Genomic DNA, 116,484 nt, shown 5'->3' with positions numbered 1-116,484 from the left:
ATGTTCCTGGCCATAGGCCTCTGCTTCCCTAGTTGTTCAGCAGAGGAGCCAGGTGTTCAGACCCTCAGCTGCACCCCTCCACCCTGGACATTCTCAGATTCACCAGAGCTAACGCTGTCGCTCATTAACTGGACCGCATTTCATTCTTCTTTTCATACCCAAGACCCGAAACCCCGAGCACGTTAGTCCTTTGTCAAATGCCGGCAAGCTTAAACACAGATGAAAGCACGTGTCCTTGCTGACTCAATGTCCCTGCTATCTTGAATTCTCCAGGTGCCCTTGGCACAGCCCACAGTTCACCGACAAGTTCATCATCTCCAACTTTGTAGACCTTCTGGCAGATTGCAGCAGCCTCTATTATTTCAATGTATAATTTATATGGCCCATTTTCACTGCCAAGGACAGCCTACAAAGCACACTTGATCCTGCACAAGAAAACAGCGAGTTTTGCCCTCTGGGATGTGTGTGCTTTCCACCCACGGACACAAGCAACTTTTCCAAAGTCTTTTGCTTTACTGGGGCACCTCACTAGGGCAGGAACAATGGGACCTCAGAATAATAGGACAGTCACCACAATTTCAAGGCTGCTCTCAGAGGCAGGTATGTGGGTGACATTAAACACATAGGGTGGTTTCCAGCCACCGGAAGGCCATGCTGGCAGGCCGGAGGCCCTTTGCATCTTTGCAGGAGAGCAGCATGACGCCCCAGGCAAGAGGTTCCTAATCTGAAGTGGGGGCTCCATTTCCCTGATGCTGCTTGCTACCCAGGGAAACGCATATATGTCATGGCAACTTTCTAGACTTCAGTCTCCTCTCCCCTCCACTCAGGGCATTAGCTCCCATCCTGATAGCCTTGCTGGATTGTGGCAAGGATCAAGACAAATAAAAAATATATGAGGGTTTTTTTTTTTTTTTTTTTTGAAAATGCTACGTGCTTGCTACATAAAGTTTGGTCCATGGACCAGCAGTGTCAGCATTACTTGAGAGCTTGCTGGCAATGCAGAATCTCAGGCCACACCTCAGACCTAATGGATCCGAATCTGAATTTTAACAAGACCCCACGTGATTTGCATGAGAAGTACTGCAATATGCTAACAGAAATGTGGTATGGGAGAAGAATGTGTGGTCTGGATCCTGGAGCTCTGAGCTCAAATTCAGCTCAGCCACAAAGTCCTTCGTGGCCTTGAGAGGTGACTGGGGCCTCCGTTCCCTCAGTAGGAGAAGTGTCACCCTGCTGCAGTAGGAGAAGGAGAATGTGGAATGGAGAGGAGAGGGGGCAGAGGGCAAAGGGCTGAGCGGCAGGGAGCCCCTTCCCAGTGGTGTGAAGGGAATGGGTCAGAGAAGACAATGGAGAAGATCAGGGAGAGATCAGCGCTTCCCCCGTCAGCCCTGCTCACCCCCACCACAACCCTTCCTCAGTCACCGAAGCTTCTTGGCATGGACCCTCAAGTCAGCTGTGGGCCAAAGGCAGCTGAGAAGTGGAGAGCCCTGCTTGGTTGTCAGATATCCAAAGTGGCACCAGGAGGCCTGGAGGGTCTTCGGCCTGCCCCAGGCTGCAGAGTATCCCCTGTAAACCCAGGACTGAGATCAGTAAGTGGATCGGGGAACCCTGGAGTAGCTCCATCCTCCAAGTTGCAAAGGGACCAGCTGAGGGGATCTTGCAGACTGTCTCAGAGGCATCGTCTGCACATTTAACGAGCAGTATTCTCATTACGCTGGCTTTTCTATTAAGCAAGCTTCTTGATATAACTCGAAGGTGAGGGCACTTGACCTGTGTTTCAAAATTTCCCTGCGATGCTGGGAAATGGACTGCATCATGCTCGACAACACTCCATTCAAGTAATTACCCAGAGAGAGGTATGATAATTGCAAGGAGGTAAGTGCTCCATTTTGTGGGTTTAAAAATACCAACTTTATGAGGCTGTGGTGAGCATTAAATGTGAAAACGTGTGGCCCGCTCTTAGCACAGGTTTGCAATTAGCCTTTTCCCCACAGTCTTGCAGATGAATCGAAAGCTCTGGTCTGGCCCAGAAGCCCCTTCCTTGGCCTCCCCCAGCAGCTGAACTCTAATGGCTCTGCTAATCGATGTTTCAAATCCACGGTGATGGAGCCATGAGCCCTAATCCTAAAAGCTGGACTCAGGGCTGGGGATGTTCTTTCCAGAAAAATCTCTTCTATTGTTTTCAAGAAACACAAGCAGCTTGGCCCTACGTGCTTTCCTAGCTGCACACAATCCCTTGAGGAAATCAAGTTAAAGGAGTCCTTTCTGACGGTAGTTTTAAATGCTCCCATGTGTGCGTTCAAAACCTAGAGAACAGGCCGGTACAGTGGCTCACGCCTGTAATCCCAGCACTTTGGGAAGCCGAGGCGGGCAGATCATGAGGTTAGGAGTTTGAGACCAGCCTGGCCAACATAGTGAAACCCCGTCTCTACTTAAAAAAAAAAAATACAAAAATTAGCCGGGCGTGGTGACGCATGCCTGTAATCCCAGCTACTTGGAAGGCTAAGGCAGGAGAATTGCTTGAACCCGAGAGACGGAGGTTGCAGTGAGCTGAGATGGTACCACTGCATTCCAGCCCAGGTGACAGTGCAAGACTCCGTCAAAAAAAAAAAAAAAGAAAGAAAACCTAGATATACAAATAAACATGTGAAACAAACTGCAGGAGGACCTAACTGAGTGAAGACTGAGAGGAGGATCCCCCCAGAAATATATCCCTTGGGAAAGAGTCCCTTCCTACTTGGGCAGTTGCAAAGTATTTCATTTTCTGGGAGGGGGGGGCTCTCAATTTTTTGGTAACAGAGGACTGTGAGACTCCCTCAATCTGTGCTGGTTTCAGATGCACTTTGGGATCACCTGGCAGAACTGGGAGGAGGGAGTTTCGTCATTATTTGTGGGAGTGTAGCCTCACTGTGCCAGGGCCGGACAGCAGGTAACACGACTTAACGATGACTTTTAAAGCATCACGATGAGGGCTTACACGGCGACATCACAAACACTTGAACAGAAGCTATTCTAATCTGCGTAAATAAGGCTTTGGGGCTTGGGATTAATTTTCCAGTGACGGCATCTTCTATAGATTCCAAAAGTGGGAAAATGGGGCATGATGGAATATTGTGGGTCACCTTACACCCAGCATCTACGGTATTTCACACAATTCTCATGGAAAGGCTCATGATGCAGGCTTCAGTAACTCGGCTTTGGGTCTCAACAGTGCTTGATGTGTAGAAACTGTAAATAAGTATTTGCATTTTGAACAGCCCTTTCAGTTTGAGGTTCAGGACAAGCCTGCTCCAGTCCTGAAAACTAAGCTCCAGCCCAGCCAACCCAGGCGCTGTGGGTGCGTTATCCAGCCCGCTAGCAACTGCGCTTGCAGTTTGAGATATCGCCACGAGAGGGCACTCCAAAGCAAGAAGCGCATTCTCTCAAACTCCAGTCCTCAGATTGCAACTCAGCTGCCGCGGGCCCAGCTAGGTTGGCTATAGGAAGTCCGCAAGGCTGGCAGAGACAGAGAGGACAGGGACCCACGATCCCAGAACTCTTGGCCTGCTGCCCAGGCCCTGCCACAGCTCATGAAGGATGGCACATCCCAGGCAAACCCAGTCACTGTATTTTAAGCTGGAAGTTTGGCTCAGAACCCCAGTGGAATTTTCAGAGGGGTACAGGGAGACTTGGCTAGAGGCCAGCCTAAGGACTACATTAAATGCAGGCAAAATGGGGAGAAACTCTAAAAGCTCTCTGCACCATAAACATTAACAGGGTTAGTGTTAGGAAACCAGGGGCTTTGATTTTTTTAACTTTGCATATTTATGTTTTCTAAATATTCTAATGAACACGTATTGTGTGTATAATTCCCTTGCTAATGTATCTTTTTGGTTATTTTCAGTTAGGGGCTTTTATGAACAAAGCTGTTTTGAACATTGTGTACAAGTCTTTGTGTGGACATGTTTTCATTGCTCTTGTGTAAATGCCAAGCAGGGGAATTAATGGATAGGAATATCTTTAACTTTATAAAACAGCCAAGGGTTTTCCAAAGTGGTAGTACCATTTTAAACTCCCAACAGGAATATGTGATAGTTGCTCCATATCCTTGTCAACACTTGGTGAAGTGAGCCTTTTAAATTTTAGCCATTCTAGCGGGCGCGAAGTGGTGCTCCATGGTGGCATCATTTTACATTTCCCAAATGACGAAAGATGTTGAGAGTCTTTTTTGTGTGGTTACTGTCTACTCATGTATTTTGCTTTGTGAAGCATTTGCTCAAACCTTTTGCCCCTTTTTAAATTGAGTGAGTTTGTCTTTTTCAAATTGTGCTATAGGCATTTTTTACGAATCCTTTATCAAATATATGCATGGTATGAAGTAAAGTTGGAGGTTGATTGTTTTCCATTTGGATTATATAATTTTCTGTGTGTACTATAACAAATTACCATAAACTTGGTAGTTTAAAACAACAAATCTATTGTCTCACAGTTCCGGAGACCGGAAGTCTGAAATCAGTATCACTGGACCACATTTAAGGTGTCAGCAGGGTTGTGCTGCCTCTGGAGGCTCTAGAGAAGAATCTGTTTCCTGCCTCTTCTAGCATCTGGTGGCTGCCAGCAATCCTTGGCTTGTGGCTGCACCGGCCCACGTGGTCACATCATCTTCTTCTCTTCTATGTATCAGATATTCCTCTGCTTCCTTCTTATAATGATACTTGTGATTGAATTTAGGTTCCATACAGATAATCCAGGATATCTCACAGTCTCAAGATCCTTAACTTAATCACATCCACAAAGACACTTTGCAGGTAATGATATGGTTTGGCTGTGTCCCCACCCAAATCTCATCTTGAAAAGTAGCTCCCATGATCCCCACACGTCATGGGAGGGACACAGCAGGAGGTAATTGAATCATGGGGGGGATGTTTTCCCATGCTGTTCTTGTGATCATGAATAAGTCTCATGAGATCTGATGATTTTATAAAGGGCGGTTCCCCTTCACATGCTCTCTTGACTGCCACCATGTAAGACATGCTTTTGCTCCTCCTTCACCTTCTGCCATGATTGTGAGGCCTCCCCAGCCATGTGGAACTGTGAGTCCATTAAACCTCTTTTTCTTTATAAATCACCCAGTCTCGGGTATGACTTTATTAGCATGGTAAAAACAGACTAATACAGGTAACATTCACAGGTTCCAGGGATTAGGACCTGATATCTTTGGGCTAATTATTTAGCCTGCCACATGGATCTTCAGTAATTCCAGGATCAATTGAAACAATTACCATCCCTATTGAATTACCTTAGTACCTTTGTTGAAACTCAGTTGACCATATATGTTTAGGTTTACTTATGGGATTTCTATTCTGTCCCATCTATCTCTCTGCCTATCCTCACACCAACATCACACTGTCTTAATTATGTAGCTTTATACTGTCTTGAAATTAAGTACTCCGGTGTTAATCTTCCAACTTTATCTTTTCATTAAAAAAAAACAAAAAAGCGTATTCTATGTCGTTTGCATTTCCGTATATATTTTAGAAACATCATGTCAATTTCACACAAAAAATTAAACCCTGCTGGAATTTCTATTGGGATTGCTTTGAATCTACAGACCAGTTTGTGATGTATTAACAACTTAATACATCTTAAAATTCAGTCTCCCAATCCATGAATGTAATTTATCTTTTTTTTAGGTCCACTTGAATTTCTCTCAGCAATATTTGTAGTTTCAATCTATATGTGCTGCATGTGTTTTCATAATTTATTCCTAAATATTTCAGTTTGGATGCTATTGTGTCATTTGAAAACAGTTGGATGCTATTGATGTTTCGTTTTGTGTGGCTGATATTTATAAATGCAATTGGTATTTGCAATATTGTTAAATTCACTTAGGTCTAGCAGTTGTTTGTAGATTCCTTAGTACTTTCTACATAAACAACAATGTTGTACATTAATAAAGAAAGTTTTACATCTTTCTTTCCAATTTTGATACCTTTCTTATTTTTTTCTTCTTTCTTCCCTTCTTCATTACACTGGTTAAGGCTTCTATCATGATATTAAATCGAAGTGGTGAAAGTGGATGTCCTTGCCTGCTTCCAATCTGAAGTAGAATGCATTCAATACAGCAGCACTAAGCATGATATTTGTTGCTTTTTTCTATAGAAAACTTTAGAAGGTTGAGGAAGTTCCCTTTATTCCTAAATTGCTCAGAATTTTTAATCAAAGCATGTATTGATATGCACTACAATATTTTCCCCTTATTCTGTATATGGAGTAAATTAATTGATTTTCAAATGTTGAACTCACCTTATATTAACCTCATGAGGTCATGATATAAGTCTCTTTTATATATTTATAGATTTGATTTGCTAGTATTTTGTTCAGGATATTTGCATGTATGTTTGTAAGGGATATTTTTCTGTAGTTCTTTTTTAATGCCTTTGTCAGGTTTTGGTATCAAGGTGACATTGATATATTCGGAATATGAATTCTTTGTCAGTTATGTGTATGGCAAGTATTTTCTCCCACTATGTGGCACGAATTTTTATTCTTGTCATGGTGCCTTTTGTTAAACAGAGATTCTTAATTTTATTGTGCTCAGATAATTAATAATGTTTTCCTTTAGGTTTAAGTGCTTTTTTTGCGTTTGCTTGAGGCTTACAGTCTTTATTTGCATATTCCAGGAAGTCAGAAAAGGTCCAGTTGACACTACTCAGGGTGTGGTAGAAGGCAGCTGGTGGCCGGGCTCGGTGGCTCATGCCTATAATCCCAGCATTTTGGGAAGCCAAGGTGGGCAGATCACTTGAGGTTAGGAGTTTGAGACCAGCCTGGCCAACATGGTAAAACCTCGTCTCTACTAAAAATACAAAAATTAGCTGGGCATGGTGGCACACGCCTGTAATCCCAGCTACTCAGGAGGCTAAGGCAGGAGAATTACTTGAACCCGGGAGGCAGAGGTTGCAGTGAGCCAAGATAATGCCACTGCACTCCACTCTGGGCAACAGAGTAAGACTCTGTCCCCTCCAAAGAAAAAAAGAAAAAGAAAAAGAAAAAAAGGCAGCTGGTACACACTGAAATTTTGGGTTATCCTTGAAAGCAGCTTTGATAAACACTGAAGGCTATTTGGGTTTTTAGATTAATATTCAATTTATTGAAATAAATTAAAAATCTAGTAATCCTTAAGTTCTTAGCTTTAATTAAAATCCTAATATTCTATTTATACATCTAAGGGGACTTTTACAATTTAGTTGAGCAAATTCTCCAAAGTATTTAAGGTTACATGTATATTAACATAATCTAGTTTCCTTTTGTGTGTGCATGTGTGTGTGTGTGTGTGTATAAATATATAAACATTGTCAATTTTCTTTTTAAACACTGCATATGTCTCTAACAAGCAAAGACTTCCCATGAACACAGATGAATTTTATACATTTAATAAAATAAACATAATTTTGAGTGTTAAGTTTTCTTAAACAATATTTGTTAACAAAATTGTTTTTAAAGTAGAATACCTTTCAACTTTATAATCATAAGATTAAGTCTCTTATGGAAGTACATCATTAAAATTGGAATTATAAGTAATCTGCCCCATACGCCAAGTTCTTATACACACGTTAAATACTCAATATGCACAAATTAGTCCTAAAACTAATGCCAAAAATGTTAATGCCATTGGTTTTGTTTATTTTGTTTTATTTTCTCCATAAGTAATTATAAACACTTCTAGGTTTTTAACAAAGGCAGTAGTTTTTAGCAGGCAGTAGTTTTTAACTATTAATACTAAGGCAGCAGGCTAAGGCAGTAGTTTTTAACAGGATGGTACTGCCCCCTAGGGGGCATTTTGGAAATTTGATGGTGTGCTTTTATTAGTCAGCAATTGGCGAGAGGATGCTTGTATTTAGCTCTTGAATGGGAACGAAGGCCTGACAAATGAAATAGGTAAGACAATCCTGCACAGCTAAAAGTTACCCTGTATAAATGTCAAAGATCTCTTCATACAAGCAAAAAGCTCATAATTATTTAGGCCTAGAACTTAAACATGTTTTACGTGTTTTTGGCATAGTTTTAATACAGATTGAATTTTTAGGAATTTTGTTATCTTGTAAATCAGGGAGAAATCGTACTTTGATTTGTTCTGAACTTTACCAAGAGTTATTCACCATTTCGGAAAATCATGTCACCGGCAGCAATGTACTTCAGCCTGTATTTGCAGCTCCCTCATTCAGGGTGATTAGATGTAGATATATGTATACAAATATATAGATATGTTTCTTAGGTCCTTGTTTTGAAACATCAAATATAAAAAAGTAAGCATTGGCCGGGCACGGTGGCTCACGCCTGTAATCCCAGCACTTTGGGAGGCTGAGGAGGGCGGATGATGAGGTCAGGAGTTCGAAACCAGCCTGGCCAACATGGTGAAACTCCGTCTCTACTAAAAATACAAAAATTAGCTGGGCATGGTGACGTGCACCTGTAATCCCAGCTACTCGGGAGGCTGAGGCAGGAGAATCGCTTGAACCTGGGAGGCGGAGGTTACAGTGAGCCGAGATCGCGCCACTGCACTTCAGCCTGGGCGACAGAGCAAGACTCCATCTCAAGAAAAAAAAAATTAAGAATTTACCATTGAATATTGTATCATCTTAAATCCAAACTTATATGGTTGCAAACAACTCATTCTTTCATTATACCTTTTGGTGTAATAGTGCTTGAGCATGTACATACTGAAATATACACTATTTTATTACAAGTAATTTTCTTGTATTTCTCTTTTGTTTGGGCAATACCTTGTGTGTAACTATAATAGAGGATGTTATCTATGAATTTCATTTCAGGATAGTAGAGAGCATTACAAAGTGTTTTTAATCTTCACAAAAAATGTGTAGCCCTGGATTAACAATACTGCTATGCACAGTCAGATTTTAAATCAGATAATAAATTTATAAGATTGAAACAGTGTGATATTGTTGCCAGAAGAGATAGCTTTTTGGAACAGAACAGAAAATATCCAAACAGATATACTGGTATATATACCAGCTAATGAGTTTTGAATATAAAGATGGAATATCAAATCGAAGGTGAAATGTAAGATGATTTAATAATGGTAGTGGAACAACTGGCTAAGACATATATGGATACAGAAAACACTATATGTACCAATCTAAATTCCAGACGGATTAAAGTAAATCTTAAGTAGCAAACCCCAGAAGAATCTAAAGAAAATACAAGTGACAGTGTATTGAATAGCTAGTAGAAATGGCCTTTTCTAAAGACAAAAATAATAAAGTAAAATATTGGTAAGTTTGCATAAATATTAAACACTTTTCTATTAAAAAAAAAACACCAAAAAGGCAGGAATGAAGTGTAAATAAAAATTTGCAACATCTATGAGAATGGATGAAGATAATTAATATATCATTAATTCCTATATACCAATAAGGAAAAAAATACTTCAGTAGAACAAGGATCCAAGAATATGAGAAGATAACTCACAAAATAAGGAGTACATGAAGCTAATACACTTAAAAATAGTTTAGTCTCACTAGTGGTGAAGAGAAAAGTATATTAAAATAAGTCACCTATTAAATCAACAAAGGGTTTTTGTGTTATTGTTTCTTAACGACAAAGCTAATTGTTAGTGAGGAGTAGAAAAAAAATAGATTCTCTCACATACTGCTGGGAAAATGTAAACTGATGACAATAGTTTTGGATGCCAACATAACAACACAGGTATCAGGTGCTGTAAAAAATGCACAGTTTCTGACCCAGCAGTTCCACCTCCAGGAATATACAGAAAACACTTGTGCCCCATAATGTTAGCACTTCATGCTAAAATAACTTATCAGAGCAAAAATTAGACTTTAAACACTTAAAAGGGAGGGCTGATACGTTGAACCCAAGGGGATGGAATATTTAATGACAAATATCATATTGAAGTTCTGGAAAAGGCAAATGGGCGGGGATGGTTGCCAGGAGCAGGGCGTGGGTGACTCCAAAAGCGCATGAGAGGATTGATGGAGGAGGGGGCGGGGCATGTAAAAAAAAAACGGTCTGAATCAGAGCCGTCAAAGCCTCCCAGACTCACAGAAGTGTACACTACAAGGGTGAATTTTACTTTGTGTAAATCACCTACACCTTAATAAACTTGACTTTTTAAAAATCTTGATGAAGGATATTAAGCAGCCTGGGGAAATCTAAATGGTTGATTAACTAAAGTAAGTAATTTGCAAGGCAGAGTGTGAAGGGAAATTGGCAAGTGGTGGAGGGGGTGTTTACATATTCAGGGGAGACATAGGCTGGGAGCAAACGTGCCAGAATGTATTTATATTAGTGTCTCTCTGGAAGTTAAACATCGTTTATTAAATTAAACATCATTTTTCTCCTTGCATTTTGTTTGTTTCTTTGTTATTGTTGTGTTGTTTTTGGTTTTGGTTTTTGCAGCAAACAGCTCTTCTGTTATTGGCGGGGTTGGAGTGGGGGGCGGTGCTACAGCAATTTGGAAGCGGGGCTCACTTGCTATGGCTTCCAGGTTCTTTCCAGCGCTTTTCTCTTCGGTAGATCCATCAAGCCGGGACAGGCGAGCCGGGGAGTCGCGAAGGCTCCCGGGCGAGCGGGGTGGGGCGGGGGGCGGGGCCTGCGTCTCTCTAGGGCAGAGTAGGCGCGTCCCTACTGGATGGAGGGGGAAGTAACACCCCAAGAACGCTGTCATTTCCTGGGCCAAGTTGGGACCCGGACGGCCTCACCATGATGAGTGAGTCTTGCTTCCCCAGGGGGCTGGCGGGCTGGGCTGGGGGCAGGCTTCCCCAACCCCAGCCCAGGAAGGGACAGGGAATAGCTTCATTCCCTGACTTCATCAACCAGCTGACCTACTGACTCCCTCTCCCTCCCTTCCTCCCTCCCCTTCCCTTCCTCCCTCCGCTCCTTGCTTCCCTCCCCCTCCCTCCCTTTCTGCCCTTCTCTCTCCTCTTTCTCCCCTTTCCCATCTCCCTCTGCCTTCCCCTGGCACTCTCTCTCTAGAACGGGCAGCTGCTGCTGCAGTGGGAGGAGGTAAGTTACCCGGATCGCCTGTCTCCAGGCCCTCACCTAGCCTGGTCCCCGGGCTGCTGGGAGAACGCAGAGATGAGGCGCTGGGCTGGCTCTCACCCTCCACTTCCGAAGCTGCCCGAGTAGCCTGAGTGAGCCACAGCATCAAAATACTCCAGGGAAAAGCTCACTCCCATTCCTGACCCAGCTTCTCTTCTAGTCCTTATGTCGAATAAGCATAGGAGGAAGATCGTTTGAAAGAGGATTTGCAGCTAAACTCCACGTGGCTTATTTCACATTTATGCGTGGACACACACACACACACACACACACACACACAAATTTGAGACCAATGAAGGGTATTGACTTCCTCAGCATCACACAGCAAGTTAGAGACAAACCAGGGCCATGGCTGGTCCTTCTATGACATCTTTGCTTCACCTGGCTCCACACTCCACCTTTTCTTCACCAGAAGACCACTAAGTTGCCATCTCTGTATTGCTCAAGCTGACAGTCTCCGGAAACTGTCAAGGAATTCCTAAGCGGGGGGCGGGGGGAAGGGTCCCTTCTCCTGAGCCCACCTCTGCACTCAGCTTCTCTCTCCCCACAGCCCTGGCAGTGGGGGCTGTGCCCGTGGTGCTCAGTGCCATGGGCTTCACTGGGGCAGGAATCGCCGCGTCCTCCATAGCAGCCAAGATGATGTCCGCAGCAGCCATTGCCAACGGGGGTGGTGTTTCTGCGGGGAGCCTGGTGGCTACTCTGCAGTCCGTGGGTAAGTGTCCTAGACAGGACCACCAGAGCTGCGAGAAGATCCAGCCCTGAGGCTGAGCCCGAGGGAAGCTCTTCTCACCCTGAAGTTCCGTGACCCTCAGCTTCCTGGGTCTTCAGTCTCTCCCTCACTGTCCCCTCTTCTGGCTCCTTCTGAGTGAGGTTTGGGGTAGGAGTGGAGGGGTGATGGGGTGCTGGGTAGGGAGAAGAGGAAAGGAACCTAGGCCAAGAGCAATGCCTGGGTTCTGACACCTGGGTGACCTGGGCAAGGTCCCCTGTCCTCTCTGGGCCTCAGTGGCCTCCTGTGTAAAGTGAGGGGCTCTGTAGCTCTTAGGGTCTGTCTGTGGATGACTCTCCCTCTGTCTCTCAGTTTCCGTGAATTCACCCCTGAGCTGTCTTTTAGTTGCCTCTAGCAGCTTCTACCCATGGCAGAGCCCTGGGATTTTCAGGACCTGGAGGAGGGATCCGGGTGGGATTTCTGGGCCACTGCCCGACCCCTGTGCTCATTCTCTGTCTCCTCCACAGGGGCAGCTGGACTCTCCACATCATCCAACATCCTCCTGGCCTCTGTTGGGTCAGTGTTGGGGGCCTGCTTGGGGAATTCACCTTCTTCTTCTCTCCCAGCTGAACCCGAGGCTAAAGAAGATGAGGCAAGAGAAAATGTACCCCAAGGTGAACCTCCAAAACCCCCACTCAAGTCAGAGAAACATGAGGAATAAAGGTCACATGCAGATGCATCTCCCTGTTTTGCTTCTTGCAGCTCTGGTTGGTGTTCTGAGCTGGAGGTTTCCAGTTCTCCCTCTCTCCTAGACTGCCCTGTCATGGAGGGGCAGAGGGAGGTGGTTGGCCACGCAGATAATCGGTAGGCAGAAGGCTTTGATTGGTCTCAGCCTTACGGAGATGGGCCGTGTGACCCAGGGCCATTCGTGGGCCTTTTCTGGGCCTCAGTTTCCCCCTTATTCAATGTTGGCATTGTCACAGGCTCCTGTTGGGAGGCAGGGGTGAGGGGTAGCCAGGGCACTTCAGGAACCACTGACTGTAGAGCCCTCTGTTCTTCATTAATGGCACTAGATACCCAGAATGAGCAGGACACCATCCTTCCCTTGCCTAACCTCAAAGTCTTGTCAGAAGGCCGATAAGCAAGCCAGCAGGAAAAGACAATGTGTCCAGTGTTACATGCAGGCTCTAGGCACTTTGAGGGGAGGAGGCTGAGTCAGGAATGGTCACCAAAATGTGGCTGGAAAATTGAAGGAGAGGCTGAGTTCATGCGTGAAGACCTGGAACCCTGACCACACCCTCACTGTGTGAGGCTGTTTGGGGTAGCAATAAAGGAATACCTGAAGCTGGGTCATTTATAAAGAAAAGAGGTCTATTGGGCCCACAGTTCTGCAGACTGTACAAGAAGCATGGTGCCGGCATTTACTTCTGGTGAAAGCCTCAGGAAGCTTACAATTGCACAAGGGGAAGGAGGAGCAGGTGTGTCAAGTGGCAAGAGAGGGAGCAAGAGAGATGCCAGGCTCTTTTAAGTAGCCAGCTCTCTTGTGAACGAATAGAGTGAAAACACTCCTTACTGTGGGGAGGACACGGAGTCATTCATGAGGGATCCGCCCCCATGACCCAAACACCTGCCCCTAGGCCCCACTTCCAACACTGGGGAATCACATTTTAACATGAGACTTGGAGGGTACAAACATCCAAACTATATCAGTCACCTAACGACTCCAGTCTTTGTTCATGTGACGGGTGCTACAGTGGATGGGAGGGGTCCACACAGACCCCCAGGAGACTATGATGTCAGGAGAAACTGGGCACTTACCCAAACAAAAGTGACACAGAGCATTATGTTCAGTGCAGTAATGGACTCCAGCCACAAGCAGGGAGCACAGAGGAGGCAGAGATATATTCTCACATCTGGGGAGGCTTCCTGGAAGAGGAGGCAAAAGGCTTGGGCCTTGAAAGGCGAATGGAAGTCTGACAGAGGAGGAGGCAGGCAAAGGGAAAGGTGTCCCAGGAGGAAGGAAGTCCCAGCTGCTCAGTGAGAGAACTGGAGAGGGAGATGTAACTAGGCATTTCCATGGCAGTGTGGGTGGAAGGCAATACCTCCGAGAAGCCAGCGAGAGGAAGGGGACCTCTAGGCAGCCATGGAGAGCAACAGAGGCAGGAGGGAAGTCCCAAGTGTGGAGGTTTTACAGGGAGGCAAGTCTGCTCTGGATGACCCCCAGCTGTCCTTCTGCCCCCATACATTTTAGATTCCTTATGCTGAGGCACATGCATGTCTGCTGCTCCTGAAACTCCCCTGTATTTTGTGGGACAGAGACCTAGGCTCTGAGCCACTCAGAGGACAGCGGCAGCCCAGGCCCCACAAGGGGAGCACCCTGGTCTCCATCTTCCTCCCAAGGACTGCCTGCACAGCTGAACCCAGGAAAGAGAGGCCAAGTGTCCAGGACAAAACCTGAGCCCTTTTCCCCAAGGGCTCAGGTATGAAGGGGTGACAGAGAAGGCTGCCTCTCCTCTCCTCCAAGGTAGCAGCATCAACTACACAGAGAACAGAGCAGAAGGGGCATCTGTCTACTTCTGCCTCGTCTGGAGGTCTCAGCATCTTGCTCCTTCCTGCCATGTTCCTGGCCCCTCAGAAGCCGTCACCACTGAGGGCTGCTGCCCATAACCCATGAGACAGCTCCAGCCTCCCTGTCTGGAGACCCAGATATGGCAGGGACTGAACCTTTTCCCTTCATTCTCCTAACCCTTGGCTCCCACCACCATTAGGCCAGGCTGTGTGATGAATGTAATCATGTGAGAATAACAGAGGCCCTCCTTAGATGAGATGGTCAAAGAAGGCCTCTGAAACAGAGACGCTTTGCCTAAGACCTAAAGGACAGGAGAGAATTTCTTAGCTTCAGCCTCTGGAAAACTGAAAAATAATAAATAATTTAAAAATAAAATAATTTTTTTTAAAAAAAGAGAAATAACATGGGATGGGAGATGACTACATTTGTAAGTTAGACTTTTTTTGATTCCCCTGTTCCCCAAGGAGGAACTTCGTGGGTATTCACAGCTCCTACCCTGGTGACAGGCATTTTTGGGTGTCCCCTGATGCTCCATTCACTGCTAGGGTGAAGTCTCACTTCCTGCCAGAGAAGCCTCATTCCCTGGAGGTGTTTCAAAGAATGAGGTATAAGTAGAAATACAAGTTCTAAAATTTCCGCCCACACTCTAACAGATGGTCTTAAGGCAGCCTTCTGGGTGCACACAAGGCATCTTATAGACCACTTGGTAACCTATCAAGAAGGAAGAGCTGGCCAGGTACAGTGGTTCATACCTGTAATCCCAGAAGTTTGGGCGGCCAAGGAGGGTGGATCACTTGAGTCCAGGAGTTCCGGCCTGGGCAACATGGCAAAATTCCATCTATACAAAATATACAGAAATTAGTCGGGTGCATTGGCACATGCCTGGGTCCCAGCTACTTGGGAGGCTGAGATGGGAGGATCTCTTGAGCCAGGGAGGTGGAGGTTGCCATGAGCCGAGATTGCACACTGCACTCCAGCTTGGGCAACAGAGCAAGACCCTTTCTCAAAAAAAAAAAAAAAAAAAAAAAAAGGCCAGTCTCCAAAATCATTACTTTCCTTGAACTCCTAGGACAGCTGAGGTTGCAGGGGCACCAGATGGCCTGAACGCAGGACAGTCAGGTGCCTCCAGGGAGAGACAGGACTCTGGATCACTGAGCCCCCTGGGGTCCATTGCACAAGCGAGTAAGGAATCAGCTAAAAGTCTTAAGTGATTGCTAAAGGCCAACTAAGACTCACGTGAGTGCATAGAACCTTCAGAAGCCACAGAGACAACATGGATCCTACCAACATGCAGACCTTTTTCCCTGCGGACTGGGTCCCTGCAGGGTCCTGAAGAAAGCTTCCCTGGAAGGGGCAAGACTGGAGGAAGGGAGCAAGAAGGGCATCAAATACCCCCCACCTTCCTTCTCTTCTAGAAGGGCACAAAAACCTTAAGCTGCGGGGGAAAGACAGCCGACCCTGTAGCTTCCAAAGCTCATGCAAAGACAATTGCAGAAGGAGAAGAAAAAGTAAAACCCTCCGCCCTTGGGGAAGAGCAAGAAACCATCCTGAGCCCAGACCTGGAGACCTGCTACCCTTAGGAGAGGGGCAGGGATCTTGAGAAAATGCCACCCCTAAGCCCCAAACACACAGGGCCTGCCTAGACTGAGGCTGGATGAGGATCATAGAGAATCCAACTTCTCCCATCCAACCAGGCTAGCAAATAACAAGCAAACAGATGTCTACCACTGGGGATGGGGCAGATGTGCAGAGACCATATCCAAGGCTCAGGCACAGTGCAGAAGCTTAAAGACACTGAGCAAACTCCTCTGCAAGCCAGCCTCCACCCTAAGCACAGGGTAACACTGATCTGAAGCCAGTGGCACATGCACAGCAACCACATTGTCTTAGTCTGTGCCACTGTAAGAGAAAACCACAGACTGGTTAATTTATAACTAATAGAAATGTATTGGCTCACAGTTCTGGAAGCTGGGATGTGCAATATCAAGGTACCAGTATGTTTGGGGGCCTTCTTGCTGCATCAGCACATGATGGAAAGCGGGAAGATGAGAAAGAGAAAAAGAGAGCCAAACTCACCCTTCTATAATGGCATTAATCTCACGTGGGTGGAGCCCTTGTGGCTTACCTCTTAAAGGCCCTCTTTCTTAACACTGTTACAATGGCAATTAAATATCGGCATGAGTTGGGACAAACATTCAAACCATAGCATAGGGCAACTACAAAACCCAAGTCCAGCTCGACTCCTGCTTGGATTGACTCAATCCCCAGGGAAAGGCCTAGCCAGAAGAAAAGACATACACATTTCCCAGCATGAATATCATTTGTCCTGTCTGTACTGTTGCCCCTACCCGCTACACTCTCTCTTCTAGTCCCTGCCTACTGCTCCCTACATCCAGCACCTTTGACCCCCCGCCCCAGGGTCCCACCCATGAGGCCCGCAAGACAGGCTGAAAGTGTCCACGCGTTGATCCAGAATAGACCTCAGCCAATGATGGATGGGAGTCGGGCGATTAACTCCCTACAGGTGGGACAACTCTTGCCTGTTCCACATTGTCTCCAGTGGTCCCCAGCGGGACTGAGCCTCAGTAGCCTGCATTGCAAAGTCACTCATTAATCGACCCTTTCTGGGCTGCTGTCCCTTCTATTGCTTGCCTCCCCATTCCCCTGTTGGTGTTTCCTGGGATCACCTCCCAAATAAGCCACTTGCACTTACATCCTTGTGTATTAGTCTGTTCTCACGCTGCTAATAAAGACATACCCAAGACTGGGTAATTTATTTAAAAAAAAAGGAGGTCTTAATGGACTCACAGTTGCACATGGCTGGGGAGGCCTCACAATCATGGCAGAAGGCTAAGGAGGAGCAAAGGTACATCTTACATGGCAGCAGGCAAGAGAGCGTGTGCAGGGGAACTGCCTTTTATAAAACCATCTGATCTCGTGAGACTTATTCACTATCATGAGAACAGCACAGCACAGCCCCCATGATTTGGTTACCTCCCACTGGGTTCCTCCTACAACACATGGGGATTATGGGAGCTACAATTCAAGATGAGGTTTGGGTGGGGACACAGCCAAAACATAACATCTCATCTTGGTGTCTCAGCTAAGGCTGCTTCCCACTCTCTTCTCTGTCCCCACTCAGGAGCCCATAGGCCTGAGCCTAAGATAGCCACAGCACTCTATCGTATTGCTCCTGAAATCTGGCTGTGTTCAGGTCTTATCCATCTCCTTCCCTTGGGATAAAGCTCAGACAGGTGGCTTTGCCATCTCTGTGCAATGATTCACCCGCTCAGCACCACAGGTAGCCCCTGACCTGTCCGAATCTTAGAAGAGGATACAGCTCAACTTTGGGGCTGTTCCCCAGCTGGGCTACCCTGGGCAGTGCCATGTGCCAAGGCATGGGGCAATGGGGTAAACCACTCAAACCAGTGATTGATCCCTAGGTCTTTGCAATTTGTCAAGGGAAAGCCTGGCTCAATTTCAATTTTAAATGTTTCTTCTCAGTTATCTTTTCCACTAGTAAATCCCTGTTACCAAAGACACTCAAGAGAGTTTGGCTGAGGCTGGTCCCAAAATGGTTAAAATTATTGAACTGCTCTGCCCCCACTCCCACCCCGGACCTCTTCATCAATCTGAAATTGTTTGATTCACTGTAAAAGTAAATTTACCTCCCTGAGTGCAGGCTGGTTGCTCAAGGAGGCAGCTGGAGAGAGTTAGTGGGCAGGCAACCAGATTCAGGCTGCAGATCTACTGGGAATAACCTGCAAAGTTGATCATTTTCAGCCACGGAAAGATGCCCATCTTTAATAGCAGCAGGAGTGGGGTTCTCTGGATCAACTTCTTACAAGTTCTTCTAACAACATCTATAAAATAGGACCAGGAGCGTCACCTTTCTTGGAATGGTGTGAGGATTTTATGTAATGAGACATGAGCAGTGACTTGACCATGGTGTGTGTATGTAAGTGTTATTTGTTTTGATCTTCTTGTTGATCTTCTTGTTCCAGCACTTTTAGGACCACCCTGTGGCTATTTAGGGTGTCCCATAGGTGACCCAGAGGTTGGTATGGGGACTCAGGAGAACAGAGGGCAGAGTGGCAGGACATAGAAGCTCTTTTCCTCCCTCCCCCAGTCCAGGTGCTTTGGAAGTCACAGCACTCCAGCCATCTCCCACTTGGGCTCATTGCAGTCCTCACAGCTCATAACTCCTTCCTGTGCCCACGGTTTTCCACAAACTCAGAGCAGCCACTCCAGTCTCCCTTGGGTCCCTTGAGTCTCCTGGTGGGTGGGGAAGCCGGTGTTGAAGCTTCACAGCTGTCAGAGGGTGAGTGCTCCTGGATGGGCTGCAGCTGGGGGTGATAGGAGGGAGAGGATCAGAGACATGAGGGGCTCACACCTGCTTCCCCGTCATATCTGAGCCTTTGTAGATATCCAATGGCAGGCTTGGCCACAGGGGCTGTTCTCATCAACCCGAGGACTGTACTGTGATCTGACCCAGGCTTTCAATGGCCAGTTTCTTCCCAGAGTGTCAGAATGTGAGCATTTATTTTCCTGGGCTGGTAACATGCCTGGGAAGAATCTCCCCCTAAACCCACACACACATTTTTTGCTTTTTTTTCCCCTCTCATTTGGCCTCTCATTCTCTCTCACTCTCTCTGGAGAGTGGCTATAAATTCTAGCCCTGTGCTGATGGGGCTCTAGAAATTTGGTCTTGGATGTTTACAATGTAAAAGCACAGGAAACTTCTTTATTCTTTATCCTGGAGGACAGCCTAAGGCCTAAATGTCCAACTCATGACCAGGCAGTCTCGTCACAGGAAACTTGTTTATACTGGCACATGCTTTTGTGGCTCTTGTCTGACTTGTGTCCAGTTTATTCCTACCAAGATAGTCACACTCTAGGAGGGGAGTCAGGTTTATGTGTATTGGTCAGATGAGACTCAGAGGAGGCAACTCAACAAAATGCATGAAATAACAGAAACAGTTTATTGCTTACAGGTCCCAGAGAGAAGAGGGCAGAGTGCCATCCAGGGCCAATGGGAACAGGGCGCCCTCCAGGACACACGTGCTCAAACAGCAGGTGAGAGCGAGAGAGAGGGGGCGAGGGACATGTGGGCTTTTATGAGGGTCCAGGGCATTACCCAAGCAGGTTTCCCTTTGGGGTTCTAACTGGTGGGTTTACAGCATGCAGGCATGACTTCTGTGGAGTCACACTGTGATTGAGAGGTGAATCAAGTAGGTGGTATCTAGGTGTCCCATAAGGAGGTGGTCACCACAAGGCAGTTTATAAGGCAGATATATGGATCGACCATCTTAAGAGACTGGAAGGCAGCAAAGAATTGGAAACTGTGTCAAGGGTGACCAAACCCTACTTCTGGTGTGAGAAAGTCCCAGTTAGATTCAGAATGGAGGCCAAGGCAACATAACAGTGTAAGAGTTCACTGCACTTCCATCCTGAATGTCATAGCCTGCCTGCTAGTGTTCTAGGTGTCTATTGATAAAGAAGATTGAGAGACTTAACACTTAGTATGGAAACTTTCATTTTTAGTGTGAAGCTCCTGCCCTCAGTCCTGTTGGTGGCCCCTAGTCCAGAGACTCAACCTCTCCAAAGATAACTCTCCAGTGGTCTACTGGAGGGGGAATCCTGGGGTTTTCCTGCTTCTTAAGCAGACTTCCAGCCAGCCCTCCTGCTCTCAATCTACCTTCATGCCCACCTCCAAAGCCCATGCTGCTCTAGTGGCTGAGCCTTCAGGGTCCTATAGGGCAAAGCTGACTCTTTCTGCTCTCTTTACTGACAACTTAATGTCCAGCTTTCTTGGGGCTGCTAAGTGGAACCACTTGTCCATGTCATTTCTGGCTGTGGGCCTTTATGGGGGTCCAGGGCGTTACCCAAGCAGGTTTCTTTTGCGGGGTTCAGGCTCCAATTGGTGGGTTTAGAGAAAGCAGGTGTGACTTCTGTGGAGTCATCTCCTTTTTTCTTCTCTTTGTCCTTGTGGGCTTATGCTTTTCTTTGATCCTTGACTGTTATTTTAATGGTGTTTTGAAATGGAACAGAGATGGAAGCAACTCTCTTTATTGGGTTAATTCTTCCATTGCTTGCAATCAAAAGATTCCCTACTGTGTGCAATAGAATGTATGTTTGTTTGCAGTAAGAGACCCTCTTGGCTTACACAAGAGAAGTTTCTTCTCTTTCATCTAGAAATATCAGCCAGGGTGGTGACTCTGCTCTGGGAGACCCAGGCTCCTGCAGTCTTGTTGCTCTGCCTTCTGCAAGGTGTTGTTCTCAGCTATGAGTGTAAGATGCTCACTCTCTCACCTGCAGCAGAGCCCATGGGAAAGGACAAAGGGGCAAAGGTGGGCCCATCCAATCCCTTTAACTGCATACCCAGATGAGTGCGTCTAACTGCAAGAGGGTTTGGGAATGCAGTTCTTCCCTAGGGATCGTGTGCCTAGCCAAAGCCAGGGCTCTCTTGTATCATCCAGAAGGAAAGAACAGGCATTGGGTGACTACTAGCAGCCTCTGCCTCTCTGGTGAAGACACCAGTCTCAACAGGAAGCCATTCTAGATCCCTGCAATGAGAATTCTCTGCATCCCTGTTCAGCCTGCTGAGCCACTGTGTGCCACAGCCCAGTTAGCTGTGGATGTGCCTGGCTTCCCTAACACTGCAGGCCTGAGGGCAGGCAGATTCTTCTGGCATCCCACAGGAGTAGAACCTGGTGTCCCAGGGGCCATCTGGGGCCAGGAGTGTCAGGAATCCTGGGGCTGCCAGAGTCAGTTCAGCCAGCTCCTGGGTGAAAAAGCCTCAGCCCAGTGAAGGGAGACAGGGTATCCAGGCTGCATACATTTTCTACTACTGTGTAACAAACTACCACAAACTTAGTTGGCTTTAAGTGACACCCACTACTATCTTATAGTTCTGCAGGTCAGAAGTTCTGAGTTCTCTGCTTATGGCCCCACAAGGCAGAAATGGAAGGTTTCAGCCAGCCTGGGCTCTCATCTGGAGGCTCTGGTAAGAATTGGCTTCCAAGCTCCTTCAGATTATTCACAGAATTCAGTTATTTGCCATTGTAGGACTAAGGGCCCCATTTTCTTGTGGGCTGGCAGCTGGAGACAGCTTTTAGCACTTAATAGCCACCTGCGTTCCCTGGCTCATGGCATCCCTATCCACAAAGCCAGAGACAGACATCAAATCCCCTGCATGCTTCAAATCTCTGACTTCCTTTTCTGCTGTGAGCAGACAAAACTCTCTGCTTTCAAAGGGTTCATGTAATTGGATCAGAGTCACCTGGATAATTTCTTTTCTTTTTTTTTTTTTTTTTTTTTTTAAGACAGGGTTGCACTCTGTTTGCCCAGGCTGGAGTGCAGTGGCACAATTGTGGCTCACTGCAGCCTCAACCTCCTGGGCTCAAGTGATCCTCCCACCTCTGCCTCCTGAGTAGTTGGGACAACAAGTGTGCACTGCCATGCCTGGCTAAATTTTTGTGTTTTTTTGTAGAGATGAAGTTTCATCATGTTGCCCAGGCTGGTCTCAAACCCCTGGGTTCAAGGAATCCCTCTGGTCTCCCAAAGTGCTGAGATTGCAGGCATGAGCCACCTTGCCCAGCCGATAATCTCCTTTTTGCCATTAATGTAACAAAATCACAGGAGTGATAGCTCAACATGCTCAGAAGTTCCACCAACACCCAGAGAGGAGGGGATTATTCTAGGGAGGTTATTGGGCACCATTCTTAGAATTCTGCCTGCTACAAAGGTCGAAGCTGAGGGTTTAAAGATAAAGAACCACGTGAGAGCCACAAAACCAAGGTGGGGGTGAGAGCCACAGAACCGAGGTGGGGGTGAGGGGCTCAGTGCCAGAATGGAAACAGGTCCTCTGGGAACCGGGAGGCCTCATCTTCATGAGGGGGACGAGGGAGGAGGTCAGGACTCACACCTAGAATAATGGGTGCTCCAGGGTGACCTGCCTTGCAGGACCATTTACTGGGCTTCAGCTGGGATGCAGGCTCGTCCATCGTCCCAGACGCAGGTCAGACCCAAGTGCTTTCCTTTTGGAAGGGCTTGGATTTCTAGTTAATGCGGGGGGTTGTACCTTTCATTCCAATGAGGGTCTTCTGATGTTCTAATGAAAGCCCTGACAATGAGGGTGTTATTTGGGGAATGTGTACATTTTGTGGGGAGAAGTTTCACAGCTTTTTTCAGATTCCCCAAGGCATCAAAGAAAGGGGGAGGTGGGGGAAAAGAATCACGTATTGAAAGAATATCTTGAGAAGCTTAATTCCTATGGCTGGAATTAAGTTGAAATAAACAATTAAGTTGCAATGAAGCAATAAACCATGCTTCGTTGACCCAATTAAGAGACATGGATGAGTTGTTCAAGTTTTTGAAATGTCTGTAGCACTAGACTCACAGTTCTGCTGCTCTTTGCTTCTTTGCTTTCAAAGGGCTCATGTCATTGGATCAGAGCCACCCGGATAATTTCTTTTTTTTTTTTTTTTTTTTTTTTTTACTTTTTGAGACAGGGACTCACTCTGTTTGCAGTGATCACAGACACTACGGCCAAACACAAACCTGAGCCACATGAACTGAGCCAAACACAAACCCTGGCTGGGATCTTGAAGGTCATTTAGTTCAACTCCCCATTTACAGAGGGGCAAACAGGTTCAGAGAGGAGGTGACCTGCCCAGGGTTATATATGGAGTTGTAGCAGGGGAGGGGACAGCTTGTCTTCAAATTTAGATTCATTTCGGTTCATCACATCCCAAGTTTTTGTGATGACAGTGTGGGGAAAGAGAATTGAGCCTAACATGACCCCTCCCCAGGGCAGGGTGCGCAGGGTTGTAGTGTCTGTGGTCGCTGGCCTGTTGAAACCCTTCAGTGCCTCTCCGAAGTCCTCAGGATAAAATCCACACTCCCCTTCCTCAACATGCCTCTGGCCCCCAGAGCCATGGGCTGGCCTCTGGCATAGCACTTATCAGAGGTCCGTGCCCATGGCCATCGGCCTGTGGGTCCATCCCTTCAGCAGACCGTGAGTGTCGCTGGCTGTGGGGGTTGAGGGGACCAAGGGGACCGAGCTGTGTCCCCTCTGTTCCCTGGGGCCCAGCCCAGTGCCTGGACCACAGCATGTGCTCATAGAGGGTGTGGAAAGAAGGAGCAAAACAACATACGAACGCGTTTCCTGATACTCCTGAGCCTAACATGCCCCCTCCCCACCCCAAGTATGCTGGGCCTGCCCCACAGCCAGCGAGAAGAAGAGATTCTGGGAAGAGTTGCAACAATTCATCTTTATTTCTTATTTTCCTCTGGAGATGCAGAATTTGGTATATTTCACCCCAGGTATATTTGGGATAGTTGGCTCCTCGCTGGGTCAGGATGGCTGGGTGCCTTCTCCCCTGGCATGGTTCTCTTCTCTGCAGGGCGAGGGGCAGGGAGCTAGTAGAACCTCGCAATGACAGCCGCAATGGCAGACCCAATGGAGCCCAGGATGAACTTGGTCAATCCGGAGAGTCCAGTTGCTCCTGGGAAGAAGCAGAGGGTGGACAGAGTGGGACATGCCTGTCGGGGAAGCTCTGTGGGCAGGACTGTGGGGTCAGAGACTCCAGTGACCCTCAGCAGGGGCTGAGGCTTACAGACCCCACCCAGTTCCCCTCTCTGTTTCCCAGTACCCTCGGGGTCTTTGTTTGGGGAGAGGCTGCTGCAGGCATGAACCCCCATGGTGAACTCCAGAGCTAGAAGCAGCCTCGCTCTTCAGGGAAGGAGGCTGCACCCCAGAGGGGAGGAGACGCCCCAGGTAACCCAGCAAATCTGCTTCGGGCTGAGTCTTCCTGAGTGCACTGTTCCTGGCTTGGGCTCCTTCCCTCCCTCCTCCATCTCCCTCAGAGAAACCCTGAGAGAATGTGTAGAGAGAGACAGAGGAACAGGGAGATTGAGGTTCATAGGGTTGAGATTGGGACTGGGTCCTTGGAGGCTCTTGCCCTCCTCATCGCCCTCCCCAGCAAGCCCCGCCAGGATACTTACCCAGTGACTGCAGAGTAGCCACAAGGCTGCCCGAGGCAACTCCACCCCCATTGGCAATGGCCGCCGCGGACATCATCTTGGCTGCTATGGAGGACGAGGCGATTCCCGCCGCAGTGAAGCCCATGGCACTGAGCACCATGGGCACAGCCGCCATGGCCACAACTGCAGGGAAGAGGAGCTGGGTCGGTGCGTGGGCTCAGAAGGGACCCCCCCAGATACACTGAGTCAGGCTTGGGGACCCCAGGGGATCTGGAGAAAGAGGTGAACTTTGAGCTTGGGAGAGACTATGGGCACGGCCAATAGGCACGAATCAAGGGGAGCACAGCCAGGCGGGGAAAGTAGAGGGAAAAGCTAGTGGGGTCACTGGGCACAGGGCTCTGGGCCAAGCTCTTCTGGGCAGCAGGACCTTCCTTGGGAAAGCCACTTGTCCTCAGAGCCTCAGTGTCTGCCTTGGCCAAATGCTGGACCAGGGGAGTGGTTGGCAAGTTTCTTATCTTTGCTGGGGAGCAAATCTCATTAGGGGAGCAGATGTTGCCCAGGAGATTATGTAAGAGGCACATTCAGAGCGGCTCAAAGAGACAGCTCTAGGGCTCCGTGGTGTTGCCACAGAGCACACTGGAAGCAACTAAACCAAAGGGAGCTGAGCCCTGGCATCTCTTTCATGTCTACTGTGTTCAATCTCTATTGTTTCACCCTATGCAATCCTGACCATAACCCTGAATGGGCATTACCAGCCTTTTCTCTGGAGAGGAAACAGGAGCTCAGAGGAGTTCAAAGACATGCTCAGGGTCACATGGTGAATGTTCTGCCAAGGGGAAATGGCCTCTGCCGGCTGCTGCCACACCCTGCCCACACGCACTCCAGCTCCCAGTCTCCAAGCCCCCTGCTTCCAGCTTCCAGTGCTGTATTTCTAGCTCCTTGGTTCATACTTAGCCCCTCATCCCCACCTCCTCCCCTGACCACCCATGTGAGGGAAACATTGGCATGGACAAGGCCAGCTGCTCCCCAAGTCCACCTCCCTAGGGGCAGGTGGTTACTTGAGCCCCTTCCCCACAGACTCACCTCCTCCAATCACAACTGTAGCAATCCTGGCTGGAAACCAAAAGAACATTCTGTGAGTAGATCCACACTGGCTTCCCCTCCACTTTCTAAGCCGATTGCCCATCTAAAGGGAGGCAGGGGGCTGCCCCAGGTTGGGAGCCACAAGAAGGGATGACTCCTGTCTACCGCTCTTTGCTTCATTTCGGGAAGTGGAAATTCTGGAGGAGGGTGAGGATCACTGGGGAGTTTGACCTCAGTGCTTGTCCTGAATGAATTTACGTGGCCCTGACCTAGTTGATTGGTTGGTTGATCGGGGGAATCAGATGTTATCTTTTCTTTTCTGCCTCCCAAGGCAGGTTTAGCTCAAACAAAAAGCAGAATGAAAATGAACAAAACCTCATAGATGTGGCTAGGAAGGCATGCTACTGTGATGTCCATTCCCAGTAAATACAGGATACTTGGCAATGAAATCTAGGGCTTGGTGGTTTGACCGGGGCAGGGAAAAGTGAACAGGATGGGTGTCATGCTTTCTGAGCAGGGCTGTTAGCTCATCCGAAGCAGGGTCAGTGTTTATTAGTGAGGGAGACCATGACTTTCTCCTATAGTCCAGAAAAAGCTCTTCAGACACTAATAAGTCCTCATGGCAGAGAAAGATGTGCTTCCTTTTGCACTGTGCGCCTGAGTCACGGCAAGCACTATAGAATGCTTGAATGCCACATGAGAGCAATGCTTGAATGGAATGAATTGAAAGCTTCTGACTCTTCAAGGTCCATGCCATTGTTCCCTCCTCCAGGAAGCCTTCCCAGATTCTTCCAGGCAGAACTCATCCTTGCTCCTCCATGACTGGAGCCACTCACAGCACTGGATATACATGATTTGCTCCCCCACACGGTGAGCCCCTGGGGAGCAGGCAGAGGTTATGTTCCCCAGCAGCCAGAGGGGCCAGAACTGCAATTTGGGACCAGGAGTTCTAAAGACAGCCAAATGTGCAGGAGTGAGCTCAGCCAGCTCCCAGGGAGAGGCCTTAGAGTGATGGTGGGAGGAAGTAAAGAGACGCAGGTATGAAGGCCCACCCCTGAGTGACCAGAAAGGCCACCTAGAAGGGTTATGAGCCCAGGGAATCAGGAATGGATAACCTCGTTAGAAGGTTCAGTTTTATTGGCAGGCAAGAGAGGTGATGTCAAGTTGGCTGGCAGCCCAGCAGACCTGCACCCTGACACACAAAAGCCCTCAGGAACTGGCTGCGGTGTGTCTGGAGGCCTGCCTGTTAGGCTCAGCTGATGGGCATTCATACGGCGGAGTAGCCTGGCCATTATTTCGTGCCATTCAGAACCTGCCCTACCCTGAGACCTCCCTCCAACCTTTTCCTACTTCTATTAATATTTCTTTCTTTTTTTTTGAGACAGAATCTTAGCTCTGTCACCCAGCCTGGAGTGCAGTGGCACAATCTCGGCTCACTGCAACCTCTGCCTCCTGGATTCAAGTGATTCTTCTGACTCAGCTTCCCAAGTAGCTGGGATTACAGGCATGCACCACCATGCCTAGCTAATATTTGTATTTTTGGTAGAGACAGGGTTTTACCGTGGTGGCCAGGCTGGTCTCAAACTCCTGACCTCGAGTGATCCGCCCTTCTTGGCCTCCCAAAGTGCCGGGATTGCAGGTGTGAGCCACCGTGCCTGGCCTATTAATACTTTCTGTCATTGTTCATTGTTCTACCTCCTGTTCCAAGCCTGGAAGCAGCACACCCACACCCTTCTGTCCTGCCCAGAGCACTTGGACAACAGTAAATTGTCCCAGTTGGTAAATAAGGGACGATATTATCTTCTTATCTTCCTCTGGGGTTGTTATGAGAATTAAATTGACAAACCTCAAGTGCTAGGGTAAGTGACTAGAACATAAAAGCGCTTGCTTAAGTTGAGCTGTTATTATTTTAATTTTATGAATTGCTTGATCTTAAACTGAGAAGTCATCTGCATTTCTGACAAACAGAAAGGACTGCTGGGCGTGGCCCAGGCCCTTGCTTGCTCATCACACTTCTCTGTACTGAGTTGGGAGCCCAGAGTGGTGTGTGTTGCCGAGGGCCAGTTACCTCCAAGTTGCAAAACAGGGTGCCAGTGAGGGACCCCAGCATGAAGGAGCTAGCCTCCAGTGCCCCCAGCAAGGGTCTGAGGAGAGAGATGTTGGGGCTCAGGGCAGCTGAGGATGACAGGGTCAGCAAAGGGTGAGTGCAGGCTCAAACAGAGGTTAGAGGTTGGGGCAGGGGTCAGAAGTCAGGGTCGGAGTCAGGGGCCCTGTGCCCCCATTCAAGCCTGTGCCATTTGTGCTGGCGGAGTTGGGGGAACCCCTGGATGTCCACCCACGGAGACAGAAAGGTAAAGGGCAGGGGATACACACAGAGGAGCACTTGTCAGCAGGTAGAAGCCAGGATTAGATGCTCATCGAATGACACTGATGGATCTCAAGAATATGGTTCTCAGTGTGGAAAAAAGCAATAGAATGGGATCTACAGCACACCATCCTGCATGTCAGTTAAAATGCCCGCAAACAAAACACAATACCCATTCTGCAAAAATACATATGAAAAACAGACACACATTAAATATATTAGAAAGGTTGACTTTGAGGGAGGGGAATCGAGGGTGAAAAGGAAGAAAATGAGAATAAATAAAACCAGAAAGAGATCTCCCAGAAACTAATGAAAAAAGTGAGCTGAAGAATTTTGTTAAAATCGATACTCTGGATGTGAGATCCCATAGGACACGGGGCCCTATTGACAAGGTAAACTCCTAAAGGAGATGAATTCTGATGGTGAATCTGGGGGAAGGGAGAGCTGAAGAGAGTGGGACTCAGTGGTAGATAGACCCTTTCCGGCTAGGCAGGAGGAGGCCCGGGCCCAGAGGGGAGAGGACCTGTGGAACACCCAGGGCTGGGCATCTGGCCAGAGTCTGCCTGCCCCGGGCCCCCTCCCAGATGGAAAGTTAGGGTGGACGCCTGCTGTGAGAAGACAGGACAGGGCAGCAAGGCTGCGGGTGTCCCCCATTTTCTCTCCCACGGGTCCCGGGACAGGACCCCCGCCCTTCCCAGCCGCCTCCTCGCCCCCAGCACCAGCCCCTCCCAGGAACACTCACCCAGGGGCAAAACTACGGCAGAGCCAGAGGCCACCCTGACCACTTTGGCCACACTGGTCACTGCTGATGAGGTGAGAGCAGAGGCCTCCATGCCTGCTCGGGTTAATTCCGTGGCCTAGAGAGTAAGAGATCCTCAACTTCAGCCAGACCTGCCGAAGGGATGGAGCTCTGAGGACGGGATGGGCACACAACCTGACTTGCTTCCCACTGTCCTGAAAAATGTGACGGGCTCCAGGGGGCTAGGGAGGCTGCTCTGAGCTTGTGGAGCAGCAGGCCTTGAAAGGATCCTGGGGTGAGGGAGGGAGGGATGTTGGGGAGTTGGGGCTACCAAAGGACCTGTGTTAGGTCAGGGCCCTGAGGGACTTTATTTCCCCAGGGGGGCTGCTTTCTTTCTCCTGAAAGTCCCAGCGCCAATGTCTTAGACACTTCCGGGACTCCCTTATCTCTCCACGGAGCAATTGAAAAAGCACCAAAACTAAGAAATCAGAACCAATCGCATTTTTAAGGCATATACAGCAGGCGAGGTGCCTGCTCTTATGTAATCTCCTCACTAACGTGAAAAAGATGGGACCCTCCTCCTCCGCATGTTACAGATGAGGGAGCGCGATCTGGCTCAGTGATTTGCTCCAGGTCAGAAGCTTTCCATAGGGAAGCAACACCCCGCCCAGGCATGGACTTGCAATGGCTTCGACTTGGTTCCTCCTAACACTTATCTCTTCCCCTTGCCCACTTTACCCCAAGCCGCCCTCAAGGCCTGAGGAAAACCTGGGCAAGGACAAAGCTAATTGTCCTTACATTCCAGAGTCCAGGGACAGGTGGGGCTCGAGTCCCTTCCCATCTGAGGCTCCCTGATGAGAACAAAAACACCGGGCAGAGAGTGGATGCTTAAGGCCTCCCCTCCGCTCCCTGAGCCCACAGCCCACCCAAGGTCCGGGGCCACGGGAAGGGTAGCTCCTGCCCACCCTCCCAGTCTTACCCAAAGAAGGAGAGTTCCTGAGAATGTGAAGCTGACCTCACCGTCTTAAGCTTGGATGTGTTCCCAAAGGGTGTGATCCCAGGCCTTTTAAGCAGCTCCACCCCGACTGAAGCACTGCCCCTTGACACAGGCAACAAATGAGATAGGTTTCATTTTCCAGGAAACCGAAACTGCAGACATCTTTCTCCCCTCATGCGCAGTCCAGAAGAAAATTCAGTTATTTACAGAAATAGGATTTGCCCATGGCATCAGTCATTGTCAGTTAATATAAAATGCTTTGTCATTTAATTCAAGGATGGGAGTGTGCTCTACGCAGAATGAAGTCACAAGAAGTAAGATCAAAGTTCTATAATAAAATGATAAATATTACTTTCTAATGAAGAAGGTGATTTTCAGAATAATAGTAGTCCTTGCGATAGGCAGATGTTCCGTTTTTCAAAAAAAGTCTCAACTGAAGGCCCACTGTGCTAGATACTGACTAGGCACTGGGACAGGACTGTAAACAAAACAGACCAAAATATCCATCCTCACAGAGTTTACCAGCAATGGGGGCAAACTAAACATAATAAATAACTAAATGTATAGAATGTTATTTGATGAAGCGCTAAAGCAAAAGGAGGTGAAGCAGTGACCTAGGCAGAATTATGGGGGGGCAGTCATTCCAGGTGGAGGCCACAGCAGTGGCAGAGCCCGTGTGGCAGGAGCAGCAAGGGGGCCAGTGTGGCCTCAGCAGGTGGGCAGGGGAGAGAGGCAGGAGGTGAACTCAGAGTTTAACAGGGATCCAGGCCCTGTGAGGCCACAAAAGCACTGCAAGGACTTGATCTTGTGTCCTGAAGCCATTGCAGGGGATTATCATCTATACCTTTTTGGGGAAAGGGAGATGAAGCTGAGAAATGACACAGTCAGGCTCACCCTGCAGCTGCTTTGAGAACAGGCGGAAGAGAAAGCACCAGGTCCTGGAATGTACATTTAAATCTTCCACATGAGTAGTGTGCGAGTTGTAAGATTCAAAATGGAGTCACTTGGGTAAAACCTCAGCAGACAGAGCCAGCAAGGCTTTAATGGGAGGGCTCTCACGCAAGATGAGGCTCTCCCGTTTGCCTGCTAACAGGAACTATCACAAGAAATGTTTCCAAACTGCAGCTTATCACATGGGCCACACAAGGACAGCTAGAAGCACAGGGAGAGCGAGCCAGTTATGCAAAAACACTTGCCTGGCACAGTGTCTCACAAACCCAATCCAAAACTGCAGGAACCTGACCATAACTCCAAGATTCCCAGTCCTACCTAGCAACTACTGACACTTGGCGGTCAGAACTCGCCAGGTCTTGTAAGATGCTGCCACCACCAATAAACTTTTTTTCTTCCTTTCCTTTCCTTTCCTTTCCTTTCCCTTGCCCTTGCCCTTGCCCTTGCCCTTCCCTGCCCTTCTCTGCCCTTCCCTGCCCTTCCCTGCCCTCCCCTCCCCTCCCCTCCCTTTCCTTTCTTTTTTTTTTTTATGGAGTTTTGCTCTTGTTGCCCAGGCTGGAGGGCAATGGCGCAATCTCGGCTCACTGCAACCTCCACCTCCCGGTGGAGTGATTCAAGTGATTCTCCTGCCTCAGCCTCCCAAGTAGCTGGGATTAAAGGCAACTGCCACCATGCCCGGCTAATTTTTTGTATTTTTAGTAGAGATGGGGTTTCACCATGTTGGCCCGGCTGGTCTCAAACTCCTGATGTCAGGTGATCCTCCTGCCTCAGCCTCCCAAATTGCTGGGATTACAGGTGTGAGCTTTCGGCTGTGGGATCACAGCCATTAAACTTTCTTTCAAAACAACTTGCATAACTTTCATAAAACAAATTGCATTGAACTTTCCTTCAGAACAACTTGCATAACAGCCTCTTTCTCTAAAAATCCCCAGCTTTTTCCTTTGTTCTCCAAAACAAAAAGGCCACCCTGGTCCATATTTATGTTGTGGGATTGCAATCCTACTTCTTTTGTATTATTCCCAAGTAAAACGATTTTACTTAAAGATTTGTCTCCCTCTCTCTCTTTTTTTTTTTTTATGTTGACACAAGTGTGACATCAATATGTTGGTTCAACTAGTTTAAGCCACACTGATGGCGATCTATACTCCTATTCAGGGGTCCAGCAGGTGTCCACTCTGGCTTTCTCTCTGGGAAGGGCCCCCGGGGAGGCAGTATATTCAGAAATCCACACGCCCCTGTGCAGCTACTACATCAGTACCAGAGACTTTGCAAATTAGCACAATGAATGTATGAATGTATGTATGTGACATCATCAGGCTCCATGTCCTAACCAAAGGCTGGGTTGGGGTCACCCTAATGCTGAGGCTCAAATCACTTCTGGATGGAACAATACACGGCCAGCATATGGACACAGTTTTTGTCCAGCAGTTCTACACAATTTCAATAGTAAATAGTAATGCAAATCAAGACCACAATGAGATACCATCTCACGCCTGTTAGAATGGCTACTATAAAGACACGTGCACACGTATGTTTATTGCGGCACTATTCACAATAGCAAAGACTTGGAACCAACCCAAATGTCCATCAATAATAGACTGGATAAAGAAAATGTGGCACATATATACCATGGAATACTATGCAGCCATAAAAAAAGATGAGTTCATGTCCTTTGGAGGGACATGAATGAAGCTGGAAACCATCATTCTCAGCAAAATATCACAAGTACAGAAAATCAAACACCACATGTTCTTACTCATAAGTGGGAGTTGAACAATGAGAACACATGGACACAGGGAGGGGAACATCACACACTTGGCCTGTTGGGGGAAGGGGGCTGGGTGAGGGAGAGCATTAGGAGAAATACCTAATGTAAATGACGAGTTGATGGGTGCAGCAAACCAACGTAGCACATGTATACCTATGTAACAAACCTGCACGTTGTGCACATGTACCCTAGAACTTAAAAGTATAATTAAAAAAAAGAAATTCCTCCAAAGTAGGAAATGTTCCTTTAACAACCAGCGACACAAGTACCTTTAAAAGGGAAAAGACAAAATAAAATGTGGTGGATCATTACCGTAGAATACTAAGCAGCAATTAAAAATAATGAAAAAGACTTATAAAATGTAAAAAAAAGCCAGCATCAGAATAGTATGTATTAGGTTAAACAAAACCATAGCAATAAAAATGCATATAACAGAACTATATACAAATATTTTCTATGGAGATACCTATATATCTCTTCTATCATCTATCCACAGAAATAACTTTAAAAGGGCATGGAGAACTAATTGCCCAAATGCGAGCCACAAAACTATGAAACTCCTAGAAGAAAACATAGGGGAAATTATTCATGACATCAAACTTGGCAATGAAGAGTAAACATTCAGAGTATACCAAAAAATGCTACAACTCAACAACAAAAAATCGAATAACCCAATTTTAAAATGAGCAAAAGTGGGAGTGGTGGCTCACGCCTGTAATCCCACTACTTTGGGAAGCCGAGGCAGGCAGATCACCTGAGGTCAGGAGTTCAAGACCAGCCTGACCGACATGGTGAAACCCTGTCTCTATTAAAACTACAAAAGATTAGCAAGGCGTGGTGGTGTGTGCCTGTAATCCCAGCTACTTGGGAGGCTGAAGCAGGAGAATTGCTTGAACCCGGGAGGCAGAGGTTGAAGTGAACCGAGATTGTGCCATTGCACTCCAGCCTGGGCAAGAAGAGTGAAACACCATCTGAAATAATAATAATAATAATAAATGATATATATAAATAAAATGGGCAAAAGACTTAAATGGACATTTCACCAAAGATGATATATGCTATAGTTTAAATATTTGCCCCCTCCAAATCTCGTGCTAAAATGTAACCTCCAATGTTGGAGATGAGGCCTAGTCGGGGGTGTTTCGGTCATGGGGGTGCTTGGCACTGTCCTCACAGTAATGAGTTAGCTCTCACTCTATTAGTTCCCGCAAGATCTGACTGCAGAAAAGACCCTGGCACCTCCTGCCTTCCTCTTGCTCTTGCACCGTGTGATGTCAGTTCCTCTTGCCTTCCATTGTGAGTACAAGTTTCTTGAGGCCTCACCAGAAGCCGAGCAGATACCAGTGCCATGCTCCCTGCAGAACCATGAGCCAAGTACACCTCTTTTCTTTATAAAGTACTCAGTCTCCAGTCTCAGGTATGCCTTTATAGCAGTGCAAGATGAACTAATATGATATACAAATGGCCAAAAAGCACACGAAAAGATGTTTAAGATCGCCAATCATTAGGGAAATGCAGATCAAAGCCACAATGAGATACTACCTCACAACCATTAGGATGGCTGCTATCAAAAAAACCGAAAATAAAAAGTGTTGGCCCTTATATAATTGGAACCATTGCACACTGTTGGTGGGATCGTAAGATGGAGTAGTTGCTATGGAAAACAGTAGGGAAGTTCCTTAAAAAATTAAAAGAACTTCTATATGATCCAGAAACCCCACCTCTGGGTATATATCCCAAAGAATTGAAAGCAGGGTGCTATGGTCTGAATGCCACGGCCCCGCCAAATTCGTTAAAATCATAACCCCAAAGGTGATGGTATTGGGAGATGGAACTTTTTGGGAGGTGACTAAATCAGGAGAGCAGAGCCCTAATGAATGGGATTAGTGCCTTTATAAAAGAGGCCCCCCAGAGAGCTGCCTTATCCCACTACCATGTGAGGACACAGAAAGCAGTATTTACAAACCAGGAAAGGAACCCTGACCAGACACCAAGGGGGCTGACACCTCTTAATCTTGGACTTCCCAGCTTCTAGAACTGTGGGAAATAAATTTCTGTTTTTTAAGCTACCTAGTCTATGGTATTTTGTTACAGCAGTGCAAACGGCCTAAGACACCGGATCTTAAAGAGATATTTGCATACCCACGTACATAGCAGCACTATGCACAATAGCCGAGAGGTGGAAGCAGCCCAAGTGTCCACTGATGGGTGAATGGATCAACCAAATGTGGTCTATACCTCCGGTGGAATGTCATTCAGCCTTATCGAGGAAGGAGATTCTGTCACATGCTGCATCCTGGATGAGGACATTATACTAAATGAAATAAGCCAGTCACAAAAAGGCAAATACTATATAATTTTGGCCAGGCACGGCGGCTCACACCTGTAATCCCAGCACTCTGGGAGGCCAAGGTGGGTGGATCAGCTGAGCCCAGGAATTTGAGATCAGTTTGGGCAACACGGAGAAAAAAGCCCATCTCTACACACATATACACACACACATGACAAATACTATATAATTCTACCATTAAGTGGTACCTAGAGTAGTCAAATTCACAAAGAAAGTAGAATGGTGGTTACCGGGGCAGGGGGAGGGGCGGAGCGGAGCTGTTTAATGGGAACAGAGTTTCAGTTTTGCAAGATGAAAAAATTCTGGAGATGTTTCACAACAACGTGAATATACACCTAACATTGCTGAACTGCACTTAAAAAATGGTCAAGATGGTCAATTTTATGAATTTTTATCACACTATAAAAGGGGGGTCCTTGGAAAGGAACGCATGAAATTGCAGCAGTGCTTTACTTCTGAGGGTGGGAGTAGGGGCTGTAATGAGGGGCAAGGATGCTTATCAGAGCCAAAGGGGCTTTAGACTTACCTATATGAATTTAGATTTTTAAGAGTAGAAGCTACTTCAAGATTTCTTAAGTAATTTAAATGCAATAAAATGTTGGTTTTCATTAGAAAATAATATAATCCCATACTGTAAAGTTAAAAACAAAAAGACAGTAACCTACTGTCCACTTACCTTCGGGTCCGGTGTGCTCTTCCTTAATGGCTGGAGCGGTGAGAATAACGAGACAGAGACAGAGACAGAAGCAGCGAACCTGGCTGGGAGCCCACTTTGGTTTCCTCCAAGGATCTTCGAGGCGCAGTCTTCCCTGAGAACAACGCCCAAGCTGTCTGTACAGGACGCTGTGTTTGGGCACTCACTGTCTCTTACCCCCCTCTCTTCTTTGAAACAGAAACCTCCTCTTTCAGGTATAGGAGCCCCTGCCTTGACCTATGAGTGTATCAGAGGCATGGGCTCTCCTCGCACTTTCTAAAGGTGAGTCCAGGTGGACTTAAACCAGTCATCACATCCCACCCATCCTTTGGGCCTAATAAAGGGTTTTAGGAATGAGTAAATGACCCCATTTAAGATAGTAGCATGAACATTTACTAGAGGTATTTGGGAAAGATGTTTCTTTGCTTTTCAGGAGAAAGTACATGAAAAAATGTTCTTTCTGGGAGACATGAATAAAGAAGGTAGCTTCCAGAGCTTGCTAACAGCTGTCTTGTAACCACGAGAGCTGGCAGCCACAAGATGAAGCTGATGCCTCAGAAACAAAGAATAGAAAAGACAGGTCTTTGGCATCTGTGCTGTGTTGCTGAATCAAACCCTGTCCGAAGCATACTTTACCTTTGGAGCTTTCCATTTAGTAAAGCAATGAAGTCCGTTGAACTCTGAGCAAGTTGCGATCAAGTTTCTAGTACTTACAACTCCATAATCCTTAAGTAAAACAGCACTTACTCCAGGGAAGTCTTCCCAGGTTGCTGCAATTAGAATCTATCGCTTCCTTTTCTGTCCTACGAGCCATATAGCCTGATCCTCTTCAGTGATTTTACACATTGTCTTATGTTGTCAGTTACCCATGGCTGGATAAAAAGTGACCACACAATTTAGTGGCTTAAAAAAGTTATGTAGCTCATGATTCTGTGGGTCAGCAATCTAGGCAGGTGGTTCTTCTGGTCTCAGCTGGGCCCCTCATCCATCTGCAGTCAGCTGCAGGTCAGCTTTGCAGAACTTGGCTGGGCTCGCTGCCATGTCTGGGGTCTTGTCTGGAATGAATGGACTTTGTGTGCTTGCCCAGCCTGGCTTGTTCTCATGGCAGTGATGGGGTCCGGGAGATACAGCAGAAGGCTGCAAGGTTTCTTAGGGACTAGGCTCAAGATTAGCACGCCATCACTTCCACTGTGTTCTATCGGCCAGGCCAGAGCAACTCCGCAGGCCAGAGGAGATTCAAAGGGAGGGGAAAGAAATTCCTACCTCTTGATGGGAGGAGCTGTACAGCCATGCTGAAAGGGCGGAGAATATGGTCGTTTCTGTAATTTACCCCAAGTCCCTTCACATCATTGGTTAAGGGCTGGCTTCCCCAACATTGTGCACCCTGGGCAGAGATGGACCTCTGTGATCCTCTGTAGCCAGGGCAATCCTGTGGGATGGAGCCTTGGGGCCCCTTTGGGAGCTGTGGGAGTCAGCTCAGCCAGCATCCCAGGGAGAGCCCTGCAGGAGTGCAGCTGTAAAGGAAAAATAAGTGTGAAGGTCAAACAGCCCAGAGTGGGACTAACGTTGAGGTCAGAGGCCACATCTAAATAGGCCTTGCAGAAGTCAAGTGTGGTTTACTTATCCTCAAGGCCAGGCAGGTGCCGTGTGGCAGATGCCAGGTCAGTGTGCATAGGACAGCTGGCACCTGATCTGGGGCCAGGCACACAGGAGGTCTCTGGAAATGGGTATTCTGCATTGGCCTACTTCTCAGGAGCCCCAGCCCCTTGCCCATCCTCACAGGCTCTGCTCAGTCCACCTGGGGCCTGAGGAGCCTGGGCTCTGTGCTGAGAGGGACAGAGCTCCCTGGAGGAATGAAACTTCTCGACCTGTATGGAGAAGGCCCATAGGCCAGGCAAATGTAGTGTTGCTAAACTTCTAGAGTAATCAGTAGAGTAAACTTCTAGAGTAAACTTCTAGAGTAATCAGTCACACCCTGAGTCCTGGGTGGGAAAGGAAGGGATCAGTCACGCATGAGGACAAAGGGCTTCGTAATTGAGGGTCAATGGCTCAAGCAATGACCCAAGAGCCACGCCATCCTATAACGCTTACTCTGGCTGACTCTCCCATCTGAAGTGCAGCAAACTGAGGCTCAAAGGGCAGACATGACCTGCTCAGGACCACAGAATGAGTGGAAAGCCTGGGGCCAGACCTGGCTCCGGTCACAGACATCCCATGCTGCTTCCTCTTGAGTCCCTCCCTGTCCAGCAGTCCTGCAGCAGCGCTGTACCCTATCCTGACCACAAGAACAGAGAACCGACACTAGGAGAAGATAACCAGCATCTTTATTTTTCATGCTTCCTTAAATAGTTTTGGGAGTAGGAGACTTGTCCTTTGGAAGATTGTCATCCAGAGGCCCAGGAAAGTCATCTCCACCAAGAGAGCCAACTCCCTGCCTCAGTGTGGTGTTCAGCTGGAAGGGGGTGAACCCAGCCAGGCCCCAAGAGCTGTCCCAGCAAAGCCCCCGATAACTTTAGATGTCACAGAGAGTCCAGCTGCCCCTGGGGGAGAAGAGAGGGTGAGCACAGGGCACAGGGAGGGGTAGCAGCTCCTAACAGGGGGTTGAAGGCCAGAGACCCTGGTCCCTCCAGAGACCTGAGGCCCAGGCAGTCCAACCCTGTTCCCCACCTCTGCTTCCTAAAACCCTAGGATTTCTGCTCTGGGAGGGGCTGCTGCAGGCCACTGCCCGAAGAGGAGGCAAGAACTCTGGTGAGGAATCCCAGCAACAGGGCAGACCCTCTGAGAAATGGCAGGTTCCTTATCTTCCAAAGGCCCAGAGAGGGGAGGAGACCTGCCTGGGTTTTGTAGGGTTCACCAGGAATGCAGATCTCTTAGGCTGCACCCCTGGTCCCACCTCCAACCAGAAGAGGGGACAGTGACAGAAAGACAAAGGGCCCAAGAGGCAGAGGATCACGGACCTGCAGGGAGAGGAGAGGCCTCCCTGGTTCAGCCTCGGGGCTGGATCATCTCCTGGCTCTGGTCATCCTGTCCAGAACACTCACCCACTGACTGCAGAATAGCCACCAGACTGCCAGCAGCAACTCCGCCCCCGTTGGCAATGGCTGCTGTAGACATCATCTTGGCTGCTATGGAGGATGCGGCGATTCCTACTGAGGTGAAGCCCATGGCACTGAGCGCCACGAGCACAGTCCCCACAGCCACAACTGCGGGAAGTGGAGATTTGGGGTTGGCCCCATGGGACGGAGTCCCCCAGACTTCCCTGACATCCTCCTGGGGCGATGAGGAGGAGGGGTCTGCTGTGCTCTCAGGAAAGACTGAGCAGGGATGGGATCCCAAAACAAGGGCAGTCAACGTGTAAAGCAGCCAGTGGACCGGCTCCCAGGATAATCTGAATCCCAGGCTTGTTTACGCCTGTTTCACAGACACCATTGAGGGCTCACTGGCCCTCCCTGGGCCTCTGTTCCCCTAATGTAAAATAAATACATTGAAGCAAACAGCAGTCTTCAAACTTTCCCTTTTGGCAAGGAAAACATGATCTCTCCATGCAAAAGGTTGACAGAAGACAATATCAGAGCTGCTTTTCTGGAGAGGTGAGGGGATGGAGGCCCTGAAGGCCCTGCAGCAGCACGCGGGGGTCCTCTAGGGCTCCCCAAAATCTCCAGAGCAGTGCAGTCAGAGAGCCATCTGCAATCACAGCCACATTTGTTTTCTGTACTGTCTACTAGGGTAGCCACGTTTAGCACTTGAAATGTGGTGCAGGTGACAGAGAAACATTATGATTTTCTTTAGTTTTGGCCATTGCATTGGAGGACACTGCTTTATAGCAGGTCAAAAGCTTCTGACTCAGTGGATGGGCTACCAGCATTTGTCAAATACTTTTGAGGAATGAGACACAGCTCAGCTGACATACTCCCTTCAAAAGTCCCCAAGGATACCATGGGCCCTGCTTTAGACGGGGAGGAATCCCGGGCTGTGACTGCTCCAATGACTCATCCGGGGTTGCATGGTTTGTACTTGGTGGAAGCTGAGAGTAGCCCCAGCTCTGGCTGCCTCCAAAGCCCTGTGCCTTTAATGGCTTTGCTTTGCTTCCTGCTGCTCTAAGGTCCCCATCACTCTGCCCACTCCACCGCTACCCAGCTATGTCTTGGAGAATCCTGGGTTTGGTCAAAGCCAGTTTCTCCCAGAGGCTCAGGGCTGGGGGGAGGCGGGGGATGGGGGCTTGAGTTCCTTCCCATAGAGACTCACCTCCTCCGACCACAGCTGCTACAGCAGCCCTGCCTGGAGACAAAAACAACAACAACAACAACAAACAAACAAACACAAACCTATGGGAGTGGGTACTCTCTGATACCCCCATCTCAAATTCAACTTTGCTATTCTTTCCCTCTTCTGAAGCCCCCTACTCATCCTAGGCCATAGGTCAGAGGTGAAGGCCCCATCCTCAGGGCTCTGCACGTGGCACCTTCTGCAGGAAGCCTCCCCAGGTCCCCGCATCAGAAGTCACCTGTCTCCTCTGCCCAGCCTTGTGGCTGGGCCCCCTGCAGCACTGGGCAGAGCATGCCTGGGCCTCCTGAGTTGTGTTGAGCTCTCAGGGCTGGCAGGAACATCTGACAATGGCTGCCACGGGGGCAGGGACTGGGGTGCTTAGGCAGCTGGGACCAAAGTTCTGGAGATTTCAGGGCCTGCTAGAAAGAGCTCAGCCACCTCCCCAGGAAGAGGCGCCTTGGTCTCAGCCAAGTAACAGAAGGTGCAAAAATCAGCCTCAATCCTCCCATCACTCCCTGCCATTTCTTGAAGCTTTTAGCTCATGGCTCAGGACCTCCCTTTCTCTCTGTCACGACTCCTGACCTGTCTTGATGATATCAATCCCTACTCAGATGACATTTCCCAAAAACGTGTCTTTCAGTTCTTATTTCCTTGCTTCCAAAGATCTTGGACTCTATGCCCCATATTCCCTCAGTCAAACCCTAGGCCTGTGCTGCCCACTTGTAACCACTAGCTATGTGTGGCTATTTAAAGTTTAGTGAATTAAAAATGAAATAAAACTTAGAACTCAGTGCCTCAGTTGCACTAGTCACATCTCAAGAGCTCAAGAGCCACGTGTAGCCTGTGACTGTCACAATGGACAGCTCAGAGAACAGAAGGTTCTATTAGTTCTATTAGCATTCTGTCCTAGACCTTGTTAATAACAAAATGGTACCCTCCCTACAGCGAGCAGCCCCCTAGAGGCCCCTAACTCCTCCCTTTCCAGTTTTCTGACTCTAACACAAGCTTTGGGAGTTCTTCAGTCACCCTGGGATTTCTGAGCTCTGTCTTAGTTTCCTAGGCTGCTGTAACCAAGGACCCCAACCTGGGTGGCTTCAAACAACAGAAATCAATTCTCTCAGTTCTGGAGGCTGGAAGTCCACAATCCAGGAGTCAGCAAGGCCACGCTCTCTCTGAAGCCTCTCAGGGAGGGTCCTCCTGTGCCTCCTTCTAGCTTCTGGTGGCTGCCAACAATCCTTGGTGCTCCGGGCCTGTGGCTGCATCACTCCAATCTCTGTGTCTTTCTGTTCCTTTCACTCCCCGCTCTCTGAGATTATGCAAATTTCACAACTTCTCCCTGGATCTTCAAACCTGCACCACCTCCTCTCTTGCCTCTGTCGGGGTCCTAATTCACCAAGAAAATGAAGGCAACCAGAAGACAGCGTCCCCCTGCTCTCACCAGCAAGTCTACCCCTGCCACTCACCACCCCTGCCCCCACATTCCCTTGCCCTCCCACTTCTGTGATGAGCAGTGCCTGCACCTGCCACCTGTGTGCCTCCCCACTTGTGCGCCTGCCGCCCTGTGCGCTGGGCCCACCTGCTATTCCTACTCCAAGTCATGCTCCAGCAGTGCCTCCCTCGCTTCTGCATCATCAAAGTCTCCCTCTCTCTGGGATTGTTCCCAATACCAGTAAAACAAGGACAGCCCCTCCCTTCACACCACATCTTCCTCCAGCTGCCACCTCACTTTGCTTTGCTCCTTAGAGCAAAGCTCCTTGTGGTAGTTCTGTCCATTCAGGGAAAGGCAGAATGGCACCGTGGTTAGGCACCCAGACTCAGAGCTGCATGACCTTGAGCAGTTACCTAGCTTTCTTGTCCCCTCTATAAAATGTGTAAGATAATGAGAGCAGCCACCTCACAGGGTTAGTGGGAGGGTCTAATGCAAAGCATGAGAACATGAGTGAATCATCAAGATGTGTGTATAGGCACGACACACCACCACTCCTCTCATGCACTCTCAAACCCATACCCATAAGCCTTCTCCCCAACCCAGTCCCCAAGAAACTGGACTTACAACGTCCCCACTGACCTCCTTGGTGCCCATCCAGAGCCCTCCCTCTCGGGCCTCAACGTTCCCAGCTCTCAGCAGTGTCTTGACAGGGGTGATTACTCTCTCTTCCTCAAAACGTCTTTGTTGCGGGTTGAATTGCATCACCCGAAAAGATATGTTCGAGTCCTAACATCTGGTACTTGTGAATGTGACCTTAATTGGAAACAGGGTTTTTGCAAATGTAATGAAGATGTGGTCATACTGGAGTAGGGTGGGCCCTTAATCCAATATGACTGAGGTCCTTGTAAGGGAAAAAGAAGAGACACAGATACTTGGAGTCACACAGGGAGAAGCCCACGTGAAGACAGAGATGGAGATGGGAGTGATGCAGCCACAAGGCAAGGACGTCGAAGACTGACAGCAGCCACCAGAAACTAGGGAGTGGCATGGAACATTCTCCTGAAGGGCCTTCAGAGACAGCATGGCCCTGGGACACTCTGATTTCAGACTTCTAGCCTCCAGAACGGTGAGAAAGTAAATTTCTGTTGTTTTAAGCCATTCAATCCATGGACCTTTGTGACAGCAGCCCTAGAAGCCGACACATCTTCCTCACCTGGCCTCATCCTCCACATTTCCCCCTGCCATACTAGCCTCTCCTTCTCAGTCTCATTCAGCCCCTCTCCCTGAACTCAGTGCAGTGTGGGTGTGTCCAGGGTCCGTCCTCAGACTCCCCTGCTTTAGCCCCACACCTGGGGGCACTTCACCCAGTCCCACTGTGTTAAGTACTCTGGTGACTTGCAGATTGATGTGCTCAGCCTAGACCTACTTAACATGTCCCTTGGGTATCTGAGAAGCACCTCAAACATGAAGTGACCCAAGTGCACTCCCATTTCCCCTCTGGAAGCTGTCCCTCCAACAGCTGCCCAGCCTCTGTAAAGGGCAGCCCCGTTCTCTCAGTAGCTCAGGGTAAGTGGCCTGGAGTCCTCCTTGACTCCACATGGTTTCTCTCCTTCACAGCAATCTATCCGTGAATGCTTATTCACCTTCAGAAATATCCAGTCTGACCATCCCTCATACTTCTGCAGCTCCAGTCCCGGACCAAGCCACCCGCGTCTCTCAGTGGGATGACTGGAGGAGCTTCCTAACTTGTCTCTCTGCCTCTGCTCTGGCCCAAGTCACTGCTGAACCCGGAATCCATCCTCTCAGCAGCTCAGGCCAAAAGCCTTCCTGCTATGAAAGTTGTCAGAATTAAAATGGAGTCGCTTATGCCAAATCCTAACAAAATGGAGGCAGGCCACCAAGGAGGGGCTCTCAGGCACACATGCCTATGAAAAGAGCTATTACAAAGATGCTCTGAAAACCACAACCTTGCAGAAAGGCCACTGCAGCCTTCCATAAAGAATACTTCTGAATGGATGACTGCCCAGCAACTGCCCGTTCAATCTTGGGCTGATGCCACACTTGTAGCCAAGGATCATTGTTTCAAAACCACTTAGTAACTTTCCTTGTTTTGCTTTTAAAAACCTTTGTCTTCCTTTGCCTTCCTGGGTACATCTGTGGCCCCGCCATGGTCCACTGTGGCATGTGTATTCTGGGATTTAAAAATCCCGTCATTCATTCCTGAATAATTCTTTTCCATGGATAGCCTCCCTCTCTGTTATTTGGGGTTGACATAATCTGGTGTCAGAAGAGTGGGACACAAAGTGCATTCACCTCGGAAGGACCAGCAGCCCCCAGAATCATGTGCAGTACCCACCTGAGTCCCATCCACTCTCCTTTCCCATGGTTGGCCCCTTCGCCTCGGTGAGCCTCCACTCGGATTCTTGGACTTCCACCTGTTGGTTGAGTTTTGACTTTATTCAGGATCTGGTTTGAATAAAGCTGCATTAATAAAGAACTCTGCATCCCTCCTGGGACTATAAAAACATTAAAAATAGAATTATCATATAAAACATATAATCCCGTAAACCCACTTTTGAGTAACTACCCTAAGTATTTAAAGCATAGCCTTTTTTTTTTTTTTTTTCTGAGACAGAGTCTCGCTCTGTCACCCAGGCTGGAGTGCAGTGGCACAATCTCTGTTCACTGCAACCTCTGCCTCCCAGGTTCAAGCGATTCTCCTCCCTCAGCCTCCTGAGTAGCTGGGATTACAGGTGCGTGCGACCACACCTGGCTAATTTTTGTATTTTTAGTAGAGACAGGGTTTCACCATGTTGGTCAGGCTGGTCTCGAATCCCTGACCTCGTGATCCGCCCACCCTGGCCTCCCAAAGTGCTGGGATTACAGGTGTGAGCCACTGCACCCGGCTGAAAGCATAGTCTTGAATAGATATTTATACACCCATGTTCGTAGCAGCATTATTCACAATAGCTAAGAGATGGAAGCAACCCAAGCATCAGGGATATAAAACACTGAATGGAGACGTATCTACTGGCTGCTGTGGTACAGGGAAAAGTCATGGTGTTTACCCATCCATCTGCCTAAAACCCCTCAACAGCCTTGTATGGCCCATGGGATAAGCAAGTCCTCCATGAACTGGCTTCTGCCTCGCCCTAAACTTATTGTTGCCAATATCCAGCTACGTTTCTGTCCTGGGGGACAAATAGAAGTCATTCCCTGCTCTTTTAGGCCTCTGATCCTTTGCATGCTAGATTCAGGAAAATTTTCAGGACCTCATCATCTTACATATTCTCCAGGAAGACTTCCCTGGCCACACATTCCCAATCTCGCTTGAGCAACTATACCCCCACTTATGCTCTCAAATGTGAGTCCACTATATTCTTTCTGCCACAGAATTTCCCACAATGCAACATTGTTCTCTATCTCCTCTGCTGGATTCAGAGCTCTTTAAAATCAAGGACTGCTATGGTTTGGATGTTTGTCCCCTCCAAATCTCATATTGAAATGTGATCTTCAATGTTGGTGGTGGAGCTTGGTGGGAGGTGCTCAGGTCATGGGGGAAAATCCCTCATGGTGGCTTGGTGCCCTCCCCATGGTAATGAACAAATTCGCACTCTGTTTGTTCATGCAAGAGCTGGTTGTTTAAAGGAGGCTGGTACCTCCTCCTCTCACTCCTGCTCCCTCTCTTGCCATATGACACACCTGCTCCCCCTTCAACTTCTGCATTAGTAAAAGCTTCCTGAGGCCTCACCAGAAGCTGAGCAGACGTTGGTGCCATGCTTGTATAACCTACAGAACCATGCCAAATAAACCTCTTTTCTTTATAAATTACCCAGCTTCAGGTATTCCTTGATAGAAATGTAAAACTGACTAACACGAGTCAGGAGTCATTCATTGCTGCCTCCCTTAATGCTAGGCCCAGACCGGAGATCAAGTAGACATTGAGTATTTCATAAAAAGAAATATGGATAAAGAGTGTGCCTAAGGCTTGGAACGGTGGCTGGCACCTATAATCCCAGTTACTTGGGAGGCTAAGACAAGACGATCACTTGAGGCCAGGAGTTCCAGACCAGCCTGGGCAATATACCAAGACCCTCATCTCTAAAAAAGTCTCTAAAAATTAGCCAAGTGCTGTCATGTATACCTGCAGTCCCAGCTACTTGTGAGGCTGAAACTGGAGAATTGCTTGTACCTAGGAAGTCGAGGCTGCAGTGAGCTGTGATCATGCCACTGCACTCCAGCCCGGGCAACACAGTGAGATCCTGTCTCTAAATTTTTTTTAAGTGTGCCTTTGTGCATCCTTGCCTTTTATTAAGAGGGGCCTTTAACTCGCTCTATCTTAGGAGAGACTCTAATTCCCCTAAGTTGGACTTCTAACCCATTCTCATCCTTTACCCAGGTAAAATGTACCCCACCACTTACCCAAAGTCAGCCAATTGGTGTTGCGGTCTATTTCCTTTAGTTCAGGGGTCTCCTCAATATCGTCCTTTCATGGTTCACCAGGAGTATATTACTGGAAAGGGGTCCCAATCCAGACTCCAAGAGAGGGTGCTTGGACCTCACACAGGAAGACTTCAAGCCAAATCCAGAGTGAAGTGAGAGCAAAGCAGCAGCTTGGGCCGCTCGACTGATAATACTTACAGTATTATATTGATTATATGCTAAACAAGGGATGGCTCATTCACGAGTTTTCTGGGAAAGGGGTGGACAATTCCTAGAGTGATGGAGGTCACTTCCGTCACCATCTAGGTTTTGGTGGATTTGGGCTGACTTCTTTACATCATGCTGCTTTATCAGCAAAGTCTTTTGCTGAATTATTTGGGAGTGTTGTTCCAAAACTAAACAGGACTGTGCAAGGAAACGGCAGGGTGGAGAAGGTGAAGAGCTCAGGGAGGCCAGAGAAAGACCCACCCGTTGCAGCAACACTGACTCAAAAATTCAGGCGGCCACTTGTCATCCTGAAGGGATCAGCTCTCAAGTTTCCGCCTTTAGAGAGAAAAAAGCTCCCAATGTCCCATGATCCTGTACATGCTCAATCCTGCCACCCACAGCCATCAGCAAAGAGTGCGAGGCAGATTAACCCAAAGAGAGTAGCAGTTAATACCTCGTAGTGCCAAATCCATTTTTAACCAAGAGAGACTTTACTGAGAGGGACCTCTAACCCCCTGAATCTTTGGAAGGACTCTAACATTCCTAAATTGGGCCTCAAACCCAAGTTTGGTCAAGCATCGTTGCAGGACTGGGGTTGGGGTGCAGGGCTCATTTTCCCTCCTTTCCTTGTCTTGCAAAAGGGACACAGCCTCATTTCCAGGACATTAGAGGATATCCCAAGCAGAGGGCCTTTCCCACCCCGATTCTGTCACTTCTTTAATTTTCTGTATTCCTCTCTCCGCAGACTTCACACTGAGACTCTCACTTTCCTTTTTTTTCTCTTCACTCATTCTTTCATTCAAAACATATTTACCAAGCTCCTGAGCACTGACTCAAGAGAAAAAGATAGACACATCCTTATTTCATGAAATTTGTTCCAGTAGGGGAAAAGGACAGAAACAAGCAAATGCAAAAAACAATAGTACATATCTACTAACTCCCTATTTGTCACCAAACTAAGGCACATCAAGGTTCATTAACTTGCCTCAAGGCCACAGCTCTAAGGATTTCAACCAGGGCCCCTGGTCAGAGATCATGCTGTTAGCCACCAATCCATGCTGACTTCCTGCTTATCACAAATATGGGAGTAGGGCTCCATGCCATTTGTCAGCTAGTGTAGAATGTTTCATACTATAAATCTTCTATGTGGGATGGAGGGATGTTCTCCATACAAAATGAAGTTCATAAGAAATGCAGTCAGGGCCGGGCGTTGTGGCTCAAGCCTGTAATCCCAACAATTTGGAAGGCTGAGGCGGGCGGATCACGAGGTCAGGAGATCGAGACCATCCTGGCTAACACAGTGAAACCCCGTCTCTACTAAAAATACAAAAAAAAAAATTAGCCGGGCATGGTGGCGGGTGTCTGTAGTCCCAGCTACTCGGGAGGCTGAGGCAGGAGAATGGCGTGAACCCAGGAGGCAGAGCTTGCAATGAGCTGAGATGATGCCACTGCACTCCAGCCTGGGTGACAGAGCAAGACTCCATCTCAAAAAAAAAAAAAAAAAGAAAAGAAATGCAGTCAAAAATTTTGATGAAAAGGAGGATTTTGAATTCCTCACATCTCCAAGAAGGGCATTTTGAGGGGAAAAGTAATGCTCCTGGTATTGGGATGTGTTGGAATTAGATTTTCCTGGCCAACATGGTGAAACCCCATCTCTACTAAAAATACAAAAGTTAGCTGGGCATGGTGGTGTGCGCCTGTAGTCCCAGCTACTTGGGAGGCAGGGGCAGGAGAATCGCTTGAACCCAGGAGGGTGGCTGGCAAAGAGCAAATGAAAAGCGAAGCATAAAGGGAAACCCCTTATAAAATCATCAGATCTCATGAGACTTACTACCACGAGAACAGCATGGGGGAAATCATCCCGGTGATTCAATTATCTCCCACTGGGTCCCTCCCACAACACATCAGAATTATGGGAGCTACAATTCAAGAAGAGATTTGGGTGGGGACACAGCTAAACCATATCAGGTATTCTTCAGTTTTTCTGTAAATTGAACATTGGAATAAAAGCACAACAGAGTTTTTCTTAGAGCACTGATCTTCTCTTTAACAAGAATTTGTAAAGGGTTATAAAAGGTTTATGAGAATCTTGCCTCATAGACAAACTGATTAAGATTGATTTGTCTGTAAAGTTTTTTTTGTTTTGTTTTGTTTTGTTTTTGAGATGGAGTCTCGCTCTGTTGCCCAGACTGGAGTGCAGTGGTGCAATCTTGGCTCACTGCATCCTCCACCTCCCGGGTTCAAGCAATTCTCCTGCCTCAGCCTCCTGAGTAGCTGGGATTACAAAAGCGCACCACCCAGCTGGCTAATTTTTGTATTTTTAGTAGAGACGGGGTTGCACCATGTTGATCTGGCTGGTCTCAAACTCCTGACCTCGTGATCCGCCCACCTCAGCCTCCCAAAGTGCTGGGATTACAGACGTGAGCCAGAGCGCACGGCCAGGTTTTATTAAGGATTGAATTTGATATCAATAGTACACTAACGCAAAGGGTGAAATCTGGCTTTCTCTCTTAAGATTTTCTTTCTTTTTTTTTTTTTATTTTTTTGAGACACAGTCTCACTCTGTCACCCAGGCTAGAGTGCAGTGGTGCAATCTCGGCTCACTGCAACCTCCACTGCCCAGGTTCAAGCGATTCTCCTGACTCAGCCTCCCAAGTAGCTGGGATTACAGGCACCCGCCACCATGCGTGGCTAATTTTTTTGTATTTTTAGTAGAGACAGGGTTTCACCATGTTGCTCAGGCTGGTCTCAAACTCCTAACCTCAGGTGATCCACCTGCCTTGGCCTCCCAAAGTGCTGGGATTACAGGTGTGAGCCACCACACCCAGCTGATTTTCATGTTATATTAAAAAAAAAAAGATTTTTGTTTGCCTTTTGAATAAGCTATAGACAAAAGAAGGGAAAGGAAAGAGATTGTTTGGAAAGCTAAATCTTCCCTCTATTAATGAGTAAAGGTTTTTTGCCTTTTAAAAAATTCTGAGTTATTGTTTCAGCTAAGTAAATGACTTATGGTGACCTGGGATTTGATTTTATAATATCAAGTGTTTTAAACCTCTGATATTTGGCAAAATTTCCAAAATCAAATTATAAATTATGTCTTCTTCTGACCTCCTAATTAATCTTTTAGATACTAGGTCTCCTCAAGTCCAAAAATGACATATTTGCCTTATTTGGTATAAAAATCATATAGGAAGCATGGTTAAATATGAAATGGTTGGGTGTTTGGCTTTCTTGGCTGTATTTGTATAACTAAGTTATTGGTATGTGTTCTAAAATTATGGGAAACTCCTATAATCATGATATGACTTAGTGTATGCTACTAATAGTTATAATTGTTATGTAAAATTGTTGTATGCCATAGAAGTAACCACAATTTCTAGCCAATTGTGGCTATAATAGCGGCTGTCCTAAAACTTTTTGTCATCCACAGGCAACTGTTACCTTGTTTTGATCCTCTTTAAAAGGTGACCCTTAATCAGCTATAGGACTTTGACAGATGCTCTTGGATGCAGGTTTCTGATAACTTTGGACATTGTGATGTTAGAAAAAATCTTTCAGGACTTTCATGGAGAGCTGAAATGTTCATGAGCATCAGACAGAACAGGAATTAAGCGCATGAACTAAACTAACAGAAGTCTGAACCAATCTTTCTGACTTTTTCCTGATCTTTTACAGAGCCAAAAAAATTTTTATTTTGAGCTATTTACAACTTTTGATAATTGAGTAAAGTATACTACTGTGAACAAAATTTGGAGTATATTTGCTTCTCTCTACCTGATTTCTCCAGAATTTGGAAACTGCATATTCTTAATTTATGGCAATATAGTTATCTGCATAAGTACAATAAGAATCCATTTCATTTTGCAATTGGATGCAATTGGAGACATCGGTTATTTTACCAAGGCTTTGACTGTAATGATGTGCTTTCCCTTAAGGAATCAAACTTGACTTATAGAGCCAATAAAAGCCCCTTGGGAAAACTAGCCTCGTATCTTGCCTACACAGTCACTGTACAGGGTTCCTGACCAAAGAATGTCACTTTCTGACAGGCCCAAGAGCCCCAAGTTATCTTGAAACCTCTTAAGGAGAGGAATTTACCCAAACTCGTAGGTATCTGCTACCAACCCATGGCTGGCCTCAGCTTTAAAAATGTCTTATCTGAGATTCCTTTCATGGAACAAAGTTCCACCAAAGTCAATTTAAAAAGCCTATGTGAAAAATAATCATTCTTGCTGCACTTTATACAAATAATCAGGCCAGGTATAATAAACCAAATCTGTCAAATTATGATTTGTTTTATACTAAAATGAGGACTGGAGAGAGAAAAATTAGGTTTCAAAAACTGTGGTACACCAGTTATTAAATTCTAGTCTCATCAGTTGTTTTTGAGTTTTTTTCTGCAATTTAGACTGACCCTGCTTATTCCTGTGAACCAATCGGTGATCTCTGGCTGCAGCTCAGAAGAAACAAGAGGGATGGGTAATGTAAAAATCTGGATCAATATTCTAATTTGGGCACATATTGGAATCAGCTAGAGACCCCCATATCAGCTTGGTTCCAACAATTGCCCAGTTCCTGGAAAGCCTTCTTATTCAGTTTACTTGGGATAATTTTGCTTATTTTACTTTACTGTTGTGGAATATGTTGCTGTTGTACTCTTTGTATAGAAATGTAGGATGAGCTTACTCAATGTTTTCTTAAATTGAACACTTACTAATCTTCCAGATATCACCTTTTGTCGGAACTCAAGAGTTATGAATGGTCCTTGCCATACCGACACTTTCTGACTGAGCTCCACTCTACCCTGAATACAAGAGACCCTAATAGTTAGGCAGGAATATCATCGCCCCTATTCAGTCTGAAGAAATTACAGAAGATGGATCTACATACTTCTACAACCCTTAGGCTTAAGGGTTTCCTTGTAAAAGGGAGGGGGTAAATATGTCAGAAGCATTTGAACCAGAGTGACTCCATCTTGAATAAGAGCTGGGTAAAATAAGGCTGAGACCTACTAGGCTGCATTCCCAGGAGGTTACGCATTCTTAGTCACAGGATGAGACAGGAGATAGGCACACGATACAGTTCACAAAGACCATGCTGATAAAATAGCATGCAGTAAAGAAGACAGCCCAAACCCACCAAAACCAAGACGGTGATGAGAGTGACCTCTGGTCATCCTCATTGCTCATTATATACTAATTATAATGCATTAGCATGCTACAAGACACTCCCAGCAGCACCATGACCATTTATAAACGCCATGGCAACATCAAGAAGTTACCCTATATGGTCTGAAAGGGGGAGGAACCCTCAGTTCCAGGAATTGCCCACCTCAAAAACTCATTAATAATCCACCACTTGTTTAGCATATAATCAAGAAATAACTATAAGTATTATCATTCAAGCAGCTCAAGCTGCTATTCTGACTATGGAATGGCCATTCTTTTATTCCCTTACTTTGTTAATAAACTTGCTCTTGCTTTATGGATTCACCTGAAATTCTTTCTTGCATGATATCCAAGAACCTTCTCTTAGGATATGCATCGGGACCTCTATCCAGTAACAGCTGCAGTGAGCCATGACCCAACCACTGCACTCCAGCCTAGCCAACAGAGCAAAACACTCTCTCTAAAAATAAAAATAACAAAATAACAAAACAAACAAAAAAACACCATGAACAAAGTCCCTCGTGGTGAAAAATGGATTTATCATGAAGGTTAAGAGACAAGTGACATACTGAGGGGAAAACAAACCAAACAAAATAATACTTTTGCACGATTAGTATCCCCAACTCAAAGAGAGTTTTCCTTATGAATCAATTTTTAAAAGGAACTGCCTTTAACAAGGAACTCCGAAGACTAGGAGACAGCTCCCCAAGACAGAATTACGCATGACTAATAGACACTTAAAAAGATGGTCAATCTTACTAATAGTAAAAGATTTAAAGGAGGTAACATTTTGTATGTGTGTCACATGCATCTATTAGTCAGAGTTCAGCTGCAGATAACAGAAGTCACTCCAGCCAACTTAAGCAGAGTGGGTTTTGACACAGGGAATTAGGTGACTATAAGATTGTTCCAGGGGGTGGAGCTTGCAGTGAGCTGAGATCGTGTCACTGCACTCCAACCTGGGCGACAGAGCAAGACTCTGTCTCCAAAAAAAAAAAAAAAAAGATTGTTCCAGGATTGGAGGAGGAGGGTCTAAGCTGATGTTCCAGGAATGCCCCAACCCCAGAATGTGGCTCCACCCTAAAAGTGGGCCACCAAGAATGCTTCAGCCAGTGCCATGATCACGAAACTGGGATATCGGGAAGCCACTGCCACACCTGTTGGCTCTGGGGCATCTATGCCAGTAAAATGAAAACTTACCTTCTGCATCTCGCATAGTAACGTAAGAAATGGATCCTGGGACTCTGCTTCTGCTACTGCAAAAAAACAAGTCCCTACTACAATGCTTGGCAGTAGAAGAAGCCGAAGCACAGCCCCTGTGTCCCTTCCACCTTCACATCCTTGCACAGGGGAGTCAGCTTGGCACAATTCAGGTCATTTGCAGAACTGGCATATGGGGAAGCCAGGGGAATAGAGTCATTAACTTTCCATCCTTGAGGGTTCACAGCAGAGCGTGAAACAGAGCTGAGTGACTACATCCTTATAATCTGCCTCAGGAAGCAAATAACTGGAACATGCAGTGTTTGCATGAGGAAAGGAGTAGTGATCCTCATTCACTGCTGGGTATGGCGTGTTCTAACCCATACTTTATTTGACAGCATGTAGTGAAAGCTTATTTGGTTTAGAAATTTTACTTCTTGGAATTCATCACAAGAAAAGAATCAGAGATGTGCACAAATATCTGCACATGAATGATGATCACCGTGTTTTTGATGACAACTATAAAAGCAGTCAGAGTCAAAATGGAGTTGCTTGTGTTAAAAAAAAAAACGACAATCGGCTGGGCACGGTGGCTCATGCCTGTAATCCCAGCACTTTGGGAGGCCGAGGCGGGCAGATCACGAGGTCAGGAGATCGAGACCATCCTGGCTAACACGGTGAAACACCATCTCTACTAAAAATAGAAAAAATTAGCTGGGTGTGGTGGCGAGTGCCTGTAATCCCAGCTACTCGGGAGGCTGAGGCAGGAGAATGGCGTGAAGCCTGGGAGGCGGAGCTCGCAGTGAGCCGAGATGCGCCACTGCACTCCAGCCTGCGTGACAGAGTGAGACTCCGTCTCAAAACAAAACAAAAATAAAAATAAAAATAACAAAAAACACACCCAAACTCTGACAAATAGAGCTAGGGAAAATCCATGAAGAGAGGGTTTTCACGCTTTTGTATGCCTGAGAACAAAACTATCATCTGCAAAAATTGCAATCTTGCACAAAGGCCATCACAACCTTACACAAAAAATACTTCCGTGAGCACATCTGCCCAGAAACTACCTGCCCAACCTCAGACTGGTGTCACCCTTGCTGTTAATCCTTATAGCCAAACATGTTGTTATTATTATTATTTGTAAAAGTAAGTTATTCTAAGAGTAATTGATTAAGGCTGTTGTCTTTTAATTGCTTTCTAATCTGGCTTCAAAACAATTACATAATTGTCTTCATTTTTCCTTTAAAAACCTTTGTCTTCCTTTACATCCTTGAATATGTACATAGTTTACTATGGCATGAATTTTCCCACTGCAATGCCGTATTCTCAAATGTCATTTTCTTTTAGAGGGCTTCTCTCTGTTTGTTATTTAGGTTGACACAGCAAAAGTGGGAAGTAACAAAAATTGAATAAATAAAATTTTATACTCCTATATAAATAATTATATGTAGCTACTGATGATAGAAGCAGAAATGGGTTTACCTCGAAGCAAAAGAAGCCTGAGTTCAGGGACCCTCACTTGCACTGGCTCCTTCCAAGACCCTAAGAGCAGCTCTAGCCATTGCTCACTTTGTTGTTATTATTATTATTTGCAAAAGTTCTTCTAAGAGTAATTGATTAGGGCTGTTGTCTTGTAATTGCTTTCCAATCTGGCTTCCCTCTGCCATACTTCCCCTGGTTTGGGGTGACATTATAGTGTTACTGGTATTTTGTATTATAACTCTCTTTTTTTAAGCTCTCTGCCCCACCAATTATGTAAGCTTCAGGTCCTAAATAGAATGGATCCGTCCCTGGTTATAGATTAATATTTATTGGCAATGGGGAATGGTTCATTAGATATTGTTGAGTGAAAGAGGCAACTTACAAAACACTGGTAAAGGAAGACCTCATTATATTAGGCAATTCTTGTATTGCTATAAAGAAATATCTGAGACTGGGTAATTTATCTAAAAAAGAGGTTTAACTGGCACACAGTTCCACAGGCTTTACAAGAAGCATGCTGCTGACATCTGCTCAGCTTCTAGGTAGGCCTCAGGAAGCTTACGATCATGGCAGAAGGTGGAAGGGGGGCAGGCACATGAGATGGTGAAAACAAGAGTCAGAGAGAATTGAGGGGAGGCGCCACACACTTTTAAACCACCAGATCTCACATGAACTCAGAGTGAGAGCTCACTTATTATGAAGCAGATGGCCCAAGCCATTCATGAGGCATCTGCCCCCATGATCCAAACACCTCCCACCAGACCCCAACTCCAGCATTGGGGATTACAATTCAACTATGAGATTTGGGTGGGGACAAATATCCAAACTATATCACCCATGTAGAATGCTTATACATACGTATGTTTTTTGGTGCTAGATGAATTACAATGCCTCAGGCATAAGTCACTTTTACAATAAATGAAAATACCAAAATGGCTCCCATTTAAGAAATAGTTGCCAATTAATTTTTAAATTAAAATATATTTGTGTTCTGGGTAGGGATAAAAACTAACTGGAAATGGGGATGAATGAATTTTCTGGGGTGGTGGAAATGTTCTTTATGTTGTTTTGTGCAATACTTATATGATGATATGGAAATGTTACAATTCATTGAACTGAAAAGCTGCACTCTGCATTTTATTGTACACTAATTATACCTCCATATAATATATATAATTAAAATAATCACATTAAAATTGAAATATTGAAAAGAAAAAATTACACTCAGTTCCATCACCTTAAAACAACTACTTAACACTGTGGGATGTTTCGCCGAAATGTGTTTTCCCCCAACTTATCACCTTTTCATATTTATACTATATGAAAGGTATGTGTATGCTTATAAAGAAATGTGTGATGACAAAAGGAATTGCTAAGGTCAATTGAGCTCACCATGTGCCAGGCACTGCAGCAAGAAGTTTACATGCATTTACGTTTAGTCTTCTCAACCATATTATTCTCATTTTACAGATGAGGAAACATGCAGGAAGAGTAAGTAATCTGCCAGAGTCACACAGCTAATGTTACAGAGCTCAGACCTGACTCCAGGCAATCTGATTCCCCCACCCTTCTAGATGCCCTACCTGGCTAGATGAGCCATTTTCTTGCTGGGAAATATATGAGCTCAACTGTTCCAACTTCTCCATATGCATTCTTGGTTCCCCTCAGCCCACATCTACCCTTCAGTCTTTTTGGAAAGTCAATCAACACATTCATAAGTACTCCCACTTCAGCCACTGGCAATGGAGGCTTCTGCATGGGTCCCTTGGAAACTGGGACACATTCCTTATAGGGTTTCTTGATCTTGATTACTTTTTTTTTTCCCCCACACAGGGTCTTGCTTTGTCACTCAGGCTGAGTATACTGGCATTGGAACAGGAATTAAAAGAAATTAAAAACTGTGTAAGCAAAAACTCGGTTGTATGTAAAAAAACCCAATTTCCCTTGAGGAAGAGAAAGGGCTGGAGTCCTTTAAAATTAACTGCCTGTTTTTCTTTCTGAGGCTAGTGAGCCTTATCTCTCCCTTTCCCAGGCATTGTGAAGACTCTGTTTCTCTAGCTGTGCAGCTGCAAGGTCACTAGACAGATACTCTCAAGTCGTAAAACGTGTTGTTCCTTGAAAAGTAAGATATAATGTAATGCCATGTCTCAATTGAATAACTGTCTTTGTTTCTCGCTTCTGTAATATGCTTCCCACTGCACAAATCTCCCCCTGCCCCACGAAATGTTTAAAAGGTAGCTTGACTCTTTGTTCAGGGCTCAGTCCTTTGGATGTTAATCTGACTGGGTTTGTGCACCTAAATAATTAAATAATTCCTCCTCAACCCCTCGGTCCCTTTGGTTTCTTAATTATCCCGCAGCAGCATGAACATGGCTCACTGCAGCCTTGACCTCTTGGGCTCAAGCAATCCTCCCACTTCAGCCCCCTAAGTAGCTGGGACTAAGGGCGCATGCCACCAAGCCTGGTTAATTTTTGCATTTTTTGTAGAGACGGGGTTTCACCATGTCGCCTGGGCTGATCTTGAACTCCTGAGCTCAAGCGATCCACCCGCCTGGGCCTCCCAAAGTGCTGGAATTACAGGTGTGAGCCACTGCACCCAGTTAAAGTCACAGATCTCCAAGTCAGGTCTGAGCTCTGTAACATTAGCTGTATGACTCTGGCAAATTAATCTTCCTGCATCTGTTTTTTCATCTTTGAAATAAGAATAACATTAAAATAGTTTATTCTTACTATTTTTTAAAATTAGAATATTGAGAAGAAGGAAAAAAAATACCTATGTTTCCACTACTATAATGGAAACTTTGCCATCATTTTGCTTTTGGTTGACATCTCCCCCTCCCCCATTTTTAAAAATTAAAATTGACTCTCTTTCTTTCCTTCTTTCTTTTTCTTTTTTTAAAGATGATGTCTTGCTATGTTGTCCATGCTGGACTCACACTCCAGAGCCCAAGCGATCCTCCCTCTTCAGCCTCCTGGATAGCTGGGACTACAGGGATGTGCCACCACACCTGGCTTAAACCAATTTCTTTTTAATTCATAATTTTTAAATCAAAACAATTTACTCAACTCTTTATTTTGAAAAGTTTTAAACCTCAAAAAAGTTGAAAGAATAGTACAATGAACACTCACGTACCCTTACTCTAGCACCAATAATTCACCAATTATTAACATTTTGACTGTGTCCCCCTCTGCCATAATATACTTTTCTTTTTTTCTGAAACCAGCTGATTGATTAGGGTGGTGGTTGCTGAAAGGTGAGGTGCTGTGGCAATTTCTTAAAATAACACAACAATGAAGTTTGCTGCATGGATTGACTCTTCCTTTCATGAAAGATTTCTCAGTAGCATGTGATGCTAATTGGTAGCATTTTATCCACAGTAGAATGTTCAAAATTGTAGTCAATCCTCTCAAACCCTGCCACTGCTTTATCAACTAAGTTTACGAAATATTCTAAATCCTTCATTGTCATTTCAACAGTGTTCCCAGCATCTTCACCAGGAGTAGATTGTATCTCAAGAAACCACTTTCTTTGGTCATACATTAGAAGGAACTGTTCATCCATTCAAGTTTCTCACGAGATTGCCACAATTCAGTCATATCTTCAGGCTCCGCTTGTAATTTTAGTTTTCTTGCTATTTCCAACCACATCTGCAGTTACCTCCTTCACTGAAGTCTTGAACCTCTCAAAGTCATCAATGAGAACTGGAGTCAACTTCTTCCGAACTCTTGTTAATTTTGATATTTTGACATCTTCCCATGAATCACAAATGTTCTTAATGATATCTAAAATAGTGAACCCTTTCCAGAAGGTTTTCAATATACTTTGCCCAGATCCATCAGAGGAATAACTCTCTATGGCAGCCATAGCCTTACGAAATGTATCTTAAGTAATAAAACTTGAAATGCAAAATTACTTCTTGATCCATGGGCTGAAGAATGGATCTTGTGTTCACAGACATGAAAACAACATTCATCTCCTTATACATCTCCATTAGAGCTCTCGTGTGACTATGCACATTTTCAATGAGCAATAATACTTTGAGAGAAATCCTTTTTTCTGAGCAGTAGGCCTCAACAGTGGGCTTAAAATATTCAGTAAACCATGCTATGAACAGTTGTGCTGTCATCCAGGCTTTGTTGTTCTACTTACAGAGCACAGGCAGATTATATTTAGCGTAATTCTTAAGAGACCTAAGATTTTTATAATAGAATGGTAAACAAGCACTGGCTTCAATCCAAAGTCACTAGCTGCATTAGCCTCTAACAAAAGAGTGAGCTTGGCCTTTGAGGCCAGACATTGACCTCTCTAGCTATGAAAGTCCTTGATGGCGTCTTCTTCCAATAGAAGGCTGTTTTGTCTACATTGACTACTTGCTGTTCAGTGGCCACCTTCATCAACGATCTTACCTAGATCTTGGGGATAACTTGCTGCAGCTTCTCCATCAGCATTTGCTGCCTCATCTTACACTTTCATGTTCTGGAGACGGCTTCTTTCCTTAAACCTCATGAAATAATCTCTTCTAGCTTCAAACTTCTATAGCTTCCTCACCTCTCTCAGTCATCATAGAATAGAAGAGAATCAGGGCCTTGCTTTGGATTCGGTTTTGGGTTTAGGGGATGCTGTAGCCGGTTTTATTTTCTATCCAAACCACTAAAATTTTCTCCAAATCAGCAATAAACTGTTTCGCTTTCATATCATTCATGTGTTCATTAGAGTAAAATGTTTAATTTCCTTCAGTAACTTTTCCTTTGCATTCACAAACTGGCTAACTTTTTGGTGCAAACTTTCAGCCTAGCTTTCAGCCTATCTTGCCTTTTGACATCCCTTCCTCACTAAGCTTAACCATTTCTAGCTTTTGAGTTAAAGTGAGAGATGTGCGACTCTTTCTTTCACTTGAACACTTAGAGGCCCATTGTAGGGTTATTAATTGACCTAATTTCAACACTGTTGTGTCTCAGGGAATAGAGACCCAAGGAAAGGGAGAGAGAAGGAAGAACGGCCTGTCAGTGGATTAGTCTGAACACACACAACATTTATCAATTACGTTTGTATCTTATATGGGCACAGCTCATGGCGCCCCAAAACAATTACAATACAAGGAACACTCATCACACGTCACCCTTGTAGCAGAGCACATCTCCCTATGATCTAGGTACGAGCATTGTACCTAGGATGGACGCGTTCGTCCTCTTACCTTCGGGAACGCCCTACTCTGTCTACGGAGTAAAGTACTTAATAAACTTGCTTTTGCTTTGCTATGCGGACTCACCCTGAATTCTTTCCTGTGCAAGATCCAAGAACCCTCTCTTGGGGTCTGGATCGAGACCCCTTTCCGGTAACGAAACTACACTAAGAATACAAGAAAACTTACGTTACTGTGCGGGAGCTGACAAAGTCTCTCGCCGGAGGGAGCACACAGAATTTCACCTTCTCCGGCCTTTTCCCAAGCTGGCAGGAGTAAAGCTGTAAGAGGAGGTGCCAGCGCCCCAAGCCAGCTCTCCCGCCGGCACTGCTGCGGTCCGCGAGGCAGCCAATCAGGTAGCTGAGTTTGCCATAGGGGCGGGACTTCCTCCCCAGCGCGCACGAGTACGTGCGTGGAGGTCCCGCCCCGGAACTGCAGTTGCTGCTGCAGCTGAGGTACAGCGGCGGTTTCTGAGGTTCTTCACTCGCGACTGACGGAGCTGCGGTGGCGTCTCCACACGGTGAGTACCAAAACGAGCGGGGTTGGAGCCGACTCTGGAGAGGGGCTGAGGCCAGGAACCCGGGTTCCTATCGCGGGTCGCTCTGGGCCGGTGGGTTCCCGGGTCCAGAGAGGGCGGCCGCCGGCCCAAGCCGTCCAACCGAGCTGCGTGCCACGGTCCCCGCGCCTTGGGCTCCTTGTCCGGTCATCAGAGCCTGACGGCCTTGGCTTCTCGGCTTCTCGGTTTCTCGGTTTCGTGCGCGCGTTCGTGCCTGAGACAAAGCGAGAGGGCCGCGCGGGACCGGCGTCACGAGGAGACAGAGGCCCTTCTACTCTGCCTGGCGCTCTCCGTGTCCTCGCCCGGTTCGCGTGGCACCCCTCGCCCTCTCCTTGTTGAACCCCGCGTGTTTCTTTGTGTTTTTTTTTGTTTGTTTTTTGTTTTTTTGCCGTGGCGCAGCGGGTCCGGCGGGCACTGTGTGCGAACGTGCTCTCCTCGCCGGGCGCCATGCTCAGCGGTTTTTTTTGACGTGCGTCACTTTTTCGTAGTGGCGTATAAGGATTCTGTGGGACAGATGTCCTCGTTTTTCCCATTGTGCAGACTGGGAAATAAGAGACTCAGAGATTAATACGTCCACCGCAGAGCCACAGCTGACAAGTGGTGGATCTGGATTTGAACCAAAGTTTACCTTGGTCTTTTTCACGGAATCTGTTATCTTTCTTGGCCTTTCTGAAAAGGAAAAACCTGGATCGAGTTCCACCCAAACGAGTTGGGCCTAAATGGCCATTAAGCCACTTAAAATATGATGAAGAAACTGGATGGGTTTTAAGACGCTTGGCAAAGGAAAGGATGGTGGAGCAGGCATTTGCTCTCTCAGGCAAGGCTTGAGAAGGAAGCAAGCGCAGTACGCTTTTAATAAAGCTCACCCCTCCTGCCCCCACAAGAAAAACCCCTGAGATTCTTACTCTGCCTTCAGAACGACTTAGGTGTGGCAGGTTTCATCCTCCGTGCTTTACATAATTTTCTTTATTTACATAAAATGTACAACTTAGATATTGTTAGGTACCCTCCCCCCTTTTTATAGATGAGAGCACTGAAGTTCAGAGAGGAGTGGGTGGCACTATCCAAGGTCACACAGGCAGTAAGTGTTGGATTTGGAATTCAAACCAGGTCTAGCTCATATGTCTTTGTTCCATCACATGTGTACCCTGTGTTCCAGGCAAAGCTGTCTGTTCTGTGGTATTCTTTGTTCTTCTCTAGGTGGGAGCAACTGTGTGATAGCCATCTTTGTATCCTCAGTTCTTTGTAGGGCCTAGTTGCTTAGAAAATATTTGTTACATCAGAACCCTCTGCTTCTCAGACACCAACCTAATAGAACATGTATCTCCTTTTCAGCAACCATGAAGTTGAAGGACACAAAATCAAGGCCAAAGCAGTCAAGCTGTGGCAAATTTCAGACAAAGGGAATCAAAGTTGTGGGAAAATGGAAGGAAGTGAAGATTGACCCAAATATGTTTGCAGATGGACAGATGGATGACTTGGTGTGCTTTGAGGAATTGACAGATTACCAGTTGGTCTCCCCTGCCAAGAATCCCTCCAGTCTCTTCTCAAAGGAAGCACCCAAGAGAAAGGCACAAGCTGTTTCAGAAGAAGAGGAGGAGGAGGAGGGAAAGTCTAGCTCACCAAAGAAAAAGATCAAGTTGAAGAAAAGTAAAAATGTAGCAACTGAAGGAACCAGTACCCAGAAAGAATTTGAAGTGAAAGATCCTGAGCTGGAGGCCCAGGGAGATGACATGGTTTGTGATGATCCGGAGGCTGGGGAGATGACATCAGAAAACCTGGTCCAAACTGCTCCAAAAAAGAAGAAAAATAAAGGGAAAAAAGGGTTGGAGCCTTCTCAGAGCACTGCTGCCAAGGTGCCCAAAAAAGCGAAGACATGGATTCCTGAAGTTCATGATCAGAAAGCAGATGTGTCAGCTTGGAAGGACCTGTTTGTTCCCAGGCCGGTTCTCCGAGCACTCAGCTTTCTAGGCTTCTCTGCACCCACACCAATCCAAGCCCTGACCTTGGCACCTGCCATCCGTGACAAACTGGACATCCTTGGGGCTGCTGAGACAGGTAAGGGCAACTCTGGCCAAAGCAGGATTGCTTCTGGATTGAGCCCATAGCTGCTAATAGGCCAGATAATTGGGAGAGAGAAGAATGTTGAAGAACATAACCACAAAAGCAACGCTGAATAAAGGTGTTTAGAAGTCAGCCCCTCTGGTTTGAAATATGCTCTTCTTGAATGGTATCCTAGCCAGATCACTTTTATCTCTCTCAGCTCTGTAGACCCCATTATCAACCAAATGGAGATAACAGTTTCTACCTCTTGCATTGCTGTGAGGGTTAAATGCCACAGTAAACTAAAGCTTACACTGTACATTGGAAGTGGTCTGCAAATCGTAGTTTCTGCTGTTCTTGAGCCTTTTCTAAATAGCTCAAAGGGGTAAGGCAAGGCTAAGATCAGCCCTTTGGAGAGGTAGATCTTCATGAGTATAGGGAAGAACTGTCTAATTCTCAGGAGTTGTGCAAAGGTGAAAAGGGTTGCTGCTTTGGGAGTTGATGAGTTTCTTGTCATTGGAAGGATTTGAGTGTGGTGGGTAGTCATTGGGTGGATTTTGTAAACAGATTCAGCTATGAAGTGTTAGGACTATGCTGTGTTTGAGGTTCCTGCGAGACTTTTGGAAGCAATGACAGGTTGACTTTGCTGGATAGACTAGACTGCTGACTTGGGGGAGGAACTAGTACTGCCTGGAACTATTGGTCTGTTTAGACCAGCAGTGTCCATTAGAAATACATATAGTCATCTCTTGATATCCATGGAGGATTGGTTCCAGGACCTCCCTTGGATACCAAAATCCAGGGATGCTCAAGTCTCTGATATAAAATGGTGTAGTGCTTACATATAACCTATATAGGCACATCCTCCTGTATATTTTAAATCATCTCTCGATTACTTATAATATCTCATACAACATAGGTCTTATGTAAATTGTTACACCGTATTGTTTAGGGAATAATGACAAGAAAAGTCTGTACAGTGTTTAGTACAGATACAGTTTTTTTTTTTTTACCCCCCCGAATATTGTCGATCCACAGATGCAGAACCCACGGTTACAGAAGGGTGACTGTATAATGTGAAACACATAAGTAATTTAAAATTTACTAGGAGTCACATTTTTTAAAAGTTAAAAACTAGTGAGATATTTTATGTTCTTTTTTTTTTTTTTACTAAATTTTCAAAATCTGGTGTGTTTTAAACTTGCAGCACATGTCATTTTAGAGTAACTACATTTTAAGTGTTCAGTAGACACGTGCTTTGGGTTTCTGGAACAGTGGTCAGGAAACTCAGGATGATGTTCTGTGGCAGTCATATAGATGGAAGAGTGAGGAACTACAGGAAAGGGGAATGGAGATAATAACTTAGAACATTTACTGAGCATTTAAGATGTGTCATGCACTGTGTTAAGTGCTTTATGTTGATGAAATCGGTTGTCACAACCACCCTGGGGTAAGTACCATTATTCCCATGTTACAGATGAGAAAACTCAGCCTCACAGAGCATAGACAGCTTCCCTAAAATTACACAACTGAAATGGTAGTGTATGGATTCCAGGCTAGTTCTGTGTGTTGTTAAGCATTCTGCTACACTGCTTTGGTATGTGCAGCAGAGTCCTGGAAGTAAGTCCGTGGAAGGCAGAAACAAGGTTTATATGAGCCGTTGTGGCCAGAGATTGACATTTGGATGTATACCACAGTTCCTGTCAGGTTGTGAATCTACAAGTCCAGAATTCAAAACGACTTGGATAAGTCATCCATCTGGGGCTGTGAACAGACCACTGCCCATGCAATAATAAATAGACCCTTAATGTGGGGATTAGGGGCATTGGTCCCCTGTGCAGTCGAAAATCCATGTATAATTTTGAACTCCCCCCAAACTTAAACGCTAATAGCCTATTATTGGCTGGATGCCTTACAGATAACATAAGCAGTCTATTAGCACATATTTTGTATTATATACTTTATTCTTACAGTAACATAAGCTAGAGAAAAAATGTTATTAAGAAAATTGTAAGGAACAGAAAATATATTTACTATTCATTAAATGGAAGTGGATCATCATAAATGTGTTCATCTTCATCTTGACTTTCAGTAGGCTGAGTAGAAAGAGGAGGGGTTGGTCTTGCTGTCTCAGGGTGGCTGAGGTGGAAGAAATTCTGTGTATAAGTGGACCCCTACCTTCAAATTTGTGTTAAAGGGTCAACTGTATATCCATTACCCCCAAAAAGATACCCTGGGTTTTTTTTGTTGTCCCTCCCTCCCTCCCTCAGTTCTTGTTCCTCCTCAGGCAACCACTGATAGGCTTTCTATCACTATAGATTAATTTGCATTTTCTTGCTTTCTTTTTTTTTTTTTTTTTGAGACGGAGTCTCGCTCTGTCACCCAGGCTGGAGTGCAGTGGCCCAATCTCGGCTCACTGCAACCTCCGCCTCCTGGGTTCAAGTGATTCTCCTGCCTCAGCTTCCCGAATAGCTGGGATTACAGGCACTTGCCACCACATCTGGCTAATTTTTGTATTTTTAGCAGAGACGGGGTTTCACTATGTTGGTCAGGCTGGTCGCAAACTCCTGCCCTCATGACCTGCCTGCTTCGGCCTCCCAAAGTGCTGGGATTACAGGTGTGAGCCACTGTCCCCGGCCTAATTTGCGTTTTCTAGAATTTTATATAATGAAATCATATAATATGTACTGGAGGGGGTGGTATCTGAGTCTTTGACTCAGCATAATTTGAGATTACGCCATGTTATTACAATTACTAGCAGTTCATTCCTTTTTAGTGATGAATAGTATTCCAATGTGTGGGTAGAGCAGTTTGTTCATCTATTGATGGACATTTGTGCTTTTTCTTGTTTTTGGCTATTACAAATATAGTTATTGTAAATACTATTGTACCAGTCTTTGTATGGATATGTGCTTTAATTTCTATTGGATAAATACCTAGGTGTGGAATGGCTAGGTCTTGTGGTAAATGTAACTTTTAAAGAGTTTTCCAAAGTGATTATACCATTTTACGTTGTCACTAGGTGGTATGAGTTCAAGTTGGTCCATATTCTTGTCAATAACTAGGTATGCTCAGTCTTTAATTTTATTTTAGACTTTTAAAATTTTACTATTATTTCCTTGTCATTTGAATTTGCATTTCCCTAGTGACTAGCAATGTAGAGCATTTTAGCATATGCTTATTTGTCTGTTTGATTATTTTGCCCATTTTTAAAATAGGGATGTTCTGTTGTAGAGTTTTGGGAGTTCATTGTGTATTCTAGATACATGTCCTTTATCAGATGTGAGATTTGCAAATTTTTCTCCCAGTTTGTGGCTTATCTTTTCGTTCTCTTAACAGTGTTTTTCAAAGAGCAGAAAGTCTTTATTTTGATGAAATCCAAATTAGCCTTGTCTTTTATGAATTTATGCTTTTGGTGCCGTTGGTGTTTTATCTAAGAACCTTTTGCCTAATTCAAGATCACAAAGATTTCTCCTGTGTTTTGTTCTAGAAGTGTTAATAGTCTTAGGTTTTATGTTTTGGTCTCTGATCCTTATTGAGTTAACTTTTATTTAGAGTGAGAAGTATGGATCAAAGTTTGTGGGTTTTTCTGCATATGGCTAATTATTTCAGCACCATTTGTAGAAAAACTATTCTTTCTCCACTGAGTTGACTTTGCATCTTTGTTGAAAGTCTGTGACCATATAGGTGTGGGTCTTTCTCTGGAGTCTTTTTGTTTTCCATTGATCTGTTTGTCTAGTCTTTATGTCAGTTTCTTATTCTCTTGGTTATAATAGCTTTATAATAAGTCTTAAAATCAGGTAGTATGAGTCCTCTAACTTTGTTCTTTTTAAAAGTTATTTTGACTGTTGTAGGCCTTTGCCCTTCCATATGGATTTTAGAATCCGTTATATCAGTTTCTACAAAAAAAGTAAGCTGATATCTGGATTGGGATTCTGTTGATTACAGAGCAAATTGAGGATAGATGACGTCTTAACAATATTTAATTTTCCAGTCTATGAATATGGTATCTCTCCATTTCTTTAGATCTTTAACTTTTCTTAGCAATGTTTTAAAATTTTCAGTATATAGATTTTTCACATCTTATGTTAGATTTATCCTTAAGCATTTTATATTTTTGATTCTATTGTAAATGGTAATTTAAAATTTTTTATTTCCGATTGTTTGTCGCCAATAAGTAGAAATATGATGGATTTTTGTATATTGATCTTGTGTCCTGCAACTTAGTTCCACCAAGTAGTTTTCTGAGGATTCCATGGTATTTTCTGCAAAGATGATCATTATCCAGTCTTGGATGCCTTTTGTTTTTCTTGTTGTATTGCAGTGGCTAACACCTTTAGCAGAATTTTGAATTGTAGTGGTAAAGTGGGCATTATTGCTTTGTGTTTGATCTTCTGGGGAAAACATTTAGTCTTTCACCATTAAGTCTGATCTTAGCTGTAGGTTTTTTGTAGGTGCTTTTTATCACGTTGTGGAAGTTCTCTTTGATTTCTCATTTGCTGAGAGGTTTTATCAGGGTTGGATGTTGGATATTTTTCAAATGCTTTTTTACTGCATATATTGAAATAGGTGGTTTTTCATTTTTAGTCTGCCAATGTGGTGAATGACATTGATTTTCAATTATGAAATTAGACTTACATTCCTGGGATAAACTGAACTTGGTCACAATATACTATTCTAATTATATTTTGTTGGATTTGATTTGCTAAAATTTTGTTGAGAATTTTTGAACTTATGTTCATGGGATAGTTGTAGTTTTCTTGTAATGTTTTGGTGTTGGAATCAGTAATGTAGCTTCAGAATGATTTCTGAAGTATTCTGTTCAGTTTTCTGAAAGAATTTATACAGGATTGACATTTTATACCCAACTTAAATTTTTGGTAGAATTCATCTGAGCCTGCACTTGTCTTTGTAGGAAGATTTTTGACTACAAATTTACTTTGTTTAATAGATTAGAGATATTTGTGTTACTTATTTTTTTCTTTTTTTTTTTTTTTGAGATGGAGTCTCGGTCTGTTGCCCAGGCTGGAGTGCAGTGGTGCGATCTCAGCTCACTGCAAGCTCTGCCTCCTGGGTTCACACCATTCTCCTGCCCCAGCGTCCCAGGTAGCTGGGACTACAGGTGCCCACCACCATGCCCGGCTAATTTTTTGTATTTTTAGTAGAGACAGGGTTTCACCGTGTTAACCAGGATGGTCTCAATTTCCTGACCTCGTGATCTGCTCGCCTCGGCCTCCCAAAGTTCTGGGATTACAAGCATGAGCCGCCACACCCGGCCACTTATTTTTTTCTTGAGTGACTGTTTTCTACTTGCAGTTCTATTAGTTTTTGTTTCATGTATTCTGACAATCAGTTTATGTGAATACATGTTTTATGGATTAAAATATTAGATTATTATTATATCCTCTAAATGAATTGGCTTGTTATCGTTATGAAATGGCCCCCTTTATCCTTAGTAATTTTTTTTTGTTCTAAAATGTCCTTTGGTATTGATGCAGCCAGTCCAGCTTTATTGATTAAGGGGTTAGCATGGTATGTGTTTTTCAATACTATTACTTTCCCTTATTTATATTTAATGTGAATTTCTTATAGGCAGCATATAAATGGGTCTTGCTGTTTAATCAGACAGTTCGTGTCTTTGAGTTGAATTATTGAAGCCAGGCATGGTGGCTCACATCTGTAATCCCAGCACTTTGGGAGGCCAAGGCATGTGGATCACTTGAGGCCAGGAGTTCAAAACCAGCCTGGCCAACATGGCGAAACTGTCTCTACTAAAAATACAAAAAAATAGCCAGGCGTGGTGGCATGTGCCTGTAGTCCCAGCTGCTTGGGGGGCTGAGCCACAAGAATTGCTTGAACCCAGGGGGCGGAGGTTGCAGTGAGCTGAGATTGTGCCACTGCACTCCATCCTGGGTGACAGAGTGAGACTCTATCTCAAAAAAAAAAAAAAAAAGAAAAGAAAATTAATTGAGTTACTGAGATTATTTACGTTTAATGATTATTGATAATGGTGGGTTTACTTATTTATTTTTTGACTGATAGCATACCTGATTTATTTATTTTTTTCACATTTCTGTTTTTTATTTTAAATTTTTTTTTCCTTTTCTATGTTTAGATGTTTATTTTTAATTTTTTTAAATTTTTCCATAAGTTATTGGTGTACAAGTGGTATTTGGTTACATGAGCAAGTTTTTTTGTTTGTTTGTTTTTTGAGACGGAGTCTTGCTTTGTCACCCTGGCTGGAGTGCAGTAGTGCTATCTCAGCTCACTGCAATCTCCACCTTCTGGGATCAAGCCATCCTCCTTCCTCAGCCTCCCAAGTAGCTGAACTACAGGCATGTGCCACCATGCCCGGCTACTTTTTGCATTTTTAGTAGAGACAGGGTTTCACCACGTTGGCCAGGTTGGTCTTGAACTCCTGAACTCAAGTAATCTGCCCACCTCGGCCTCCCAAAGTGTTGGGATTACAGGCGTGAGCCACTGTGCCAGTTTAGTGGTGATTTGTGAGATTTTGGTGCACCTATCACCCGAGCAATATACGCTACACCATATTTGTAGTATTTCATCCCTTGCCCCTCTTTCATTCTTCCCCCCAAGTACCCGGAGTCCATTGTATCATTCTTATGCTTTTGCATCCTCATAACTTAGTCCTGCATATCAGTGATAACATACGATGTTTGGTTTTCCATTCCTGAGTTACCTCACTTAGAATAATAGTCTCCAGTCTCATCCAGGTCACTGCAAATGCTGTTAATCCATTCCTTTTTATGGCTGCATAGTATTCCATCCTGTATATACCACAGTTTCTTTATCTACTCGTTGATTGATGGGCATTTGGGTTGGTTCCATGATTTTGCAGTTGTGAATTGTGCTGCTATAAAATTATGTGTGAAAGTATCTTTTTTGTATAATGACTTCTTTTCCTCTGGGTAGATACCCAGTAGTGGGATTGCTTGATCAAATGGTAGTTCTACTTTTAGTTCTTTAAGGAATCTCCACGCTGTTTTCCATAGTGGCTATACTAGTTTGCTTTCCCACCAGGACATAGAAGTGTTCCTTGTTCACCACATCCATGCCAACATTGTTTTTTTTTTGAGATGGAGTTTCGCTCTTGTTGCCCAGGCTGGAGTGCAATGGCGCAATCTCGGCTCACTGCAACCTCTGCCTCCCGGGTTCAAGTGATTCTCCTGCCTCAGCCTCCCGAGTAGCTGGGATTACAGGCATGCGCCACCATACCCAGCTAATTTTGTATTTTTAGTAGAGACGTGGTTTCTCCATGTTAGTCAGGCTGGTCTCAAACTCCCGACCTCGGGTGATCCGCCCATCTCGGCCTCCCAAAGTGCTGGGATTACAGGTGTGAGCCACTGTGCCCGGCTTTTTTTCTTTTTTTAAGTCAAAGGCTCACTCTGTTGCCCAGGCTGGGGTGCAGTGGCACAATCTTGGCTCACTGCAACCTCCGCTTCCCAGGTTCAAGTGATTCTCCTGCTTCAGCCTCCTTAAGTAGCTGGGATTACAGGTGCCTGCCACCATGCCCGACTAATTTTTGTATTTTTAGTAGACATGGGGTTTCACCATGTTGGCCAGGCTGGTCTTGAACTCCTGACCTCAGGTGATCTGCCCACCTCAACCTCCGGAAGTGCTGGGATTACAGGCATGAGCAACCGTGCCTGGCTGCCAACATCTACTGTTTTTTGATTTTTTGATTATGGCCATTCTTGCAGGAGTAAGGTGGTATCACATTGTGGTTTTGCTTTGCATTTCCCTGATCATTAGTGATGTTGAGCATTTTTTCATGTTTGTTGGCCATTTGTGTATCTTCTTTTGATAATTGTCTATTTATGTTGTTAACCCACTTTTTGATGGGATTTTTTTTTCTTACTGATTTGTTTGAGTTTGCTGTAGATTCTGGATATTAGTCCTTTGTCAGATGTATAGATTGTGAAGATTTTCTGCCACTGTATGGGTTGTCTATTTAGTTTGCTGACTGTTCCTTTTGCTGTACAGAAGCTCTTTAGTTTAATTAGGTCCCAGATATTTATCTTTGTTTTTATTGCATTTGCTTTTGGGTTCTTGGTCATGAAATCCTTGCCTAAGCCAATGTCCAGAAGGGTTTGTCCAATGTTAATTTTCTGGAATTTTTATAGTTTCAGGTCTTAGGTTTAAGTCCTTAATCCATCTTGAGTGGATTTTTGTATAAGGTGAGAGATGAGGATCCAGTTTCATTCTCCTACAGGTGGCTAGCCAGTTATCCCGGCACCATTTGTTGAAAACAATGTCCTTTCCCCACTTTAGGTTTTTGTTTGCTTTGTTGAAGATCAGTTGGCTGTAAGTATTTGGGTTTATTTCTGGGTTCTCTATTCTGTTCCATTGGTCTTTGTGCCGATTTTTATACCAGTATCACTCTGTTTTGGTGACTATGGGCTTATAGTATAGTTTGAAATCAGGTAGTGTGATGCCTCCAGATTTGTTCTTTTTGCTTAGTCTTGTTTTGGCTATGCAGGCTCTTTTTTGGTTCCATATGAATTTTAGAATTGTTTTTTCTAATTCTGTGAAGAATGATGGTGGTATTTTGATGAGATTGCATTGAATTTGTAGATTGCTTTTGGCAACAGTCATTTTCACAATATTGATTTTACCCATCCATGAGCGTGGGATGTGTTTCCATTTGTTTCTGTTGTCTGTGATTTCTTTCAGCAGTGTTTTGTAGTTTTCCTTGTGGACGTCTTTTGACTCCTTTGTTAGGCATATTCCTAAGTATTTTTTTTTTTTGCAACCATTTTAAAAGGGATTGAGTTCTTGATTTGATTCTCCACTTGGTCGCTGTTGGTGTATAAAAGAGCTACTGATTTGTGTACGTTAATCTTGTATCCGGAAACTTTGCTGAATTGTTTATCAGTTTTAGGAGCTTTCTGGAGGAGTCCTTAGGATTTTCAAGGTAAATGATCATATCATCAGCAAACAGTGCCAGTTTGACTTCCTCTTTACTGATTTGGATGCCCTTTATTTTTTTTCTCTTGTCTTATTGCTCTGGCTAGGACTTCCAGGACGATGTTGAAGAGGAGTGGTAAGAGTAGGTGGGCATCCTTGTCTTGTTCCAGTTCTCAGAGGGAATGCTTTCACCTTTTCCCCATTCAGTATTATGTTGACTGTGGGTTTGTCATAGAAGGCTTTTATTACATTAAGGTGTGTCCCTTGTATGCCAATTTTGCTGAGAATTTTAATTGTAAAGGGATGCTGGATTTTGTCTAATGCTTTTTCTCCATCTATTGAGATCATGTGATTTTGGTTTTTAACTCTGCTTATGTGGTATACCACATTTATTGACTTGCATATGTTAAACCATCCCTGCATCCCTGGCATGAAACCCACTTGATCATGGTGGGTTATCTTTTTGATATGTTGTTGGATTTGGTTAGCTAGTATTTTGTTAAGGATTTTAGGATCTATGTTCATCAGGGATATTGGTCTGTAGTTTTCTTTTTTGGTTGTGTCCTTTCCTGGTTTTGGTATTAGGGTGATGCTGGCTTCATAGAATGAATTAGGGAGGGTTCCTTCTTTCTCCATCTCGTAGAATAGTGTCAAAAGGATTGGGACCAGTTCTTTGAATGTCTGGTAGAATTCTGTTGCAAATCCGTCTGGTTCTGGACTTTTTTTTGTTGGTAATTTTCTAATTACCATTTCAATCTTGCTGCTTGTTATTGGTCTGTTCAGGGTATCTCATTCTTCCTGACTTAAGCTAGGAGGGTTTTTTTTCCAGGAATTTATCCATCTTTTCTAGGTTTCCTAGTTTATCTGTGTAAAGGTGTTCATAGTAGCCTTGAATGATCTTTCTTATTTCAGTGGTTTCAGTTGTAATATCTCCTGTTTTGTTTTATAGTGAGGTTATTTTGATTTTCTCTCTTCTTTTCTTGGTTAATCTTGCTAATGGTCTGTCAATTTTATTTATCTTTTCAAAGAACTAGCTTTTTGTTTTGTTTATCTTTTGTTTTTTTGTTTGTTTGTTTCAATTTCATTTAGTTCTGCTCTGATCTTGGCTATTTCCTTTCTTCTGCTGGGTTTGGGTTTGGTTTGTTCTTGTTTCTCTAGCTCCTTGAGATGTGACCTTAGATTGTCTGTTTGTGCTCTTTCAGACTTTTCGATGTAGCCATTTAGGGCTATGAACTTTCCTCTTAGTGCTGCCTTTGCTGTATCCTAGAGGTTTTGATACGTTGTGTCATTATTGTCATTCAGTTTGAAGAATTTTTAAATTTACAAACTGATTTTGTTTTTGACCCAATGCTCATTCAGGAGCAGGTTATTTAATTTTCATGTATTTGCATGGTTTTGAAGGTTCCTTTTGGAGTTGATTTCCAGTTTTATTCCACTGTGGTCTGAGAGAGTGCTTGATATAATTTCAATTTTCTTAAATTTATTGAGGCTCATTTTATGGCCTATCATATGGTCTATCTTGGAGAAAGTTCCATGTGCTGTTGAATAGAAGTATATTCTGCAGTTGTTGGATGAAATGTTCTGTATATATCTGTTAAGTCCATTTGTTCCAAGGTATAGTTTAAATCGATTGTTTCCTTGTTGACTTTCTGTCTTGATGATCTGTCTAGTGCTGTCAGTGGAGTATTGAAGTCCCCCACTATTATTGTGTTGCTGTCTGTCTCATTTCTTAGGTCTGTTAGTAATTGTTTCGTAAATTGGTGAGCTCCAGTGTTAGGTGCATATATGTTTAGGATTTTGATATTTTCCTGTTGGACAAGGCCTTTTACCATTATATAATGTTCCTCTTTGTCTGTTTTAACCATTGTTGCTTTAAAGTTTGTTTTGTCTGATATAAGAATAGCTACCCCTACTTGCTTTTGGTGTCCATTTGCATTAAATGCCTTTTTCCACCCCTTTACTTTAAGTTTATGTGAGTCCTTATGTGTTAGATGAGTCTCCTGAAGGCAGCAGATAGTTGGTTGATGAGTTCTGCATCCATTCTGCAGTTCTTTATCTTTTAAGTGGAGCATTTAGACCATTTCCATTCAATGTTAGTATTGAAATGTGAGGTACCCTTGCGTTCCTCATGCTCTTTGTTGCCTGTGTACTTTAGTTTTGTTTTTTTGTTTTTGCTTTTTAACTTGTATGTCTGCATCCTGTGTGATTTTTACTTTATACTTTAAAGAGGTTGTTCTGTTTTAATACGTCTCCAGGGTTTGTTTCAAGATTTAGAGCTCCTTTTAGCAGTTCTTGTAGTGGTGGCTTGGTAATGGCAAATTGTCTCTACATTTGTTTATCTGAAAACAATTGTATCTTTCCTTCATATATGATGCTTAGTTTTGCTGGATACAAAATTCTTGGCTGAAGATTGTTTTGTTTGAGGAGGTTGAAGATAGGGCCCCAGTCCCTTCTAGCTTGTAGGGTTTCTCCTGAGATGTCTACTGTTAATCTGATAGGTTTTCCTTTATAGGTTATCTGGTGCTTCTGTCTCACAGCTCTTAAAATTCTTTCCTTTGTCTTAACTTTGTATAACCTAATGACAGTGTGCCTAGGTGAAGATCTTTTTGCAGTGAATTTCCCAGGTGTTCTTTGTGCTTCTTGTATTTGGATATCTAGGTCTCTAGCAAGGCTGGAGAAGTTTTCCTCAATTATTCCTCCAAATATGTTTTCCAAGCTTTTAGCATTCTCTCCTTCCTCAGGTACACCGATTATTAGGTTTGGTCATTTAACATAATCCCAGACTTCTTAGAGCCTTTGTTCATTTTTTCTTATTCTTTTTTCTTTGTCTTTCTTGGATTGGGTTAATTTGAAGATCTTGTCTTTGAGCTCTGAATTTCTTTCTTCTACTTGTTCAGTTCTATTGCTGAGACTTTCCCCAGCATTTCACATTTCTAAAAGTATGTCTAGAGTTTCCTGAATTTTTTATTGTTTTCTCTTTATGTATTTCCTTTAATATTTCTCCCTCCACTTCTTGTATCATTTTTTGGATTTCCTTGCATTGAGACTTTATCTTTCTCTGGTCCCTCCCTGATTAGCTTAATAACTAACCTCCTGAATTCTCTTTCAGGTAAATCAGGGATTTCTTCTTGGTTTGGATCCATTGCTGGTGAACTAGTATGATTTTTTGTTGGGGGCTGTTGAAGAGCCTTGTTTTGTCATATTACCAGGGTTGGTTTTCTGGTTCCTTCTCATTTGGGTAGGCTGTTTCAGAGGGAAGGTCTAGGGCTGAAGGCTGTTGTTCAGATTCTTTTGTCTCATGGAGTGTTCCCTTGATGTAGTACTCCCCCTTTTCCTATGGATGTGGCTTCCTGTGAGCCAAACTGCAGTGATTGTTGTCTGTCTTCTGGGTCTAGCCACCCAGCAAATCTACCCGGCTCTGGGCTGGTACTGGGAGTTGTCTGCACAGAGTCCTGTGATGTTAACCGTCTATGGGGCTCTCAGCCACGGATACCAGCGCCTGTTCCGGTGGAGATGGCTGAGGGTGTGTTGGACTCTGTGAGGGTGCTTAGCTTTGGTAGTTTAATGCTCTGTTTTTGTGTTAGTTGGCCTCCTGCCAGGAGGTGGCACTTTCCAGAAAGCATCAGCTATAGTATGGAGAGGGACCAGCAGTGGGTAGGGCCCTAGAACTCCCAAGATTATATGCCCTTTGTCTTCTGCTACCAGGGTGGATAGGGAAGGACCATCATGTGGGGGCAGGTCTACGCCTGCTCTGACTCTCCTTGGGTGGGTCTTGTTGTGGGTGTTGTGGGGGATGGGGGTTAGATTCCCAGGTCACTGGAGTTGTGTACCTAGGAGGATTATGGCTGCCTCTGGTGAGTCATGCAGGTTGTCAGGGAAATGGGGGAAAGCCAGCAGTCATGGGCCTCACCCAGCTCCCTCACAAACCGAAGGGCAGTCTTACTCCCACCGTGTCCTCCCCAACAGCCCCAGTCTGTTTCCGGGAGGAGGGCTTGAAAACTTGCCCAAGGTTATCTGCTTCCCAGCTCTGAAAGAAAAGGGGCTTTAGTTCTTCCCCTACCTGTGAAGTCTGGATTCGTGCCCTCCCCCGAGTTCTGGCCAGGAGGCTTCTGGTCCTGTTCAGATTGTTAAATCAAATTGTTACAGAATTTGGCTAGAGAATGCCTTCTTTCTGTGGAGTTTTGCCCCCAGCTCCTGTGGCCACCCTCCCAGTGGATCCCTGTGGTGCCAGGCAGGAATGGGCTGCTTGGGGACCCAGCGAGCTCCCAGGGCCTTTCTGCTGCTTCTTCTACCCCTGTATTTCGCTCAGCTCTCTAACTTGACTCAGCTCCAGGTAAAGTCAGAAACTTCTCCTGCAAACAGACCTTCACCTTCTCTAGTGGGGGTGTGTGTTTGGGAGAGGAGAGCCTCCCTCCTCTCCACAGTTGGGGCACTCACGGTATTTGGGGGTCTCCTGGGTCCTGCTGGAGCAGTCCAGTTCCTTCAGAGGGTCTGTGGTTCCTCTCAGGATTACTGGTTTGTTCTTGCAGTCAATCTGGAGCTAAAACTCACAATGCAAGCCTCCCCTTGCTGCTCTTTCAGGAGTTGCAATCTAGTCCTCCCTCCTGTCTGCAGTGATCCCGGGAGCAGCATCAGTGGTTAGGTTTAAATCTGTTACTTTTCTATTAGTCCCAGCTCTTCTTTGTTTCCTTCTTTGGCACTGAATTTGTGTGTGTGTGTGTGTGTGTCAGAGAGAGAGATACTATTAAGATCTACCCATACGCCGGGTGCAGTGGCTCACACCTGTAATCCCAGCACTTTGGGAGGCCAGGGCAGGTGGATCACGAGGTGAAGAGATAGAGACCATCCTGGCCAACATGGTGAAACTGCATCTCTACTAAAAAAAAAAATCAAAAGTTACTTGGGTGTGGTGGCAGATGCCTGTAGTCCCAGCTACTTGGGAGGCTGAGGCAGGAGAATCGCTTGAACCTGGAGGTGGAGGTTGCAGTGAGCTGAGATTGTACCACTGTACTCCAGCCTGGCGACAGAGCAAGACTGTGTCTCAAAAAAAAAAAAAAGATTTTCTACCCACAGAACACTCTTGGCATCAAATGTGTGGGTTTTTCCCACACTCACAACCAGCTCTGCAACTCTGTGGACACCAACTGGTTATCCTACAATTCTGTTCAATTCAGACACTATCTACCTGGAGCTAGTGTCATTCCTTACAGGTTAAGGGCTCAGTCCCACAAGGTTGCCCCCATTAATGATGCTAATCACAAATAATGGTACTTCTGGTCAGCTTGGCTACAAATTGGGTATTCCCACAACACCTTCCTCAGGTTCAGCACTTTGCTATGCCTGACAGAATTCAGGGAAACACTTTACTTGTATTTAACAATTTATTATAAAAGATGTAACTGAGAAACAGCCAGATGGATGAGATGACTAGGGCAAGGTATGGGGCGGGGTTGGAAGTCAGGAGAGGTAGGGCATGGAGTTTTCATGGTCCCTGGGTACACCACCCTGGAATCTATCCGAACTCCATCGTTTAGAGATTTTGTGGAGGTTCCATTGCATAGGCATGATTGATAATTGATTAAATCATTGGTTGTTAGTGACTGAGCTCAGTCTCCAGTCCCTCTTCCCTCCCTGGAGGTTGGTGGGGAGAGGCAGCTGAAAGTTCCATCCCCCATCCTGAAGCTGTCTAGGGACTCCAGCCACTAGTCATCTTATTAACATGCAAAAAGATGCTCTTACTACTACAGATATTTTTAAGGTATCACAAGGTTTTATATCAGCAACAGAGGACTAAGACCAAATATTTCAACAAAAGATGCCCCTGTCACTGAGAAAGTTACAAGGCTCTTAGAAGCTCTGTGTCAAGAATTAGGGACAGGGACTATAATACATATATATGCATAGATACCATTTTATCTTTTTTGTTGTCTTATTAGCTATAATTCTTAACGTCTTTTTAGTGATTGCTTTGGGGTTTATAGTATATATCTTTTATTATAGTTTACCCTCAAGTAATTTACTACTTCGCATACAATGTAAGAACCTTACAAGAGTATTTTCCATTTCTCCCCTCCTTTGTGCTTTTTGTTGTATACTTCATATGTGTTAGAGATTCTAGAATACATTTTTATTATATTTGCTTTAAACAATTATTTTTAAAGATGTTTAAATAAGAAAAATAAGGGGTTTTGTTTTTTTGTTTGTTTTTAGAGACAGTATCTCCCTCTGTCACCCATGCTGGAGTGCAGTGGCACGATCATGGCTCACTGCAGCCTCAAACTCCCATGCTCAAGCAATCCTCCTGCCTCAGCCTCCCAAGTTTCGAAGACTACAGGAGTGTGCCACCATGCCTGGCAAATTTTTTTAAAGATGGGAGTCTCACTATGTTGCCCAGGCTGGTCTTGATCCTCCCGCCTAGACCTCCCCAAGTGTTGGGATTACAGGCATGAGCCACCATGCCTGGCCATAAAAAGAAGTTTTTAAATATTTACCTACGTAGTTACTGTTTCGGTTGCTCTTTATTTCTTTGGGTACATCCAGATTTTCATTTTATGTTATCTTTGCTATTGCATGAAAGACTAATATTTCTGATAGCTTACATTTGCTGCTGGTGAATTATTTCAGCTTTTATATGCCTAAAGTCTTTATTTCACATTTTGTTTTGAGTGGGTGTAGGGTTATAGATTGTCAGGGTTTTATTTTTAGGCATTCAAATAAAAAATATTGCTACACTGTCTTCTGGCTTTTCATTGTTTCTGATAAGTCTGCTGTTCTTCTTATCAAAAGTTTCATGTGTCTGTTTTTGCTCTCTTTTTTCCTTATAGTATCTTATTTTTGTGTGTGTGGTTATTTTTTACTGAGAGCTGCTTATTTCCTTTGAAAATTGTGAAAATTTTTGGAGATGTATGGTAATGGTTTCTCCCTTGAGAAAGCATTTATTGGCTTCTGCCTAGGGCATTATCACTTTGGAACTTCTTTAAATTCTCAGCCTGAGATGTTTTGTTTTGACCACCCAGATGATTTGGACTCTGTGTACATTCAAAGGCCAGTTTGAAAATGTTCAGGCATAGACAAAAGTTTTATATTTACATTTTCTGAAAACTTAAGAAAATTTTCTTTTACTCCTTTCTCACCAAAGAAAAGTCTTGGGAAAGTATTGTATGGATTACTGTTTCCTGCTCCTCACAGAAACAACACATACACCCAAAACTTGCCCTTTCTCTCTTTATTGTTTCATTTCTTGGACATTTGTAATTCGTTACTGGTGACCTAAGACCTCAGTGCTAGCCTGCCATACTTTTCCTCGGGTTCTAATTTACATGTGCCTTCTGGTTCCTTCTGGGGAAATCTGTGTAGAGTGGAGGAGCTTTGGGTCGGTCAGGGTGGCACTTGGCTACCTTATTCTATGCAAAAGAATGAATTCCAGACTAAAGTATGTTCATCTGTTGATTCACACTGTTTTTACTTTGTTTTGTTTTTTTACTTTTAAGGAAGTGGGAAAACTCTTGCCTTTGCCATCCCAATGATTCATGCGGTGTTGCAGTGGCAGAAGAGGAATGCTGCCCCTCCTCCAAGTAACACCGAAGCACCACCTGGAGAGACCAGAACTGAGGCCGGAGCTGAGACTAGATCACCAGGCAAGGCTGAAGCTGAGTCTGATGCATTGCCTGACGATACTGTAATTGAGAGTGAAGCACTGCCCAGTGATATTGCAGCCGAGGCCAGAGCCAAGACTGGAGGCACTGTCTCAGACCAGGCGTTGCTCTTTGGTGACGATGATGCTGGTGAAGGGCCTTCTTCCCTGATCAGGGAGAAACCTGTTCCCAAACAGAATGAGAATGAGGAGGAAAATCTTGATAAAGAGCAGACTGGAAATCTAAAACAGGAGTTGGATGACAAAAGCGCCACCTGTAAGGCATATCCAAAGCGTCCTCTGCTTGGACTGGTTCTGACTCCCACTCGAGAGCTGGCCGTCCAGGTCAAACAGCACATTGATGCTGTGGCCAGGTTTACAGGTGAGGTTTAGTTCCATTTAATAAATATTTTCTAGGTAAATCCCAAATGCTCGTTGGTAAAGATGAATGAGCTGTGGCTCCTGCCCTCTAGGGTAAGCCACTCTCATCTATAAGCCAGACAATTAAGCCCTACAGAAAATTGATATAGTGACATTTTTTCAGTTCCCTCAAGGATAATACATGGTTGGTGCCATTGTGGATGCATAGGAAATTTATTGGATACAGTAGATGCTCAGGGCAGGGATTAGCAAACTGTCTGGTTTTATAAATAAAGTTTTGCCGGAACACACCCACACCCATTTGGTTTTATATTGTCTGTGGTTGGTTTTGTACTACAAAGGTGAAGTTGAGTAGAGTTAATAGTTGTGACAGAGACCATCTGGCCTATGAGGTCAGTAATGTTCACTAGTGACCCTTTCAGAAAAAGTTGGCTGATCCCTGCTCTAAGCTATTAGGATTTAATTCTCTCAGGGAATTCACTCTGGGAAGGGCTTCACTCTGGGAATCTTAATTTTATAATGAAAGCAGCAATTAATTACCAAGTTGTTACTATTGCTAAGCCCTTTACCCACATGATACTATGAGAATTTCTGCACCAGAGACGAAAACAACAGGGCATTAGTGGACCTTTCAGAATAATTCTAACTGAGGGAATGGAAGGGCTTCCTAGGAGAGGTGTAGCACAGCTGCAGGTCATATTCCTCCCAGCATTATGGTGCCCCAGTGCTCCGTTTTCCCAGAGCTTTGGAGGTAAGCATACCTGGGTTCAAATTCAGCCCCTTTGGTGTGGTTGGAGGGGAGGGAGTAGAAAAGAAATGAGGCTGAAGAAGTAGAGCTCAGATCACAGAAGACTTGGTAAGCCCTCTAGGAGTGGCGTCAACAGTCTGGCCAGGCCTGCTCTTTTAGCAATGCTCTAGGGCATTACACTGTGCTGATGTCTGTCTCTGCTAATCTGGGGTGCCTGTGTCAGCCATGTAAGAAAATGATCACCCAGATTGAATAAGTGTCCCTTATGTTTTCTGTCCCATAGGAATTAAAACTGCTATTTTGGTTGGTGGAATGTCCACGCAGAAACAGCAGAGGATGCTGAACCGTCGTCCTGAGATTGTGGTTGCTACTCCAGGCCGGCTGTGGGAATTAATTAAAGAAAAGCATTATCATTTGAGGAACCTTCGGCAGCTCAGGTAATAGATGGCACTTCTCTTTTCCCCCTCACTGCCTTTTCTGAAATGAGCCTTAGGTGACATGGTGTGGGCAATGCCTTCTTCTCATCGCAGAATGCTATGGTGTGGTATCATCCAGACCCTGGCCTTTAGAAAGCCAAGAGTGCATGAGGGAGATTAGTTGAGGGCCTGATGGTGGTGGTGGTAGTGGGGTGTGTACGTGTGTGTGTGTGTGTGTTTAGGATGAGTGTAGGGTGTGCTATAGATGATTCCTCTTAACCCGCTGCTGACCAATGATATGGGTCTCTCTGGATCTGCAGGTGCCTGGTAGTGGATGAGGCTGACCGGATGGTTGAGAAAGGCCATTTTGCTGAGCTCTCACAGCTGCTAGAGATGCTCAATGACTCCCAATACAACCCAAAGAGACAAACGCTTGTTTTTTCTGCCACACTCACCCTGGTGCATCAGGCTCCTGCTCGAATCCTTCATAAGAAGCACACCAAGAAAATGGATAAAACAGCCAAACTTGACCTCCTTATGCAGAAAATTGGCATGAGGGGCAAGCCCAAGGTCATTGACCTCACAAGGAATGAGGCCACGGTGGAGACGCTAACAGAGACCAAGATCCATTGTGAGACTGATGAGAAAGACTTCTACTTGTACTACTTCCTGATGCAGTATCCAGGCCGCAGCTTAGTGTTTGCCAACAGTATCTCCTGCATCAAACGCCTCTCTGGGCTCCTCAAAGTCCTTGATATCATGCCCTTGACCCTGCATGCCTGTATGCACCAGAAGCAGAGGCTCAGAAACCTGGAGCAGTTTGCCCGTCTGGAAGAGTAAGTTAGGACTGTCCCCAGAGGCTTAACCTCTAGTTAGTTACTGGGGTAAAAGGGGTCAGGATGGTGGGGAAATGGTAGAAAAGCCACCTTCTGTCATAGGGGCCTTGTCTCAGTAGTAGGTAGCCTTTTTTTTTTTTTGCACAGCATTTGGCAAGGTTACTGTCATTTAGTGAATTTGGTTGCAGTTAAATGCCATACAGAAACTTCAATACTAATGAATATAGGTGACAATACATAATATTGAATGTATAGACAATAGATTAGGTCCTGTGCTGGCACTTTAGATTCAGAATCACATTCAGTTACTCTCCTAACATCCTTAAGAGGAAGCAGAATAGATTCATGGTTAAGAGCACAGATCCTGGAACCAGAATGCCTGAAATCAAATCCTAGTTCTGTCACTCCTTAGGTGGTCAAGTTATTTAATTTCTCTGTACTTTAATTTTCTCATTATTTGGATAATAATAGAACCCATTCTAGGGTTGTTATGAAGATTGATTGTAAATTCATGCGTGTAAAGTGTTTAGAACAGTCTCTAGCACATAGTATGTATATATTGCTAAATGTTAGCTTTAATAATTTCTAGTCCCTTTACTACTTATTACCATTATCACTATTCTCATTTATAGATGGAAAAATGAGGTCTAGAAAAGCTGATCAGTGTGCCCAAGGTTTCTCTGCCTGGAAGTGGTAGAGCTGGGCCTCAGACAAGCCTGTCGGACCTCAGAGCCCATGCTATTTCTTATTCCTGATGTCTTTGTCCATCTGCCTTTGGACCAGACTGATGCTCAGGGAATGGGGTGCAGATTGTCAAGATGAGGGCCTGGAAAGTTGAGGCAGACTACAAAGTGTCTTTTGCCAGTGTTTTGTCAGGTCATGGGGTAATTAGTTTCTAGAACAAGTGTTTGATTTACTGGTTTTTAAAAATTGGTAAGTAGTATCAGTGGTTTACTGAGATTAGCTTAGAACAAGGCTTGGCAAACTATAGGCCTCGTGCCAAATCTTGCTTGCTGCCCTTTTTTTTTCTAAGATGGGGTCTTGCTATGTTGCCCAGGTTAGACTTGAACTCACGGGCTCAAGCAATCCCACCTTAGCCTCCTAAGTAGCTAGGACTACCAGTGCATGCCATCACACCTGGCTGCTGCCTGTTTTTTTAGTAGACGTTTTACTGGAACACAGCAAGACCCATTTATGTATTGTCAATATCCTCTTTTGCGGCAGAGTTGAATAGTTGCCATAGAGACTGTGTGGTTCACAAAGCTGGAAATGCTCTCTGGCTCTTTACAGAAAAAGTTTGCTGACCTTGATCCAGAGCAGTAGTTTAATGTTTTACAAACTAGGATTTGCATTGCATTTCCCGGCCTCAGCTCAGACATGCAGGGAGTGAGGACCCTGAAGGGCCAGAGTCTTATGTTTTGAAGCACCTCAAGTACTTTTGACTTTCCATGAACCACACATTGAGAAACATCATCCAACACATTTATCAAGTGCTTACCATGAACCAGATGTTGTTCTCTGTGGTGGTAATAACAGCAGTGAGTAATGCAAAGTCCTTGCTCTCATGAAGCTTACATTCTAGTAGAGGGAGATAATAAATTGCAAAGTAAGCCCACAGTCTGCCAAGTGATCCTAAGAAGTAAGTCGAGCAGGGGTTGGAGAAAAGAGATTGGGTATGTGTGGTCAGTCTCTGATGAAGTGAGAATTGAGCAGAGAGCTGAAGAAAGTAATGAAGTGAGTCATATGGACATCTGAGGCAAGACCCTTTAAGGCCTTAAGGAGTAGCAAGTGCAAAGGCTTGGAGGTGAGAGCATGCTTGGTTTGTTTGGGGAAGAGCAAGGAAGTCTGTGTGCCACTGGGAGGAAGTAAATGAGAGGGTGCTAGGAGAGGAGTCACTGACCCAGAATATGTATGGCCTCATTTAACTCACTGAAGGGAGTCTTTATCATTGCAGAGTATGGCATGTTGGTTGGGGTCAATGAGTCCCAAATTTGGATCCAGACTCCACAGCTGAATAGCCATGTAGATAGCTTGGGAAGTTAATCTCTCCGAGCCTCAGTTTTTCTGTAAAAGGGTATACAAGTGATATCTTACAGAGTATTGGTAAGGACTGTAATGTTTAGGATGCTCAGCAGTTGGTAAGAATTTGATTAAAGATAGCTGTTAGTTATTATTAATAAGCTTTCTCTCTCTACCCCAGCTGTGTTCTCTTGGCAACAGATGTGGCAGCTCGGGGTCTGGATATTCCTAAAGTCCAGCATGTCATCCATTACCAGGTAGGGGCATCTGAAAATTTATAGGCATCTGCCTGCACTGAATGGGGAATTTTTAAGGCAAAGGTTGGGGGAGGGAGGAGGAATTGTTGGTTCCAAGGCTCTTGCATCAGAGAATACCACTGGCATCGAGTGCCCACTACTCCCACTTTTGCAACACTGCTGAGATTTGGTCTCCAGAAAACCTTGCTTTGTCTCATGTCAAGTAGCCCTTCTCTCCAAGCTACTTGATATTGTCAGGTTAGAGTCTTAGTTTTTTCTGTGAAATGGGCATAAGTTAAGCATGTAATTGGTTACCCTGATGTAGAGAAGTATTAATAGAAGAGTGTGGTAGTTTAGATCTCTCTGGGCTCAAATCCCAGCTGTGTAACCTTGAACAAGTCATGTAATCTCTCTGTATCTCAGTTTTCTCATGTATTAAATGGCAGTGAGTACCTGCTTCTTAGGGTTCTTACTGAGGTAAAATAAGTTACTAAGTATAAAGAGCTTAAGAAGCCACCTGGCACATTGCAAGCACTTACTCATGTTAACTGCCATTGATAGTAGCAGTAATATTAGTGTGTGCATCTAGTGAATATCAGCATAAAATTTTGGTTAGGAGTATGGGCACCGGAGCCAGACTGCCAGGCTTTGAATCCCCAGTCTGCTGCTTCATAGTTGGTTAGCTTTAGGCAAGTTATTTAGTACCTCTGGTTTCAGTGTCATTGTTTGTAAACTGGAAGTAACAACTAGCTACCCCATAGGGTTATCCTGAGAATTAAATTGAGCTGATGCTGATGAAGCCGGTAGCACAGTGTAAGTACTCAATAAATGGTAGCTGGTATGGCATTATCATTTTTCCTCTTTAATTCCTCTTTGTGCTTTTAAAAATCTTTTAGGCTGCTGTTTCAGAGAAACAACAAACTCACAGTGCTTTTTCCCATTCTCTCACTTCACAACAACAATCAACATAGAAGACTTCTGTAACCAAATGTGTGGGCGTTTTTCACCACATATCAAGCAGCAGCCACCAGCTGGGTGTCCTCTAATTTAGTTTCATTTTCTGATGCTGTCTTCCTGGAGATAGCCTCAGATCCCACAAGATGTCCCTCCTCCCCGCAACCAGTCGATAAGTCAGGGCCTCTGGAACTTCTGACCAACCAGCTTCAAGTTGGGGTTCTCATGACCCCCCGCTTTGGGTTCAATTAATTTGCTACAGCAGCTCTCAGAACTAAAAGAAACACATTTACCAGTTTATTATAGAGGATATTACAAAGAATATAGATGGGGAGATGTATAGGCTGAGGTACAGGGGAAGGAGCATGGAGTTGCCATGCCCCTCCTGGGTACACCACCCTCCAGGAATGTCCACATATTCAGCTTATTCAAAAGTTCTCCAAACTCTGTCCTTTAGGAATATTTATGGAGACTTCATTGGGTAAGATGATTAATTAAGCCATTGGCCTTTAGGAAGTAGTGCTGCAAGTCCCAACCTTCTAATCCTGCCTTGGCCTTTCTGGTGACCAGCCCCCATCCTGAAACTACCTGGGGGGCTATCAGCCATCAGTCAATAGTTTGTCATTAGTATACAAAAAGACATTACTTTTGAGATTCCTTTGCCAGGAAACAGGATGAAGAGCAAATACATATTTCACTGTATCACAGGTGCTAATTTTGGTTTAGCAAATCTCTATAGTCTTCCCTTTTTTGGGGAAGGAGCTGGGTCAACCTTTGTGGAGTCAAGATGAATCAAATACAGTCCCAGCCCCTAAGAAGTATTGGATCCAGCAGAGGAGGTGAGATGACCACAGCCATAATTTAAGGCAGAAGGTATTAGAAAATTACAAAATACAATGGAAGAGAGAGGTAACTTCTAGTTTGGGAGGTTGGAAAGTACTTTCTAAAAACATGCCTGGCATTTAAGGGTGAAGAGGATTTGGACATATAGAGGCATTAAAGGAAGGAGCAAAGAAATGGGCAGTGTTCAGGGGCACTTGGCTCACAGTGAGAAGAGGGTATGTGTTGGGAAAGGAATAGTTGCTGAGGCTGGAGGGGTAAGTTGAGGGCAAGTCACTAAAGGCGCTGAGTGTCAGGTTGAAGAGTTGGGCCTTTATCCTGTAAGTAAAGAAAGGCAAATCTCATTTCTAGAACTCTTATGAACAGTTCATAGTGGCTACTTAAAGTACTGTATTGAAAAGGATACCTAGATGTTATCTGGGCCCAGTGGAGAAGACTGTTGTGCTTGATTAATGGTGTGTGCCAGGGGCTCAGTGGGTGTGTTAGCAACCATGCCACATTATCTATGGATAAAATATATATAGGAGTAGAGACCGTATAACCCAGGGATTAACATGGTCTGTGGAGCTGGGCTGCTTAAATCCTGGATAAGAAGTGACTGCTGTGGTCTGGCTGCATGGTCCTGAGGACCTGAACCAGGGTCAGGGGCATGGGAGGGAAGAGCCTACACAGTGAATGGGCTAAACCTGGGAACATTTTGAATGTGGGACTAAGAGAGGAGGGCTAGATTGCTCTACAATGCTGCAGAAGTTTCTACCTGCCTGGCTGGGAGGTAGGAGGGTCTGGTTTGGGGATGTGGCCCTGAGGAGAGGACCAGTGTTTGGCAGTGGCCATGTATTGATCTCCCAGTTCTTCCTGTGGCAGGTCCCACGTACCTCGGAGATTTATGTCCACCGAAGTGGTCGAACTGCTCGAGCTACCAATGAAGGCCTCAGTCTGATGCTCATTGGGCCTGAGGATGTGATCAACTTTAAGAAGATTTACAAAACGCTCAAGAAAGATGAGGATATCCCACTGTTCCCCGTGCAGACAAAATACATGGATGTGGTCAAGGTAGAAAGCAGTTAAAACCCCAGTGCTAATGAAGGGATTGTGCTGCTCCCTTGCAGAGCACCTTGCTGTGGGACTCTGGCAGCATAACCCTTGAAAACTAAGGAATGGTTCTGCCAACAGCTGAACAAGGAGACTTGTAGAAAGGATTGAGAGCAACATACCTGGGAAAAGGGAGAAAAGGGGAGTGACTGAAGGTGGGAGGCATTTTCTCCCTGAACCATTTCTTCCTTCTCTGGCCCTGAAGTCCCCCCTCCTCACCAGACAGTGCAGTGGTCATGGCTGTCTGGATATCCTGTCAGAGGGTTGTAGACAGTGTGGTTAGTGTTTCCTGCTGAGGCAGATGCTACAGGTTTGGCACATCCCTGGAGCAGGTGCCAGTAAATTCTGTCTTTTGGGTTTTAACTCAGCAGGCATTCCCCAGGTAGGTGCCGCTTACCATGGGACACTGTATTAGTGACCAAAGTGGGGTGGGTTCTCCTTCCCAGAGGTTTGCCAGCTGTGAATAAAGTTCAGGTACAGTGGAGCAGTATGGAATTACTGGGCATATGGTTACATTGGGAGGAGAAGAGGTTCTATCCCAGCTTCCTGCTGGCAAAGATGTGGAAGGGTACAGAGGAGGTGGAATTCCAGGAATTGAGGGAGCAAAACCATGGCACAGTTCAAGGAATGTTGGCTTCTCTGGCTCAAAAGGAATATTAGCTGTGTGGGGAAATAGGGTGGAGATAAGGATGGAAAAGTGGAAATCATAGAGAATTCCCATTAGTAAGGAGGATTAGGAGCCACCCAGGCTTCCCTTGGTTTCTTTCCCCACATCACAAGATCCTTCTCATTTTGCCACTGCACTGTAACCCCAAAACCCTCTAGAGGGAGAGTTGAAATGTTTTATCTTAGCTCAGCTGTGGAAGCAAGCTGTGGCATCTGCGTAAAGACTTCACTTTGGTTACCTATAGGTTGGCAGTCAAACCAGTAAGGGTTTTCAAAGGATGTGGCTGTTCAGGTTGATTGTTGGGAAAGCTGGCAGTTGTGTTTAGATGTGTACACACAGACGGGTAATGGTTGCCCACTGGACTTTTATCAGGAAGCAATAAATGCATTTCAACAGGAACTGAACTGCATCTCACCACTGATCTCAAGAGCTTTTTATTTATTTATTTTTAATTTTTAATTTTTAATTTTTTTTTGAGACGGAGCTTTGCTCATGTTGCCCAGACTGGAGTGCAGTGGCACAATCTTGGCTCACCACAACCTTCGCCTCCCGGGTTCAAGTGATTCTCCTGCCTCAGCCTCCCAAGTAGCTGGGATTACAGGCATGCGCCACCATGCCCAGCTAATTTTGTATTTTTAGTAGAGACGGGGTTTCTCCATGTTGGTCAGGCTGGTCTTGAACTCCTGACCTCAGGTGATCCGCCCGCCTTGGCCTCCCAGAGTGCTAGGATTACAGGTGTGAGCCACCATGCCCGGCTCAAGAGCTTTTTAAAAACACTACTTGCTGGGCACGGTGGCTCACGCCTGTAATCCCAACACTTTAGGAGGCTGAAGTGGAAAGATTGCTTGAGCACAGGAGTTCAAGACCAGCCTAGACAACACAGTTGAGACCCTGTCTTTACGAAAAAAAAAAAAAAAAAAAAAAAAAAAAAGAAATTACCTAGGCATGGTGGTGCCTCCCAGCTGCTTGGGAGGCTGAGGTGGGAGGATTGCTTGATCCAAGGAGGTTGAGGCTGCAGTGAGCCATGATCATGCCACTGCTCTCCAGCCTGGGCAGCAGAGTGATACCTGCCTTAAACACACAAACACAACTCAAGTGAGACTTTGCTTCCCAGAGGCCTGAACTCTATTTCAGATGAATATTTTCTGTTACTTCCCCCCAGGAGCGAATCCGTTTAGCTCGACAGATTGAGAAATCTGAGTATCGGAACTTCCAGGCTTGCCTGCACAACTCTTGGATTGAGCAGGCAGCAGCTGCCCTGGAGATTGAGCTGGAAGAAGACATGTATAAGGGTAAGCCCTTGGGCGGGATGGGAATTGAGGAAGTTGAAATCTCTCTTTAACTTTTGCTTTGTTGGAACCATCTCTACTACTGTGGGTCTTGTCAAAATCAGCAAGGCGTCCTTCCCCCTCTTTGCTAACAGGCCCTGGTCCCAGGTGAGCCTACTGCCCTCGGTCAGTCTTTGTTTCCTCTGTCTCTGTCTTGTGCCCTCAGCTGCCTCCTCTTACATGGACAGGCAGTGGAGTACAGTGAGGAAGGGAGCAGGCTCTCTGGCCAGGCTGCCTGTGTTAGAATGCCGGCTCATTGCCTTAACTATGTGACTGAGTCAAGTTATTTAACCTCTGTTGTGTTCTCAGCTTTCTCCTCCATAAAATGGAAGTAGTCAACTACCTACTTCATGGGATTGTTGTGAAGACTGATTGAGTTAAAAAATGTTAAGTGCTTATAGCATTGCCTGGCAAATAGAAAGTATTACATTTTAAGTTATTTGTCATTATGGTTCCTACTACACCTGCCTTCCAAGCTGACAAAGCACTTCCATGCCATTATCTCATTTGATCTTCTCCACTTTCATGACATGAACACAGCAGGAAGTACTCTTCTTTTACATATGGAAACTAGATACCACAGCAGAGGCAGTTTGTGCAGGGAAACAGCTCTGTCACAAGGCATTTCCAGAGCTGCTACTCTATATGTGACCACAGGCTGAGGCTTCAGGGATGAATCTGCCCGGTCCCTGCTTGAGAAAACTCCTGGTCTAAAAAGTGGTAGAACCAAATCTAGAACTCCATGCTCCTTCCACACCACCAAGTATGCAGCTCAGCAGAGATGTTGACACCTCGGTGCCCAAGTCAGCAAATTCAGAGGCAGACTTAACTGCTGTCTGCTCAGCATGGAAGCCAGGAGCCAAACCAGTGGGCTTGATGACAGTGAGCTATTTCTGGTGGCTCAGGGTTGGGGCTTGGGCCGAAGATGTGGAGGCCCTGGCTTCCCTTCCTGAGGACAGACTGAGGTGGAACCTTTTGGCTCTGCCAGCTTCTCCATGTGCAGTCACAGCACTGGTGGCAAGGCATAGGAGAGCTGGGCTACAAAGAAGCATTCAGTGTCTCCTGGGGCGGCAGGGAGGTGGGGGTTGTAATTGTGAACTCACCAAACCCCAGGTGGGCAGTAAGTGGGTGGGTCATAGGAAGAAAAGTGATCTTCAGTCAGGAGACTTGGGTTCTGGGCTCTGTCTGATGACTGGCTCTGTGATGTGAGCCAGGTGACTTCTCTAACCCTGAGTTGCCTCATCTGTAAAGATAATTCCAGTCTTGGAGGATTTTTATGGAGTAAAAAAGGACAGAGCGGTCCTGTGTATCCCCTGCAAATGGTTAGACGTTATCCATTTACAGCCCCTGCCAAGCCACCACTAGCTTCTTCAGAGAACTTTTGAACCCTGCCTCCCTAAAGTAGTTCTAAAACATTTTTCACTGTGTTACCCATCAAGGGAAACAAAATGTTTCTACAAACCATAGTAAATAGGATCGTTTTTGTATTGTGTTTCAAGGAGGAAAAGCTGACCAGCAAGAAGAACGTCGGAGACAAAAGCAGATGAAGGTTCTGAAGAAGGAGCTGCGCCACCTGCTGTCCCAGCCACTGTTTACGGAGAGCCAGAAAACCAAGTATCCCACTCAGTCTGGCAAGCCGCCCCTGCTTGTGTCTGCCCCAAGTAAGAGCGAGTCTGCTTTGAGCTGTCTCTCCAAGCAGAAGAAGAAGAAGACAAAGAAGCCGAAGGAGCCACAGCCGGAACAGCCACAGCCAAGTACAAGTGCAAATTAACTGGTCAAGTGTGTCAGTGACTGCACATTGGTTTCTGTTCTCTGGCTATTTGCAAAACCTCTCCCACCCTTGTGTTTCACTCCACCACCAACCCCAGGTAAAAAAGTCTCCCTCTCTTCCACTCACACCCATAGCGGGAGAGACCTCATGCAGATTTGCATTGTTTTGGAGTAAGAATTCAATGCAGCAGCTTAATTTTTCTGTATTGCAGTGTTTATAGGCTTCTTGTGTGTTAAACTTGATTTCATAAATTAAAAACAATGGTCAGAGCCATTGTGTCATCCTGATTTTTTTTTTTTTTTTTTAGATAGAAGATGGGGGTGGTGGTGTAGTTTGTTTCATTATTAACTTAGTGATTCTCCTGGGCCAGCACAGTGCTAAGCCCTTGAAAGGACAGGAATAGTGTCAGGCCTCTGGCTGCAGGCCAAGATTGGACAGTGTGAATGGAGCAAGAGGCTGGAATGTTCAAGAGGTGCATGTTCCTGCTTTACCCAGAGCAGCACCCTAATAGCTCCTTAGCTCTCTCCACTCTCCTGGGTATTGTCTGAGCCACCGTGGGAGGTGGGCAGGGATGAGGTTGCTGTCTTCAGGCTTCCCTCACATCACAGAGCCAACAGTAACAGTCGCTAGGTCTGGCGTGTGAAGCCCTCAGGATCTAGCCCCAGCCTTGTCTCCACTCCCTCCTGTTTGACAGAGCAGGCTCCTGCCCACGGTTCCATGCACCCCTTCTCTTGTCCTGAGCCTTTGTGCAGAATAGGCTTTTCCCTCGGTCTGGATTGCCTTTTGGCCTTCTCCATCCTGGAGCACTGCCATGGGTCCTCTAGTCCTGAGCCTCTAAGGGGAAGCAGTGCTTCTCCTGGGGCTCCCTTAGTGTCCCGTGCTTACCCTCTTCATAGCACTTGCCATGCTGTGTTCCCTTAGCTGAGCTCCTTGGGAGAAGAGGAACTCAAGGCTTGGTCAGCCTGGTATAAATATGTGCTCAGGGAACTAGGGACTTCCTGATGCTGCCCCAGCTTTGTCTGGATCAGTGTAGGTGAGTATCCACAACTCCCACAACCATGGGAGAAGCATAGATGATTTCTGCACAGCTGTCTGGCTTCCAAACAGGTATTCGTCGGGGCACAATACAATACAGCTGTTTAGTTCAAGGGGTGCTAGGGAATTGAAGAGGATACACAAAGGGACCAAGATACCCCAAGATCTAAGTAGCTAGCCTCTCTCAGCCTCATGGTTGGCACTTTTATCTAATTAGCATTTAGTCTTGAAGGTCCTGAGAAATAATTTTCTTTTTTTTTTGAGACAGGGTCTTGCTCCATTGCCCAGGTTGGAGTGCAATGGCACAATCACAGCTCACTGCAACCTCACACTCCTGGGCCCAGGCAGTCCTCCCGCCTCAGCCTCCCAAGTAGCTGGGACTACAGGCACACACCACCACACCTGGCTGAATTTTTTTTTTTTAGTAGAGATGGGGTCTCACTATGTTGGCGTAGGCTGGTCTCAAAACTCCTGCCCTCAAGTGATCCTCTTGCCTCAGCCTCCCAAAGTACTGAGATTACAGGTGTGAGCCACTGTGCCCATCTATAAGTCTTTATTAGTGTTTTTTGTACTTGAGCATATAGACACCCAGTGATTGAGACTTGCCCAGGGCCACACAGCAGCCAAGTAGCAGAGGTGGGATTAGTATCTTCCTTCTGGGCCCAGGACAAGTTCAGAAAACTACTTCAGTCTCAGAAGTGTTGCCAAGGAATGGCCTCCCATCCCCCAGTGTCACCAGTGACCGGAATAGGAGGGGAAATTGCCCGTCTGTGAGGTCAGCTCCTGACTGACAGCTATCAGAGAATGGCAGGGAGACTCTCCATTTTCCAAATGATGCAGTGGTGGTCAGTGGGGTTAGTAAGCGGGCTTAATATCCCCTAATGGCACCTGAGCCGTGGGAGTGAAGCCACTTGCCATAAGCCAAACATAGATCCCCTGATGACTGTCCGTGTCCTGCCCTAGCCATCTAACAGCAAATTCTTTTCCTTGGTGGAGGAGCTAATACGTAGACAGGCTTTAAAAGGCAGGAGCAGCCTTCCAAGCAGTGCTACTCTCGCCTGGTAAGGTGAAGTTGGTGGGCAGAGCTTCCGGAGTGTCCTGGATCTGCCATTAAACAAGGAATATCCCTCCCCAGCTAATCTACTTAATACATAAGCACCACGGAAAAGCAGAGTTCTTGGCTGCATGCCAGGTACCCAGTATTAAGAAGCCAGGACAAAAGTAGTTATGGAAACCATTTTAATGCTAGGAGAATGTTTTTACTTACTGCCTAGGGAAGCTGTAGGGCTTGGCCCACATCCAGCAGGGCCTGGGGCCCCTGGAAGCCACTCACTGAGTTACAGCCCCCTCCCCACTCCTGTATCTGCTCAGGGTGGTGATGTGTTTGCTCCTAGACTCTCTCTCATGGTTCCCCTGACACTCCTGCTTGGGAAGCCACCGAGTCACTGCCAAGGTGACATGCTTCCCCATCTGCAGTGCCCTATGCTTCCTGTCAGGAAGGACAGGTTGGGGAATATCCCTTTGCAGAGCCCATACGATGAGTGTGTCAGGTATAATAGCTATTTTCACACAAGGAATCTCATTCTGTTTTAACCAATAATCCAGTGACACATAGGTATTGTTGCCATTTCACAAACTTGGGAATTGGGGCTCAGGGAGGTGAAGTGACTTGGCCAAGATCATACAGCTAGTAAGTGAATGCTGAAGTTAGAACCCTGGCATTCTGGCTCCAGAGCTCTCATTTGTGCTTAAAATAGGAACCCAGTCAAAAGCAGGGACTGTGCTCTTTCTGTTGCTAATTGTTCCCATTGATTTAAAAGTTTCCTTTGGAGAGAAAGTATCATAATAAACATGCAGTTGTAAAAACAAGCTCTCAAAGCAACTCTCCTTCCAGCTTTTGGTCTGGAGAGAGATGGCTCTGTGGGGTGAGGGTAGAGAATTATCCAGGAAGTGGGACTGGCCAGGGTGACTGGCTGCTGTGGACAAGCAAGGTAACATCCACAGATGACTAGAAATTTTAACAAGGTGCCAAAGCCTGCCACACCTTTTCATCCACTATGTTTTCCCTTCGAGACAAAGATCTGAGAGAGAACGTGGGGGAAACAAGGGCAATGGTTCGGATTTGGCCAGTGGTTTTTTGCAAAAAGGGGAAAAGCAGAGGGTAAGACCATGAAAGTAACTTGGCCTTCCTCTGCCAGAGCTTGAGTGTCCTGATTCTGAAGTGATAGAATAGATTCTTTTCTGGGAAGAGGGCCCCTGTGAGTTTCCGGGGGGCTCTGTGACCTGGAAGCACAGCACAGGCAAGTCTCCTAGAGGGAATTTCTCCAGCCAGTCTGCCAAACAGCTCTGCTTCTGAGGCTACCACACAAGCCACAAATACAGAGACATAGCAGCCCAGTGAGGCTTCTGCTGTGCTTGAGAGCCTAGCTGGAAGGCCCAGAGCCCACCTTACAGCCCCTTAGAACAGCCAAGGCGTCATCCAGGCTGTGTGTGTGTCCGTTCACACCTTTCAGTTGGGAAACAGGGATCCCCTGGAGACTTGTCTGGCAAAGATGATGATATTCACAAATCATGTCATGTGTTCCCCCCACGCTTCCAGTGTACTTCTCATAGACCATGGTGGGACACTGAACAAATTCAGAGGTGACAGTCAAATTTACATTCCTGTGAAAAAGTGACATAATGACTTAGCCAGAGCCTTTGGATCCAAACTCCAGCTGAGGGCAGTATGGAAACCAGGGTCCCTGCTTGGAACTAAAATCCCCTGATATCTGAGAGTGCTATTGGCTTTTCACGAAGGCAGAAGAGTGACACAAATCTGACATTTGTGTCAAGAGGACTCTGAGGAGTCTGCTACCCAGTCCTTGTGCAGTCAGGTTGTCAGCAGACTCATGCAGCAGCACCAATAGATTCCAGTAAATCCCTGCAGAATGAAACCTGTGAGAAGGTGGCCTTCAATTAAGGAAGGACCCCAAAGGGCAATTCCACACCCTGCATTTTCCATTTCCTCTTATAGAGGAAGAGAGGTTGCTAGCAGCACCTCTGCCCAGCCAGGGTGTGGGTCCCCACTGGTGCCATCTTGCCGGCCAGCCCACAGATGGAATCTTGAAGGTCCTGAGGCAGCAAGGTGAGGGGCTTATTTAAGGGGTATGGCCAGGTGGCTGAAGGAGGAAGCTGCTGGCCGGAATTCCCAGGCGGTTTCCACAGTGGAAATCTCCCCACTGCCAACTTCCCATGGCTTGTCTGTTCTTTCCCACCTACCCTCTGACCAGTCCATAAAGAGAGCAGAAGCGGGAAAGGGAGGAAGAAGCCAGGGGCAGCCTGCAAAGCGTCTGCTCTGCTCAGCTGGGTCCATGGCTGTGCGTGCCAACACTTCTATCCTTGAAGTATCCAGACTCCACTTCTAGGATTTGCTGGGGATGATGGGACAGCTGCGGCTTCCTGGTCCCAGACAGAAATACACAGATTCTGGTCCAGACCCTAGTCTTGTAAGCCTCTGTCCAGGTGGGGCTGAAAGCAGAACCCTGAAGGGCTCGTCCACCAAGAGTCAGGCAGTTCTAGCCCTGAGAGAGGTAGAGGGGCCCCAACAATTTGAGCTCCTACTAAAGGCTAAAGGCCCCTTTCTGGACTTTGGCAAAAAAAGGAAGTCTTTTTTTTTTTCTCCTTAAGTTAGGGGTAGGAAAATACATCCATCATGAATGTTTGAAACCACACCGTAGCCCTCACATTCAAGTTGACCTCAATAGGCCATCTGTCAGAGCCCAGTCCAACAAGTGACTGGACTGGACTCTTTTGTAGGCCTGGTAAGTCACTTGGGTTAAGACAGCTAACCTTGAGCTTTTCCTCCCCCGCAGAGAGGCACTGCCCCTGGTAAAGAGACACCAGAGGCCCCATTTTTCTACAATGGAATGTCAGCATAGGCAGGGACCTCCTCCAGTTGAAGAAACAAGTCCAGAGAGGGCAGGTGACCCACCCAGGGCCTCACTGCGAACTGGGGTGCGGAGTCGGGGGCCCAGTTAGAAAGCATTTGTCCCTCCATTAAAATAAATACTAAAAATCCTACCAAGTTACCATAGTCCATAGTGGATAGGCCTCGTTCCCAGGGGCTTTGCCCAAAAGGCTGCACATTTTCTTGCTACAGTCTAAATTGCTTAAAAAATTGAAGAGCCGGAATGTTCCATTCAGAATGCAGTCCCATTAGGTGACAGGTTCCACTGCATGGCCTAAAATTAATCAATGTTTATCGGCTGCATAAAGGATGTTGTAGTGGGATGTTTTATAGAGCAGGTAAACGGAAGGGGTGGCGGCCTCAGGGAACACGTGGTGGTTCAGGGCGGTATCCATCTCGTCCACGTACTCCACTTGCAGGGCAATGCTCAGGGCCTGCGACAACGCCGTGATCTGGATGTGGTCACACTCCGTGGCCATGGGCTCTACTTCCTGCAGGGGCCAAAATGAAAACAAGCCAGCTTAGGAGGGAGGCCTGGCAGAGGACAAGTGAGTTCAGCTCTGGCTCTCAGGGTCATGGTCACAGCCTCTGTGCTGGGACGTCATCTTCACAACATCCCATGAGTTGGGTATGGACGTTCTCATGCCACACGGGAAACAGCCTCATTGAGAGGCAGCATAGCTAGAAATCGCTACAATTGCAAGAATCGAACCTGAATCTTTTCCATTCTAGACCTTGTAGTTACACCTGACAGCAGGCTACTAATTTAGAGGGATCTGGAAACGGGGGGCAGACATTTTTCAGGTTGGGCATCAAAGAATCTTAGAGATAAAAGGCACCCTGTCATCCAGGGGTGCCTTTCAAGCTTAAGTGTTTACAGAGGCTAGGCTGGTGAGTGAGGGTGCGAGTCCGGGTGCTGCAGAGACGATGGAAGAAGCAGAGGCGGTGGCAAGCAGGCGTATGTCCTACATAGAGAGGGCAGCTGCTGCTTAGTGCCTGCTGAGACTGCCCTGCAAGAGCAAGGACCTGGGGGCTGTACTTCTTACTTTCCAGCAGAAATCCAAATATTCATATGAAAAGTGCCTAATTTTTAAATATCGGCAACTCTTTCTGGTAAATACCATGCATCATAAACACGTCAAGCAAATGTGACTCTTGGACTATGACTGTGGTTTTGTAAACAGGCCAGTCCAAATCCCTTATTTTTCAGATGGGAAATCTCCAGAGAGGGGAAGTGACTTGCCTCAGGCCACACAGCTCAGGCAGCTCAGGTGGGACCTGTCTGCAGCTTGCTGACCTAGCTCTGTTTGAATTGCAAGGGCAGTCGTGACACCCGAGTCCCTTGGCTACGGATGGGTGCTGAAGTCTGCAGGACAGGGCCACAGGAGCAGAGCCCAGGGCTGGGGCTGAGACCCCAAGCACCTACGTGAGTGCAGAAGTCTTTGATGTCCATCTCCTCATCAATGAAGTGCCGGAAGAAGTCTGCTCGGTTCCTGATGAAGGCCGACGTGAGCAGGCGCAGGAACTGCACGATGTGGTCCGAGGCACTCTGGTCGTTGAACACCTTCAGCAGGCTGGACACTGAGCCATCCTTCTCTACCAGTTCCACCACACTGTAAAACTGCGCCCGCCCGGCCCTCAGCTAGGGAGGCCAAGCAAGCCCCAGCCCTCCCTCTGCATTCTCCCTCCGCTCCCTCCCTTCGCGTGAAGCCCTCACGTGCATTTTCATTTGTAGATTCTCAGGTTGAGTTAGAAAATCAGTCTGAGATTCTGCCTAAGCTAAGTAACCCAGGGTTAGCAAGACTTTGCAGTTTGTACACTAGTCCAGAGGCATGTTTGGGAGCGGCAGTTGGGTCTCCCCACCATGACTACCTGGGTTTGGATTCTCACGTGCACACTCAGAGTGGCAAGCGTCTGAGAGTCCTCGATCCCGCCCCTTCACTAATTGGATAGGGAGGCATGAGGTGGAGATGGAATAGGGTGAGGGAATAGGGTGAGGGCTCCCTGTGCCCACACACCCCCACAAGCAGGAAGGAACCCTCTGTCCTTCCCCAGCCAGGAGGAGCAGAGCTGTGGGCTGTGTAGGGGCTCCAGCCAGTGCCCACTCCTGTCTGCTCTGCCAGTGTGGAAGGAGGGACCAGGTGAACTCACAGCATTGAAGAAGTTTCTGAACTTGTGCTCCTCAAAGCCAGCAGCCAGAAGGTCATTTGGGGTCTGCAGTACGCGTTCTTTGAACCTACAGAGGGGGAAGACTGAGTGTTTACAGGGAAACACAGCGAGAGTGCTGTGATTGGCAACTGTGCGTCCCCCTCTCAACCCACTGCGCCCACCAACCTCATCTCTAGTCCAGCCGCAGAACCTCCCGCCCCTGCCCCCAACACACAGCCACATGCACCGTGCACATCTCCACCCTGGCCCTGCCGGGCCCTGGTGGCTGAGCTGCATTGTGTGTGTGTGCATGGTGGAAAGACGATACGACAAGGGCGTGTGTGATTTTGCATCTTTTCCAACTCCCTACTCAGTGACCTCATGAGGGCAGCTTGACTCAGTCATGATAATATTGAATACTGACACCACAGCAATCGGCTGACAACACACATCAGGCCTCCCGCACGCCCACAGCCGGCTGTTAAGCATCTGCCAGCACCAAGTTACCCTTGGGGACCCACTCCACAGGCCCTTGCTCTGCGCATGCTGGGTTGTTACTCTCTGCACCTACTGCAGGCCCCCTCATGGCGCAGCCCCTTTCTGGGACCTGTCCTGGTGCCCTCAGGGGGTATGGCAAGAAACCCAGGCCTGGGCCTGGCCCTGGCTCCAGGACACTCCCAAGTTTAGTGGCAGCAACGAGGTATGGAGGAAGGGCTGCCTCCCACAAGGACCAGGTGAGCGGCCCTGGGTGACCAGCTGGCAGGCGCAGAACACTAAGGCCACACCTAGTTCTCCAGCCCCTCACTTTGCCTGGGAACGGAGATGAGGCTCTGACAGCACCCAGGAGGCAGAAGGTTCACAAGGGAATACAGAGGCCTGGGCCACCTCAGAAGGTGCTGTGCTCCAGAAAAGCCTGGTGCCTTGTAGGAGGACAGGGGGCAGTGAGGAGGGAGAAGGTGGTGGGTGTGGACGGGAAGCTGGTCTCCTAACTCAGAAGGAGGAGTATTTGCCTAGATGCCGCTTGCCCCTGCCTGGTCCTGGCATATCTAACAGTCCTGCCTGGGCCAGGACTAGTTTGTCCTGATTGCAGGGTGAGGTGCCTGGATTGGAGGGATGGAGCCTGTGCTGGCTTCTAGCCGCAGTCCCCTCCAGCCCTGTCAAGTCCCCCTGTGGCTTTTGGCCATAAGCTCCACTTTGGCGCAAGTGTGGATGGTGATGACGCCTTGACTGCAGGGGTGCTGAGGGCGAACGGAGAGCTGCCTGGGAGGACGAGGCCTCCACTGCAGTGGTACCTGCTGCCTAGGTTTCCCCTCCTGGCCAGGGCAAGGATCTGATGGTCAGTGCTGGCTAACGCCTCTCACTCAGGAGCCACCCTCATCAGCACCCCCTGTTCAGTCTTCAGCTGCGGCTAGGTGGCCCATGGCCAGAGTACTAGAAGCAGCTCCAGGAAGCAGCTGCAGTCCTCCAGGGCTGCTCCAAGGGCCGGCACCCTCTTCTAGCCACTCTGTCCCTGCATGGCCATGAAGTGCACTGCTCTGCTCCCAGCTCTCCTGCCCCCCCTCCCACCCCCAAACCTCTGCCTCATTCCACATTCATTCCTCGCCAGTGACTTGTGGGCCCCTCTGTGCCAGGCACTGGGGCACGGAGATAAGCAGCATGCAGTCGTAGGCTCTGTCAGAAGGGGGCAAGCCCCCAGGCCAGGACATGCACCCCCGAGAGGCAAGCCAGGGATAGGGAGAAGGATAGCACTGGGGCTTGGAGGGGGTGCAAGTTCAGACCGCTGGGGCTGCACACAAGCCTGTGTGGGACCTCTGGCAAGTCATTTGACCTCTATGAGGCTCTGTTTGCTCATCAGATGTGGTAGTAACAGTGGCTGCCCTCAGAGGCGGCGCGTGTTCTCCAAGCCTCTGGCACACACAAGTACTTCGCATACTTCTAGAGCAAGTATGCAAGATACAGGGCTGGAACAAGCATACTGCTGCAACACGCTTGCTCCAGCCCTGCAGCAGCACTGAGCAGAGAACAAGTGTCTGCCTGGGTGGCTCTGGGCTCACTGCACACAGGGAGACAGTGGCTTGTGGAGGATGCATGACGCTGACGCTAAGAGCTAGCACGGAACACCCCAGGTCAGTGTTCCAAGTGCTCACGAGTCAATCACTTAATGTCCGTGACAGGGCTATGGCCACTGTTCAACTGGGGAAAGGAGCTACAGAGGAGTGAGTGAAGCAGCCTGCCTGGGGCCCAAGGAACCCACAGCCGGGTCAGAAGCAGGGCTACCTAGGCCCAGGCAGCGTCAGGCGGCATGTCATGCCTGCAAGCTCTGGTGTGTGTAGGATAAGTGAGTCCCTGTGCCTAGAACTCAGGGTGGGTAGGCAACGGGGCAGGAGAGGCAGGGGCCTGGTGTGGAGGGCGTTGGTGTCAGGGGTTTCCACTGCTCCTAGAGGTCAGGGGCATATTTCAAGCTTGGGAGTGACATGGTCTCGGTTTTTGTGTTAAGAAGATGCAGGCTGAGGAGGGAGGACCGCCTGAGCCCAAGAGTTCGAGGCCAGCCTAGGCAACATAGGAAGACCCATCTCTTAAGAAAAAATAAAGAGAGAAGGAAAATATTTTAAAAAAAGAAAGAAAAAATGCTGGTGGTCTCATGCAGCCTTTTGGTTTGACTTATCACCTGTGTGCCCCGGCCTGCCTGCTGAACGCCAGCCTTATACCTCCACTGCCCACCAGACACCCCTACTCTATGGCTCCCGGACATTTCAGACAGCATCGCAAAACACAGCTCCTGATATTCCTCAGCCCTCCTTTGCAGCAAACGGCTTCTCCATCCTGCTAACTCTCAGGCCAAACCTCTGGGAGCCATTCTTGACTCTGCCATGTCCAACATGTGAGTCGGGCACGAATCCTTTCGCCACCTTCACAGGTGTCTAGACCTGCCCACTTCTTGCCATGCCCACTGCATCCACCTGCTCATGCCACAGCCATCTCCCCTCTGGATCTCTCCCCGACCACATCTCCCTGGCTGTGTCTCCGCCCCCGTCTGTCCTGCACACAGCAGCCAGCAGGGCAGGTCCCCCGTGCTGCGCAATCCCTCGGTGGCTCCCGTGTCCTTCAGGCTGAAAGCCAAGGTCCTTAGAAAGGCCCAAGGCCCTATGTGCCCTGCCGCCCTTACCTCTCCAACCCTGCTTGAAACTGCCAACCCCAGACCTTGCACTCCTCGGCCTCCTTCCTGCCTGATTTTTCCCACAATACTTATCACCATCCGACACCTCAAACGTGATACTCATGTACTGTGCATCTTCTACCATTAGGACGCAAGCCCCACAAGGCAGGGATTTTGTCTCTCTTGTTCACTGCAGTATCCCCACAGCCTAGAGAAGGGTCTGAGCATGGCACCCGTGTGTGCTGACTGGAGTGGGGAGACAGGACGGAGTGAAGGTAAACAGAGCACGTGGGCTGGTGCAGAGAGAAATGCAGGCGCTGGGCTTAGCCAGCATCACCCACTGAGTCCTCACAATAGCCCCCTGAAGTGTGTTATAATGTCCACCTTCCACAGGCATGAAAACAGGATCAGAGAGATCAGGTCACTTGCCCAAGGTCGCACAGCAAGTAAGCAAGAGAGTGAGGTCTGGCCTCAGAGCCCAGGGCTGCTGCATGGCACAACTCCAGGGGACATGGGTCGTGGGGAAATGAAGTTGGGGTCATAATCCCTGCACTGTGCTGTGTTGGTCCCCACAGGGCTGTGAGAAAGTTGGGGAGGGGAATGGCTTGAGATAGCTGACTCTCCATCAAAAGGGGCTCTGCCAGTCTGTCACTGGCAAAACAATCTGAATGGTTCAGCCAAGGAACAGATGGCTCAACTTCTACCCTCTTTGAGATCATCTATATTTTGAACAGGAGACGATGGCCTTAACCTAGTAGTTCTCAACCAGATAGGGTCGACTTTTTTCCACCGAAAGAGGTTTTTGGCAGTGTCTGCAGGCAGTTTTGATTGTCATGACTTGGGGAGGGGGTTACTACTACTATGTCACGGGTAGGGGGCCAGGGATGCTGTTAATAGGCCTACAATGCATAGGACAGCCCCCACCGTGAGCATGATCTGGCCCAAAACGTCAGTCATGCCGCCGTTGAGAAACCTGCCTCAGCCAAAGAAGTGCTCTGGGACCCACTGCCCCCCGTACTGTTTCCAGAGAGCATGTCGGTGCGGGTCTCAGATGAGGAGGGCCCATGGCCCTCACCAAAGCCTCTAAGGGCTCTGAGACCCCCAAAGGTTAAGAGCCAGGTGGGTCTCTTAGCTCCTTGCTCCTCAAAGCGTGGTTTGAGGCCCAGCAGCATCAGCATCTCCTGGGAGCCAGTGACAAAAGCAGTCCCTGCTCTGCCCTGCTCCCACTGGACAGGAATTCGGGTCCAAGCCAGGTCTCAGGGGTTTGTTTGTCTTTGCTTTTTTTTTTCTTGCTATGGACTAGAGAACCAGGCGCCTTGTACAAACTTCAGATATGAGAAGCCCTGAACTAGCCGAGATGACAGGGGCAGCTCTGGACACAGACCTTCTCCAGCATGAACCTCAGGGACAGGCCCAGCCAGCTGAATGCCTGGGTCACACACACTCCACACCAAGGTCAACAGGAATTATGCAGAACACCGGGGCAAAGCTTCTTTTTGTTTGTCTTTTCTTTTCTTTTCAGAGTGGGTCACGAAGTACCTGCTCCCTGCGACTCACCTGGGCTGACCCAGGCCTGTGGTGGAAGCAGAGGCTGGAAAGCATCTGGGAGGTCACAGATTCCATCCTCCACCCCTTGGCTGCCCCCAACTTCACCACAGCAGGCAGCTGGGCACCCCCAACATCAAACGCCTCTGCCAGGCAGCTCTTCAGCTCATTCTCTGGGTTAACCAGCCTGAGTGTAACGAAAACCTCCGAGAGACTTGAGGCTGACCTAGCACAGAGAACACAGCCCTGACAGGCCAAGGGGCCCCGGCACTCACTTGAAGATCTCCCTGCTCTTCCCCAGCAGGGACTCCAGGTAGGAATAGCCCAAGGCCCTGTAGAAGCAGTTCCCATCCCCTTTGGTCTTGCGGATGGCGGTGAACCTTTTGCTGAGTTCCTGAGGGGGACAGAAAGAAATGTGGGCATTTGCACCAACAACGGCTCTGTGTGGTTTGGGCACTGGGACTGGCCAGGTGCCCCCCATCTCTCCCAGGAAATGTCTGCTCCCTCCCTTCAGGCTGCTATCCCCTCAGCCTCCCACCCTCGTTCATTCCCCTGATATAAAAATACACTGCATTGTCCTGTGTGTCCGTCCCTGCCCCCAGGCAGCCTACGGTCCGGGAGGGAAGATGGATAATTAGACAGTGGCATTGTGAGGGGACAGGAGTGCCTGGCTGGGTGCCACGGGGCACTGGCATTGCACTGGATTTTGGAAGTTGGGGAAGCCTTCCTGGGGGAGCAGCACTGAGAATCGGGAGCTGGCAGAAGTAGGGGGTAGGGGGTTGCATGTGTGAGCAGGGGCGGGAGGGGTGGGCTCCAGCTCCACTCCTAGCAGTAAGTAGGTGTCCCTCTGAACTGGCCTGGAATCCCCTTTCCTGCCTCATGGGACTATAAGCAGCATTTTGACAGCAGAGGATGGTTTTCAAGGGGTCTTGGAGTTCCTGTTCCCCCCATAGCCATGAGAAGGCTCAGAGCCGACTTGGGCCCACCTGAGGCCAGCTGGCAGTGGGGAGGCAGGCACTCTCTGGAGCCCCTGGCTCATCTCCCAGGAGGGCTCTGGGGGACACAAAAGTCAGTGGGCTGCAGAGCCCAGCTCCTTCCCTGGAAGTGCCCCGCAGCGGCGTTCGGATCACATGATGCCCACACCACTACCCCTGGCTGCTGATGGACATCTGACCCAAGCTGGACCTATCAGAGTCTCTGAGGATAAGTAATGAGGCCCAGCAACGGTGCTGCGTGTCTGAGAGGAACTTGAAGGGAAGGGCCTGTGGGGCCAGTGCCAGAGCAAGCCTGTCCTGCAGCGAGAGGAAGACCTGCAGAGTGCAGAGAGCGGCCAGGGCCTCCTACCAGAGGGACAGAGTGGGCACCCAGCTCCTCCTGCCATCCACGGGTGAGTGCTCCATGAGCGATCCCTGCAGCCTTCCCACAAATCCCTTTAGCCTCACTGGCGTAAACTTTCCCTCCAAGAGGTCTCCCAGCACAGCAGTTATGAATGTGGCTTGAGACTCAGCTGCCTGGGTTTAAATCCTAGCTTGGCCACTCATGAACTAAATGGCCACCACTTAATTTGTGTGCCTCAGTTTCCTCAGCTGTAAAATGGGGGTAATAAAAGTACTTACCTCACAGAGTTGTAATGAAGTATTGGTGAGTAAATAAAACATTAGGATAGTGCTAAACTTTTCAACAAAAAAAAATCCTTTTTTTTTTTTTGGAATGAAAGGATTTATCGCTAAGGCAAATGTCCAACATCAAAATATCCTAGGAATCCTTTCATTTGCCCAGGAACCTGGCCCAAACTATCGGCCTTCAAAGAGGCATCACCATTACACTCCCAACTCCAGCCTGTTTAGTTTCGGATGCTCTTCTCCCTGCCCTCTGCCTCACCTCGATTTTCCTCCGGTAAATCCTGTTTTCAGGATGGTCCCGAAGAATGGATAGAATGTCACATTTTTCTGATATTAGGTTGAAAGATGTTTCACTCTGAAAGATAGGGAAGGAAGAAATGCTGTGACAATTTCAAAAGCAACGGACGGGACTCCCCGAGCTGGTGGCCTCTGAACTGCCGGTTACAGACAACAATGAATGAGACCTTCCCACCTTCTCATGCTGGGAGTATGTTACCAGCATCCTAGACGCCCGTTGGGATCACCGCATTTCCAGAACAGGGATAGTCAGGGTCGGGGCCATCGTGAAGAGATAGCCCTGGTTATAAGGAAACTCATCTTTTTACTGGAAGCCTGATTCATTTCACAGAATGTGTACCTCAAACTTAACGAACCTTCATGCTGGAGGATAAGGCCCTTTGTCTCCTTCCATCCCTCTTCTCTCATTCATGCATTCATTCATTCGTTCATTCATTCTTTTACTCATCCAACAATTCCTGAACATCCACATGCCCAGCACTGTGTCACATGCTGGAAATACAGAAGGAAGGACGTCTAGCACTCCCTCACCCACAAGGCTCACAGTCTACAGGGAAAAACAATCAAGATAGGGGGTGATAAGGTCACCAGAAGAGGCCGCAGTGTGTGGCACTGGTACATGGAGATGCCAGAGAAGGTGTCAGAGATCTGAGCTCGGGGAGCACAGGGCAGGAGGGCATCTTCATGCACCACCTACCGGCGAAAGTTTACACTACAGCCCAGCTCTGGGTCTAGGTCAATTCCAACCCAGAAAGACAAGCCTCCTACAGGCAGGATCTCTCCAGGCCAGAGAAGAAATTGGCGGACAGAGAGGAGGCAACTGCAAAAGGAAGCTTCAGGGTGAAGGAAACTGCAGGAGACACGTTCTAGCAGCCAACTCCCCGTGGGCCTGGTCTCCGCCTTGTGCTATCTTGTCAGCAGGGCTCAAACAAGCAGGAGATGCAACTCTAGCCTCCAACCCACCCAGAGCCGCTTTGATTGCAGCATGAACATACTGTGAGAGACATGGTGTTAAAGCCACTTATAGTTTACAGCTTAAAATAAATGAGGCTGGCTCCTGCACACAACCCAGGGAGACCATTTTTATGCAATAGAGCACTGTGGATGGTCACTGTTAATTGGGATTTTTGTAAATAGTAATCTAGTTTTCCATTCATTTATCACCATCATTGTTGACACCCAGTTGTAACTGGCCTTTTTCATGTCACACCGGCCACAGTGGCCTTCCCTGGTAGCCTCTCAGCCTCATCACTGACTAGATAATGATCTCAACCCAATACCATCCTGCTCAGAGAGGAGCCCTCTGATGCTACAAACCCCTTTCTCCACCTGAAGAAATACATCCGGATTTTTGATGATTAGCTTTTTCCAAAGCTCAGCCCACAGAAGCAGAAAGCTGGGCCATGAGATTAGATAATGAGGCCTAAATGACTTTTGTTGCTTCTGTCTCCACATGGGACAGATGGCAAACTTCCATCTGGCCCTGATCCTGTGTCCAGTATCAGGTCAGGAGAGAAGCTGGGACTGGGCAGGGGTGTTTTTGGGGGGCCTGGAATGACAGCTTGTCATACTGTCTGCCATCTTCCATTCACCCAGGGCCTGGCACGGAGAAGGGGGTGAGATATTTTTCAAACAAATGAATAAAAGCTACCTCCTCCATGAAGCCTCCCTGATCTCCCCACCTCATCTGAGTCAGGCTTGTGCTCTCCCTTGAACTTACACTTTATTCTGTTTCGCCCTTTCTGGTGGCACCAAACATGATCTCCCCCCGACATGGGGGATTCAGGGCAACTTCCCAGAAGATAGCTTAAGAATAGAGGATGAATTCATTGTCCTAAAGAACTGGATGGGCCAGGCACGGTGGCTCATGCTTGTAATACCAGCACTTTGGGAGGCCAAGGCAGGTGGATCACGAGGTTGGGAGTTCAAGACCAGCCTGTCCAAGATGGCGAAACCTCGTCTCTACTAAAAATACAAAAAAATTAGCTGGGCATGGTGGCACATGCCCGTAATCCCAGCTACTCAGGAGGCTGAGGTAGAGAATTTCTTAAACCGGGGAGGCAGAGGTTGTAGTGAGCCAAGATTGCACCACTGCACTCCAGCCTGGGTGACAGAGCGAGACTCTGTCTCAAAAAAAAAAAAAAAAAAAAAGAAAAGAAAAAAAAAAGAACTGGATGAAGAATGTTTCCAAAAGAGGAAAGAAGAAACAGGGCATGCAAACACTTGGGGGGTGGGAAGAAGGGATTCTGGATTTTGCTTCCAGAAGCTTCCACTCTGTACCGACCCTTCTTTGCGAAATTAATCCAGCCCCAGGCTCCTTCCTTCCTTCTGCCCTGACATCATAGCGTGGGCTGGCAAAGCAACAGGAAAGCCATCAGGAGGAATCAGACAACACTTGGGGGCAGGTGCCAAGGGCTTCTGTCTCATCAGCTGTGACCCATTTCCTCCTCACTAATGGAATCCCACAACATGATGAAAAATGACTGGGTAGGTCACAACAATCCTACCTCTTTCCCATTTTCCTAGCCTCCCTTGCAGCTATGGGCAGCCAGGTAGCTGGGGTTGGCCAGCTGGACCCATGAAAAGTCTGCTGGGGACTTCTGGGGAAGCTTTTGGTTTTGGATAAAAGGAACAGAGATGGAACGTTCTACTCCTTCCCACCGTCAATGCAGATGCAATGTCCACAGCAGCCATCCTGCGAGCGTGAGGCTGAAAGTCAACACATGGAAGATGATCTGGCAATCTGCTACCCTAGGCCCAAGAGGTCTGAAGTGATAACAGGTGCCATTATTGTGCAAATACTATGTGCTAGGCTCAGGGAGAGAGGCTGACACGTCCCCATTATCTCACTTAATCCTCAAGACCACCTCCTGAGATGGGTATTATACCCATTCTACTGACAAGGTCAGGTGCCCTGTGCTAAGAAGTAATTTTAGGCAGATCTATCTGACTCTGAAGCCCATGGAAATTCTACCATGCCAAACTGCTAGGCAGGCAGAGCACAGAGGTCTTGAGGGACCAAGGCTGCTAAACACAAAGGAACATTCCACACAGGGCAGCCTAGGGCCTTCTTATCAACAGGCCAGGTCCCCACCTCCTGCCCCTGAGGCCTCACCCAGGAAAGTTCTCCATCCAGCTCCTGATCCTGGGGGCTCAGTGTCCACAACAGCATTTTCTAGCCCAAGACGTGCTCATCACAGGTGGAACAGGACACGATTTACAGGCAATATCCAGACACGGTGGTAAAATACATCAGTGATATCTGGAAGGAAAGTGATTTGCCGTTCCACTTCCTTCAAGCCTTCTGATCGCATCAAGGAGAAAGACAGTCTCTAGCATACCTTGAACTCCTTTCTACTTTGCTAGTCTCTCTTCTCAAGAGTGGGCAGGCCTCTGACTTACAGCTTAAAATCATTCCATTTTCATTTGTGTTTTTTCTTTTAACTTAAACCAAGCCAGATTTATTGACTTCAAAGGCAAATTTATAAAAAGTTAACATGTTTTGGTCTATTCTAAATCATGAAAGATTGACATTACTAGCATAATAACAATTGCTAGTTGTACAATTAATTTGGCCCTCATACTGCGTGCTAATACAGCAAATATTCATAGGATTCTATACATTTCAGAATGAAAGCTCTCCCTCTGCTGCCTTGTGTGGATGGTAAGAGGACAAACAGGTAATACTGAAAAACAAGCGCACCTGCTCTGCCCAATTCGTTCCCACTCACGCACCCTCTGACTTCATTCCAAAGTCCCGTTATTTATCTAACAATTTGTTTATACTGTATAAAAGCCTTGTTGTTTATACAGACAGCTGACTTAAAATGATGGCTTGGGTCTTTTTAAATCATAGATCAAAAAGTAGAACAACTATAGTTAACACTGCTTGTGCTTGGACTGCCCGAAACCAAAACCAAAATGGCAGAAGGAGGACACAAAATCAGCTACATTTCCTCTGCAGGGTGTCTGAGGAGGTAATCAATGGAGGAGTGGAATGGATTTAAGGAATTAATCTTCAACATGCAGAAATAAGTACTTCAATGCAGAAAACTGCCATCAACAGTTAAAATGAGGAATATTTAAAGGTGGATTAGGAACGGGGGTGGCACCTATGCCAGGAAAGTCAAGTTAGGTTTCCACTTGCTCTATTAACATAAAATTTGCATTTTTGACAAATCTACTTAAGCTCTTTAAAAGAGCCAAGTTAAGGAAAAATATTACATAGGGCCGGGCTCGGTGGCTCACCTCTGTAATCCTAGCACTTTGGGAGGCTGAGGCGGGCGGATCACGAGGTCAGGAGTTCAAGACCATCCTGGCCAACATGGCAAAACTCCGTCTCCACTAAAAATACAAAAATGAGCCGGGTGTGGTGGTGGGCACCTGTAGTCCCAGCTACTTGGGAGGCCAAGGCAGGAGACTCACTTGAACCCAGGCAGCAGAGGTTGCAGTGAGCCGTGACCGCACCACTGCACTCCAGCCTGGGCAACAGACTTCATTTCCAAAAAGAAGAAAATACTACATAGCAGTTCGGAGCCCTCCCATCTGCTAAGAGCTGAGCTCACCACACCTTCAGGACACACTGTGGGCATCAGCCTCAGGAAGGAATTTTTTCAGGTTTTGTTCTCCTTTGTCCCTGATCCCTATTTCCATTCCTCCATGCCCCCATGCCCCTATGGGTAGTCTCTATGGCATGTCTTTCTAGATATATTTGTTTTTTATTATAATTATGGTAAAACATACATAACCTGAAATTTATTATTTTAACCACTTTTAAGTACACAGTTCAGTGGCCTTAAGTACATTCACACAACAGTGCAACCCTCGCCCCCACCCATCCCAAAGCTTTTAATCATCCCAAACTGAAACTCCCATACCCATTTTTTTTCTTCCGTGTACTTATGATGAATCTCTACTCATTAAACACTAACTCCCCATCCCCTTGCCCCCAGTCTCTGGCGACCACCTTTCTACTTTTCTGTCTCTAATGAATTTGACTACTCTAGGTACCTCTTATAAATGAAATGCATTTGTCTTTTTAAAAAATACAGACTTGTAAGTATGCATGCATTTTAAGTTTGCATAATACTATTCTATAGATATTCTGGATATTTTTTTCCCTTTACTCCACACTATTTAAGAGCTACCCCTGCTTACAAATGTCTCGCAGGTGGGCTACCTCCATCTGCAGGTGATGGAACCTTGGGCTAGCTCCAGCGCACCAGTGGTCCCAGATGTAATTATTGGGGGACCTGGGGACAAGGGGATTCTCGCTTTGGCCCTTCAAGTCCCCACCTGGCACCTCCAGAATGACCCAAGTCCGCCGAAGTTGGTCCCCTGCCACTCCCCACTAGCAGGGCTCTGGCCACACCCCTGGCAAGACCAGAGACTCAAGCTCCCGGAAGAACCCCAGGCACACCCTCAATTTACTAGCCCATAAATCAGGCATGATGCTTGACCTGGCTGACTCTCATTCGTGATTGCTTTTAAAACCATGGCTGAAAATTTCTAGGATGTTATGGAGAAAGGACAGGCCACATCTGACAATGTCCTGTCAGACCTAATTAGGCCACCTAAAAGGACTTTAGCCCTTTAATTGCTGGTTTGCAAATAGATGCTAATTAATTAAGTCAGATAGCACTGTGGCTTGGAAACAGATTTAGCAGCTTGCGTGGAGGAATATATTTCAAAGTGAGAAAAGGATGTTCTTCAATCACTGCTTTTCCCCAGTAACCCTGGGAACTAGCAGAAAGCGCAAGGACGTGGGCTTTGTGTTCAGACTGGCTTTGAGTCTTTGGTGGGAGCCAGCACTACAGCTGTCTGCTGGTCCTTCCTCCTACATCCCTGGAACGCCAGCTGAGATTAAAGAGCCAGGGTATAAAACTCCCACCATGACGCTGGAGAGGTTGCCCCTGATACCCCATCCCTAATCCATGTACCGAGCCCCACCTCCAAATTTAGGGAAAGTACGAGTCCCCACTGTCTTCTGGTTTTCCCTCCCAAGCCTCTGTATGTACCTGAAACCTGCCCACATTACCTAAGGACTCCTCAAGCAGCCCGCAGCCATGGGCCCAGCACTATGGACTGCTCCAGGGGCTGGAAGGAAATATCCCTTCAGATGTGTACTCAGGGGTATGATATGTGACATATGTATGCATGCAGTGCTCAACATTGTTTTCTTTTTCTTTTTTTTTTTTTTCTGAGATGGGATCTCACTGTGTTGCCCAGGCTGGTCTCAAACTCCTGGGCTCAAGCAATCCTCCCACCTTGGCCTCCCAAAATGCTGGGATTACAGGTATGAGTGCCTGGCCTCAGAGTTTTTGTATTGATGAGGTGAGCGATGATAATCGTTTGGAAGCCATGGATTTGGGGGCAGCCGAGTGCCCTGAGTTTCCTGTGGCTGCTGTAACAAAGGAGCACAAACTTAGTGTCTCAAAACAACACAAATGTGCGATCTGACAGTGCTGGAGGCCACAAGTCCGAAAGGAGTGTTGCTGGCCTAAAGCAAGATGGCGACAGAGTGGTGTTCCTTCTGTGGGCTCTAGAGGAGAATCTATTTTCTTGTCTTCCGTTTCTAGAGGCTCCCGGGTTTCCCGGCTTACACACCGGCCCCCACCCTCCCCATCACTCTGCCTTGCTCTCATAAGGACACTTGTGATTACGTCATCGCGCCTACCTGGATAACTCAGTATCCTTAACGGAATCCCACCTGCCAAGTCCCTCTCGCCACGGTAACATAGTCACAGGTTGTGGGGATTAGGACGTGGACATCATTGGGGCCATTGTTCAGCCTGCTACATGTCCCTTCTCTGCTGCTCCACTAAGAAAAGTGACAAGACCCTGCACTGAGGCTTCCCCCCCGGGTCAGTTATTAGCTGGCTTTGCAGAGACCCTGACCTGGGCCCGGGCCTTCCCTCTTATCTTATGCCTAGACTCATACAGCATCCTCCCAACAGGCCCTCAGATCTTCCTCTCCGGGCCTGACCTCTCCCTAGAGCTCTGACTCCACAGCCACTCCTGCTCAGAAGTCTGAGAACATTACTGAATTAGCGTGTCCCTGACTGCTCTCCTGCCCACCTCGCCCCCCACCCCCGACAGGCTTCTCCAGCTCCCCATCCAAGCAGAGCTGATGCCAAGACCCAGAAGTGCTTCTCCACTCCTCTCTCCCCGACCTCCCCATTGGTCCAAGCTGCCATCATCTCCCCCCAGGGAGGCTGCACCAACATCTGCCCAAGGACCTCCTGGTTTCCACTCCTGCCCCCATCCCAGCCCATTCTCCACAAGCAGCCAATACAAGCTGCTTAACCAGCAAGGGCACGCCCTTCCCCCATGCCCTCCAGTGGACTCCCTCACTTAGGCCAAGACTCAATCTTTTGACAACGACCTCCCATGTCTGACCCCATGTGGCCCTCTCTGTGTTCCTTCACAAGACACACTCTCACCCCAGGGCCTTTGCACGGCTGCTCCTTTGACCTGGATTCTTCCTCTGCCTTTCCCAAGATGCAGGTGGCATCACCTCCTCAGAGAGGCCTTCCCATGCCCCACCCCATCCCTCTCACCTTTATTTCTTCATGGCATGATCTCATAGGCTCGCCTGTTTACCCGCATGCTGCCCGGCTCCCTCCACTGGAATGCCAATTCCATGGGGGCAGGGACTTTGTCTGCCTGTCAGTGCTGGCTCCTCAGTGCCTGGCACACAGCCATGCTCCAGAAATGTATACGGAGTGTTATGGGTTGAACTGTGTCCCCCCACCAAAATTCATATGTTGAATACCTAATCCTTGGTACCTTAGAATGGGATCTTATTTGGAAATAGGGTCATTGCAGATGTAATTAGCTGAGATGAGGTCATACTGGAGTAGGGTGGGCCTCTAATTCAATACGACTGGTGTCCTTATAAAAAGAGGAAATTAGGACACAGACCGGCATACAGGAAGAACACCACGTGAAGATCAAAGTTCTGCAACCACAAGCCAAGGAGCTACCAGAAGCTTGGAGGGAGGCCTGGAACAGAACCTTCCCTAGCGCCTTCAGAGGGAGCATGGCCCTGCTGACACCTTGATCTGGAGCTTCCAGCCTCCAGCACTGTAAGAATCCATTTCTGTTGCTCTACACCAGTTTGTGGTACTTTGTTATGGCAGCCTGGGAAGCTCACACACTGCATGAATGAATAGACAGATGCATGCATGGGACTAGCCAGGCTCTGACTCCAGCCTGGCTACCTCCAACCCTGTGTCCACTTCATCGTCAGAGAGGTCGTCCAAGTCAACCATCTCTTACTTGTCAAAATTATGTTATGGTTTCCCCCTCATTGGTGGAATAAAACCCAAACCCCACAGCACAGCAAGTGAGGCCCTGCACAGAACATCCTGACCCCACCAAATTTTCTAGACTCAATTTCCCTGCCTCCCTCAATCTCCTTGCATCTTCAGAGGCTGTTCACCTTTGCCAAAATCCCCTATTCTTGACCATGCTTCAAGGCCTGATAGCCCACTGTCCCCCCGCACCCGCCAAAAGGAATGTGCCCTTCCCAAATCCTTCTTGAACACTCATATACATCCTTCAACTCAGCTCAAAAGACCTCCTCTGCAGAACCTTCCAACACCCCCACTCCCTCAGAGCATATTGACCTCTCACTGTGTTCCCAATGTCCTTAGGCCTCTTAGGCATGACCTGTAGCTCAGACACTGCTTGTGTCCAGCTGTCTTGGCCAGCAGGCAGTGAGCTCCTACAGCGGGCAGGCACCTTGTCTTTCTCATCAGTGTCACAGTGCCCAGCACAGGCCTGACAAAGGTGCCCACTGGGGGCCTGTTTGACAAATAACAGAACAAAGCACAATAGGACCCTGCGGTTTTCCTGCTTATGTCTGACTCATTCATTCGTCAAACATGAAATGCACCTTGAGTGCACGAGAACCCTAGCTATTTGCAGTCCCTGCCAGAGGTCTGGTCCTTGTCTCACCCCTACCTTCCCAAGTGTCTTTGTGTCTTCCACGGGGCGCCCTTCCTCAAGCTTAGCCCAGTGATGTAGAAACAGGAAAGTAAAGAAGATGCTGTATTTTCCAAGGATATTCCTTCTGTCACCACCATCCACACAATGCAAGTTCAACATAAAAACCCACCATGCAGCACAGGGCCCAGTATGGTCCCCGCATGCAGTAGGTGCTCAATAAATGCCATGTGCAGGGAAGGGAAAAGACCCTGCATGGCCTCCACCCCTGTGATTACCAGACAGACGTCATATTTTAGTGGGTTAACCACTTCATCCTTCGCCAAGGCACCCAAGCCCCCGGTGAGGGGTGAGGGCTTTGGACCCCATCTGCCATCTAACTTCCAGTCTCCTGAGTCAGGGCAGATAGGGAGCAGAGTGAGCGGCCTCACTGCATGGCACAAAGAGCAGCTACCGCCTCTGCTGTGCTCTCAGCTGCCGAGTGGTGGCCAGAGGGCATGCCAGCCTCCAGCTCCCGGGTGGCTAAGCCCATCATTACCCCAGCTCCACCACTCCCTGGTGGGTGATGCAGAAACACCTGGGCTGCCTTCCAGGAGCAGCTCAACCAGGTAAACCCTTGGGCACCAAGTGGAAGCAGGAAGCTGGTGCTTCCAGATGCTCCAGAGGCCCCCAGCTATGCCCCAGGCAGCAGGCTGGCTTGGCAAGGACAGTCCCAGCTCGAGTGCCCTGGCTGCCTATGCCACACCCAGATCGTGCCAGGCCATGACCAGGCTTTGACCCATGCCCCAGCCCGGCAGCATGCTGCCGTGGTGACCCATTTTCCTGCCCAGTCATAGGAGAGAGGAGGCTAAGCTTGAAGAACCAGGCATCTGTGCACACCCATTTCCAGGACTCTGTTGTCACAGGAAAAGCTCCAGCTAATCATATCACATGGTTCCCATGACACAGATGTGCAAAACGGTGCTGAGGGGGAGAGCGGACCAACCAAAGCCTCTTCGCTTTCCAACAGGTGGAAGTGAGACTTGAACCTGGGGCTGTGTGGCCCCGACTCAAGCCACCCAGCCCTCACTCCACAGGCTCCCCCTGCTCAGGGTTGAAGGGTCTTAGGCAGCCATGCCACCCAGTCCCCTGCAGGATGCCTGACCCCACGGCAACCTGGAAGGTGAGCCGATGTAACACAAAGAGCACTGAACTGAGAGTCCAGAGCCTGGGTTCAAGCCCCAGGTCCACCACAATCAGTACCAGCCCTGCCCTGTCTGGCCTCAGTTTCCCCACCTGCCCAAGCCCAGGGTTAGCCTGGCTCAGAGGGTCTCTGGGCCTCGTTCTGCGCAGACAAGGCTCTCCATCAGGGATTCCTGAGTATTTTCTTTTCCCCGACCCCTAACTCATGCGCCTCACAACTTGAGGCATCCTCTCTAGGTGGGTCCTGACTCCAAAGATGGAGACGGTCTAGTCGCCCACGGAGCAGACGACCTGGTGCCCCGTGCAACCCCTAGATCCTCCCTTGGGGTTGGGGCAGGGGCCAGGAGGTCTTTGACGGCCGAGCCGTCGGGTGGGTGGGGCCGTGGACTGCTGACTGGGGGGCTACTTAACAAAGAGGAGGCGACCCGTAGTGCTGCAGCCTCCCTGTCCCTGCTTCCGTCGAGGGCGCCCACCCAGCGCCGTCGAGGCGGCGCCCCGGGCCACCTGGGGCGGACACGCTGGGGGCGGGGGCTCGGGGCCGAGCTGGACCTCCTCAGCTGCACATCCACGGGGTACAGGGGGGCGCGACTTGGCCCTCAGTATCCGTCCGGACTCCGTATTTCAGGGGGTCGGAAAGCGGCGGGGGCGAGCTGGGGGCTGAGCCTCGCGTCCGACCCCCGTCCCGCGGGTGCACCCGCTCCGGCAGCGACCCCGCCCACCGCGCCCCCTGCCCGCTCCCCCTTCGCGATCCCCCACGATCACTGACCATAGTGACCAGAGCCGCCAGGCCAGGTCCCGCCCCAGCGAGGAGCGATCCGGTGCGGGAATGCCGCGGGAGGCGCGGGCGGGCTCCGCCGCTGGTTCGGTGGCGGGGACCTCGAGGGCGTGGGGGCGGCGGAGAATACACCCGACCGCTCCGCAAACCAAAGGTTAGACCTCCACTGTGTCCCAGCAAGACACACGCCCTGCGATTGACGTCTCAGGCGGGCAATCAGAAGCCGGGACGCGGGACGTCATAGAAAGTGGGTGGGACTTCACGTGCCTTCAGCCTATGCGTTAGGGTCCATTTGATAGGATGCCTCCCCCTTTTAAAGACACAGGAAAGCTTTTAACTAGCAGAGGAGTTAGCTCAACCCAGAAAGACAGGTCCTCGTTTGTAAAGGCTGAAGGGCTTTTGCGCAAACCTAAAATTGGAGTCTTCTGAAGGATTAGCTGGCCGTCATTAATTCATAAACAAGGTCACATAAGTATAGTTTGCACAAGATCAGAGGATAGGCGCTTAGGGAACACGTGTCCAATAACATTAAGTATGGCTTCTATATAATATTTTATCCTCTTCCAACTCATGAATCAGTAGGTTGCCACGCACCCAGTTAATGTTTGTTGAATGAATGAATGTCCAGGATCGTTGACTCTGTGGCTCTGGAATTGTAGGGATATCCGTGAACCAGGTCTAGATGACTCATCTTGCCTACAAGCTCATTATTAATGGACATCAAAATAGGAATATTTATCATTCAAAGATTCATTCACCAGCCCTTGAGTCCTGGAGGAGCTGCTTGGGTGTGGGAGGGAGAGTTTGTAGGGGAGGGGGGCTCAGTGCATTGCATGCATCCACTTCAAAAAATTAATATTTCCAGGAGCGTGTATTGAGCAATTCCCCTTCCTGCTGCTGCCCCCCGCCCCCGCCCCCCGCGCCCCACTCTTACTACGTAAGTCCCAGGTACTGGGCTAGGCTCTGGGCATACAGACATCTGAGTCTTCCAAGCATGTATCATGTCCTGGGCAGGGAGTGTGAGGTCAATGGAGGCTCAAGGAGCAGTAACAATAGCAGGTAATTTTTTACAGTTATTTACACAGTTATGCAGAACACCTACTATGTATCAGGCGCTATCCTGAACTCTCCACATATACAGAATTATCTTACTTAATTTCCTCACAACTGGTTTAAGGGGGTAGGTCCTGTTATTATTATCCCTGTTTCACAGATGAGGAAACATGTACAGAGAGTTTACGTTCCTTGCCTTAGTCACATAGCACTGAAGTGGGATTCAGTCCCAGGCAGTGTGACTCCAGAGCTGGTTTCGAATTCACTCTGCATGTGACTACAGGGGCTGTGTTACCTGCCTCCGCCCCTGACCCCCATTTGTTTTCGGGGGGTTTCTCGCTCTTTTTTTTTTTTTAACCGCCAAGGAAGCCAGAGAGGTGACAGGAGCAGCCCAGTGCTGCTGAGCTAAGAAGTGGCCTGGCTGGGCTGGATCCCTGGACTCCTGACTCCCCAACCAGTGCTCATTCCAAGGCGTGTTAGCTTCCCTCTGTGGAGGAATGACTGAGCCAGGTTCCATGGTGTCTGAGTGAGGGGTATGGGTGAAGAGTCTTTTCAGCCAAGGCTTTGATGAGCCCTCAAGTTTGGCTGCACTAAGCCCCGAGTCCTGGGCTCACTCTCTGCCCTTCTTCAGGCCCCAGCAGTTCCAAACCAAGCCAGCATGGGAGTGTGGAAGGAGCACTGGGCTGGAGTCCATGAGGAATTCTGGGCCCTTGGGCTCTGCCACTCACTGCTGTGTGACCCCAGGCAATGCCCAGGCCCTCTCTGGTCTTCTGGTTCCTCACTCAGTGAGAGGGTTGGACAATCTGGGTGGTTAAAAATGTTTTGTTTTGTTTTGTTTTAATATTTGTAGTAATGAAGGCTTTAAACACACACACACACACACAATCTTACAAGAATCTCAGTGCATGCGTAACAGAATATTTCCTCAAATTTAGCTCAATTCGCAGGGAAAATGTAATTTCCTTAGTCTAACTAATCAAGATTCCTCGTAAGCTCTCTAAAGCCTGGTTAGAAGGAAAAAAGTTGCAGAAGGGTTCAGTGGGTTTTCAAGCTGGGTCTGCATCGAAAATGCAGACAGCGTCGTTAGGGGCCGCCCATGGCAGGGGATCCGTGTGTTCTGTCTGGAATGAATTTGCTCCAACCTTCCTGCACCCCTTCTCCCTGTTGTCCAGGTGTCTGGGTGGAGGGATCGGGGAATGGCAGCTGGGGCTTCACAAGTCCAGAGAAGCAGGAGGCTTTGGGTGTCCTGTCTTCCAGCAAAGGACCTGTGTACCTGGGTACTAGATGCCCAAGATTTGAGGGCTGGGTTCTGCTGCCCATGCCACTCACGGTCTGGCCCTTCTCAGCCTGGTCAGACCCAGAGAGCTCTCCGGGGTTGACGTCATCCCACTCTTTGCAATGGAGCCCCAGCCCACCTTTCTCACCTTCTCTCCCTGACTTCCCCACTTGTCCGATAATACATGAGCTTATAGGGATGGCTTTGAGGGCCTGGAAACTTCCTTGTGCTTTCACACCTCTCTGTACCTTTGCTCCTTCTGGAATGCCCACTTGTCAGATACCACCTGTCTTTCAAATCCTGGGTCATTGTCCATGAGGCCTTCCCGGATTGCCCAGATGGTCATGAATCCCTTTGAATTTCCCCACCATGTCTGTCCTCCTTTGGTGCTGATCCCTTGCTA

At 46.9% G+C, this 116,484-nt stretch overlaps 5 protein-coding genes across 13 annotated transcripts, besides 5 other annotated features; 2 read left to right on the top strand and 3 right to left on the bottom strand.

The window, feature by feature from the left end:
- Positions 929-1,428: an enhancer, noted in NCBI's record as "H3K4me1 hESC enhancer chr14:94605193-94605692 (GRCh37/hg19 assembly coordinates)". NCBI's record gives its function as "activates a minimal SCP1, AML or CMV promoter by ChIP-STARR-seq in primed H9 embryonic stem cells {active_cell/tissue: H9 hESC(primed)}" and the evidence as "EXISTENCE:reporter gene assay evidence [ECO:0000049][PMID:30033119]".
- IFI27L2 (interferon alpha inducible protein 27 like 2) lies at positions 10,680-12,503 on the top strand. The gene is made up of 4 exons (NM_032036.3): positions 10,680-10,726; positions 10,993-11,022; positions 11,609-11,770; positions 12,292-12,503. The coding sequence occupies exons 1-4, from the start codon at positions 10,720-10,722 to the stop codon at positions 12,483-12,485; spliced, it is 393 nt and encodes a 130-aa protein (NP_114425.1). The 5' UTR covers positions 10,680-10,719; the 3' UTR covers positions 12,486-12,503.
- Positions 12,504-23,593: 11,090 nt separating this feature from the next.
- Positions 23,594-34,390, bottom strand: IFI27 (interferon alpha inducible protein 27). 8 transcript variants are annotated; one of them, NM_001288952.2, is made up of 6 exons: positions 29,487-29,548; positions 29,306-29,358; positions 28,511-28,659; positions 25,404-25,433; positions 24,342-24,503; positions 23,594-23,842 (listed from the first exon to the last, which is right to left on the bottom strand). In NM_001288952.2, the coding sequence occupies exons 3-6, from the start codon at positions 28,599-28,601 to the stop codon at positions 23,757-23,759; spliced, it is 369 nt and encodes a 122-aa protein (NP_001275881.1). In that variant the 5' UTR covers positions 28,602-28,659; positions 29,306-29,358; positions 29,487-29,548; the 3' UTR covers positions 23,594-23,756. The 8 variants fall into 8 exon arrangements, with proteins under 8 accessions (NP_001275881.1, XP_047287305.1, XP_047287302.1 ...); XM_047431349.1 differs by having other exon boundaries at positions 28,511-28,625; XM_047431346.1 differs by lacking the exons at positions 28,511-28,659; positions 29,306-29,358 and adding an exon at positions 34,374-34,390 and having other exon boundaries at positions 29,487-29,606.
- Positions 29,012-30,211: an enhancer, noted in NCBI's record as "MED14-independent group 3 enhancer chr14:94576419-94577618 (GRCh37/hg19 assembly coordinates)". NCBI's record gives its function as "activates an origin of replication core promoter dependent on BRD2, BRD4, P300/CBP and CDK7 cofactors, and independent of MED14, by STARR-seq in HCT116 cells {active_cell/tissue: HCT116}" and the evidence as "EXISTENCE:reporter gene assay evidence [ECO:0000049][PMID:35650434]".
- A 3,184-nt stretch (positions 34,391-37,574) lies between the features above and the next one.
- Positions 37,575-58,974, bottom strand: IFI27L1 (interferon alpha inducible protein 27 like 1). 2 transcript variants are annotated; one of them, NM_145249.3, is made up of 5 exons: positions 58,835-58,974; positions 43,319-43,443; positions 39,513-39,545; positions 38,309-38,470; positions 37,575-37,807 (listed from the first exon to the last, which is right to left on the bottom strand). In NM_145249.3, exons 2-5 carry the CDS (start codon positions 43,344-43,346, stop codon positions 37,716-37,718), a joined length of 315 nt encoding a protein of 104 aa, NP_660292.1. In that variant the 5' UTR covers positions 43,347-43,443; positions 58,835-58,974; the 3' UTR covers positions 37,575-37,715. The 2 variants fall into 2 exon arrangements, with proteins under 2 accessions (NP_660292.1, NP_996832.1); NM_206949.3 differs by having other exon boundaries at positions 43,319-43,397.
- A 107-nt stretch (positions 58,975-59,081) lies between these two features.
- On the top strand, positions 59,082-91,997 carry DDX24 (DEAD-box helicase 24). The gene is made up of 9 exons (NM_020414.4): positions 59,082-59,165; positions 60,537-61,259; positions 77,663-78,187; positions 79,218-79,371; positions 79,671-80,186; positions 82,387-82,462; positions 85,100-85,288; positions 87,157-87,286; positions 88,822-91,997. The coding sequence occupies exons 2-9, from the start codon at positions 60,542-60,544 to the stop codon at positions 89,091-89,093; spliced, it is 2,580 nt and encodes an 859-aa protein (NP_065147.1). The 5' UTR covers positions 59,082-59,165; positions 60,537-60,541; the 3' UTR covers positions 89,094-91,997.
- Positions 78,920-80,119: an enhancer, noted in NCBI's record as "CDK7 strongly-dependent group 2 enhancer chr14:94526511-94527710 (GRCh37/hg19 assembly coordinates)". NCBI's record gives its function as "activates an origin of replication core promoter dependent on BRD2, BRD4, P300/CBP, MED14 and CDK7 cofactors, with strong dependence on CDK7, by STARR-seq in HCT116 cells {active_cell/tissue: HCT116}" and the evidence as "EXISTENCE:reporter gene assay evidence [ECO:0000049][PMID:35650434]".
- Positions 86,951-87,880: an enhancer, noted in NCBI's record as "NANOG-H3K27ac-H3K4me1 hESC enhancer chr14:94518750-94519679 (GRCh37/hg19 assembly coordinates)". NCBI's record gives its function as "activates a minimal SCP1, AML or CMV promoter by ChIP-STARR-seq in naive H9 embryonic stem cells {active_cell/tissue: H9 hESC(naive)}" and the evidence as "EXISTENCE:reporter gene assay evidence [ECO:0000049][PMID:30033119]".
- On the bottom strand, positions 91,354-113,944 carry OTUB2 (OTU deubiquitinase, ubiquitin aldehyde binding 2). The gene is made up of 6 exons (NM_023112.4): positions 113,744-113,944; positions 102,809-102,904; positions 101,203-101,321; positions 96,229-96,313; positions 95,504-95,698; positions 91,354-94,568 (listed from the first exon to the last, which is right to left on the bottom strand). The coding sequence occupies exons 1-6, from the start codon at positions 113,744-113,746 to the stop codon at positions 94,362-94,364; spliced, it is 705 nt and encodes a 234-aa protein (NP_075601.1). The 5' UTR covers positions 113,747-113,944; the 3' UTR covers positions 91,354-94,361.
- Positions 113,827-114,121: an enhancer, noted in NCBI's record as "tiled region #4126; HepG2 Activating DNase unmatched - State 1:Tss, and K562 Activating DNase matched - State 4:PromP". NCBI's record gives its function as "activates a minimal TATA promoter and a strong SV40 promoter by Sharpr-MPRA in HepG2 and K562 cells {active_cell/tissue: HepG2 | K562}" and the evidence as "EXISTENCE:reporter gene assay evidence [ECO:0000049][PMID:27701403]".

The sequence above is a fragment of the Homo sapiens genome, chromosome 14 (assembly GCF_000001405.40).
Source record: "Homo sapiens chromosome 14, GRCh38.p14 Primary Assembly".
NCBI classification, from domain to species: domain Eukaryota; kingdom Metazoa; phylum Chordata; class Mammalia; order Primates; family Hominidae; genus Homo; species Homo sapiens.
Note: the sequence above shows the minus strand (reverse complement) of the source record. Positions and strands in the feature narration are given on the sequence as shown.

Bases quoted from the DNA above. Each gene is read 5' to 3' on its own strand.
- IFI27L2 (NM_032036.3), top strand. The intron at 11,023-11,608 runs GTAAGTTACCCG...CTCTCCCCACAG, and splicing joins TGCTGCTGCAGTGGGAGGAG to CCCTGGCAGTGGGGGCTGTG. The intron at 11,771-12,291 runs GTAAGTGTCCTA...TCTCCTCCACAG, and splicing joins GGCTACTCTGCAGTCCGTGG to GGGCAGCTGGACTCTCCACA.
- IFI27 (XM_047431346.1), bottom strand. The intron at 25,434-29,486 runs GTAAGACTGGGA...TTTGGTTTCCAG, and splicing joins CAGGAACTCTCCTTCTTTGG to CCAGGATTGCTACAGTTGTG. The intron at 24,504-25,403 runs GTGAGTCTGTGG...TCTTCCCTGCAG, and splicing joins TACAGTTGTGATTGGAGGAG to TTGTGGCCATGGCGGCTGTG.
- IFI27L1 (NM_145249.3), bottom strand. From the start codon at position 43,346: ATGGGAAAGGAGAGTGGATGGGACTCAG. The intron at 39,546-43,318 runs GTGGGTACTGCA...TTTTGTCTCCAG, and splicing joins GGAGAGTGGATGGGACTCAG to GCAGGGCTGCTGTAGCAGCT. The intron at 38,471-39,512 runs GTGAGTCTCTAT...CACTTCCCGCAG, and splicing joins AGCAGCTGTGGTCGGAGGAG to TTGTGGCTGTGGGGACTGTG.
- DDX24 (NM_020414.4), top strand. From the start codon at position 60,542: ATGAAGTTGAAGGACACAAAATCAAGGCCAAAGCAGTCAAGCTGTGGC. The intron at 85,289-87,156 runs GTAGAAAGCAGT...ACTTCCCCCCAG, and splicing joins AATACATGGATGTGGTCAAG to GAGCGAATCCGTTTAGCTCG. The intron at 87,287-88,821 runs GTAAGCCCTTGG...TTGTGTTTCAAG, and splicing joins GGAAGAAGACATGTATAAGG to GAGGAAAAGCTGACCAGCAA.
- OTUB2 (NM_023112.4), bottom strand. The intron at 101,322-102,808 runs GTGAGGCAGAGG...TGTCCCCCTCAG, and splicing joins TTTACCGGAGGAAAATCGAG to GAACTCAGCAAAAGGTTCAC. The intron at 96,314-101,202 runs GTGAGTGCCGGG...CCCCCTCTGTAG, and splicing joins AAGAGCAGGGAGATCTTCAA to GTTCAAAGAACGCGTACTGC.